This window comes from Phyllobates terribilis, unplaced genomic scaffold, assembly GCF_046119375.1.
Source record: "Phyllobates terribilis strain yellow unplaced genomic scaffold, ASM4611937v1 Scaffold_3__8_contigs__length_932513732, whole genome shotgun sequence".
NCBI lineage: Eukaryota > Metazoa > Chordata > Amphibia > Anura > Dendrobatidae > Phyllobates > Phyllobates terribilis.
The window spans coordinates 308,848,938-308,993,116 of record NW_027362763.1 but is presented as its reverse complement, the minus strand read 5'-3'; positions in this window follow the sequence as shown (position 1 = coordinate 308,993,116).

Sequence of the window (144,179 nt, the reverse complement as noted above, 5' to 3'; positions counted from 1 at the left end):
GCTCATCTGCTACCTGTCTGCTAGCCTACCTGGAGGCTCCGCCGTCACGTGCTGTGACCACCTGCCAGTCCAGAGACTCTTGCCCGCTCACCTGGGAGCGCTCATCTGCTACCTGTCTGCTAGCCTACCTGGAGGCTCCGCCGTCACGTGCTGTGACCACCTGCCAGTCCAGAGACTCTTGCCCGCTCACCTGGGAGCGCTCATCTGCTACCTGCCTGTTAGCCTACCTGGAGGCTCCGCCGTCACATGCTGTGACCACCTGCTTATCCAGAGACTCTCGCCTGCTCACCTGGGAGCACACATCTGCCATCTGCCTGCTAGCCTACCTGGAGGCTCAGCCGTCACAGGTCGTACCTACCCTTTACCCAGAGACTGTCCCGGTCACTTGCCTTGACCTTCTGCCCGTTCACCCAGAGACTGCCCCGGACACTTGCCGTGACCTCCTGCCCGTTCACCCAGAGACTGTCCCGGTCACTTGCCGTGACCTCCTGCCCGTTTACCCAGAGACTGTCCCGGTCACCTGCTGTGACTACCTGCCTGTCTTCCCTGGTCGCCACCCGCTTCCTTACAAGGACCGCCCCCTTGTATAAGTTGCTCAGAGGTTCCGCCTCCCAGACGCGTTACACTGGTATATAAAGTGACCACGTCACAAGTTAACCAGAGCCATGACTCCAACCAAGACATTCCCTGTAGATTATCCAGTATATCTCTGGAATCCTGCAACGGGATACGCTGTAAAAAAGGCTGTAAGAAGGAATCCAGCCATTGTTCCAAACGCTCACTAAGTGATCCAGTGCCTGATATTATAGGGCGCACTGGGGGGGAGGGACGCCCGATTTGTGTGTTTGGGCAGGGCATGTTTCTTTTTTTGAGACAATTCCCAAAGATAAACCCTCATTCACTAGAATTTTAATTTTATAGGAAACAAAAATTTGTCAGGTCATTATTTAGGGGAGTATAAATATTAACATCATCCTACAAGTTATTGATGGCTGCAATGTAGTCTTTGGTATTAAGAGCAACCACAGAACCCCCTTTATCAAAGGCAAATAACTCAGATCTAGATAAATTGTGTCTTTTGTTACACCCAGTGAGATTTTTAGTGCAAGTTTTTAGATTTCTCTGTTTCCCTGGAAGTGATCCATGGCAGGCGTGCGCGTCTATGGAGTAAAAGACGGGACTTTTTGTAGAAAATGTTGAAATCACATTTTTGTCCTTGGAAGAAATGTCTGGTTGGTCTAAGTCCGTAAGGCATGATAAACTGAGTTGTTCCATAAACTCCAGGTTTCTATAGATGTTGGTTTTATTAGGATATTGTTCACATTTGTCGCATTGATCATCTTGCGACCAAAATATTTTTTAATTGCGAGGTCCCAAACAAAGCGATTGATGTCCTTAATTACTGAGAAGATTCCTGAATTATTATTAGTTGGTGCAAAATGAAGTCCCCCTTGACAATAGATTTTTTTTACGTTTCTGTGAGTGAGATGGAAGACAAGTTAATCACATCCACCGTTGGTATCTGTTGCGACTTCTCAGACGGTTTCTGATTGAATCCCGAATAGTGTCTGTGCTTGCGACCTGCTCTACAGTGCCGTTTTTTTTATAATAATAACTTGGTGTTTTGCTCTTGTTTGTATTTTTATTTCCATCAGGGAAATCAGTAGATGCATCTGAAGGCTCCACTTCGGGAGCGGAAAAGGTATCTTGATTTCTGTTTTCATGGATTCGTATCTTTTTTTGAAAATAGATTTAATAGGAGTGAATTGCTCGTCATAGCAACCCCATTCATATACTTGATCTTTTTGATAATCAATGGTATCACGATTAAATTTTTTCTTATTAGTCAGAATAATGGATTCTTCCAAATATTGTATTTTTTTGTTTAAATCCTTTTGTAATGAATCATAGTCATCTGAAGTCATGGAGGTTTTGATGCTTTCCATATGTTTGTTTAAATCCTGTTGTTCTGTCAGCAATTCTTGGTTTTTATATTTTATTATTAATTGCATTAAATTAAAGGAGCAGGTGCATAAGATGGAATTCCAATCTAATATGAACTGGTCTGAGTAGATGGTTGTAGGGATCTTTTTAAGCCTTAATCTGCGAGGGATTTTTATATATTTGTCTGTCAATGTTCTAATATAACTGCTGTCATTATATGACTAGACATTGCATATTTCTTTGTCTCAAGATTTTCCCTGAGGATTCTTCCCTGGGGCATCTCAACCATCTGATTCCTGTTCTCTAATTATTCCTTTCTTCCTTAAAGATTCGTTTTGTCTGTCTCATTACTCTGATACCAAAGCCTAAGAACGCCAGGTGTTCGAAACGCGTCTGGTTGTGTAACTTTTTTTCTGCCTCCGTCCTCCCTCCACCTCTTGCCAGAGGTTTCACCGCCTGTTTTGTCATATTTCCCCTTAATTTTTATAATAAAGGACTATTGGTTTTAACACATTGTGGTAATATGAACTGGGAGCTGGATCATATCCTTTCTTCCCCAGGTCTGTGTGTGCACAGTTTCAGGAATCAGAGACCTTTAGTGGTGATACTGTTGATGCTGAACCATCATATTAAAAGTCTTTGTAAGGGCTAATCTTGTGCTTTGCTGTTTCTATGCGATACATTCTGCATTTAGCCTAGGCACAGCTGCAGGAGCAGGGAGAGTGGCTGAATACAGACTCTAGGCAGGGCTTAGGCCTTTGCAGTCCGTTGCTAAATATATAACTGCTGCAGGTGATCAAATTTAATTTATTTTTGGTGAAAAACTTGACAGCACTGTCATCCATACAGCTTAAGCTGCTTTTTGTCACGGTGGCTTGAAATTTAAAAAAAAACGCTTGGCCTGCTACAGATGACCAAATTTTTGTTTTATTAAAAAAATTAAATCAAGGAAACTTGGTTTCCAGAGACCTAGCAATTAGAAAATGTGTAAGACGTGCAGTAAGGGATAGGGACGTGAAATTGCTGATGATGTTGCATGCAGACGTCAATGACGTGGGGCAGGTGCGACTGCGCCTGTTGCTGAAGCGCAAGCAACACCCCCATCCACGACACATAGCTTCCTGTCTCACTTTGCAGGGAGGCACGGAACACCACTTCTGACGTCACACCAGTGCGAACAGGTGGTCGGTTGGATAGCAGATAATGCATCCAGCATGCTTGCCAGCAGCACCCCTTTTCTTCCGCACGGTCCAGTCTCACCAAGAGTCTGTATCACTTAATCCTCACCCTGATCCTCCTTCCTCCTACCATGTTGAGTCCCAGGAAACCAGTGATCCCACACTAGAACTCTCCAAGAAGCGCTTTACATCATCATTTCTTGATTGTGGCCTCTCACCCTGCATGTTCCAAGAGGAACAGGAGGACATGCTATTTAGTGATGCACAAATCTTAGAGCGGCCACGGGAAGGAGAAAGGGAAAGGCAAATTATGGTGGGGAAAGGCAAATTATGTCTAAGGAGGTAAATGATGATGAGACACAGTTGCTGATATGTCAGGTTGTTGTTAAATCACCAAGTCAGGAGGACCAGGGTGCGGCGGTGGATGACGAAATCGCTGACCCAACCTAGCATGCAGGCATACAAATAACACAAGCACAGCCGACAGGAAGTGTTGTGGTTCAGAAGCGTCCAGCAACTAGAAGGGTTAACACAGTCACAGGAGACAGTGAGTGTTTTAGCAGAGCCCCAGAGAGATTTTGGGGAACTTGTTATTGTAGTCTGGCTGAAGCCAATGAGAGAAGTGGTGTGTTATCTGGATCTGACAGAAAGCAACTGGACAGGATTCAGATCAGGAGAGAAACTAAACACAGGTGAGAGAAACTCCCTGAACTAACAGTGCAGAGTATTATCTTGCAGGAAGATAAGGACTGGAAGGAATTGTGTCACAGGGATCATGTCTCTTATCAAACCCTCCCCGCCTCCATCGCCATGCAGGATAAAGAATGCTGTGTACTATTGTGTCCTTGTGAAGGAAAAGCTTGTGGTTGTGTATGCATAGAAGTGTGCTGCTAAGAGATCTAATCTATGCTGAATTATGCTACTGAAGAGACTGTAGTACTGTGCCTTGTGAAGAAACTATTGTATTGTTACTGGAGCCGGTTGCTCAAGAAACTCAGACTGTACTGTAATGAAGATTGTTGCTGTAATATCCCTGAATTGTACTGGCCATGCTTCAGATTAAATTCCACTGTTAAACTGTTGAAAAATACTCGCCAGATGTGTCTAGTCAGCAATTGAATCTATCATGTGCCTGAGAGAAGCTGCAGCCTATGGTCACCCTGAGTAACGGTTCCTCCAGGACCCCAAAGAGTTCATGAAACCCGTCTCGCCCTATCTGAACCTAGCGGCGTGCGTGTAACCCTAACCAGCATCAGCATAATCAGGCACGTCATCTAAGCATCCGACTTGGTGGGCCGAACGCCTGAGCCCACGATTGGTGCCAGCAGGTGACACCATTGCCTCTTCTCCTGTGCTAGATGCTTGCCAATCCCCTGTCCATGACACTAGTGCAGATGCCTCCCTCCCTGCACCGAACTTTGCACATTCTGAGGCACCATCATCAGACAATTCCAAATCCTTGGTCCCAGCACAGCGTTCAGAGGTCCCTACACCAGGCCTTGGAATGAAAAATAAAGTTTCCAGCCACCCACCCACAGGTCCAAACGCTTAACGGGCACATTTTCAGGCTGCTTGCTGTGGAAATGTTGCCGTTTAGGCTTGTGGAGACGGAGGATTTCTGCTGACTCGTGGTGGCAGCACTGAGGGATGCTCGGTACTCGATCCCCAGCCGCCATTATTTCTCCCGGTGAGCCCTTACCAATGCACTTACTGGGATTGTCCATTTAACGACCAACACATGGACAACCGCTTGTGGCCAGGGATGCTACATTTCCCTGACGGCACACTGGGTGAACATTGTGGAGGCTGGGTCCAAGTCCAACCTTGGCACGGCACACGAGCTACCGTCCACGAGGATTGCTGGCCTTACTTCTATCAGGGTTTCCTCCACCTCCTACAACAGTTCCTGCACTACCTCCTGCTCCTCCTCATCCTCCATCTCCGATTTGTTATCTCAGAGCACTTCATCCACATCAGCCAGAAGCTGGAAGCTGTGCAGCACTGCCTCAGTGAAGCGGCAACAGGCTCTGCTGAAACTAATTTGTCTAGGAGACAAACCGCACACCACCGCAGAGTTGTTAAAAGAAATAACAGACCAGACAGACCTGTGGCTCTCACCACTGAACCTACAACCAGGCACGGTCGTGTGTGATAATGGCCATAACCTGGTGGCTGCTGTGAAGCTTGGCAAGCTCACACATGTACCATGCTTGGCTCATGTGCTCAACTTGGTAGTTCAGCGGTTTCTGAAAACCTAACCAGATTTGCAAGAGCTTCTGGTCAAGGTACGTTGTGTTAGCACCCATTTCCGCAAGTCAGTTGCATCTGCCGCCGCTCTGGCAGTACATGCTAGTGCCAGCTCATCAACTGGTGTGCGACGTGACTACGTGCTAGAACTCCACACTGCAAATGCTGGCAAGGCTTCGTGAGCAGCAGAGGCCAGTTGTCAAATACCAGCTACAACACGCCCGTTGGTTTTCTGGTCGGCCTCCGCACATAACAACTGAAGAGTGTGCATGGATGTCTGACATTTGTGTGTTTCTCCAAGACTTTGAGGACTCCACAAAGATGGTGACCAGAGATTATTCCATAATCAATTCAACGATCCTGCTTCTGTGCTTACTTAAACAGTCGCTGCTCACAATTAAACATGAAGCTATGCATGCGGACCAGGTGGAGATGGAGGAAGTCATGAGACAGGGATATACTACCTAGCCCAGCCTCATCTCATCTGCTTAATGCGAATTGGGTAACAATGAGAAGGTCAGAGGCTGAGGAGGAGGAACAGAAGCTGGTTGCTACAAGAAGAACTTTGCATCTCTCCTTCATGAGGCAGAGAGGTCTACTAAAATGGTTCTATACCAGAAGGCCATTGTGGAAAATATACCCATTAGACAACGCTAATGGCAGTGGGTAAGCTTCCTTGCCCAAACTAGGAGGATAGGCGAGGAAGACACACAAGGTACAAACCTCCTCCACCTCCTCTAGGGCCTCCACCTGCACCCTCAACCTGTGCCTTAGTGACACACACGTTCCAACAGTGCAGAGAGAATCCCCCCACCTCCGTACTGCGCAGCTAGGGCTCATCACAATCAGGCAGTTTTAAAATGAATATGCCTTAGAGATCGCAGTCATACAGCTCAAGAGTTGTGGACAGCTATCCAGGCCAAGTTTGAGCAATGGCTGTCTCCATTTGAACCTGGAGCCAGGGAAAGCCGTGCGTTATAACGTTGTGAACCTGGTGCCGGCCCTACACCAAGGCAACCTCACACGCGTGCCTTGCAGGGCTCACTTTCTCAACCTGATGGTATAGCAATTTCTCTGCCACTATTGTGGCCTCAATGCGCTGCTGCAGAAAGCACAGCCGCTGTGTGCTTACTTCCGCTGTTCGCCCCCTGCGGGTCATCGACTTGCATAGCTGCTGAGGTCTCTGGCCCTACTGGTTAACCGATTGATATGCGATGTGCCAACATGGTGGAATTCCTTTCTGCACGTGGCAGCAGCGAAGGGGCCCTGACGCAGTATGTCATTTTGCATAGCCTGGGCCAACGCAGTACACACGTGGTGCAAATCACGTTTGCAGCATGGGCACAGATTAAGGATCTCTGCGTCCTTCTGCACAGTTTCGAAATGGCTACTAAGATGGTTAGCGCTGATGATGCCGTCATCAGCATCACTATTCTGGTCATCTACATGCTGGAGCACACTTTGAATAGTATGCAGGAGGAGGTGGTGGTCCCAGAGGAAGCAAAGGAGGATGCGGAAGGGATAACAATATCTCTAAGTTCCAGACTGTCGCTGCACAGGCGGGTGCCAAGCAGGGTGGATTACAGCGATCGAGGGGGGGCTTGTGGTACGAGACAAACTGTTAGTGAAGGTGCAGGAGCCGAGGAACAAATGGAGGAGGACAAGGAGGAAGAGTTGATGGGCGTACAACAGTCAGGAGATGAAGATAATAATGATCCCTTCTCTGTTGTCCGTGGTTGGTGGGAGGGGACAGAGGAAGAAAGCTTCAGTGTTATCCCGCCACCAACACACTATGGGCTTGGACCTCATGGAAGAGCCTGACACATGAGCTCCTTCTTGCTGCACTATCTGCAACATGATCCCCGTATTGTTAGGATTCAAAATAGTGTTGACTACTGGGTTGCCACTCTATTATATCCACGGTACAAGAGTCCATTTTGCCAGATGGTTCCCGACCTGGAAATGGATGCGCACATGCTGAAATATAGAAACACACTTGTAGACAACCTTAAGAGTGGTTTTCCCCAAGACAGCAGTGAGGCACATAGTGTGCATCGCAATTGTAGACTTCCAACCCCGGGGACGTCAATTTGTCAATGCAAAAACATTAGCAGCAGCAGTGTAAGTGGCAGAAGCTGTGAGTCGTTTCACACATTTATTAGACCAGCCTGTGTACCAGCTGAACAAAGTACAAGTCTGACACGTAGTGAACGACTGGAGAGGATGGTGCAGGAGTATCTCGAGCTCAATACCAATGCCATCAGAGAGGGTTTGGACCCTTTTCAATTTTGGTCTTCAAAAATGGAAGAGTGGCCTGAACTCATCTGTCATGCCTTGGAGGTTTTGTCATGTCCGACAGCCAGCATTCTCTCATAACATGTCTTCAGCGCTGCTGGTGGTGTCCTGACAGATGAGCACATCCGGCTGTCCCCTGAAAGTGTTGACCGCCTAAATTTCATCAAGATGAACAAGTTATGGATCTCCTTTGCACTCCAATCGCAGACTGTGCAGACTAGGCAATGGTGTCGTTTTTAGTGTGCTGCATTGATCTCGCGTTATTGCAGTCTGTGACAACTTTGTCATGGCTTTTATGCCTGCTGTTGCTACTGCTGCTGATGTTATCAATAATTTTTTTGAAATGTGGAGACTCCTGGTTGGGTCTCCATCTTGTGTGTTTCCTGTAGTGGAAGGGGTGTCAGTCCCCATTATACTATTTCTACACTGGTGAAATTGATGCTACTTTAGTGGTGTGAGGCAATAATTATTTGAAATGTGGAGACTCCTGGTTGGGTCGCCATCTTGTGTGTTTGCTGTAGTGAAAGGGGTGTCAATCCCCATTATACTATTTCTACCCTGGTGAAATTGATGCCGCTTTAGTGGTGTATGGCAATCATTTTTTTGAAATATGGAGACTCCTGGTTGGGTCTCCATCTGGTGTGTTTCCTGTAGTGGAAGGGATGTCAGTCCACATATTTCAACACTGGTGAAATTGATGCCACTTTAGTGAAGTTGGGTCTCCTTCATGTATGTTGCCTCTATCAGTAGGGCTCCCAGACCGGCAGGCCTGCACTTACCTTCAGTCAACTACCTGTGTTACTATCCTTACATTCCATCAATAGTAGTCTACAAAACTGATATTTGTGCCACCTGAATGTGGCTGAGCAGAAAAGCAGCGTGAGCTGTTGCATGTGGTATCAGGGCTCCCAGCACAGCAGGCCTACACCGATCCCTCACTCACCTCATCATAATTTGAACTTAAATTCAAAGCTGTAAATGCTGTCCCAGACCCTCATACCTCATGCATGGCCTATGGCTGACTGCTGCTGTGCCATTATAAAATTTGTACTGTGGGTGAATTGATGCCACTTTTCCTGGTGTCTGCCCCTAATTTAAGCTGTTTTGGCAGCTTCTGGGCCCTTTTGAAAGTGTTGTCTATGTGTTTGGTTTTGCCTCCCATTGAATCCAATGGTGTTCAGATATGTTTATCTTACTGTTCGACAAACCACACGAAATTCATCGATTTGAACCAAATCGAACCTTGAATGTTTCGCTCATCTCTACTCACAGCATGGTCTAAGAAACTTTCAGTATATGTATAATGCACTGCAATGCTGGTGCACTGCAATGCATTATACCTGCAAAGAAAGTAAAAAAAAGTGACAGCCCCTTTTACTAAGTAAAAAGGTAAAAAAAAGTAAAAATGCGTAAAAAAAAAATAATAATTACAAAATAGTAGTAAGAAGAAAATATTACACTAATAACTACACATTTTTATGTAAAAAAAATAAAAAAAGTACAAATGTTTGGTATCGCCACGTTCAGGTCAACCCGATCTATAAAAATGTCACATTAGTTAATCCCTTCAGTGAGCGCGGTAAAAAAAAACGTAGAAAACTATGCTTTTTCATCAAACCGCTGGAAAAAAAGTGGATTAAAACGCAATCAAAAAGGGAAATGTAAATAAAAAATGGTATCTCTGAAAACTTCATCTTGTCCTACAAAAAACAAGCTGCCATACAAGTCCATCAAAAGAAAAATGGAAAAATCTTAGCTCTCAGAATAAAGCGATGCAAAAATAATTGTTTCTATAAAAGTTTTTATTGTGTAAAAGCGCGAAAACATAAAAAATGGCATGAATGAGGAATAATAAAGCCACATTATCAATTTTATCACACGCAGAACGGCATAAATAAAAACCCCATAAAACAATTCCTGAATTTTTGGTTTTTGTTTATTCTGTCTACCAATAATTGGAATAGAAAGTGATTAAAAAAAGGTCATGTGCCTGAAAATGGTAAAAACGTCAACTCGTCCCACAAAAAACAAGCCATTACATGACTGTCGGAAGAAATATGGAAAAATTATAGCTCTCAAAATATGGCAATGAAAAAACTAATTTGTGCAAAAAAAAGCGTCTTTTAGTGTGTGACAGCAGTCAAACATAAAAAACCTGATATAAATCTGGTATTGCACCGGCCCAAAGAATAAAGTCGTTTAATCATTTATACTGCACGAGGAACAGTGTAAAAATAAATAAAACCAATTCTTCACCTGCTATTGATTTGTTCATTCTGCCTCCCAAAGATTGCAGTAAGCCTCAGCTCACATTTATCCTGCGCTCTACACTGAGCGTTTACTCTGGGTTTTCCATGTAAATCTCTGAAATACGTGATTCAGACAGAACTCCTGGCAGAAGATTCCCTATAATAAGGCAGATAGAGTTACTGTGGACGCCGTCTGGCCTATGATCCAGCGGAGTTCGTCTTTTAAGGACTGCATAAAAGTGCATCGCCCACAGTTTTGTGCACTTCCGAAAAGGACTCTGCTGAACAGAGGCCAGACGTAATACAGAGTAACTCTGCTGCATTATATTGAATGGATCTTTCAGGAGTTTCATCTGAATCACGTCACCCGGAGATTTAGAAGGAAATCTCGATGTAAGTGCTCAGCGTAGAGAACAAGATAAATATGATCCCAAACGTTATGCGAAATGTTCCCAATAAAGACTTAAACGCAATCCACAAAAAAAGTTCCCACTCAAGTCCGTCATCTGTTAATGGAAATATAGGGGGGGTTCCATGTTACAGGTAGTACAAAGTCTCTGGAAAAAAGCGCTATGGCTCCTCGCCCCCAAAAGAAGTCCAGCAAATTTTGTGCTCCCAAATCCAAATAACCCCTACCTTCTGAGCCATATAGTGTGCCTAAACCACATTTAGGATCCTCATGTTTGGCAGGGGTATAGTTTCTAAAATGGGGTCACTTGAGGGGTTAGTCTGCTCTTCTAACACTTAGGGGCTCTGTATATGGAATCTGCAAACTATTCTAGGAAAATCTGCGCACTAGGAGGCAAATAGTGCTTCATCCCTCCCAAGCCTCACTGTGCGGCTAAGCAGTAATGTACAGCCACATAAGGGGTATTGCCATGTTGTGACACATTTTGGTGCCATTTTTACCCATTTCCCTATGTGAAAATGTAAAATCTGGGGCTAAAACGAAATTTTTGTGGTAAATATGTAATTATTTTTTCTTCCCTGACCAATGGCATAACATTCTGTGACACACCCATGGTATCAATATGATCACTGCATTCTAAGATGAATTAATTGAGAGCGGTAGCTCGTAAAATGGGGTCACTTATGGAGGATTCTGCTGTTCTTGCACCTCAGGGGCTCTTCCAGTGGGTCATTGCACCCGCAAACCATAACATAATAATAATAATATTATTTTTTATTTATATATCGCCAACATATTCTGCAGCACTTTACAATTAAGTGGGGACATGTACAAATAAGAAATTCAATACAGGTAAGACAGTTTAAACAGTTACATTAGAACAGAGGTCCCTGCTCGCAGGCTTACAGTCTGCAAGGAAATGGGGGGACACAATAGGTGAAAAGTGCTTGTTATTTCAGGTCTAGCAATTATAATAGCAAATGGGTAACCAGTGTAATGACTGGCACAAGATGGAGGCAGAAATATGACCCTGGCTGACACATTCAGGACAGATTGGAGAGGAGAAAGTTTGGTAAGAGGGAGACCGATCACAAGAGAGTTGCCGTAGTCCAGATGAGAGTGAATAAGAGCGACAGTAAGAGTTTTAGCAGTTTCAAAGGTGAGAAAAGGTTAGATTCTGGAGATGTTTTTAAGATGCAGGTGACAAGAGGGGGTGAGTGATGGGATATAGGGAGTAAAGGAAAGTTTAGTGTCGAATATGACCCCAAGGCAGCGAGCGTGCTGCTTGGGAGTTATGGTTGAACCCTCCAAGGTAATTTCAATGTTAGGTAGAGTTAGGTTAGTAAAGGGGAGAAACACAAGAACTTCAGTTTTGGAGAGATTCAGTTTAAGATAGAGGGAGCACATGATGTTAGAGACGGCAGATAGACAATCCTTGGTATTTTGTATTGGGGTAGGTGTGCTGTCGGGGGAAGAAGTGTATAATTGAATGTCGGGGGAAGAAGCGGAACCCCGATAGTAAGGGGACGAGGAGAGGAAGAGGAGCCGGCAAAAGATACAGTGAAGGAGCGGTCAGAGAGGTAGGAGGAGAACCAGGAGAGAACAGTGTCCTTGAGGCCTATAAAGCGGAATATAGTGAGGATTAGCTGGTGATCCACAGTGTCAAATGCGGCAGAGAGATCCAGGAGAACCAGCAGGGTGCTGTTAGTAGATCATTAGAGACTTTAGTGAGGGCAGTTTCAGTGGACTGTAAAGAGCGGAAACCAGATTGTAGAAGGTCAAGGAGAGAGTTATCTGAGAGATAGCGGATTAGATGGCAGTGGACCAAGCGTTCCAGGAGTTTAGAGATGAATGGAAGGTTAGAGACAGGTCTGTAGTTAGCAGTGCAGTTCTGGTCCAGGAATGGCTTTTTAAGTTAATGGGTTATGATGGCATGTTTAAATGAGGAGGCAAAGATACCTGAAGAAAGACAGAGGTTAAATATTTTAGTCAGGTGAGTGGTGAGCACCGGTGAGAGAGACTGCAGGAGATGTGAGGGAATGGGGTCACTGTTGTAGGTTGTAGGACAAGAAAAAGTGAGGAGCTGGGTAACTTCTTCTGTGACAGGCTCAAAGAAGGCAAGTGAGCTTGAAGTGCGGCAGGGAAGGGGATCCAGGCACTGAGGAGATTGGGCTGAGATGTCCTGATGAATGTGGTTGATTTTTTTCTAGGAAATAAGTGGCCGGATCCTCACCGCTGAGGTTGGTGATGGGGGTCTGTGCATTAGGTTTCAGGAGGGAGTTTAATGTTTCAAAAATTCGTTTTGGAATGTTGGAAGTGATGAGGGTGGTGAAGTAGGATTGTTTGCCCAGATGAAGGGCAGAGTTATAGGTTTTGAGCATGAATTTATAGTGGATGAAGTCTTCTGCTAAAAGTCATTTTCTCCACTGATGCTTGGCATACCTTGAGCAACGCTGAAGAAAACGTGTTTGCATCGTGTGCCAGGGCTGCCTTCGTCTGTGTTGGGTGTTTCTGTGTGTAGAAGGTGCTGCTTCATCTAGGAAACTCTTTAGTGTATTGTTGTAGTGTGACAGTGCTAAGTCTGGACAGGAGAGGGAGGAGATGGGAGCTAAAGATGTGTGTAGATTGTCCATAAGCTGCTGGGTATTAATGGTACATGTATTCTTATAAGTGTGGTAAGTGGGGGTGTCCCAGGTGAGGAGACAGTTCTTGACAGAGAAGGAAAGAAGGTTGTGGTCCGAGAGTGGGAGAGGGGAGTTAGCAAAGTCATGCAGCGAGCAGAGACGGGAGAAGACCAGATCCAGAGTAGTCCCGTCTTCAGGCGTAGGAGAGTTAGTAAACTGTGAGAGGCCGAATGAGGAGGTTAGAGAAAGTAGATGAGAGGCAGATTGGGAGACGGGGTCATCGATGGAGATGTTAAAGTCTCCCATGATGAGGATGGGGATGTCACAGGATAGAAAGTGGGGAAGCCAGGTGGCAAAGTGATCCAGGAACTGGCGGGAGGAGCCTGGAAGGCGATACACAACTGCCACTCGCAGGGAGAAGGGTTTGAAGAGTCTCAGGGTGTGGACTTCAAAGGAAGGAAACATAAGTGAGGGCACCGGGGGGTGGGGTGACCTGGAAAGCACACTGTGATGAAAGGAGCAAACCAACACCTCCACCCTGTCTGTTATCAGATCTGGCGGTATGTGAAAATTTCAGCCCACCAAACGAGAGCAGCAGCGATGGTGGTGTCTGACTGCTGGATCCAGGTTTCTGTAATAGCCAGAAGGTTAAGGGAATTAGAGAGGAAAAAATTGTGAATGTAAGTTAGTTTGTTACACACAGACTGTGCGTTCCAGAGAGCTCAATGGAAAGCGATAGGCGAGGGCATGCACTGAATGTTAATAAGATTAGCAAGGTTTCTCTATGCAGCTGGAGGAGAGTAATGTATGCTAGTGGAGGGAGGACCCAGGATTGGGGGAGATGTCGCCAGCGACTAGGAGAAGGAGAAAAAAGAGAGAGAGCAGGTGGTGCAACGATTTGTATGAACGTTTTGAGTGCTGTATGGAGGAAGTGGATGGTTTGGAGTGTGTGAGAAAGGTCAGTAGAGCCTCAGACCTATACATGGGAGAGAGGAGAAGGGAGGGGTTTATATGGAGAGAATGCACAGAATGTGTTAAAGGGCGGGAGAGTTGTGTGAAAGCAGAAGTTAAAACATATAAGAAGCAGAGTGATATGACCAATGCATAATGCAGTACAACTGACCAAGAAGCATGTTTGTTTGTCTTATGCACCTTACCTGTCTCCTGCCCTGTCCAACTGCCATGTAGAACTGCATTAAAAACACTTTAAACTATTGAACTTAAAATCTTTTGCACGCGTGCTACCCCTAGCCAGGACTGAAGATATATACAATAAAATCTGCCCCTTAATATGGCACTCCTTCCCTTTTGAGCTTTCCACTGTGCCTCCAAAGTAGTTCCCGATTACATGCAGAGCATTGGTACAATTAGGAGAAATTGCACAACAAACTGTGAGGTCCATTTTTCCTATTAGCCCTTATAAAAATTAAAAATTTGGGGCTGAAACAACATTTTAGTGGAAAAAATGTAATACTCTTTCTTCACCGCCCCATGGTATAAATTTCTGTGAGGCACATGTGGTGTCAACATGCTAACTGCACCCCTAGATGAATTCATTGAGAGGTGTAGTTTGTAAAATTACATCACGCATGGGGGATTTCTGCTGTTCTGACACCTCAGGGGCTCTGCCAATATGCCATGGCACCCTCAAACAGTTCCAGCAAAATCTGAACTCCAATATGGCGCTTCTTCTCTTCTGAGCTTTGCACTGTGCCTCAAAAGTAGTTTTCGACCACACAGCGGGTATTGGCACACTCAGGAGAAATTGCAGAACAAATCTTGTGATCCATTTTTTAATGCTACACTTGTGAAAATAAAAAAATTGAGGCTAAAAGATAATTTTTGTGGAATGTCTTTTTTCATGTCTCTACTAAGGGATGTTTCAATATTCGGTTCGGATTCCGATCATCGAATCTGCAATATTCGCCAGTTTATTCGTCGAAAATTGCCGAATGCCATAGGATTCAATGAAGGGGCAAAAAAAAATACATATACAACACCTTCAAATGGGCCCAAAAGCTGCCAAAACACATCAAATTAGGGGTAGACACCTGGAAAGTGCCATCAGTTGACCCAGAGTACAAGTACTATAATTATTATTATTACAGCGACATTTATTCCGCGGCGATTTACATGTGAAAAGCAGTCACCATCGGTGACTCACCGACTGGTACAAGAGGAGAGAGGACCATGCCTGCGAGGGTGCACAAACAATCTACAAGGGATGGGTGAAGAAACAGTAGGTTAGGGTACAGCTAGTTATGCAGCGGTCTGCTGGAGCGAGGGTTACTGCAGATTGTATGCTTGTCAGAAGAAGTGGGTCTTCAGCTTCATTTTCAAAGTTTCCACGGTAGGCGACAGTCTGATGTGTTGGGTTACAGCGTTACACAGTAGGTGAGATGCACAGGACAAATCGACTGAGAGCCTAAATCACTGTAAGCTTCCAGGAGCTCACAACTGAGCAGATTAACCTCTGCACCAATTAATATGAAGGTGAAAGACTTCTAATGACTTCAGGAGTGGGAGGAATCAGACGCTGCGGTCTTCTGGCTCCTGTCTTTCACAGTAAACCTGTGATACCTTGCAAGCTTCCACACAATGTTCACAAGGCAGACAGCAGCGGTGGTCGGTCTCCTAGACAACGAGCTAACTCCTTTATGATGATAGAGGCCACCATCTCCTTAGCTTGCTGCTGGTACTTTTCTGAGGGAATGAGCTCGTCTCCAACCAGCCTGTAATATTTCCAGTGAATTATGGCACGACGCCATGGTATTAGCAGTGCACCCAGTACCAAAAGCGAAGCCATCCACAAATTTCCTTCTCAGGAATTTTATTTGGTAGACTGAGTGGCTGCCCAAATATTAGTTTCTCACAAAGGAGCTGAAGACGCTGAATGGCAGTAGGTGCAAGTTTCTCCATTATGTTAGATATCAGAGCCGGGAGAACAGAGAGAGCAGCACTGTGGTTTAGTGGTTAGCACTGCAGCCTTGCAGCGCTGGAGTCCTGGGTTCAAATCCCACCAAGGAAAACATCTGCAAGTAGTTTGTATGTTCTCCCCGTGTTTGCACATAGGTTCTCCGGTTTCCTCCTCAGCAAAAAAGCAGCCATACAGGAGTGTTCACAGTTCAAAAAATTAGGGCCTGACACCACCATTTCCGTGGCCAACAGATTGAAGATGGTGGAGTTGAACCTCTTAGCTTTGTCATGTGTAGGAGGAAACAATCTTTTACGTGACCACAACTACAGGACCAAGGGCTGGCTGCTGTGCTGAGAGAGGGCGGAGAATGGTGAAATGGACAAACTGCTGGACCGTGAGTGAGATGCAGGCGGAGATATTACGATGGATTGATAAAGTTGTGGTGTGCTCATTTTCTGAGATCAATCAAAAAACTGCAGACATGTCCGCTTCCATTACAGCTGACGGGCTCTCACTCAGCCTTACTGGAGCAGGTTAAGAACCGGAGGTTCTGCGGTGGGAGACCAGCGTGACAATACTTGGCACGGTAACAGAGGAGGAGGTAGAAGCAGCAGATGCGGTTGATGGGGTTGTTGAGGTCTGCATTTTATCACAGTGAGATTCCCAGTGTAACACATGTTGTGTGCGCATTTGAAGGTTCATGCATGTAGTAGTCAGATTATTGCACTTTTTCCCTCTACTGAGTTATTTATTGCAAAGTTTGCAGATAACGTGAGTTGGCTCATCCTTTGCGGTGTCAAAAAAGGCCAAGGCTAGGCAACCCTTGCTGTTCTTGCAAGCTACAGACCTGCTACCGCTGCTGGTCACAGCCACAGTTGTGGCTAAGGATGCAATGCTCGTCACGTTTGCATCACTCCGTGTGTGCGCCGTAGGACGCAACTTAACCTCCTCGTCTTCCTCCTCCTCCTCACATGAGCTATTCAGCTGTGTGCTTCTGGGTTCACACCAAGTGGGATCCACGACCTCAACATCATCCAATGTGTTATCCAATTCCTCGCCCTGACAGTCACCCTCCTCCTCTTCTTGCCCTGATAGCACAGTACAGTTTGCCTGACCCTCAGGAATCTGAGTCTCTTCAGGATCACCTCCCCCGACCCAGGGGTTAATGTGTGGGGACGATGGTCAGGAAGCTGCCTGGACCCAACTTTTTTTTCCCCCTGTATGGAGAACAGTTTTTGCCCCAAAGAAGTTTAAGCTGAGATGTAGTCTGCTTTCTATACCAATTTTGAGTTTATCATGTCTGTGTACCCCTGTGTGGAGAACAATATCTGTGCCAAAGAATTAAAAGATGTAATATAGCCTGTTTTTTATTCCACGGTTGAAAGAAAACCAATTTCTATTTTATCATGTGTACCCCTGTGAGAACAATATCTACACCAAAAAGTTAATTTCAATAGAGTATAACTATTATAATGGGGACCAACACCTATTCCACTACAGCCAACCCTTTAGATGAAGACTCAATCAGGAGTGTTCACATTTCCCTAAATTTGGGCCTAACACCACTGAAGTGGCATCAATTTCACTACAGTAGAAGTAGTATAATGGAGACCAAAACCTCTTCCACTACAGCCAACCCAATAGATGGAGACCCAATCAGCATTCTCCACTTTTCCAAAAATTAGTGGCAGACACCAGCAAAGTTTCATCAATTTCAGTATGTAACGGGTCTGGGAGGCGGAACCTCTGAGCAACTATACAAGGGGGCGGTCCTTGTAAGGAAGCGGGTGGCTCCCAGGGAAGACGGGCAGGTAATCACGGCAAGTGACAGGGACAGTCTCTGGGTAGAAGGGCAGGTAGTCACGGCAAGTGACAGGGACAGTCTCTGGGTAGAAGGGCAGGTAGTCACGGCAAGTGACAGGGACAGTCTCTGGGTAGAAGGACGGGTACTCACGGCAAGTGACAGGGACAGTCTCTGGACAGGCAGGTGGTCACGGCTAGTGACGGCAGAGCCTCCAGGTAGGCTAGCAGGCAGGTAGCAGGTGAGCGCTCCTAGGTGAGCAGGCGAGAGTCTCTGGACAGGCAGGTGGTCACGGCAAGTGACGGCGGAGCCTCCAGGTAGGCTAGCAGGCAGGTAGCAGATGAGCGCTCCCAGGTGAGCAGACAAGAGTCTCTGGACAGGCAGGTGGTCACGGCAAGTGACGGCGGAGCCTCCAGGTAGGCTAGCAGGCAGGTAGCAGATGAGCGCTCCCAGGTGAGCAGAGAAGAGTCTCTGGACAGGCAGGTGGTCACGGCAAGTGACGGTGGAGCCTCCAGGTAGGCTAGCAGGCAGGTAGCAGACGAGCGCTCCCAGGTGAGCGGGCAGGCTGGTCCATAGACAGACTGACAGGTGTCGGAAGGCAGACCGTCGGACCGCAGGCTTGCAAGCAGGTAAACGGATATCTGGCAGGTATCAAGCAGGAATCTGGCAGGTGACTGGCAGGTAACAGGCAGGAATCTGGCAGGTGACTGGTAGGTAACAGGCAGGAATCTGGCAGGTGACTGGCAGGTAACAGGCAGGAATCTGGCAGGTGACTGGCAGGTAACTGGAGACGGGACCTGAGGGCTGAAGCAGAGTGAAGGCTTTGCAACAACATTGCTCGGGCACCTCCATTTTGGAGGAGGTGCCTTATATATGGTGAAGTCCTCTGGCCATTGGCCGGGGACTCCTTAGGACGACGCACGTGGCCCCTTTAAGAGAGGGGGAGCGCGCGCACGCGTCCTAAGCACCGTGGCCGGGAAGCAGCGCGCGCTGCCAGCAGAGCGGGAGGAAGACGCCGGGCACAGAGCGGAGAGGTGAGGGGAACAGCGTCCCTGCCTAGCAGGAGGCAGGGACGCCGACGCTACAGTACCCCCCCCTTTAGGCCCCCCCTTTTTTAGACCAGAGAGAAATTTATCAAGGATGAGAGGGGCATGGATGTTCTCCCGGGGCTCCCACGTTCTCTCCTCAGGACCAAACCCCTTCCAATCTACCAGAAAAAAGGTTTTTCCTCTTACCCTTTTGGTGGCCAGAATGTTCTCTACCTCAAACTCGTTCTCAGCGGAAACCGGAGCAGGAGGCGTACCTGTAGACTTGGAAAAAGAGTTAAGTACCACGGGTTTGAGGAGAGATACATGGAAGGAGTTAGGGATCCGTAAGTTGGCCGGGAGTTTTAATTTATAGGCCACCGGGTTGATCTGTTTGATAACTTCCAGTGGGCCGATGAACCGAGGCCCTAACTTGTAGGAGGGAATCTTGAGCCGGACATATTTGGACGAGAGCCAGACTTTATCTCCAGGACGGAATTGTGGAGGATCCAGGCGTTTCTTGTCAGCGTGTTTTTTCATTCGTTCGGACGACTGAAGGAGTGCGGATCGGGTACTCTCCCAAATGGAGGAGAATTCGCGAACGAGAGATTCCGCAGCCGGATTGTCCACCGAGGTGGAGACGGGAAATGGGATCCGAGGATGCTGACCGAAGTCTACAAAAAACGGGGATTTGGAGGAAGATTCGCTCTCGTGATTATTGTAAGAGAACTCGGCCCATGGTAGGAGATCCACCCAGTCCGAATGGTGGGCATTAACGAAGTGCCGGAGGTAACTGGTCAGGTTCTGATTGATCCGCTCCACTTGACCATTGGACTGTGGATGGTAAGCGGAGGAGAAGTCCAGAGTGACGTCAAGCAACTTACATGTGGCTCTCCAGAAGCGTGAGGTGAACTGAACCCCACGATCTGACACGATGTGGAGGGGCAGGCCATGGAGACGGAAGATGTGGTGGATAAAGTCTTTAGCCAGTTCGGGTGCAGACGGGAGACCCGGCAGGAGAATGAAGTGCGCCATCTTGGAGAAGCGATCAGCGACCATCCAAATGACCGTACAACCGGCAGAGACAGGAAGATCCGTTATAAAGTCCATAGCAATATGCTGCCACGGGGCAGCAGGAACTGGAAGAGGAAGAAGGCGACCGGCTGGCAGGTGTCTCGGAACTTTGTTGCGGGCGCAGGACACACAGGCAGAAACAAAGTCTATTACATCCTTGTGCAGGGTAGGCCACCAGTAATGCCGGGTAATGAGCTGGAGGGTCTTTTTCTGACCGGCGTGGCCAGCTAGCTTAGATGAATGACCCCAGTGTAGGACCTTCTTCCGATCAGGTACAGTTACAAACGTCTTACCGGGAGGGAGACGATTTAGATTCACGGGAGCCACTTGCATTACTCTGGCGGGATCAATGATGTGCTTAGGTTCTTCCTCTAGATCAGACACCAGGAAGGATCGGGACAAGGCGTCAGCTTTGATGTTTTTGTCTGCCGGGCGAAAATGAAGAACAAAATCAAAGCGGGCAAAAAACAAGGACCACCGGGCTTGGCGCGGGTTAAGTCTCTGGGCGCTCTGAAGGTAAGCCAAGTTCTTGTGGTCCGTGTAAATTATTACCGGGTGAAGAGCCCCCTCGAGCAGGTAACGCCACTCCTCCAGTGCCAGCTTAATGGCTAACAATTCACGGTCTCCAATAGAATAGTTGCGCTCAGAAGAGGAGAAGAGTTTGGAGAAAAAACCGCAGGTTACCATTCTTCCGGAAGATGACTTTTGGGTAGGTACCGCCCCGGCTCTGGAGGAGGAAGCGTCAACTTCTAGGAAGAATTGTTTGTTGCCGTCCGGACGATGCAGCACCGGGGCGGAGGAGAAGGCCTGTTTTAAGGAAAGAAAGGCCTCCTCAGCTTCGGGCGGCCATCTTCTGGGATTAATACTCTTACGGGTGAGCGCAGAGATAGGGGCAGTCCGGGAAGAGAAGTGCGGTATGAAGAGGCGGTAATAGTTGGCGAAGCCCAGGAACTGCTGAATAGCCTTCAACCCCTCTGGTCGGGGCCACTTCTGGATGGCAGACAGTTTCTCAGGATCCATTTGTAGGCCGGTCTGAGAGATTATGTAGCCCAGAAATGAAAGAGAGGTCTGCTCAAAGATGCACTTCTCATATTTAGCGTAGAGGTGGTTCTGCCTGAGCCTGAGCAGGACCTGACGAACATCCCTCCGGTGAGTAGGAAGGTCCGGAGAGAAGACCAAGATGTCGTCCAGGTACACCACCATGCAGGAGTAGAGAAGGTCACGGAAGATGTCATTGACCAACTCTTGAAAGACGGCAGGAGCATTACAGAGACCGAAGGGCATTACAAGGTACTCATAGTGGCCGTCCCGGGTGTTGAATGCCGTCTTCCAATCATCCCCCTGACGGATACGGACCAGGTTATACGCCCCACGGAGATCCAGTTTGGTGAAGATTCTAGCCCCCCTCAGGCGGTCAAATAATTCAGGAATGAGCGGGAGGGGGTATTTATTCTTCACTGTAATCTGGTTAAGGCCTCTATAATCTATACATGGACGGAGTGAGCTGTCCTTCTTTTTGACGAAGAAGAAACCTGCTCCCGCCGGGGAGGTAGATTTCCGGATAAATCCCCGGGCCAGATTCTCCTCAATATATTCTGACATGGACCGGGTCTCCGCTGCGGACAAAGGGTAGATACGCCCACGGGGAGGAGTAGAGCCGGGTATCAGGTCGATTGGACAATCGTATGGTCTATGAGGGGGTAATGTCTCTGCTTCTTTTTTATTGAAGACATCCGCATAAGACCAATAGGGAACCGGTAGACCGGGTAGACTGACTGGGGTAGGAGAAGGACGAGCAGGATGAACGGGAACTAGACAGGTCCTATGGCAGTCCTGTCCCCAGCGAAGGACTTCTCCGGTCTGCCAGTCAAGCACGGGTGCATGTTTCTGGAGCCAAGGTAGGCCTAACAAGAGTGCGTGAGAGAGTCCAGGCAGAACATGAAAGGAGATGCTCTCAGAATGCAGCATTCCCACCTGCAGAGTTATGGATTCGGTGATGAGTTGGATGGGATGTGGTAAGAGGCCCCCATCCACGGCGGCGACAGATAAAGGTACGGCCAGAGGTTTGGTGGGAATGCGGTATTTCTCTACCAGAGACTGAGAAATGAGATTTCCAGCAGCTCCTGAGTCAAGTTGAGCCAGTTCGAAATAGCGGTTCTCTCCGCAGGTGATAGAGACTGACAGCATCAGAGATGGAGAGGGTTTACTTTTGTCTAGGGCGACCTCTCTGAGCGATCCTAGACACAGGCGTTTCCCGACCTCTCTGGGCAGGAACGGATCCGGTGCTCCTTACTGCCACAGTAGAAGCAGCTCCCCTCGGCACGGCGTAAGTCTTGACGGGTTTTGACCATCTTGGTCTGGTCGACCTGCATAGGCTCAGGTGAGTGTGCCTGGGGAGTAACGGAGGGAGTGACGGGTTTCTGGAAGGTGGGGGCTAGACGTGGAAACCTCCTCTCACGGGTGACCTCTTTGGCGCGCTCCTGGAATCGGATGTCAATCCGGGTGGCAAGTGTTATTAAGTCGTCGAGAGTGGTAGGAATGTCCCGACCGGCGAGTTCATCTTTAATACGTCCGGACAGACCCTCCCAGAAGACAGACACCAGAGCGTCGTTATCCCAGGCCAGCTCCGAAGCAAGGGTACGGAACCGTATGGCATATTGGCCCACGGTGAGATCTCCTTGACGGAGGCGTAGCAGAGACGATGCGGATGAGGTCTTCCGTCCGGGTTCGTCGAAGACTTTCCGGAAAGCCGTGAGAAAGGCTGGCAGGTCGGACACCAGGCGATCTCCTCTCTCCCACAGAGGATTTAGCCAAGCCAGAGCCTCCCCCGTGAGGTGGGACATGATAAAGGCTACTTTGGACCGGTCGGAGATAAACTGGTGGGACAAGAGTTCAAAGTGCAGGGTGCACTGGTTTATGAAGCCCTGAGCTTGAGCGGAGTCACCTCCGAAACGAGGAGGTGCAGAAAACCGGGGTCCGGGACAGGATACCATGGTATTGGTGGGCAGCGGCGCTGCCGGGTTGCGAGTCATGACACTAGCGGTGGTTGCAGGTGGAGCAGACAGAGTGTCCAGGCGAGAGTTGACACTCCGCAGGTGACTCAGGATGGACTCCTGTTGGGACCTCTGACGGGACAGTTCATGACATAGGTCCGAGAGCGAGGGAGCTTGGGTGCCACCGGATTCCATGGCCCGAGCAAACTGTAACGGGTCTGGGAGGCGGAACCTCTGAGCAACTATACGAGGGGGCGGTCCTTGTAAGGAAGCCGGTGGCTCCCAGGGAAGATGGGCAGGTAATCACGGCAAGTGACAGGGACAGTCTCTGGGTAGAAGGGCAGGTAGTCACGGCAAGTGACAGGGACAGTCTCTGGGTAGAAGGGCAGGTAGTCACGGCAAGTGACAGGGACAGTCTCTGGGTAGAAGGACGGGTACTCACGGCAAGTGACAGGGACAGTCTCTGGACAGGCAGGTGGTCACGGCTAGTGACGGCAGAGCCTCCAGGTAGGCTAGCAGGCAGGTAGCAGGTGAGCGCTCCTAGGTGAGCAGGCGAGAGTCTCTGGACAGGCAGGTGGTCACGGCAAGTGACGGCGGAGCCTCCAGGTAGGCTAGCAGGCAGGTAGCAGATGAGCGCTCCCAGGTGAGCAGACAAGAGTCTCTGGACAGGCAGGTGGTCACGGCAAGTGACGGCGGAGCCTCCAGGTAGGCTAGCAGGCAGGTAGCAGATGAGCGCTCCCAGGTGAGCAGACAAGAGTCTCTGGACAGGCAGGTGGTCACGGCAAGTGACGGCGGAGCCTCCAGGTAGGCTAGCAGGCAGGTAGCAGACGAGCGCTCCCAGGTGAGCGGGCAGGCTGGTCCATAGACAGACTGACAGGTGTCGGAAGGCAGACCGTCGGACCGCAGGCTTGCAAGCAGGTAAACGGATATCTGGCAGGTATCAAGCAGGAATCTGGCAGGTGACTGGCAGGTAACAGGCAGGAATCTGGCAGGTGACTGGTAGGTAACAGGCAGGAATCTGGCAGGTAACAGGCAGGAATCTGGCAGGTGACTGGCAGGTAACTGGAGACGGGACCTGAGGGCTGAAGCAGAGTGAAGGCTTTGCAACAACATTGCTCGGGCACCTCCATTTTGGAGGAGGTGCCTTATATATGGTGAAGTCCTCCGGCCATTGGCCGGGGACTCCTTAGGACGACGCGCGCGCGCCCTAAGCACCGTGGCCGGAAAGCAGCGCGCGCTGCCAGCAGAGCGGGAGGAAGACGCCGGGCACAGAGCGGAGAGGTGACGGGAACAGCGTCCCTGCCTAGCAGGAGGCAGGGACGCCGACGCTACACAGTATAGTAGAAATAGAGTAATTAGGACCGACACCTCTTCCAGTACAGCCAAACTAAGAGATGGAGACCTAACCAGGAGTGTATTTACATTTCACTAAATTAGGGTCTAACACCACCGAAGTGGCATCAATTTCACTACAGTAGAAGTAGTATAATGGAGACCAAAACATCTTCCACTACAACCAACCCAATAGATGGAGACCCAATCAGGATTCTCCACATTTCAAAAAATTAGGGCCTAAAACCACCAAAGTGGCATCAATTTCACTACAGTAGAAGTAGTTTAATGGAGACAGAAACATCATCACTACAGCCAACCCAGCAGATGGAGAGACCCAATCAGGATTCTCCACATTTTTCAAAATTAGTGTCAGTCATCAGTAAAGTGGCATCAATTTCACTACAGTAGAAATAGTGTAATTAAGACCGACACCTCTTCCAGTACAGCCAACCCAGGAGATGGAGACGTAATCAGCAGTGTTCATATTTCCCTAAATTAAGGCCTAACACCACAGAAGTGGCATTAATTTCACTACAGTAGAAGTAGTATAATGGAGACAAAAACCTCTTCCACTACAGCCAACCCAATAGATGGAGACCCAATCAGGATTCTCCACATTTCCAAAAATTAGTGGCAGACGCCAGGAAAGTGGCATCAATTTCACTACAGTAGAAATTGTAGAATTAGGAATGACACCTCTTCCACTACAACCAACCCAATAGATGGAGACTCAATCAGGAGTGTTCACATTTAAAAAAAATGAGGGCCTAAAACCACCAAAGTGGCATCAATTTCACTAAAGTATAAGTAGTATAATGGGGACCGACACCTCTTCCACTACAGCCAACCCAGCATATGGAGACACAATCAGGAGTGTTCACATTTCAAAAAATGAGGGCCTAAAACCTGCAGCAGCAGCAAGAGCAGGCACAGAAGCCATATCACAGACTGCAATTCCGCAAGATCAATGCTATACACTAAAAAGCACAACATCGCCTTGTCTGTACAGTCTGCGATTGGGGTGTAAAATTCCTTGGAGATCCATGACTTGTTCATCTTGATAAAAGTTAGGCAGTCTACACTTTCATGAGACAGCCCACTGCGCTTATCCGTCAGGGCACCACCAGCAGCGCTGAAAACACATTCTGAGAAAACGCTGACTGCCGGGCATGATAAAACCTCCAAGGCGTGACAGGCAAGCTCAGGCCATTCATCCATTTTTGAAGACTAAAATGCAAAAGGATCCAAATCCTCCCTGATGGTATTCATATTGAGCTCTAGATACTTCTGCACCATCCTCGCCAGTCATTCACCACATGTCAGACTTGTACTCTGTTGTGCTGGTGCATGAGCTGGTGTAAAAATGTGTGAAAGGACTCATAGAAATTGCTTCTGCCATTTACTCTGCTGCTGCTAATGTTTTAGCGTTGACGAACTGACGTTCCGGAGGTTGAAAGACTACAGCTGCGATGCACACTGCATCTTGGGGAAAACCTCTCTTAAGGTTGCTTAAAAGCTTGTTTCGATACTCCAACATTAGCGGGTCCCTTTCCAGGGCGGGAAGCATCTGGCAAAATGTACTCTTATAACGTGGATCTAACAGAGTGGCAACCCAGTAGTCAGCATTATTTTGAATCCTAACTATACGGGGATCATGTTGCAGATAGTGCATCAAGAAGGCACTCATATGTTGGGCTCTTCCAGAAGGTCCAAAGCCAGTCTGTATTGATGGCTGCCTAACACTGATGCTTGTTTCCTCCGTCCCCTCCTGCCAACCACGTTCAACAGAGAGGGAATGATTATCCTCTTCATCTTCTAACTGTTGCTCACCCATCACCTCTTCCTCCTCCATTTGTTCCCTGGCTCCTGTACCTTCACTAACAGTTTGTCTGGTATCACCAACCCCCTTCGATCGCAGTAATCCACTGTCACTTGGCACCTGCAATGTGTGATGATTGTCTGGAATTTTGAGATATTCTTATCCCTTCCACATCCTCCTTTTCTTCTGGGACAACCACCTCCTGCTGCAGGCTATTCAAAGTCTGCTCCAGCATGTAGATGACCGGAATAGTGATGCTGATGACGGCATCATCAACGCTAACCATTTTAGTAGCCATTTCAAAACTTTGCAGAAGGGTGCAGAGGTCCTTAATCTGTTCCCACTCCATAAACGTGATATGCTCCACGTCCGTACTGCGTTGGCCCAGGCTATAGGACATGAAATACTGCTTCTGGGTTCGTTGCGCTTCCGTGCTTTCTGAAGCAGCTCATCCAGGCCGGGATAGTGGCGGAGAAATTGCTGTACCACCAGGTTGAGGACGTGAGCCATGCAAGGTACGTGTGTGAGCTTGCTTTGGCTTAGGGCCACCACCAGGTTCGCACCATTATCACACATGGCCTTCCCTGGCTCCAGCGGAGACAGCCATTGCTCAAACTGAGCACAGGCACAGCTTTCTTAGAGAAGTAATGATGGCGACTGGGCAACTGGTACTGGGGGATTGCGACGGCCATCAGCTTTCGGAAACCGTCCATATGTACCAGGCGGAAAGGCAGCATTTCCGTGGCAAACAGATTGAAGATGGTGGAGTTCAACCTCTTAGCTTTCTCATGTGTATGATGGAGCAATCTTTTACTTGACCACAACTGCGGGACCGAGGGCTGGCTGCAGTGCTGAGAGAGGGCGGAGTATGGTGAAATGGACAAACTGCTGGACCATGAGTGAGGTGCAGGCGCAGATGTTACTGTGGGTTGAGAAACATGTGGTGTGCTCGTTGAAACAAATACAGCAGGTATATCCGCTTCCATAACAGATGACGGGCTCTCACTCAGCCTGACTGGAGCGGAAAAAGAATTGGAGGTTCTGCCATCAGAGACCTGCGTGACAATACTTGGCACGGTAACAGAGGAGGAGGAAGAAGCAGCGGATGCTGTTCATGGAGCAGCTGATGGTTGTTGAGACCGCTGCAGTGAGATTCTAGGCGTAACGCATGTTGTGTGCACATTTGAAAGTTCATCCATGTAGTAGTCAAATTATTGCCCCTTTTCCCTCTACTGCGTTTTTTCTTGCAAAGTCTGCAGATAACATGAGTTGGCACATCCTTTGCGGTGTCAAAAAAAAGCCCAGGCTAGGCAACCCTTGCCGCCCCTGTGAGCTGCGGATCCGCAACCACTGCTGGCCACAGTTGTGGCTAAGGATGCAGTGCTCCTCGTGCTTGCATTACTCCATGTCTGTGCCGTAGAGCGAAAGGTAACCTCGTCTTCCTCCACCTCCTCAGATAAGCAACTCGGCTGCATGACTCTGGGTTCACACCAAGTAGGAGCTTCAACCTCATCATCATCCAATGTGTTATCCGATTGCTCGCCCTCAGAGTGACCCTTCTCCTCTTGTTGCCCTAACAGCACAGTACAGTCTGCATGAGGCTCAGGTATCTGAGTCTCATCAGGATCACCTCCCACTGGTGGTTATCGTCTGGTGACTAGGGTCAGGAACCTGCTCGAACCCTACTTCGTCCTGCCCTGAATCCAACCTAAAAAGATTTTGGCCGTCGGTGTATATGCTTTCCTCCTCTTCTTGACTCTGTGAATGTTTGGAGTACACTTCTGTTGCCCATGATATAGAATGGGTGAACAGTTCTACAGACTCGCCCATCTGTGGTTCGCTACAGTCAGTTGGACAGTTGTGACTCTGGGTGGGGGGGGGAGAAAGGTTAATTCGGGTGCCACCTCTGTGGACTGTACTGTGTGTGATGTTGAGGTGGAGGAATAGAGGAGAGGCCACTTGAAGCAGCTCTTGCCATCCACTAGAGCACCTGCTCTTTCTGACCCTTATCAACAAGGCGTATCGCTGTGCAGCTGCTAAAGAAAGGGAGTGGAGTAGCTCGTCCAGTAACAGAAGTTGTCAGTTGTCTTCGGATAGGACAGGACGGTTTTGGTTCACTAGTGCTTTCACTAACATTACCACCTACCCCACTTATACCTTGTATACCAAGCCTATTCTTCCTGTCACCACGTCCTCTCTTTTTCCCGCTCATGTTGCTGAGATACTGTGGTAGGAGCACGCTATTAGCAAAACAAAATTAGATTTTTTCCTCTGCAACAGCTCTGCACACTGAATTTCAGCGGCACTAAATGACAAGATAAGATACAGCTTTCTGTATAAAGTTACTAACGGAAGAAAGTATTTTTTAGTGTAGCTGAGGCCTATATAACATATGAGATATTCTCCAAACTATTTCAAACTGAGATGTCCCCTCTGTATAACGTTAGGACTAGTGATGAGCGAGTATTTTTTGTTAACCCTTTCGCCGAGTATGTTCTGCCGAGCACCGAGTATTTATAGCATGCTCGGTGATATGTTTGAATCACTCCCGTGAGCATGATTTGCGACGGTTTGACAGCTTTAATACATGTGAGGAATGTGTAAGAAGCAGACATTCCTCACATGTATCAAAGCTGTCAAAAAGTCGCAAATCATGCATACGGGAGTGATTCAAACATATCACCGAGCACGCTATAAATACTCGGTGCTCGCCTGAGTATAGCACTGCAGCACTGCAGCACTGCCTTGGCCAAGCGGCACCAGGCTGTGCTGAAGATAACATGCTTAATGCTTAGGTGACAAACCGCCCAGCGCTGCAGAGTTGTTGAAAGCTGTAACACAGCAGCTTGATCTCTTGGCTCTCACCGCTGAACATACAGCCAGGCATGGTCGTGTGTGACAATGGGCGGAATCTGGTGACGGAGAAATGACAGCCGGAGTAGATACAGTTTCCCTCTATGCCAGTCCTTTCACCGAGCTAAAGAATATGGCTGTGGTGAAATACAACTCCCACTGAGAAGCTGTTTCAGATAGAAAAACATTGGGCCCACCAGAGGATTTGATTCTGAGGGCTCACCTTTCTCCCCCGCTCAAGAGCCCAATAGCAGCTGCAAAGAGTAGCGCTATCATGAACTCTCCTGATGTAGAAGCCAGGGCACACCAGAGGATTCTCTGGTGGGACTGTCTAACCCTGCCGAGAAGCAGTCCTGGCTAAGAAAAGTGTGTGGGAAGGTTCCCGGACACTCTATGGCTGCTTTTTTACTGAGGTGGAAACCCACGCAAACATGGGGAGAACATACAAAATCCTTGCAGATATTGTCCTTGCTGGGATTTGAACCCAGGATCCCAGCGCTGCAAGGCTTCAGTGCTAACCACTGATCCAATGTGCTGCCGTTCACCCTCTGATATCTAACAGGCTGTAGAAACTTGTACCTACTGCCACTCTATCTTCAGCTCCTTTGTGAGAAACAAATGTATTTGGGCAGCCACTCAGTCTACCAAATAAAATTCCTGAGAAGGAAATTAGGGAAGGTTTCGCTACTGGTACTGGGGGCAGTGCTTATACCATGGCGTCGTACCATAGTTTACTGGAAATATTCCAGGCTGGTAGGAGGCAAGCAGATTCCCACTCCATGAGCCTAAAAGGCCACATTTCAAGTGAAAGCAGCTTTAGAGGACTTCCTGGGAGCAATCACAGCTGGAGTAGATATGGTGGTCATTTCGGAGATGGAGGAGGTGGTGCAGGAGCTGAACAATGTGATTACATTGAGGTTACATTGGCGACTCTGTTTTCATACTAAAGAAAGATCCTACTGTTTTTTTTTACGTTATTTTTTTTTAAGGCAAATGCATTCACCGGGAAATGTCATTTTAACATTTTACAACTTTATCTGGCAATGTCGTGTGTGACACATCATCAGACACATCCTGTCTCTGACTCTGAAAGACAAATAGAGCAGGGCCACAGTAACGACGAATTCCCATTAGAAAGGAGAGAGTCTGCTATACAGTTGTAGGGTATGCAGTGAGTCCAACGGCTGACCAAATTTAGGAACAACCCCACTAAGAATTTAAAGACACATAGAGCAGGGCCACAGTAACAAGTATGACATGTTCCCATTAGAAAGGAGAGGGTCTGCTATACAGTTATAGGGTATGCAGTGAGTCTAACGACTGACCAAATTTAGGAAAAACCCCACTAACAATTTAAAGAGACATAGAGCAGGGCCACAGTAACGACAAATTCCCATTAGAAAGGAGAGAGTCTCCCATAGTGTTGGCCTATGCAGTGAATGCAAGGGCTGCCAAAAATTTGGAGGCACTTCAATGCCCCTTGAAAGAGACGTGGAGGAGGGCCTCATAAAAAAATGTTCCCATTAGAAAGGAGCAGGCCTCCTATACTTGTAATGCCCATGCACTAAGTGTATGGGCTGACAAACATTTACCCCTGGGGGGTCTACCTGAACATACTGTATAAAAAATTTTTTTTACAGTCATCATAAACACCCTTTAAAAAAATTATGTGGGTGTTGCATCACGGACCACGGTCACCCTGGTGATATGGTGGTGGAGGATGAGGAGAAGGAGGAGGACAAGAGCAAATAGCCAAAATCAGGAAGCGTATACCCATGTGTGGGTGTGAAAAGGTGCATGGGAATACACCTCCCAAGAAAATACACTGAATTTGAGTTTGTTACGCTGCTATCATTCGGTGGTGATGAGAAGTCTGGCCCAATCCAGCCCTTGTTAATTTTTATAAGAGTCAGCCAGTCAGCAATTTCAGTTGACAGGCGGATGCGCTTATCAGTTATAATTCCACCAGCGGCACTAAAAACCCGCTCTGATAAAACGCTAGCGGCAGGGCAGGCCAGGACTTCCAAGGCATAGAGAGCCAGTTCATTCCACGTATCCAGCTTGGATACCCAATAATTATAAGGCACAGCAGAATCACGGAGAACGTTGGTACGGTCGGCAAGGTACTCCCTCAGCATCTTCCCAAACTTTGCACTCCTTGTGAGAGTACCCCGCGCCTCAGGGCCTGTGCGATGGGAGGGTCTGAGAAAACTCTCCCAGAACTTTAACAGTGTTCCCCTGCCTCTGCTGGATTGAAGTTGTGTCTCTCTCGCCTGTACTCCTTGGTTGTCCAACGAAGTGTGCCCTCTGCAGCCAGCATTTTCAGATGGGAATATTTTTAATAGTTCCTCAACAAGGGCCTTCTGGTACAGCCCCATTTTTGTAGACCTGTCCGCCTCAGGAATAAGAGATATAAAGTTCTCCTTGTAGCGTGGGTCTAGAAGTGTCACCAACAAGTAATGACTGTCACCCAAAATTTTGAGAACGCGAGGGTCATGGGAAAGGCAGCGTAACATAAACTCAGCCGTGCGTGCCAGACTACTAACAGGCAAGACTTCCGTGTCCTCACCAAGAGGATGACTGACCATGCTCTCCTCCTCCTCCTCTCTGTCTTCTGGCTATCCACGCTGAACAGACGGTATGACAGCTGTGCAGGTAGTACCGTCTATAATGCATGAAACTAGCTCCTGTCCTTCCTCCTCCTCCTCTTCCTTATTGTCACGCAATCCACGTTGAGATGAGATGAGGCTTGGCTGTGTGTAATCACCCTGTATGGTTCCTTGCTCCATCTCATCGTGCTCCGCATGCAATGCATCCTCTTTGATTGTGATCAGAGAGCGTTTCATAAGACAGAGAAGCGGGATGGTGACGCTAATTATGGCGTCATCGCCGCTCACCTTCTTGGTGGAGTCCTCAAAGTTTTGGAGGATGGTACATATGTCTGACATCCATGTCCACTCCTGAGGTCTTATGAGTGGAGTCTGAACTGAATACCGACGGCCTTGTTGATGCTGGTACTCAACAAGTGCCCTCTTCTGCTCACAAATCCTTCCCAACATCTGCAGTGTAGAGTTCCAACGCGTGGGGACATCACACACCAGTCTGTGTGCCGGAAGCTGCAAACGCTGCTGAAACATGGCAAGGGCAGCGGAAGCTGTAGCTGAATTTCTAAAATGGGCACACAGGCGGCGTACTTTAACAAGCAGATCGGGCAGCTCCGGGTAGGATTTGAGAAACCGCTGAACCACGAGGTTAAGCACATGGGCCAGGCATGGTACGTGTGTGAGCTCGCCTCACCTCAGAGCCACCACCAGGTTCCGGCCATTATCACACATGACCATGCCTGGCTGTAGGTTCAGCGGTGTGAGCCACAGATCTGCCTGCTCTTTCAGAGCTGTCCACAACTTTTCAGCATTGTGCGGTTTGTCACCTAAGCATATTTGCTTCAGCACAGCCTGTTGCTTGGCCGAGGCAGTGCTGCAGTGCTTCCAGATTGTGACTGATGTGGTCATTTCGGAGATGGAGGCTGAAGAGGGGGCTGAGGAGGATGAGGTGCAGGAGCTGTACACTGATTGACCTAGGGCCCGCAATCCTTGGCGTCATTAGAACGTGTTCCGTACCAAGGTCCGGCTGGGTCCCGGCTTCCACTATGTTAACCCAGTGTTCCGTAAGCAAGATGTACCGTCCCTGCCCACAAGCACTTGTCCATGTGTCCATGGTTAGGTGGACTTTCCTGGTAACTGCATTGATGAGGGCACGGCTAATGTTTTGGGACACGTGCTTGTGTAATGCGAGGACGGCACACCGGGAGAAATAGTGGCGGCTGGAGACCGAGTACCGAGGGACGGCCGCCGCCATCAGGTTGCGGAATGCTTCCGTCTCCACGAGTCTAAAAGGCAACATTTCGAGCTCAAACATTCGTGAAATGTGAGAATTTAGTAGTGTGGCCTGTGGGGCGTTGGCTGGATATTTGCGCTTGCGTTCCAAGGACTGGGGTATGGACAACTGAACGCTGCGCTGGCACAAGGACATGGACGTTCTTCCTGATGCTGCTACTTGAGGGTGCTCAACGACAGGTGCAGGGCAGGTGGCATCTTCGCATGCACCATGGACAGGGGATTGGCTTGCATGCACAACAGCGGAAAAAGCAATGGTGCCACCTGCAGACACTGTTCCTGGACCCTGGGGTTCGGCCCACAAAGTCTGGTGCTTTGCTGCCATGTGCCTGATCATGCTGGTGGTGGTCAGGCTGGTGATTTTGCCACCCCTGCTGATGCTGGCCTGGTAGGTGGTGCAAATGGCCTTTTTGGGGTTATCGGCAGAGTCTTCAAAAAACAACCAGACTCGGGAAGACCTAACAGTTGTACTGGCAACTTCCTTCGTGTTGGTGTTACGGGGAACGGTTGCTGCCTTCTGTCTGCGGCCACCACACTGCTTCTTCCTGCCTGTTGGGGTGCTCTGCCTCCCTCCCCCTGTGTGCTGCTGTCCTCACTCTGCATGTCCTCCTGCCTGGTTGGGTCAGTTACTATATCATCCACCACCTCGTCTTCCACTTCCGCACCCTGGTCCTCCTCATGACTTTCTGGCAATTGTCTCATCATCTTCCACCTCTTGTGACACTTTCCCACCGGCGCCTTCGTGTGACTGTGGCTGCTCTAATATTTGGGCATCGCTACGCGCGATCTCCTCTTGCCACGCTTCAAGTGGACCGGGCGAGAGGCCGAATCTATAAATGGAAAAGTGAACAGCTCTTCAGAGTGTCCAAGTATGGGATCCGTGGTCTCTGGGCACTCGGCATGGTGGGAGGAAGGAGGATCAGGGTGAGGAATATGCGGTCCAGACTCACGACTACTGAGATTTGACCGTGTTGAAGGCAGGGTGGTGGTGGTGGTGGTGGCTAAGTGACTGGAAGCTTTATCCGCTATCCAACCAACAACCTTTTGACACTGCTCTGGGTTCTATAGTGGTGTGCTGCGGTCCCCTAGGAATTGGGACAGGAAGGTCAGGCGAGAAGATGTGGGTGTTTGTTGTGGCACAATTTCAGCTTGTCCTCGGCCTCTGCATGCACCATTACCATTACGTCCAGTTCCCCGTCCCTTGCCACGTGCCTTGCCCATTTTAAATGGAGGACAGTATCTTCCACGCTCACTACTTTTTTTTTTTTTTACTGTGGATGAGGCCTGTATAACATATGAGATATTCTCCAAACTATTTCAAACTGAGATGTCCCCTGCTGTATAACGTTAGGAATCGAAGAAAGTATTTTTTTTTACTGTGGATGAAGCCTGTATAACATAGAATATATGCTCCAAGATATTTCAAACTCAGATTTAGCCTGCTGTATCACGTTAGGAACAGCAAAAAATAGATTTTTTTTTTACTCTGCATAAGCTATGCATACAGCTGAATTTCACAGCCACTAAAGGACTATGTGGCTTATAGCAGAGTGTAACACGTTTGCGAGAGAAAAAAATACTTTTTGTAGTCTGGCTACCATCAGAAAAAATATTTTTTTTACTCTGAAAACAGCTGAAGTTCAACGCCACTAAAGTAGTAGCTGGCTTATAGCAGAGTATATCACATTTGTCACAGAAAAAAATATTTTTTGGACTCTGCCTGGCAACAGAAAAAATATATTATTTTACTCTGAAAATTGCTGGATTTCACCACCACTAAAACAGTAGGTGGCTTATAGCAGAGTGTATCACGTTTGCGACAAAAAATATATATATTTTGTGTACTCTGCCTAGCAACAGAAAAAATATATTTTTTTTTACTGTGAATACAGCTGAATTTCACCCACCAAAAAATGACTAAGTGGGCTACTATAGCTTGCACGATCACATTAGCAAATGAAAAAAAAAAGTTTTTGTGCTCTGCACTGAGAAGCTCTGCAGAGTCTGCATACAGCTGAAGTTCAACACCACAAAATCAAAAGATGAGCTACAAAGGCTAGCTTGCTTTATCACATTAGCAAGCGAAAAAATATATTGAAGGGATACTCGTGCATTAAGCACAATACAAACAGTGCACAACACAGTTCTATGCCATGGGCCCTGCTGTTTCTGTCTGAATGTCAGTAATTGCACAAGAAAAAAAAAAGTGCTGCATGGTCGATTTCACAGGTACGCCCATCTATCTAGCTAATATCTCTCATTAAACAGGAGCACACTGAGCAGCTGCGTCTATCACGAGTGACCTGCATAAAATGGCCCTTAGGGAACATGGCCGCTCTTTATATAGAGAGGACATGTGATTTCAGCAGCCAATGGCAGAAGCCCTTGTGTCTAGAAAGTGTGGATGCTTCCTGCGCTCTTATTGGCTAGCCACCCTTTCCTTTCCCTTTCGGGAAAAAAAAAAAGATTAGAAGCGCGCCGCTGATCTGACCTACCTCTTCTGAGCTCTCACCAGCCCCTCCACTCATCTAACACATCCCCCCGCTCATCATGCACAAGCACTATGCTAGCCAAACTGTTAAAAACACTATAGTTGCCCCGCAATCACGTTCCCGCACTTATTTGACGAACGTTGCCGATTTTCCCAAATTTAAGTAAAAATGCTCGCCTTCCCGATCACGAATCCAAATGTGCCACATTTGTGCCAAATTTAACTTTTGAGATTGGATTTCGAACATATTCGCTCATCACTAGTCTCTACGTTATAAACTTTTGTGAAGTACTTGGTGGATCCAGGTGCTCACCACACATCTAGATAAGTTCCTTGAGGGGTTTAGTTTCCAAAATGGTTTCACTTGTGGGGGGTTTCCACTGTTTAGGCACATCAGGCGCTCTTCAAATGTGACATGGAGTTCGCTCTTGATTCCAGCCAATTTTGTGCTCAAAAATTCAAACGGTGCGCCTTCCCTTCTGAGCCCTGCTGTGCACCTAAACACTGGTTTTCCCCCACACATGGGGTATCGGCGTGCTCAGGAGAAATTTAATAACAAATTTTGTGGTCCATTTTCTCATGTAACCCTTATGAAAATTAAAAATTTGGGCTAAAGTTAAATTTTTGTGAAAAAAAAGTTAAATGTTATTTTTTTCCTTCCACATTGCTTCAGTTCTTGTGTAGCACCTGAATGGTTAATAAACTTCTTGAATGTGGTTTTGAGCACCTTGAGGGGTGCAGTTTTTAGAATGGTGTCACTTTTGGGTATTTTCTGACATATAGACCCCTCAAAGTCACTTCAAATGTGATGTGGTCCCTAAAAAAAATGGTTTTGTAAATTTTGTTGGAAAAATTAGAAATCACTGGTGAACTTTTAATTCTTCTAACTTCCTAAGGAAAAAAATTATGTTTCAAAAATTGTGCTATGTAAAGTAGACATGTGGGAAATATAATTTATTAACTATTTTGTGTGATATACAGTGCATTGTGAAAGTATTTGGCCCCCTTGAACTTTTCTACCTTTTGCCACATTTCTGGCTTCAAACATAAAGATATAAAATTGTATTTTTGGGGGGAAGAATCATCAACAAGTGGGACACAATCGTGAAGTGGAATGAAATTTATTGGATATTTTAAACTTTTGTAACAAATTAAAAACTGAAAAATGGGGCATGCAATATTATTCGGGCCCTTTACTTTCAGTGCTGCAAACTCACTCCAGAAGTTCAGTGAGGATCTCTGAATGATCCAATGTTGTCCTAAATGGCAAATAGAATCCACCTGTGTGTAATCAAGTCTCCGTGTAAATGCACCTGCTCTGTGATAGTCTCAGGGTTCTGTTTCAAGTGCAGAGAGCATCATGAAGACCAAGGAACACACCAGGCAGGTCCGAGATACTGTTGTGGCGAAGTTTAAAGCCGGATTTGGATACAAAAAGATTTCCCAAGTTTTAAACATCTCAAGGAGCGCTGTGCAAGCGATCATATTGAAATGGAAGGAGTATCAGACCACTGCAAATCTACCAAGACCCGGCCGTCCCTCTAAACTTTCATCTCGAACAAGGAGAAGACTGATCAGAGATGCAGCCAAAAGGCCCATGATCACTCTGGATAAGCTGCAGAGATCTACAGCTGAGGTGGGAGAGTCTGTCCATAGGACAACAATCAGTCGTACACTGCAAAAATCTGGCCTTTATGGAAGAGTGGCAAGAAGAAAGCCATTTCTCAAAGATATCCATAAAAAGTCTCGTTTGAAGTTTGCCACAAGCCACCTGGGAGACACACCAAACATGTGGAATAAGGTGCTCTGGTCAGATGAAACCAAAATCGAACTTTTTGGCCACAATGCAAACCGATATGTTTGGCGTAAAAGCAACACAGCTCATTGCCCTCAAAACACCATCCCCACTGTCAAACATGGTGGTGGCAGCATCACGGTTTGGGCCTGCTTTTCTTCAGCAGGGACAGGGAAGATGGTTAAAACTGATGGGAAGATGGACGGAGCCAAATACAGGACCATTCTGGAAGAAAACCTGTTGGAGTCTGCAAAAGACCTGAGACTGGGATGGAGATTTATCTTCCGACAAGACAATGATCCCAAACATAAAGCAAAATCTACAATGGAATGGTTCAAAAATAAACATATCCATGTGTTAGAATGGCCAAGTCAAAGTCCAGACCTGAATCCAATCGAGAATCTGTGGAAAGAGCTTAAAACTACTGTTCACAAACGACCCACCATCCAACCTCAATGAGCTCAAGCTGTTTTACTAGGAAGAATGGGCAAGAATTTCAGCCTCTCGATGTGCACAACTGATATAGACATACCCCAAGCGACTTGCAGCTGTAATCGCAGCAAAAAGTGGTGCTACAAAGTATTAACTCAAGGGGGCCGAATAATATTGCACGCCCCACTTTTCAGTTTTTAATTTGTTAAAAAAGTTTAAAATATCCAATAAATGTTGTTCTACTTCACAATTGTGTCCCACTTGTTGATTCTTCCCAAAAAAATTAGAATTTTATATCTTTATGTTTGAAGCCAGAAATGTGGCAAAAGGTAGAAAAGTTCAAGGGGGCCAAATACTTTCACAATGCACTGTAACAATACAAAATTGATATCACATTACTGATTATTTTTACCAATCACAAGACACTTTATGCATTATTGTCTTTATATATTTATCAAAATATTGCCATATTTTTAAGACTCTTAAGATGCACTTGACTCTAAGGCTTTATTCACACATCAGCATTGTTGATCAGTATTTTATCAGTATTTGTATGCTAAAATCACTAGTGTCTCCAAAACACAGAACAGGTGTCAGTCTTTCAATTATAGTTTTTGTTTGTAAACTCCACTCCTTGTTTTGCCATATAAACACTGATTCAAAATAGGAAAAATATATTTCATGCTAATTAAAACTATCCTAGTGATGTAAAGAAGTGAATGGGATTGGACGTCTAGGGTTGTGCCTCATTTCTTGTTGCTCTAGGGGGTACAAGAGGGTGGTAATGTTTTATTCCAAAGTGGTAAAAGAAGTAGGATTCATACCTGTGGTCTAGTGTACAGTATGTTATGGGGATTGAAGCAAAAACTTTGGTTGTCTTGTATATAAGTTCATAGAGAGCACCAGGGGAATCAATGTGCTTGGAGTGTTTCATTTATGCCACTTAGACATTTTATATCCATTTTTGCCAGCTGTACACTTTAAAGGGGTTGTCCGGTCAAAACCGATAAGTCTGCAGCCACTCTGTGTGACTGCAAACTTATGAATCCCCCCACCGCACACATGGTGTGCTGCGGGGATTCGCCGGTTTCAGACCAGGGAATGTATGAGTTATGTATGAGTTGTACATACCCCCGGCCAGTGGGCGCTGCCTGACTCTCCATACACTTGTATTGAGCTAGGCCGCGCCCTCTAGTTAGACACGCCCACTGACCATCTGCCTCACTAGACGGGGCATGGCCTCGCTCCATTCGTGTATATAGAGCGAGGCGGAGCCCACTGGCTGGGAGTATGTATAACTCATACATACCCCTCGTTACCGGGTCTGAAACCGGCGAATCCCCGCAGCGCACAGTGCATACGCTGGGAGGATTCATAAATCTGCAGTCACACAGAGAGACTGCAGTCTTATCGGTTGTGACCGGACAACTCCTTTAATTGAAGCTTCACCATCTCCCACACTATAATGGAGGGCTAAAGCAGATTTTAAATCAAGCATTGGTGTTTTGATTAATTGTGCTATTCATGATCACTCTTAAATCTGAACAAAAAAATACAGCATCATATGTGTATCTAATACAGTGCTCACACTGAGCAGCATGTGAAAATACAGGAGACTGGCTTTTGTCTCGAAGATTCAGACTCTCCCACTAAGTGTAAAGCAATTTTAATTATTATATTTATTTTTTATTTCACTTGCCTATAGAGCGCCATTAATTCCACAGCGTTTTACAGACATCATCATTACGGTCCCCATTGGAGCTCATAATCTAAATCCCCTATCAGTATGTCTTTGGAGTGTGGGAGGAAACGCATGCAAACATGGGGAGAACATACAAACTCCTTGCAGATATTGTCCTTGGCAGGTGTTGTAAACAAGCTAAAATATTAAGTCCAAATGCAAAAATACAAACATATGTATATTAGAAAACATGCATCTAATGTTGTGTACTGCTAAGGCATTTATTCAAGCAAGAAAATATTGATGTTGTCCTATAGGGCAGTTAAACCCAGGACCCCAGCGCTGCCAAGCTACAGTACTAACTACTTAGCCACCATGCTGCCATGCCCTTAAATAAGGCTTGAGGTTCTGATGCCATTCTCTGGGGCTAGTTGCCAATTCCTCAGAATTGAGTAGCCTTCACAGAAGCTGAGAAGGCATCCACATGCCTAAAGAGGAGCCACAGCAACTCTCAGGGACTCACAGAAGATACTGGAAGAGGTTAATAATATGAATGCCTGATAAAAGCTGCAATATGGCTGTGATCGTCATTGGCAAGTGAAAATTTCGAACTGAGGGACATTGTTAGATAATACTGCTTACATTTATTTACAGTCGAGAAACAAAATGTAAAGAGGCTCACCATACCTTGCCAATATGTTACTGGTATAGTTGGAAGCCATTGGCTATTGAATATTCAGTGATATACACTATGTAGTTCCCATTACTAAAACACCCTGATGGGCACCTAGTGTGGCATTACACGACTAATTTAGAATTATTAGGCCATCTGTAAGATTTGGGAATATTCAGAGACTGGCTTACAACAAATATAAATTGCTTGTGCTACGTGAAGCAATTTAATGAATTCTATCGACTTGCAGCAACATATACTATCTCTGAGTGTGCTTTATTCTAATTTGTAGAGTACTGTTTTATCATATACTGGCATGTTAACAATATATTGAAAGCAAAAATATTAAGTCCAAATGCAAAAATAAAAACAAATTCGTATTAGATAACATGCATCTATATACTGCTAATGCATTTTTTTGTCAAACAAGAAAATAGTTTATAGGTCATCAGGCAAAACAGAGTGAAAATGTGTCAGCAGAATCATTAAATATTATTATAGTATCTCTCTATTCAGAAGTAGGACAGTGATTGACATGATAAATAGTTAAATAGCACAAGGAAGACAGATGGATGAATTACAAACCACTCATTGCTCAGCAGGGGAGCCGTGAAATAAATAAATATCTAGATAAATAATTTGAAAGGCACTTAAGAATACATGAAAATGTAAATTAGAAATTCAGGCAAGATGTAACTGTGAAACTAACACATTTCCCTGGATTAGTCCTTTTTTCTGCCTTGTCTGCTTTCAAATCAAAGACCTCTTAGTTTTTGGTTAAGAATTTCCAATTTAAGCTTCTTGTTTCTTCAATGGAAATTTTTCCAACGTGTTGGAAAAAAATGAAACAAAATGTAAAATCGATTTCATTACCTTTTATTCTTTTAAAAGTTTCTGAACTGGCAGCCCTATGTGATGTTCTTGGAACCGCGATCTTTTTCTAGCTTGCAAAAGAAGATATATTTATGGTTCTAAAAGGTGTGTTTTAATAAAATAATATAAAACATACATGAAAAATATCTTTCTTTATTGATGCTTATTTCAATGAAAGACTAGTGCATCGGATATTCAAACATTTCTCTTTTATAGGTGGAATTTTTTTTGTCTTTGTATTAGAGTTAAATTGAAACTTTCAGGGTCATTTGCCCAGCATGCTACTGAGATTTCCTGCCCAATACAATCCAATTAGGATAGACGCTTCCAGGTTTAATGCCACCGATGATGTTGAATCATTCTGTACATTTCTTCTAACCTGTGCTCTACATGTGCATGCACCTTCTGAGACAAAAGCCTCCACGAGAGACACTTTCATTATTATTTAACACAGAAGTCTGCAGGAGATAAAAAAAAAAAAATCACAAGAGTAAAAGTAACACTTGAAAGAACAATGCGTCTCCTTTATGGTCTTCAATGTCAGCTACAGAAGGGGATTGTATGTGTGTGCCAGTATGTCAAAGCCTCATTTTAAAACTTGGCCAATATTAATATTAGCCACTTAGTCCCCGACTAGCAAGGTTCTCATTACTTCAGACAACATTTGTATATAAAGGTTAATTGTAACGTGATATTAACCACTTAAATCTTTAAATCTTTCATGTGAGATATAAAACCAGTATATATAGAATTAATTTACAAGCTGCTCTCATTTTTATTAGATTATTAAAATGGATTTCCATAAATGACTTTTTTCTTCTTCATAGGCTCCCATTGGCAGAAAATAAAAAAACAGAGCTTCACTTACCCTCCCCTGCTCAAGCATCAGCTCTTTGTTGACAGGCTGCAGCAGCGACATCATATCAGCAGTGCTACAGCCAATCACTGGACTCTGCAGCTCATTAAGTTTACATAGGCCTGTATCATCACCTCTGCAGCCTGTCAATAAGGACTTGAAGCAGAGGTTACGAGATGGTGCTGGAGCAGGGGAGGGTAAGAAAAACTCTGTTTGGTATGTTCACCCAGTGAGAGCCTACGAAGTAAATAATTTCCCTCCCAGAAAAGCCCTTTTCAGTGAAGGAAATAATTATTTGATCCCTTGCAGTTTTTGTAAGTTTGCTCACTGACAAAGACATGAACAGTCTATAATTTTAAGGGCAGGTTAATTTTAACATTGAGAGATAGAATATCCAAAAGAAAAATCAAGAAAATCACATTGTATAAATTAGATACATTTATTTGCATTTTCATACCTCTGACAAACAAAACTTAATACTTGGTGGCAAAACCCTTGTTGGCAAGCACAGAAGTCAGACGTTGTTTGTAGTTGATGATGAGGTTTACGCACATGTCAGGAGAAATTTTGGTCCATTCCTTTTTGCAGATCATCTCTAAATCATTAACCACTTCGCTCCAGAGCCTGTTTTTGCCTTCGTGACCAGGCCAATTTTTTCAATTCTGACCACTGTCACTTTATGAAGTAATTACTCTGGAACGCTTCAACGGATTCCCCTGATTCTGAGATTGTTTTTTCGTGACATATTGTACTTCATGATAATGGTAACATTTCTTCGATATCACTTGCGTTTATTTGTGAAAAAATTTGAAATTTGGCGAAAATTTTGAAAATTTTGCAATTTTCAAACTTTGAATTTTCATGCCCTTAAATCAGAGAGATACAGTACAGACCAAAAGTTTGGACACACCTTCTCATTTAAAGATTTTTCTGTATTTTCATGACTTTGAAAATTGTACATTCACACTGAAGGCATCAATACTATGAATTAACACATGTGGAATTATATACTTAACAAAAAAGTATGAAACAACTGAAAATATGTCTTATATTCTAGGTTCTTCAAAGTATCCACCTTTTGCTTTGATGACTGCTTTGCACACTCTTGGCATCCTCTTGATGAGCTTCAAGAGGTAGTCACCGGAAATGGTTTTCACTTCACAGGTGTGCCCTGTCAGGTTTAATAAGTGGGATTTCTTGCCTTATAAATGGGGTTGGGACCATCAGTTGTGTTGTGCAGAAGTCTGATGGATACACTGCTGATAGTCCTACTGAATAGACTGTTAGAATTTGTATTATGGCAAGAAAAAATCAGCTAAGTAAAGAAAAACGAGTGGCCATCATTACATTAAGAAATGAAGGTCAGCCAGTCCAAAAATTGGGCAAACTTTGAACGTGTACCCAAGTGCAGTTGCAAAAACCATCAAGCGCTACAAAGAAACTGGCTCGCACGAGGACTGCCCCAGGAAAGGAAGACCAAGAGTCACCTCTGCTTCTGAGGATAAGTTTATCCAAGTCACCAGCCTCAGAAATCGCAGGTTAACAGCAGCTCAGATTAGAAACCAGGTCAATGCCACACAGAGTTCTAGCAGCAGACACATCTCTTCAACAACTGTTAAGAGGAGACTTTGTGCAGCAGGCCTTCATGGTAAAATAGCTGCTAGGAAACCACTGCTAAGGACAGGCAACAAGGAGAAGAGACTTGTTTGGGCTAAAGAACACAAGGAATGGACATTAGACCAGTGGAAATCTGTGCTTTGGTCTGATGAGTCCAAATTTGAGATCTATGGTTCCAACCACCGTGTGCGACGCAGAAAAGGTGAACGGATGGGCTCTACATGCCTGGTTCCCACCGTGAAGCATGGAGGAGGAGGTGTGATGGTGTGCGGGGGCTTTGCTGGTGACACTGTTGGGGATTTATTCAAAATTGAAGGCATACTGGACCAGCATGGCTACCACAGCATCTTGCAGCGGCATGCTATTCCATCCGGTTTGCGTTTAGTTGCACCATCATTTATTTTTCAATAGGACAATGACCCCAAACACACCTCCAGGCTGTGTAAGGGCTATTTGACCAAGAAGGAGAGTGTTGGGGTGCTACGCCAGATGACCTGGCCTCCACAGTCAACAGACCTGAACCCAATCGAGATGGTTTGGGGTGAGCTGGATCGCAGAGTGAAGGCAAAAGGGCCAACAAGTGCTAAGCATCGTCTTCAAGATTGTTGGAAGACCATTTCCGGTGACTACCTCTTGAAGCTCATCAAGAGAATGCCAAGAGTGTGCAAAGCAGTCATCAAAGCAAAAGGTGGCTACTTTGAAGAACCTAGAATATAAGACATATTTTCAGTTGTTTCACACTTTTTTGTTAAGTATATAATTCCACATGTGTTAATTCATAGTTTTGATGCCTTCAGTGTGAATGTACAATTTTCATAGTCATGAAAATACAGAAAAATCTTTAAATGAGAAGGTGTGTCCAAACTTTTGGTCTGTACTGTATGTCGCGCAAAATAGTTAATAAATAACATTTCCCACATGTCTACAGTCATGGCCAAAAGTTTTGAGAATGACACCAAAATTATATTTTCACATGATCTGCTGGCCTCTGGTTTTTATTAGTGTTTGTCTGATGTTTATATCACATACAGAAATATAATTGCAATCATATTATGAGTACCAATAGGTTATATTGACAGTTAGAATGAGTTAATGTAGCAAGTCAATATTTGCAGTGTTGCCCCTTCTTCTTCAAGACCTCTGTAATTCTCCCTGGCATGCTTTCAATCAACTTTTGGACCAAATCCTAACTGATAGCAGTCCATTCTTGCATAATCAATGCTTGCATTTTGCCAGAATTTGTTGGTTTTTGTTTGTCCACCCGTCTCTTGATGATTGACCACAAGTTCTCAATGGGATTAAGATCTGGGGAGTTTCCAGGCCATGGACCCAAAATCTCTGTTTTGTTCCATGAGCCATTTAGTTATCACCTTTGCTTTATGGCAAGGTGCTCCATCATGCTGGAAAAGGCATTGTTGGGCGCCAAACTGCTCTTGGACGGTTGGGAGAAGTTGCTCTTGGAGGACATTCTGGTACCATTCTTTATTCATGGCTGTGTTTTTAGGCAAGACTGTGAGTGAGCCGATTCCCTTGGCTGAGAAGCAACCCCACACATGAATGGTTTCAGGATGCTTTACAGTTGGCATGAGACAAGACTGGTGGTAGCGCTCACCTCTTCTTCTCCGAATAAGCTGTTTTCCAGATGTCCCAAACAATCGAAAAGGGGATTCATCAGAGAAAATGACTTTGCCCCAGTACTCAGCAGTCCACTCCCTGTACCTTTTGCAGAATATCAGTCGGTCCCTGATGTTTTTTTCTGGAGAGAAGTGGCTTCTTTGCTGCCCTCCTTGAAACCAGCCCTTGCTCAAAGAGTCTCCGCCTCACAGTGCGTGCAGAAGCACTCACACCCGCCTGCTGCCATTCCTGAGCAAGCTTGGCACTGCTGGTAGTCCGATCCCGCAGCTGAAACAGTTTTAAGATACGGTCCTGGCGCTTGCTGGTCTTTCTTGGGCGCCCTGGAGCCTTTTTGACAACAATGGAAGCTCTCTCCTTGAAGTTCTTGATGATGCGATAGATTGTTGACTGAGGTGCAATCTTTGTAGCTGTGATACTCTTCCCTGTTAGGCCATTTTTGTGCAGTGCAATGATGGCTGCACGTGTTTCTTTAGAGATAACCATGGTTAACTGAAGAGAAACAATGATACCAAGAACCAGCCTCCTATTAAAGTGCCCAGTGATGTCATTCTTACTTAATCATGACTGATCGCCAGCCCTGTCCTCATCAACACCCACACCTGTGTTAATGGATCAATAACTAAAACGATGATAGCTGCTCCTTTTAAGGCAGGACTGCAATGATGTTGAAATGTGTTTTGGGGGTTAAAGTTCATTTTCTGGGCAAATATTGACTTTGCAAGTACAGTAATTGCTGTTAAGCTGATCACTCTATGACATTCAGGAGTATATGCTAATTGCCATTGCAAAAAATGAAGCAGTAAACTTTGGAAAAATTACTATTTGTCTCATTCTCAATACTTTTGGCCATGACTGTACTTTACATCAGCACAATTTTGGAACCAAATTTTTTTTTGTTAGGAAGCTATAAGGGTTAAAAGTTAACCAGCGATTTTTCATTTTTCCAACAAAATTTACAAAAACATTTTTTTTAGGGACCACATCTTATTTGAAGTGACTTTGAGGGGCCTTTATGACAGAAAATACCCAAAAGTGACACCATTCTAAAAATTGCACCCCTCAAGGTGCTCAAAACCACATTCAAGAAGTTTGTTAACCCTTCAGGTGTTTCACGGGAATTTTTGGAATATGGATGAAAACAATGAACATTTAACTTTTTTTCACAAACATGTTACTTTAGACACAATTATTTTATTTTCACAAGGGTAACAGGAAAAAATAGACTACACAATTTGTAGTGCAATTTCTCATAAGCGCGCTGATACCCCATATGTGAGGGAAAACCACTGTTTGGGTGCACTGTAGGGTTCGGAAGGGAAGGAGCGCCATTAGACTTTTTGAATGTAAAACTTGTTTGAATAATTAGCGGATGCCATGTTGCGTTTGGAGAGCTCCTGATGTGCCTAAACAGTGGAAAACCCCCCACAAGTGACAGCATTTTGGAAACTAGACCCCTTAGGGAACTTATCTAGATGTGTGGTGAGCACCTTGCACCCCCAGGTGCTTCACAGAAGTTTATAATATTGAGCCGTAAAAATACAATTTTCACATATTTTTCCCACAAAAAATGTTTTTCATCCCCTAATTTTGCATTATCATAAGGGTAACAGGAGAAATTGCACCATGAAATTTGCTGTTCAATTTCTCCTGAGTATGCCGATACCCCATATGTGGGGGAAAACCACTATTTGGGTACGCTGAAGGGTTCGGAAGGGAAGGAGCGCCATTTGACTTTTTGAATGTAAAATTTGTTTGAATAATTAGCGGACGCCATGTCGCATTTGGGGAGCCCCTAATGTGCCTAAACAGTGGAAACCCCCCACAAGTGACACCATTTTGGAAACTAGACCCCTTAGGGAACTTATCTAGATGTGTGGTGAGCACCTTACACCCCCAGGTGCTTCACAGGAGTTTATAATATTGAGCCGTAAAAATAAAATTTTCACATTTTTCCCACAAAAAAATGTTTTTCATCCCCTAATTTTGCATTATCATTAGGGTAGCAGGAGAAATTGCACCATGAAATTTGCTGTGCAATTTCTTCTGAGTATGCCGATACCCCATATGTGGGGGAAAACCACTATTTGGGTACACTGCAGGGTTCGAAAGGGAAGGAGCGCCATTTGACTTTTTGTATGTAAAATTTGTTTGAATAATTAGCGGACGCCATGTCGCATTTGGGGAGCCCCTAATGTGCCTAAACAGTGAAACCCCCCACAAGTGACACCATTTTGGAAACTAGACCCCTTAGGGAACTTATCTAGATGTGTGGTGAGCACCTTGCACCCCCAGGTGCTTCACATGAGTTTATAATATTGAGCCGTAAAAATAAAATGTTCACATTTTTCCCACAAAAAATGTTTTTCATCCCCTAATTTTGCATTATCATAAGGGTAACAGGAGAAATTACACCATGAAATTTGTTGTGCAATTTCTCCTGAGTACGCCGATACCCCATATGTGGGGGAAAACCACTGCTTTGGTGTACGGCAGGGTTCGGAAGAGAAAGGAGCGCTATGTTGGCTGGAATAGGTTGCAGACACCATGTCACATTTGAAGAGTCGCTGACATGCCGAAACAGCAGAAACCCCCACAAGTGACCCCATTTTGTAAACTACACCTCTCAAGGAATTCATCTAGGGAAGTAGTGAGTATTTTTTAATTTTTAAATTTATACCATTGGGCAGTGAAGAAAACATAATTATATTTTTACCACAAAAAAATGTTTTACCCTCAGATTTTACATTTTCACACAGGGCAATGGGTAAAAATGGTGCCGAAATGTGTCACACAATTTCTTCTAAAAGTGGCAATACCCCATATGTGGCTGTACCGTACCGCTTAGCCATACGGCGAGATCTGGGAGGGACGGAGCGCTATTTGACAATTGGAGAACAAATTATTGTAGAATAGGCATTTGGATTTGGGAGCACAAAATGTTCTGAATTTCTTTTGGGGGGCAAGGGCCATTTCGCTTTTCCAGAGCCTTTCTGCTACCAGTAACTTGGAAGTCCCTTATATTTTTAACAGATGATGGACCTGAGTGGGGACTAGCTTTTTTTGAGGACTGAGTTGAAGCTTTTATTGGGAACATTTTATGTAACATTTATCCGGCGCTCTAGGCTGAGCACTTACATCGGGGTTTCCATCTAAATTTCCAAGTGATGTAATTCAGATGAAACTCCTGCGGGATCCATTCACTGTAATGAGGCAGCAGAGTTACTCTGGACTCCGTCTGGTCTCTGTTTAGCGGTGTCCTTTTTTTCAGAAGTGCACAAAACTGGCCAACCGCACTTTTATTCACGCCTAAAAAAACTGACACTGTGGGATCACAGGCCAGATGGCATCCACAGTGGCCTATATCTGCCTCATTACAGGTAATCTTCCGTCATGGGTTCCGTCTGAATCACGTATTTCAGAGATTTACACGGAAACTCTGGTGTAAGTGCTCAGCGCAGAGAGCAGGATAAATGTGAGCACAGCCTTACTGCGATCTTTGGGAGACTTAATAAATCAGTAGGAGGTGAAGAATTGGTTTTATTTATTTTTTACGCCGTTCATCGTGTGGTATAAGTGATGAGATTACTTTATTTTCCGGGTCGGTGCGATTACAGAGATACCAAATTTATATTGGGTTTTTATGACTGACGCTTTTTTTGCAAAATCTAGTTTTTGCATCGCCATATTTTGAGAGCTATAATTTTTCCATATTTCAGCCAACAGAGTCATGTGATGGCTTGTTTTTTGCGGAACGAGTTGACAGTTTTATTGGTACCATTTTTGGGTACGTGACATTTTTTGATCGCTTTCTATTCCGTTTTTTGGGAGGTAAAATTAACAAAAACCAACAATTCAGGAATTGTTTTTTGAGTTTTTTTTTTATGCCGTTCTGTGTATGGTAAAAGTGATAAGGCAGCATTATTCTTCGAGTCAGTACGTTTACATCGATACTATACTTACTGTATATTTTTTTAATCTTTTGGCGCTTTTACACAATAAAACAATTTTACTGAAAAAATATTTTTTTTGCATCGCTTTATTCTGAGAGCTATAACTTTTTTATTTTTCGGCTGATGGAGCTGCATGGCAGCTTTTTTTTTGTGGAACAAGATGACGTTTTCAGCGGTACCATTTTTATTTCCATTTTGCTTTTTGATCACATTTTTTTCCACTTTTTGTTTGGCGATATGATGAAAAAGCATAGTTTTTTGCTCCATTTTTTATTTATTTTTATTACGGTGTGCACAGAAGGAGTTTATTAGTGTGACAGTTTTATAGATCGGGTTGTTTCGGACGCGCCGATACCAAATATGTGTACTTTTTTGGTTTTTGCATAAATATACGGATTTATTGGTTTAATATTTTATTTATTTATTTTTATTTTGTGATTTTTTTTTTTTTTAACACTTTGAAAACATTTTTTAGACTTTTTTTTACATTTTTACTTAGTCCCTGTATGGGACATTAATTTTTATTTTTCTATTCACTGTTCTCATGCAATGCAATAGACAGTTTCACACTGTCTGTCTCCTGCCAGGCTTCAGCTGGAGGCTGAGCCTAGCAGGACACCATATATGGCAGATCCGGAGGCGGTCATGTGACCTCCGGCTGCCATGACAACGGCAGGTCCTGGAAGACATCAGGGGTCCGTCGGGGAGGTAAGTGGACGACCCCCTCTCCTCTCACTATCTTCTAAATGCCGCAATCACTATAGATCGCGGCATATAGAAGATAGCAAAGGGTTAACATCATTAGGACCTGATCCAATCAGGTCCCGATGATGTCCCCTGTCAGAGCTACTGCCCTGCACCGCTCATGCAGTGCTTGCAGGACCCTGGGGGTCCTGAGAGCTGCGGGACCACTGACCGTTCATAAACGTCGGCGCTGCACAAAGCCCAGGCAGCGCCGACGTTTATGTACAATGGGCGGTCTTGAAGCGGTTAAGATTTTGAGGCTGTCACTTGGCAACTCGGAGCTTCAACTACCTCCATAAGTTTACTATGGGATTAAGGTCTGGAGATTGGCTAGGCCACTCTATGACATTAATGTGCTTCTTTTTGAGCCACTCCTTTGTTGCCTTGACTGTATGTTTTGGGTCATTGTCTTGCTCGAAGACCCAGCCACGACCCATTTATAATGTCCTGGTGGAGGGAAGGAGGTTGTCACTCAGGATTTTACGGTACATCGCTCCATCCATTCTCCCATTGATGCGGTGAAGTAGTCCTGTGCCCTTAGCAGAGAAACACCCCCAAAACATAATGTTTCCACCTCCATGCTTGACAGTGGGGATGGTGTTCTTTGGGTCATAGGCAGGATTTCTCTTCCTCCAAACACGATGAGTTGAGTTAATACCAAAGAGCTCAATTTTTTTCTCATCTGACCACAGCACCTTCTCCCAATAACTCACAGAATCATCCAGGTGTTCATTGGCCTACTTCAGACGGGCCTGCACATGTGCCTTTTTGAGCAGGGGGACCTTGCAGACACTGCAGGATTTTAAACCTTTAAGGCGTAATGTGTTACCAATGGTTTTATTGGTGACTGTGGTCTCAGCTGCCTGGAGATCATTTACAAGTTCCCCCCGTGTAGTTTTTGGCTGATCTCTCACCTTCCTCCTGATCAAGGATACCCCACGAGGTGAGATTTTGCATGGTGCCCCAGATCGATGTCGATTGACAGTCATTTTGTATTTCTTCTATTTTCTTACTATTGCACCAACAGTTGTCTCATTCTCACCCAGCATCTTACTTATGGTTATGTAGCCCATTCCAGCTTTGTGCAGATCTGTGATCTTGTCCCTGACATCCTTAGAAAGCTCTTTGGTCTTGCCCATGCTGTAGAGGTTAGAGTCTGACTGATTGAGTCTGTGGACAGGAGTCTTTTATACATGTGACTATGTAAGACAGCTGTCTTTAATGCAGGTAACGAGTTGATTAGGAGCATCCAACTGGTCTGTAGGAGCCAGAACTCATAATAGTTTGTGGGGGATCAAATACTTATTTCTCACTGCAAAATGCAAATACATTTATCTAATTTATACAATGTGATTTTTTTTTGATTTTTTGGGGGGAATATTCTATCTCTCAATGTTAAAATTAACCTACCCTTAAAATTATAGACTGTTCATGTCTTTGTCAGTGGGCAAACTTGCAAAAACAGCAAGGGATCAAATACTTATTTCCTTCACTGTAAGCTCTACTATTAGTAGTAATAGTAGTATTATCATAAATTATTGTAGATTGTTGACATGTTTTATCAGGAGATAAGATGAAGTAATAATATAATTGTTGAAAAACAATAATCTATTATTATGTTAAACATAATAAAGTATGTCATGTAGTAAGGTATGTTGGTATACCAAGTATCATACTATATTTGTATAATATGCCACAATGGGCATTTTTTGCAGCCCATAAACAGATTGCTATATAGCCTGTACCCCATACTACTTGCCAGTATTTTCTATAAAACATTCAAAATTAGTTAAATTAAAAATGCAAAATTGGTTCAACTAAGGAGAAACACCTGATTATAGTTGTTGCTTGAGAAATAACAGGTTATTGATGCTGCAAATTTCATCTTCTTCTCAATGATTAGTCTTACCTTTGTTTACTTTCATGGATGTTTGTGTCTATCTTTGGAAACTTAAATTGAAGAAATGTGTTCTTTTCTGTTGCCAGGTTCTTCAAGGGTAGGTGCACAGATGGTTCCCTGACACACCATTCAGCCTGCACCTGTGAGTCTTAGGCTACGTGCCCACAATGGGGAAATGCTGCATATTTTTTACGCTTCTCCCTGGCAGGAAAAACGCATGCATTTTTTACATGCGTTTTCCCGCCAGGTAGAAGCGTTTGTGAAGCGTTTTTGCATGCATTTCTGCATGCGGGTTATCAAGCGCTTTTCCAAGCGATTTTAGCATCACTTGGAAAAGTGCTTGACAACTTGTTCACACTATATAAATCCATGCAACTGGCATGGATTTATATAGTGTGACCAAGTAATAGTTAAAAAAAAGAATAAGAATGGTGAAAGAAAAAAAAAAAAAAATTATACTCACCTTCCGGTGTCTTCCCGGTGTCATCTCTGCTGTGTCGCTGCGTCCGGTCTCTTGCAATGCTCGCGGTGGTGTGAAGGACCTGCGGTGACGTCATTGACTCATGTGATGGGTCACATGACTCAGTGACGTCATGGCAGGTCCTTCACGGCGTGGACAAAACACCGGGAGGACATCGGAAGTTAAGTATTAACTTTATTTTTTATTTTAAATTCTTTTTTTTACAGATTCTATGGTACCCAGGTCTGGAGGAGAGTCTCCTCTCCTCCAGACTTGGGTACCATCCGCACATTAGAACGCGCCAATTACGCAAGTACAGATGCAGTCTTACGGAATTGGCGCGTTCTAATGCAAGTCAATGGCGTGTCCGCAAAATTAATGGACATGCTGCGGATTTTTGAGCGCAGCCTAAACGCTGCGGAAAAATACGCAGCATGGGCATTGAAAGTGCGGAATTCATTGGAGACCATGGGGGAAGGTTTACCAAGCGTTTCCCAAGCGTTTACGCTGCGGAAATTCCGCAGCGTAAACGCTTGAAAAACGCATCGTGGGCACACAGCCTTAGACTTCACACACTGTAGGCATAATGGCATCACTACATCGTGTCTGCTGTATGGACACTCAGTCCTCACACTTCATAGACCCGAGCAGTCTGCCACAAGAATGAGAGCAGGTAGTGTTTTTTTTATGTCAGTACGTGTGGGGGCAATCATACCGAGTGAGGGGCTTGTTTGTAGGGGACTTCATACTAACTGAGGGGCTATGGGGTACATTATACTGAGTGAGAAGTTGTGGGGACCATCATACTGTGTGAAGGGCTCTGGGGGCCATCATACTGAGAGGAGGACCGTAGGAGCATCATACTGAGTGAGGGGGGGGGTGGGCTGCACAGGCCATTATATTGAGTGAGGGGCTGTGGGACCATCATACTGAGTGACTGTAGCGGATATCATTCTGAGTGAGGGGCTGTGCGGGCTACCATACTGAGTGGGGGACTGTAGGGGCTATTATACTAAGTGAGTGGGGGACTGTAGAGGCTATTACACTGAGTGAGGTGTGGGCTCTGGGTGCCATCATACTGAGTGGGAAACTGTGAGGCCATCATACTGAGTGGGTGACTGTAGGGGCTGTCATACTGAGTGGGGAACTTCATGGCATCATACTTGCGGGAATTTGGGGGCCTTCATGTTCAGTAGGGGACATTGGGGCCCATTATACTGTGTGCAGTACTTTGGGGGTATTATACTGAGTGGAAGCTATCATGCTGACAGGCCATCATACTATGTCAGAGCCATGATACTGTGTGTGGGGGAACTATGGGAACATCATAATGGGGGGAGGGGGAACTTTAGGGACATCATGCTGTGAGGGTATTAAAATGTGTGTTGGGGCACTGTGGAGTCATCATACTGTATGTGTGTGAGGAATCTCACTGACAAAGGGATAAAAAGTAAAAATTTTTATAACAATACCAATTAATAAAATAATATACAGACAGTGCACTATTCACACACTGATAGTTAGTCAGAGAGTGACTAAAAAACAAACATATACCCCACGTCTCTGCATATACGGTGAGGTGCAACAAGCACCATCACTTTCAAAAGTCCCTTGTCTCTATGTGTTTCGTCGTCCACACTACAGAGTGTGATGAAACACGTAGAAACAAGGGACCTGTGAAAGTGATGGTGTTTGTTGCACCTCACCGTATATGTAGAGACTTGTAGTATATGGTTTTTTTTTTAGTTACACTCTGACTAACCATCAGTGTGTGAATAGTTAATGCACTGTCTGTATATTATTTTATTAGTTGGTATTATTATAATAAAGGTTGAGTTTTACAGTTGGTACGGAAAGTATTCAGACCCCTTTAAATTTTTCACTCTTTGCTTCATTGCAGCCATTTGGTAAATTCTAAAAAGTTCATTTTTTTTCATTAAAGTATACTCTGCACCCCATCTTGACTGGAAAAAAAAAGAAATGTAGACATTTTTGCAAATTTATTAAAAACGAAAAACTGAAATATCACATGGTCATAAGTATTCAGACCCTTTGCTCAGACACTCATATTTAAGTCACATGCTGTCCATTTCATTGTGATCCTCCTTGAGATGATTCTACTCCTTCATTGGAGTTCAGCTGTGTTTAATTAAACTGATAGGACTTGATTGATAAGAATCATGAGCTCAAAGCAATTGCCCAAGGAGCTCAGAGACAGAATTGTGGCAAGGCACGGATCTGGCCAAGGTTACAAAAGAATTTCTGCATTACTCAAGGTTCCTAAGAGCACAGTGGCCTCCATAATCCTTAAATGGAAGAAGTGTGAGACCACCAGAAGTCTTCCTAGACCTGGATATCCAGCCAAACTGCGCAATCGTGGGAAAAGAGCCTTGGTGAGAGAGGTAAAGAAGAACCCCAAGATCACTGTGGCTGAGCTCCAGAGATGCAGTAGGGAGATGGGAGAAAGTTCCACAAAGTCAACTATCACTGCAGCCCTCCACCAGTCGGGCCCTTATGTCTGAGTGGCCTGACGGAAGCTTCTCCTCAGTTCAAGACATATGAAAGCCCGCATAGAGTTTGCTCAAAAACACATGAAGGACTCCCAGACTATGAGAAATAAGATTCTCTGGTCTGATGAGATGAAGATATAACTTTTTGGTGATAATTCTAAGCGGTATGTGTGGAGAAAACTAGGCACTGCTCATCACCTGCCCAATACAATCCCAACAGTGAAATGTGGTGGCAGCATCATGCTATGGGGGTGTTTTTCAGCTGCAGGAACATGACGACTAGTTGCAATTGAAGGAAACATGAATGTGGCCAAGTACAGAGATATCCTGGATGAAAACCTCTTCCAGAGTGCTCTGGACCTCAGACTTGGCCGAAGGTTCACCTTCCAACAAGACAATGACCCTAAGCACACAGCTAAAATAACAAAAGAGTGGCTTCAGAACAACTCTGTGACCATTCTTGACTGACCCAGCCAGAGCCCTGACCTAAACCCAATTGAGCATCTCTGGAGAGACCTGAAAATGGCTGTCCACCAACGTTCACCATCCAACCTGACGGAACTGGAGAGGATCTGCAAGGATGAATGGTAGAGGATCCCCAAATCCAGGTGTGAAAACTTGTTGCATCATTCCCAAGAAGACTCATGGCTGTACTAGCTCAAAAGGGTGCTTCTACTCAATACTGAGCAAAGGGTCTGAATACTTATGACCATGTGATATTTCAGTTTTTCTGCAATGAAACAAAGAGTGAAAAAATTAAAGGGGTCTGAATACTTTCCGCATCCACTGTGTCCCTTTGTCAGTCAGTTTTCTAAGTTTTTGTGATAGTTCAACTAGAACTTCATCGAACTGTGTACATGTGGGAGTGCTGTGGGATGAAATTGTATGGTTGGTGGATTCACTGAGGAGATATACTATGTGTGTGTCGGTGGGGGCATTTTAGGGAGCATCATAAGCTATAATGGCCAAGAAAGTGGTATTGTGGATAAGAACACTAAGAGGTTTCAATAGGAACATAATTACTATGTACTTTCCACAATATGTGTCCTTCTCGTTGTTTATAAAAATTCAGAGATATGACCCACATAGTCCGCTGAATAATTTTTTAGAGGAGAAGGAGAGGTCCAATTATAATGTTTGCTGTGGGTCCCAATAAATTCTATGAACACCTCTGTGCACAACCAATGCCTAGGCACACGGAATTGTCATGATGGAGTAAAAGTGTATTTGAATGTCATTGAACATGTATGAGATACTCCGAGATAATGTTTAAGTGTATGTCAGCAATTTCCAAAGGGTGAAACTTATACAGTAGATGAGTATATAGCTGCTTTTAAAGGGTGAATCAGAGTCTCTCACTACAATTTTTGAGTAGCTATTTTGAGATGATCTGCTCCAAAAAATGGCTGAAAAAAACTTAGAAAGTTTTGGAAAAAAAACTGTTATTCGTTTCTGTTGTAAAACCACTTTGCTGTTCATATGTTCAGACTTTTCGGTGTTTTCACCTATTTTAGGTTTTGAAACATGGCTGGTAGGAGAAAAGAAAGTGCTTGTCACATTTTTGAAGCGACTCCTGATGGAATTCACTCCAAACAAGATATTGTCCGATGAAAAGGCTTCAAAAACACTTCAGGATTAAAAAAAAACTCTTCCAAAATGGTTCAAAAACTCTTCAATACTGTTCAGGTAATCTAGAAAACAAAAAATCATCCAAAAACTACTCCAAGAAGAAATGTTTCCTGAAGCAGTTTCCACTAGTAAATTCGCAGTTTTTGATGCCCTCAAAAAAACTCAGTGGGCACATACCCTTAGGAGACGCTGTGACAGCATTAACCTTTGATATTGCAGCTTCTAGCGCCTCCCCTACATGGTTTTCTAAAATACCCATGAATTCATGTTACATATCTTCTTATATAACTGCATCCTTGTCACGCTAGTGGATCATGACCCACTGTGCCATGGGCCGGGCTTACCATGGAGGGGCGTGGCTAAGCAGCCACCTGGTATTCACTAGAGCTCCTGATGGTGGAGTTAGGCTTGAGCTGCGGGTAGCCGCCAGGTACCACTCCTAGGGCAATCCCGGGGAACTGCAGCAGCTGACCCCAAGGGTCAGAATAGCAAAAGTGGACTCAGAGTCCAAGGCAGGACTGGATATAGATGGTACTGATGTAAACGCTGGTTCAGACTGGACAGTCTCCGTAACCGGCACTGGCAGCATGGAATTCAGGCACAGGTACTGCCGGAGCGATTTTGGGATTCTGATATCACACATGCGGTTTCTGATTCACGTACCACCAGAGCGGTTTCGGGTTCAGATACCGCCAGAACAGTTTCGGGTTCACGTACCAAAGGAGCGGTTTCAGGTTCAGGTACCACCAGAACCGTTTCAGGATTGTCTTAGACAAGACATACTGGAAAGCAGAACTTGAACTGGTACAGGTTTAATCGGACTAGTACAGGGACCAGCTTGCAGACTGACTACAATTGTTGCTCAGGCACCTCCCAACAGGTGGAGGTGCCTTAAGTATTAAGTGCCTCCCAGTTATTGGCTGGGGACACATTAGGAGCGTGTGCTAAATGTCCTAAGCACTCTGCCAAGGAACCTGCGTAGTGCACACATACCCTGGGACACGAAAGGCAAAGCTGGAGACGCAGCAGGGTGGCCAGGGCAGTGAGTAAGTTGGTGTCCCTGCTGTTTGGGAGGTGCAGAGGCATGCAGTGATGCTGATGTTACAAATAGTTTGAGACTATCTACCCAAAAATTCCAGAACTTTTGAAATTTAGCAGGGCAACCCCTATTCTGGAACATAACTTTCACATATGAAATATTAGTGTTTACCAGGGCCTTCCATCTGCCAATTGTAGGAGGTATGTCAGCCACCCAGTGGAGAGCAATTGTTTTTCTAGCCAAGAATAAGGTCTCCCTGACAAAGATTTGAGTGTGATGCTGCCAATGTTCTTCATCTAAGAACTCAAATAATGCTACTTTAGGTTCACACAATGTAGTGATCAACAATAAAGAGACAGCAACCTAAAAGCATTAATTCAAAAAGAGGATATTAGCCAAAAGGCGGTATTTGGAGAATGGCAACGATGGCATTCTGCAGAATGGGACCTTCCCATCTTGTATAGATGAACAGGATTCAGAGAGGTTTGATAGATGATATCAATCTGGATCAGCTTATTGTTATTCACCTTCGAGGCCACAAGATGCCCAACAAATCAAATCCTGCCAGTTCTACATCGACAGTGAGGAAATGTCAGTCATCCAGTGGAGAACAGTTGTTTTTCTAGCCAATAATAAAGTTTCTCTGAGAAAGATTTGTGTGTGATGCTGCCAGTGTTCTTCATCTAACAATTCAAATAACGCCACTTTAGGTCCACACAAAAGTGTGCGGAGCGGTTTCAGGTTCAAGTACCGCCAGAGCGATTTTGGGTTCTCATACCGCCTGAGGGGTTTCGGGTTCACGTACTGCTGGAGCAGTTTCAGGATTGTCTCAGACAAGACGGATACTGGAAAGCAGAACTTGTACTGGTACAGGTTTAACCGGATTGGTACAGGGATCTGATAACAAGTTTGCAGACTAACTAACTATAATTGTTGCTCAAGCACCTCCCAACAAGTAGAGTTGCCTTAAGTATTAAGTGCCTCCCAGCTATTGGCTTGGGACACATTAGGAGTGTGTGCTCTGTCTCTTTAAGAGACAGGAAGCGCGCATGCCCTAAGCACTCTGCCAAGGAACCTGCATGGCATGTGCACACCCTGGGACATGGAAGCAGGAGACACAGCAGGGCTGTAAGTCTGCGTCCCTGCTGGGTTGGGGGAGCAGAGGAATGCAGGGACCCTGATGTTACAATCCATAAAGAAGTAAGAAATATAACATCACAGATCTCCTTGCTGCAATCCCCCATTCACCCCCTAATCAATGGTAACTCCTAGCTCAGATGCAGGAAATCTCACGCAGTTGTCAAAATAGTGATACTATGGCAAGCCAACTTCATTTTCCATTTCACTAAATTTGATAGGATTTTTTTTTCAATTTTTCTAATTATATACTGTGTATTTGAAAAATATTTTAGATTTTGGACTCCATTTACTTCGTGAAGTTTTCTAGGTGGCCATAGTTCTTCTATAAGGCTGTGTTTACACAGTGCTTTCTACAGTGAGTTAGGGGGTTCGCCTGAATCCCCTATAAATGGGATTGCATAGACTGCAATGACACAAATGGAGTTCAAATGAACTCCATTTATGTTTTTTTTGTGTTTTTTTTTTTTTTTGAATGAGTCAGTTTGTCCAGATGGACATAAAAACAGCCTTAGGTTAAGTGCACACGAAGCGTTTTTGATGCATTTTCGTGGCGGTTTTTCCACCGCAGAAATGCAACAAAAACGCTTGTTAATAGGTCTGCCAGCTATAGCAATGCTAATCCTGATGTGTTGTGCACGTGATGCAGAAATTTCTGCTCAGGATTAGCATTGCGGAAAAAAACGCAGCTTTACCATTATGCCAAGCGTTTCCAGAGCATTTCCCGCCCATTGACTTTAATTGAAATGCAGCAAATCCGCAGGTATTGTCACGGGTGTGTCATAGGTGACAAACAGTGGCCCTGCAGTGGTTTGCAAGAGATCTCCGCGTTTGGCAATGCAGACAGCTGCCTAGATAGGAGGCTGTGTTTAGGACCCAGCGACTACCTCCCTTTAGTCTGGGTGTATATATACCTGGTGTGTCTAGGTGGGCGTCGCCGGTTATACTCATTTCTACTTGGAACTTGAGCAGCATCACGTCCTCTCTGGAGTCTTGAGGCCGTGTGCCCTGTTGGAGTTCTTCTAAAGCTAAGTTATTATTCCCCTGTGTTGTCTTCCCCTTTTGTGTTTAGATTGGTAGCGGAGATTGACTAGTGCTCTTCTCCTTCCACCCCCAGCTATATCCTTATGCCTGGGATAGTAGGGCGAAGCACGTGATCGGGACGTTGGGGGAAGACAGGGTGATGCTAGTCCAGATTAGGAGGTCACCTCTTCCCCCTTTCCCTAGTGTCTGGGCTCCCTTTCCCTTTCCCCTCTGTGTTGCACGAACACCTGGCGTGACATTATAATCAGACAAGCTCTTTTTGGGAAAAAAGAAAAAAAAAACGACACAAGATTGACTTTTTTTTTCTTTGTGTGTTTTTGGGCGTGCACCTTTTTTTTCCTTACTGCCTTTAGTATGGGATTTGTTGCAGAGCAGTTCCGCTGTCTGTCTCTGGAGGTGAATGACCTCCACTGTGAGGTTCAGCAGCAGTATCACCGGTTACAGGCTGCCAATGTAGGGGTTTCTGCTGGTGACCTGTCCAGTCTGAACCCAAGGTTGCCCTCCCAGACAGGTTTCAGGAGGTAGGGACAAGTTTTTTGTGTTTAAGGGGGCATGCAAATTGTACTTCAAATTTCGTCCCTACGCCTTCGGTAATGAGGAGCAACGGGTTGGTATTGTGATCTCTCTACTGCAGGGCGATCCTCAGTCATGGGCGTTTTCGTTACCACAGGACTCAGTTTGTCTCCAGTTTTTGGAGGGTTTTTTTGGAGCTCTTGCCCTCATCTATGATGACCCTGACCGATTCACTTTGGCTGAGTCTAAACTACGTCGCCTTCAGCAGGTGATTCGGTCAGTGGAAACGTACAGTTCGGAATTCCGTCGATGGGCAACGGATTCCAAATGGAATGACTCGGCCCTTAAAAGTCAATTTTGTGAGGGGCTTACTGAAAGGTTGAAAGATGCCTTGGCTGCATATGATACCCCTCAGTCCTTGGAGGCTGCCATGTCTTTGGCCATATGTCTGGATAGGCGCCTTCAGGATAGACGGGTGCAACCTTCTTCTACGGGGCCTTCTTGTTGGGGTTGTGTACCTTTGTCAACGGAGCGGTCTGGGGGTGAACCAGTACTGGGGGAGGTGGAGGAACCTATGCAGTTAGGGGGTGTCTCTACATCATACATCTCCCCGGAGATTCACAAGAAAAGAGGCGTATGTTTTTTTTGTGGGAAAAGGGGACACTTTGTTGGGATCTGTCCTTCAATTTCTAAACAAAAGGAGATTCATTTAACTCTCGGTAGTCTGGAGTTGGATAAATAAGGGTTGCATTTGTGGCCAAACTGCAGTACCCGCTTTGTCCTGACAGCAGAGGTGGTGCTAGAGAGCAAAACCGGAAAAAAATTCTGTGTTTGACAGTGGAGCCGGGGTCAGCATGGTTGATGCTGAGTTTGTGAAAACTCATGGTCTTGCTTGCTGTTCTTTAGCTGAACCTATTCCCATCTTTGCCATCAATAATCATCGTCAAGAATCCACTGGCAGGTCACCGTTTTTTGGTGCATACGGTTATCATCCACAGTTTGGTACTTTCAGTGGGGGAGGAGCTTCAGGAGTTCCTGAAGAGGAATGGTTTGCTTTGTCGCTCTCGTCGGTGTTGCAGGGTGTTCTGTGTAATTTGAAGACCATAAGTGACAGGTATAAACATATGACTGACAGAAAACGCTTGCCAGGTCCGGACCTGAATCTGAATGTGAATGACTTTGTGTGGTTGTCTACCAAGAATATAAGATTGAAAGTTCCTTCTTGGAAGCTGGGACCTAGGTTTATTGGTTCCTACAAAATTACCGCCATCATTAACCCAGCAGCGTTTCGTCTTGAAGTTCCTCGGGCCCTTAATGTTCACAATGTGTTCCACAGGTCCTTACTCAAAAGGTACGTAGAACCTCTTGAGCCCTCACCTCTACCACCGCCCCCAGTAATGGTTGACGGTAATTTGGAGTTCGAGATTTCGAGAATAGTAGATTCTCGTCTCCAACGCCGTTCTCTGCAATACTTGGTGCACTGGAAAGGCTATGGTCTGGAGGAGAGGACGTGGGTTTCAGCGTCAGAGGTGAACGCTCCCAGATTGGTTCGCTCTTTTCACACCTCTTTTCCTGAGAAACCTGGTCCTGAGTGTCTGGAGGCCACTCGTAAAGGGTGGGGGGGGTACTGTCACGAGTGTATCAGAGGTGACAGTCGCCCTGCAGTGGTTTGCAGGAGATCTCCACGTTTGGCAATGCAGACAGCTGCCTAGATAGGAGGCTGTGTTTAGGAGCCAGCGACTACCTCCCTTTAGTCTGGGAGTATATATACCTGGAGTGTCTATGTGGGCGTCGCCGGTTATACTCAATTCTACTTGAAACTTGGCTGAAGCAGCATCACGTCCTCTCTGGAGTCTTGAGGCCGTGTGCCCTGTTGGAGTTCTTCTAAAGCTAAGTTATTATTCCCCTTTGTTGTCTTCCCCTTTTGTCTTTAGAGTGGTAGTGGAGGTTGACTAGTGCTCATCTCCTTCCATTCCCAGCTATAGCCTTATGCAAGGGATAGTAGGGCGAGGCACGTGAACAGCGACAGCTGCGGAGGCTGTATAGGGATGTTAGGGAAAGACAGGGTGATGCTAGTCCAGATTAGGAGATCACCTCTTCCCCCTTTCCCTAGTGTCTTGGCACCCTTTCCCTTTCCCCTCTGTGTTGCACTCACATCTGGCGTGACAGGTATATGCGGATTTGCTGCGTTTCAATTAAAGCCAATGAGCGGGAAACGCTTCGGAAACGTGGTACGGGTGGTACCAGGGTTGGGAGAGGAGGGCTACAACTCGTTTCATCCGACCGCCGCTCCCTCTGATAACACCGAGAGTGGAGCTGCTGAGGGGAGCAGTAGTTCTCCTCAGCAGAGCCGGGAACCACCGGCAGTGAAAAAAGAAAAAAAAAGTAAAAATTAAAAAAAAAAACTTCATACTCACCTGTCCGGCGGCCCCCGTTGTCCTCTTCGTCCCTAGCGATGTTCTCTCCCTGGCGGCTGTTGTATACTGCGGGGAGCGCGCTTGCTCCCCGCAGTATACTTTGCTTCCAGGACCTCTGGTCACGTGAGCGATCAGCTGATCACTCACGTGACCTCACCATGGGAACATTCTCAAGAACGTTCCCATGGTGGTAAGTTCACCGAGGCTCATCAGCTGATCTTCAGCTGATGAACCCCAGTGACCTCGTGCAGCAGCATGTATACTGACAGGGATGATTTTACACACCTGTCAGTATACACTGCTGTCTTCTACAGCAGTGACATCAGTGATTGCTGATGTCACTGCTGTAGAAGTGACCCGGATCACCGTTGGACAATCGTTTGCAGTACGTGGACTACATCGTTGACAGCGGATAGGTGAGGGATATGGTGGTTTGTTATTTTACTTTTTTTTTCAGGAGATCGAGGGATTCGGGGACTGAGAGGGTAATAAAAAATTGTTTAGAACCATGTGTTTTTATTTCATTAAAATACTTTATTCTGGCCGTGTCTTTTATTGAAAAAGCGGCGACCATTTTATTATGCAGTTAGTAATGGGAGCGCCTTATAGACGCCTTCCATTACTAACCTGGGCTTCACATCAGCCGCCAATACAATGTTGACATGAACCCCAACCCCATTACCCCACTCGCCACCGCTACAGGGCAGTGGGAAGAGTGGAGGCTAAGCACCAGATTTGGCACATCTTATGGATGCGCCATTTCTGGGACTGCGGAGGGGAATATTAATAGCCGCAGTGGGGGCTAGTATTCATGGCCCCTTCCCTGGCTATTAATATCAGCTTGCAGCTGTCTTTTTAGCTTTTGCTGGTTAGATTTTATAGGGGGAACCCACATCAATTATTTTCTGGGGTCCCCCTGTAATCTAGCCAGTAAAGGCTAAACAAACAGCTGTGGGATGATATTAATAGCCACGGAACAGTGTTGGCTAGTGGCCCCTTCCCTGGCTACTAATATCAGCCCCCAGTGGTCGACTTTCCCTCTGCTGGTTATAAAAATGACGCGGGGGCCCACGCCATTTTTTTTTAAATTTTAGGCTCTGTGCCCACGATCCAGACGTAGCAGCGCTTTGGACGCATATTTTTGCTGCGTCTAAAATGTTGCATTCTATTGAACGCTGGTAAATCCGCATGTGTTCACTGAACCATGCAGATTTACCGCATTCTATACATTCTAGTGGTCAAATTTCTGTTGCGGAGACACGTGACTCCACAAAAGAATTTGACATGCTTCGGTCCTGAAAGACGCACCACATGTTAGTGTCCACAGGTGATTCGCATCCTCTGATGCACGCATAGTGGACATGGAATTTCTAGAGATCCCATCCACTATGCTGTAACATCTGGACGCTGCGGGTTTGACGCTGCATAAACACGCAGTTTCAAACCTGCAGCGGCTACTGACCGAGGCCACGTACCCAAACTCACTCGCAGCCTGTCAATTTCAATAGCGGACACGCCAGTCTCCACTGCAGATTTTGACCAATTAAAGTGTCATTATATGCGGTGGATTCATATTTACCGACAATAAAAGTGCATCACTAGAACACTGCGTTTTGGCGCAACAAAAATACGCTGTGTCCAAAGCGCTGCTGAGTGCTGATCCGGGCGACATAGCTGCTAACAAACCAGCTGTGAGCTGTTAATTATAGCCGAGGACCATGTTTGCCAATGGCACCATCCCAGGCTAAAAATTGCCGCTCACAGCAGCCGCATAAATTACATGAATAGAAATTCTAATGAAGATTGGGTGAATGGGACTAGCTGACACCTAGCTCTTTTGTTTGGTGATGACAAGGTGTCAATCAGACCTTTTCATGACCAAACCTAATTAAAGTAAGGCGTTAAATAAACACACAGGCACAGAGCAAACACTTTTTTTGAAACACAACAGACACATTCTTTAATCATTTAAATTAACCAATATACTCACCCCAGTTCTTTTTGCATAGAATTAATTTGCATAGAATGGTAGAGTTGGAAGGGACCTCCTGGGTCATCTGGTCCAACCCCCTGCTCAAAGCAGGATTCACTAAATCATCTCAGACATTTGTCTGTCCAGCCTCTGTTTGAAGACGTCCATTGAAGGGGAACTCACCACCTCTCGTGGCAGCCTGTTCCACTCATTAATCACCCTAACTGTCAAAAAGTTTTTTCTAATATCTAATCTGTGTCTCCTCCCATTTAGTTTCATCCCATTGCTTCTAGTCTTTCCTTGTGCAAATGAGAATAAAGATGATCCTTCTACAATGTGGCAGCCCTTGACATATTTGTAGACAGCTATTAAGTCTCCTCTCAGTCTTCTTTTTTGCAAGCTAAACATTCCCAAATCCTGCAACCGTTCCTCATAGGACATAGTTTGCAGACCAGTCACCATTCTGGTCGCTCTTCTCTGAACTTGCTCCAGTTTGTCTATGTCTTTTTTAAAATGTGGTGCCCAAGACTGTACACAGTATTCCAGATGAGGTCTGACCAAAGAGGAGTAAAGACCGATAATGACTTCACGTGATCTAGACTGTATGCTTCTGTTAATACATCCCAGAATTGTATTTGCCTTTTTTCCTGCTGTTCAGTCTATGATCTATTAGTATACCTAAGTCTTTTTCACATGTACTGTTGCTTAGCTCTATTCCTCCCATTCTGTATATGCTTTTTTCATTTTTATTGCCCAGATGTAGTACTTTGCATTTTTCCCTGTTAAAAACCATTCTGTTGTTTGCTGCCCACTGCTCCAGTTTATTTAGGTCTTTTTGAATCCTCTCTCTCTCTTCTCTAGTATTAGCTATCCCTCCTAGCTTTGTGTCATCAGCAAATTTAATCAGTTTACCCTCAATTCCTTCATCTAAATCATTGATAAAGATGTTGAACAATACAGGTCCCAGGACGGAGCCCTGTGGTACCCCACTTGAGACATTCATCCAGCTGGATGTGAAGCCATTTACAACCACCCTTTGAGTCCGATCACTAAGCCAGTTATGAATCCACCTAACAGTTGCCTGGTCCATTGCATACTTGGTCATTTTTTCAATAAGGATGGTGTGAGATACTTTGTCAAATGCTTTGCTGAAGTCAAGATATACTATATCTACAGCATTTCCCTGATCCACCCAGTCAGTGATTCTGTCATAGAAGGAAATTAAGTTAGTCTGACATGACTTGTTAGTTACAAACCCATGCTGACTCTGGTTAATCACTTCATTCTTATCCATGTACTTACATACATGTTGTTTAATAATTTGTTCAAAGATCTTTCCTGGTATAGAAGTCAGACTCACCGGCCTATAGTTCCCTGGGTCCACCTTCTTCCCCTTTTTGAAGATAGGAACAACATTTGCTCTTCTCCAGTCATCTGGGACTTCTCCTGTTCTCCAAGAATTTTCAAAGATTATGGAGAGTGGTTCTAAAATTTCTTCTACGATCTCCTTCAGTACTCTGGGGTGTAATTCATCTGGACCTGGAGACTTGAACTCATTTATGTTAGCTAAATATTCCCTCACAATCTTTCTGTTTACAGATAACTTGGATTCTTCTATTCCTTTGAAAGGACAGTGAAGATCAGTTGATGTTACAATTCCTTTCTGAGAGAAAACAGATGCAAAATAGGAATTAAAAAGTTCGGCCTTCTCAACATCCTCTCTTACCATTTCTCCATTTTCATCCTGTAAAAATCCTATAGCATCTTTGACTTTTCTTTTACTTTTGACATACCCCCAAAATTCTTTTTTATTGCTTTTGACATCTCTTGCAAGCCTTAATTCATTGTCAGCTTTAGCTAACCTGATACGTGCCCTACAGCAGGGTTCCCCAACTCCAGTCCTCAAGGCCCACCAACAGGTCATGTTTTCAGGATTTCCTTAGTATTACACAGGTGATAATTGCATCACCTGCACAGGCAATAATTCCATCACCTGTGCAATACTAAGGAAATCCTGAAAACATGACCTGTTGGTGGGCCTTGAGGACTGGAGTTGGGGAACCCTGCCCTACAGGATCTGCAGACTGCATTATAATCTTCTTTAGATATGCCTCCCTCTTTCCATTTGATAAACATTTCTTTCTTTCTTTTTAGCATGTGTTTAAGTTCTGTGTTCATCCATCCTGGTTTCCTTAAATGCTTCCCATTCTTCCTACTTTTCGGGATTGTTAACGATTGTGCTTTGAGAATCTCATTTTTAAAAATTTCCCATCCTTCCTGGACATTTTTGTCCTTAAGGACATCCAGCCATTGGATCCCTCCTATTCTCTTTCTGAGTCTCTTAAAATCTGCCTTTCTAAAATCTAACCTTAAAGTTTGAGTCTTCACATGTTTTCCTCCTCTAGTTATCCAAAATTCTATAATAGCATGATCGCTGCCTCCTAGGGTCCCAGCCACCTTTACCTCAACCATTTCCTCCCTGTTTATAAGGATTAGATCCAAAGTAGCAGATCCCCTTGTTTTCTCCCCTACCTTTTGGAAGATAAAGTTGTCTGCAAGAGAGGATAAGAATTTGCTTGACCTGTTAGTTTTACTTGAGAGAGATTCCCAACAAATGTCTGGATAGTTGAAATCTCCCATGACCACTACGTCATATTTTTTGGAGAACTTGGTCATTTGATACATAAAGAGTTCATCCATATCTTCAGCTTGCCCAGGTGGCCTGTACTAAATGCCTACAATGGTGTCCTTTCCGTTGTTCTCTCCTTGTATTCTTACCCAAACAGTTTCCACAGAACTCCCAGTCTCTGAAGCTTCAATCTCTGTGCAGATATACGCTTTTCTAACATACAATGCGACACCTCCTCCTCGTTTATCAAGTCTGTTTCTTGCAAATAAGTTGTATCCTTTTAGCCTTTTATTCCAATCATGTGTATCGTCCCACCAAGTTTCAGTGATTCCAATGACATCATATTTCTTTTCCTGCATTAGTAGTTCCAATTCTCCTTGTTTGTTGCCCATGCTTTGTGCATTTGTATAAAAACATTTTAGTTTGTGATTGGTTTCTCTTCCTCCCATATTTTTATTATTTAAATTGTTTTGTCTTTGTTCTTCCTTTCCACTTCCAGTAGCAGAGATCTCAATAGTATTTGTCAGCTGCATGGCTTTTTCTGGCCTTTTGCTTCCCTTCCCACATTGTTCTAGTTTAAAGCTTTTCTGATGAGTGTAGCAAGGCGACTTCCAAATACATGTTTTCCAGTCTTCGTAAGGTGCACCCCATCTCTAGCAAGTAGTCCATCGTATAGGTAATTCATTCCGTGATCCAGAAATCCAAATCCTTGTTGACGGCACCATCGACGTAGCCAGTTGTTCACCTGTAGAATCTTATTCCACCTCATTGTTCCATGGCCATCCACTGGGAGGATGGATGAGAAGACCACCTGCGCTCCCAATTCTTTCACTTTCTTGCCTAAGTCTTCAAAGTCACTGCAGATGGTTTCCAGGTCCTTTCTTGCGGTGTCATTTGTCCCCACATGTATTAGCAGGAATGGGTAGTGATCTGTAGGTCTGAAGAGTCTTGATATCCTGTCAGACACATCTTTAATTTTTGCTCCTGGAAGACAGCACATTTCTCTTGAGGTTATGTCTGGTCTGCAGATAGCGGCCTCTGTTCCTCTTAACAGGGAATCCCCCATGACCACCACTCTCCGTTTTTTCTTCACAACATTCTTCTTTCTCCATTGAGAAGGAGGATTCTGAGGGCTTACAAGGTTATTCATTGCTGGCAAAGTCTTATCTTGCTGTATTTCTTCATGGTGCTCCTGCGAGAGAGCCTGGTACTGGTTCCTGAGCAGTATGGGTGCTGACTGCCTCTCGATCCTCCTGCTTCTGTGGGTCACATGCTTCCATTCCTCTGTTTCCTCAGGTGCAGTTCGAATTTCTTCTCTTTCTGAATCATGAAGAGATAATTCTGCTCTGTCTAAGAACTCTTCACCTTCCTTAATGATTTTCAAGGTAGTTAACCTCTCTTCTAGATTTCGCAACTTTTCCTCCAACAGGGACACAAGCTTGCATTTCTGGCATGTGAAGTTTGGCTTTTCCACTGGCAAGTCTGTGAACATGTAGCAGGATATGCAGCTCACCAAATGGCTCATGGACTCTTCCATGTTCTTACTGTTAATGTTCTGAAAACAGTGAAAAAAGCTTCAAAATGCAGTGGGAATATGCAAATTATCTCCTCAGGACTCCTCCCCTGGTTTACCGATGTCCTCTTTTCAGCTCTAACAGCCAAAATCCAGTGTTCTTTGAGCTCGCGGAGACTCTTCACTTACCCCAAAATGCAGTGGGAATATGCAAATTATCTCCTCAGGACTCCTCCCCTGGTTTACCGATGTCCTCTTTTCAGCTCCAACAGCCAAAATCCAGTGTTCTTTGAGCTCGCGGAGACTCTTCACTTACCCCAAAATGCAGTGGAAATATGCAAATTATCTCCTCAGGACTCCTCCCCTGGTTTACCGATGTCCTCTTTTCAGCTCCAACAGCCAAAATCCAGTGTTCTTTGAGCTCGCGGAGACTCTTCACTTACCCCAAAATGCAGTGGGAATATGCAAATTATCTCCTCAGGACTCCTCCCCTGGTTTACCGATGTCCTCTTTTCAGCTTCAACAGCCAAAATCCAGTGTTCTTTGAGCTCACGGAGACTCTTCACTTACCCCAAAATGCAGTGGGAATATGCAAATTATCTCCTCAGGACTCCTCCCCTGGTTTACCGATGTCCTCTTTTCAGCTCCAACAGCCAAAATCCAGTGTTCTTTGAGCTCGCGGAGACTCTTCACTTACCCCAAAATGCAGTGGGAATATGCAAATTATCTCCTCAGGACTCCTCCCCTGGTTTACTGATGTCCTCTTTTCAGCTCCAACAGCCAAAATCCAGTGTTCTTTGAGCTCGCGGAGACTCTTCACTTACCCCAAAATGCAGTGGGAATATGCAAATTATCTCCTCAGGACTCCTCCCCTGGTTTACCGATGTCCTCTTTTCAGCTCCAACAGCCAAAATCCAGTGTTCTTTGAGCTCGCGGAGACTCTTCACTTACCCCAAAATGCAGTGGGAATATGCAAATTATCTCCTCAGGACTTCTCCCCTGGTTTACCGATGTCCTCTTTTCAGCTCCAACAGCCAAAATCCAGTGTTCTTTGAGCTCGCGGAGACTCTTCACTTACCTCAAAATGCAGTGGGAATATGCAAATTATCTCCTCAGGACTCCTCCCCTGGTTTACCGATGTCTTCTTTTCAGCTCCAACAGCCAAAATCCAGTGTTCTTTGAGCTCGCGGAGACTCTTCACTTACCCCAAAATGCAGTGGGAATATGCAAATTATCTCCTCAGGACTCCTCCCCTGGTTTACCGACGTCCTCTTTTCAGCTCCAACAGCCAAAATCCAGTGTTCTTTGAGCTCGCGGAGACTCTTCACTTACCTCAAAATGCAGTGGGAATATGCAAATTATCTCCTCAGGACTCCTCCCCTGGTTTACCGACGTCCTCTTTTCAGCTCCAACAGCCAAAATCCAGTGTTCTTTGAGCTCGCGGAGACTCTTCACTTACCCCAAAATGCAGTGGGAATATGCAAATTATCTCCTCAGGACTCCTCCCCTGGTTTACCAATGTCCTCTTTTCAGCTCCAACAGCCAAAATCCAGTGTTCTTTGAGCTCGCGGAGACTCTTCACTTACCCCAAAATGCAGTGGGAATATGCAAATTATCTCCTCAGGACTCCTCCCCTGGTTTACCAATGTCCTCTTTTCAGCTCCAACAGCCAAAATCCAGTGTTCTTTGAGCTCGCGGAGACTCTTCACTTACCCCAAAATGCAGTGGGAATATGCAAATTATCTCCTCAGGACTCCTCCCCTGGTTTACCAATGTCCTCTTTTCAGCTCCAACAGCCAAAATCCAGTGTTCTTTGAGCTCGCGGAGACTCTTCACTTACCCCAAAATGCAGTGGGAATATGCAAATTATCTCCTCAGGACTCCTCCCCTGGTTTACCGATGTCCTCTTTTCAGCTCCAACAGCCAAAATCCAGTGTTCTTTGAGCTCGCGGAGACTCTTCACTTACCCCAAAATGCAGTGGGAATATGCAAATTATCTCCTCAGGACTCCTCCCCTGGTTTACCGATGTCCTCTTTTCAGCTCCAACAGCCAAAATCCAGTGTTCTTTGAGCTCGCGGAGACTCTTCACTTACCTCAAAATGCAGTGGGAATATGCAAATTATCTCCTCAGGACTCCTCCCCTGGTTTACCGATGTCTTCTTTTCAGCTCCAACAGCCAAAATCCAGTGTTCTTTGAGCTCGCGGAGACTCTTCACTTACCCCAAAATGCAGTGGGAATATGCAAATTATCTCCTCAGGACTCCTCCCCTGGTTTACCGACGTCCTCTTTTCAGCTCCAACAGCCAAAATCCAGTGTTCTTTGAGCTCGCGGAGACTCTTCACTTACCCCAAAATGCAGTGGGAATATGCAAATTATCTCCTCAGGACTCCTCCCCTGGTTTACTGATGTCCTCTTTTCAGCTCCAACAGCCAAAATCCAGTGTTCTTTGAGCTCGCGGAGACTCTTCACTTACCCCAAAATGCAGTGGGAATATGCAAATTATCTCCTCAGGACTCCTCCCCTGGTTTACCGATGTCCTCTTTTCAGCTCCAACAGCCAAAATCCAGTGTTCTTTGAGCTCGCGGAGACTCTTCACTTACCTCAAAATGCAGTGGGAATATGCAAATTATTTCCTCAGGACTCCTCCCCTGGTTTACCGATGTCTTCTTTTCAGCTCCAACAGCCAAAATCCAGTGTTCTTTGAGCTCGCGGAGACTCTTCACTTACCCCAAAATGCAGTGGGAATATGCAAATTATCTCCTCAGGACTCCTCCCCTGGTTTACCGACGTCCTCTTTTCAGCTCCAACAGCCAAAATCCAGTGTTCTTTGAGCTCGCGGAGACTCTTCACTTACCTCAAAATGCAGTGGGAATATGCAAATTATCTCCTCAGGACTCCTCCCCTGGTTTACCGATGTCCTCTTTTCAGCTCCAACAGCCAAAATCCAGTGTTCTTTGAGCTCGCGGAGACTCTTCACTTACCCCAAAATGCAGTGGGAATATGCAAATTATCTCCTCAGGACTCCTCCCCTGGTTTACCAATGTCCTCTTTTCAGCTCCAACAGCCAAAATCCAGTGTTCTTTGAGCTCGCGGAGACTCTTCACTTACCCCAAAATGCAGTGGGAATATGCAAATTATCTCCTCAGGACTCCTCCCCTGGTTTACCGATGTCCTCTTTTCAGCTCCAACAGCCAAAATCCAGTGTTCTTTGAGCTCGCGGAGACTCTTCACTTACCCCAAAATGCAGTGGGAATATGCAAATTATCTCCTCAGGACTCCTCCCCTGGTTTACCGATGTCCTCTTTTCAGCTCCAACAGCCAAAATCCAGTGTTCTTTGAGCTCGCGGAGACTCTTCACTTACCTCAAAATGCAGTGGGAATATGCAAATTATCTCCTCAGGACTCCTCCCCTGGTTTACCGATGTCTTCTTTTCAGCTCCAACAGCCAAAATCCAGTGTTCTTTGAGCTCGCGGAGACTCTTCACTTACCCCAAAATGCAGTGGGAATATGCAAATTATCTCCTCAGGACTCCTCCCCTGGTTTACCGACGTCCTCTTTTCAGCTCCAACAGCCAAAATCCAGTGTTCTTTGAGCTCGCGGAGACTCTTCACTTACCTCAAAATGCAGTGGGAATATGCAAATTATCTCCTCAGGACTCCTCCCCTGGTTTACCGATGTCCTCTTTTCAGCTCCAACAGCCAAAATCCAGTGTTCTTTGAGTATGCGGAGACTTTTCACTTACCTCAAAATGCAGTGGGAATATGCAAATTATCTCCTCAGGACTCCTCCCCTGGTTTCTAAAGGTGCACCAAGGGTTTAAGCAATGTCCCACCAAATAACTTTATTTAGTTCCAAAAGCATTCATTGATGTACAAAAACGCTTCAAAAAAACATCAAAACAACGCGGAATTTCTGCGGCGTTTTTACTGCCAAATCCGGATTGTGCGCACATAGCCTTATGCTGTTGTTGACAGCTGGCAGTGGCTACCTCTTCTGCGTATTGAAAAGATGAACATTACATATAAGTACTCTATCTATGTTATGCATGTTATACTTTTAGGCTTTACATAGTTTTGCTTTGTTGCTATCTCTTCCTGATGTAAGATAAAATGTATAGCTGGATAAAGGATCCTGAGCAGCAGGTGTAGGCAGCTTTTCATTATACATAGGCAGAGGAAAACTGCTGATGTGCAGAGCCGTATTCTACTTCTTTTCATTTCTTTGCAAAATGCTTTTTTGCCAGCACTAATTAAATGAGACCCTACTTTATTTTCTGCCCACGATCCCATTTGCCCTAAAGAGCTGGAGGAGTAAAAGACACAAAAGCATTAGGGAGTCATAATAATACAGATCGTCAAATGACAGTCACATGTAATACTTTGTAAGAGAAATACATAAGGAAAAAAGCAGAAACACTGCTTACTGATAAATAGGATATTTGGAAGCATATAGAAAAATGCAAATGTACACAAAAACCCAAGGAAGATACATTAGAAATCTCAGTTTTTGACACAAGTAATTTCCATCTAAATGCATTTACTCACTTATATAGCTTCATTAATTCCACAGCACTTTACAGACATCATCATCACTGTCCCCATAGGGCCTCACAATCTAATTTCTTTGCATAATATTATTATTTTTTAACCTTGTTCTGTTCTCATCTTGATTTATACTTCGGTCAGCGGTGTAGCTCAGGAGTTTTCCACAACATATAACTCCAGTGGAAACCTCTGATGTATGCATATATCTCCCATTGCCTAAAAAAAAATACTAACCTATTCTTTGCAGTATACATTTTTTTACTGTCCACCTCTGTATAGGAAAGTTAAACAGATTAAGCTTTCAAGTATTACATCCTATAAAGTGAAAAAAAAAATGTACCGGGCCATCTTATCTTCTGTTATAGGATGTGCTTGGGTGGTTATGGATAAACTTATGTGCCCCCTGGATATTTCTTGGTGCATTTGCCAAATGCAAAGATATAATGAAGTGTGAACAGAGACTGAAGGCCCTTTACACAAGGCATTGATTGCCTGAACAAACGTTCATACCCAATTATTGCCCAGTGTAAACCTACCCAGCAATGAAAGCACAGATGAGAAATCAATTGTTGGGCAGCTGATCACAACATTTATTTGGACATAAATAAATACTTTTATACCCAAAAATGACAAAAGTATTCTTGGAGTGATACCTTTATTGGCTTACCAGAAAAAAATATATATGCAAGCTTTCAGAGCACAGAGGCTCCTTCTTCAAGCAATATTACAAATCAATTGATAAGACAAAAGGCACAACATTTAAGAGATGTTGCAGCAAACATTTGTTCATGAGGTGTAAGGGGTGATGCCTCCTAATGATAAGTCAGATAAGAGATCAAATTTAGGGGTTTTAGTTGCAATTGGTAAGTCTGTGGGAATGTTTAATTATCTGGAGACCGTCTGGTGGAGGTGTGAATTAAATCCATGTAGTGAGTCATAACTCCAAGTGTTAGATTGAGTCCTGTTGTCAAGGAATTGAACATTCTTATCAATTTGAATTCCCAAATTTTTCGCTCTCTGTTTTCGCTCTCTTGAAATGACAGGTCACTCTGAGAATACTTTTGTCATTTTTGGGCATAAAAGTATTTACATCGATTTTTCTGGCTAACACGGTACCACACTATAACTTTGTATTGTACATAATTTGGACAGAAAAAATGATTGTTAGTTGGCATCACATCCCCTTGTGTAAAGGGGAAACTAATGATCATATAAAGGATTATTTGTATGAACCTTCTCATGAGCATTAGAATATGAAAATAAAAGTAAACAAGCTTTATGGTTGTTAGCTATGGCCATGCTCCTTATGGGCAGTGTCAGCTAGTGTGAAAAGACACTTATGTAATGCATATGTAGCAATAAGATAACGTGTTTGCTGTGACAATAATTAGCAATCATTAACATCATTCCTTTGCATAAACCCTGTAAATAATTAACAGTTTACATCAATTGAAGAAGACATCCATCAGAAACATTCGGGATTTGATCCACTGCTGCCACCTGGAGTCATAACACAACACCCATGTAAGAGTTTACAGCGGAAATCATTTTGACAATTTAATGCAGACTGTAACTATCTCAGTACAAGTGGTGTGAGCGTTTTATGCAGACTCAGGGAATCCATTTAAAGTATGTTCTCCTGCATTATGCAAAAATAATTGAATAAATAATTGCCACAGACGCTTGCCAGATAGTTCAGTGAGAAAAGCTCTGCAACAAATACAATAACCTGTGATTTGTAAGCACAAGTTCGTTTTAATGAATATGTTCAGAGTGGTATTTTCTTAACCATCAGCAAGCTTGTCTCTGAAATATCTATAATGACTTTATATATATTTCCCAAAATATCAGAGAATAATATAAAAAACACATAAATACATATACTGTACATATGTGAATGACACAGATCTCCAAGGTGTCATTTTGTTAGTGCAAAACTATCACAGAGTAGAGTAGAATGTATAGGACTAGTCTGCAAATTGCCTCTTCAGAGATGAAGAGGACTAGAACTCTATAGCGCCACCTGATGGAAGCAGCGATCCTATAAGTCACTATCGACCCTTTACAGGAATAGTCTGGTAATTTTGGCCATGAATATAACTTCAAAATGACTTGCCTTTGTAATCTGAAACATTGCCCTCAAAGAGGAATGTGCATTTTAAAATATTTCATTTTAGCTGCAGAGTGCCTAATAGTATACAGACGAGACAATTTGATTCCCCTTAAATGCACCTTTAATGAGTGCTGATCAACTATCAGTCATTCGCAGCTTGTTTATCGGCCTGTATGAGCCAACAATTAAGGGGGCGATCGTTCTATCCATATACAGCATTATGTTGTCAGTAGCTCATCTGTTTATACTTTACCAGGCAGAGAGGGGTATTGTAAGTACTATTAGGAGGCACAATGGGGGGCATTATAATAAGGAACCTTCATCTTGTGCCTTCTTATAATAATGCTCCCCTGTGTTTCTTTATTGTAATAATGTCCCCCTATTGTGCTTTATAATATAGTCCTCCATTGTGCTTCCTTATAATGCTCATTGTACCTCTTTATAACAATGCCCCCATTTTGCAGGGGTAATTATAATAAGAAAGCACAATGGGGTGTTATTATTATTAGGTGGTAATGAGGGTATTATTATAAGGATCACAGGGATGATTAGTTTCATAAAGAGGCACAGGGGTCATTATTTCTATAGGGGGCTATATAACTACAGTGCTGCTCACCATTATTGATACCCCTTTATTTTTCATAGACTGTGCAATATCTTCAGAACTAAATGGTAATGTACCAAAGTTATAGCCTCAGGATTTTTTAATTAGTCCAAAGTCCAAAGTAATACAACAATAAAACATTGTTTTTCAACTTCCATGTTGCAATTTCAAAGAAAAAACAGAATAAACAGCATGTTCAGCAATAAAGGCACCCCTAATTAATACTTGGTTGCACACACTTTGGCATTGCTGACAGCCTCCAAACTTTTCTTGTAGCCATCTATAAGCTTCTTGCACTTCTCAGCTGGAATTTTCTCCCACTCTTCGTTTGTAGTTTATTCAAGCTCTTGAATGTTTGCAGGGTTCTTTTTCCCAATGGCAGTTCTGATGTCCGCAGACAGCTCCTTTGTCTTCACCATTGTGACAAAGGAACAGGGCCTACCATGTGGCTTTTTAAAACACTGAAGTCATCATTCATTGGCTAATTCCTGTCACATGGACACTGACAATTAATGATAAGTGAATCTCTTTTGTGATTTATCACAAGCGAGTCAAAATGTGTTTCCATACTAAATGAATGTAAACGGTGCCAATACCAGTGTCCCAGCAAGCTTTAGTTTTTTTCTATTTTTCCCTTCCATTGTTTTTTGTTTTAAATTATTGTTTATCATTTGCTCTTTTGTATTTAACACGAGGGCTCTATACAAAAAACTGTTTTACTTGATTAATTTTTTCAGGAGATATTCCACATTATGTACTTAAACTTCATGGGTGCCAATAACAATGAGCAGGGCTGTAAATGGAGGGGCAGGGGAGCCTTATTACTATAGGAGGGCTATATAACTATAAGTAGGCACAGAGGAAGCATTATTACTGTGTAGGGGCAGAGTGGACACTGTAACTGTGTGGGGCACAAAAGAATAATTCTCTTTCTGTGCAGGGCACCAAAGGGGCAATTTTTATGTCTAGGTCACTGGTTATAGCATTATATGGTTTGTGTGATGGGGAATGCGAGGAGGGGCCGGAAAGCAGTAATCCAACAATGTCTCTGTGTTACATTTTGCAGGATGGAAGAAGTGGTCATGGTGGTCTGGGCTGAATGAACAATAAAAGGGAAAGTCAGTGAATGCGAACATCAAGAATGTCACTGGTGAGTCACTTTATTTATCTGTACAGTATACACATACTGTATATGGTGTGCAGAGCACTGGTGTACAACTGGTATTAATCATTGATATGGTCACTGTATGGTGGTAATATCAGTTTTAGTATGTTATTTGAATGCACTTTTGCTTTTTACTTATTTAGTTACAGCAGGGTTTATGTTCATTTTGTTTCTTGTAGGTTTTGTCTAATATTGATCTTTGTACAATTATGTTAGTTAAAGAGGATGTCCACTCCTTAGTAGATTTTTGGTGAACCATGCAGCTTGTCAATTCCTAACAGTGTGTAATGTACACCACCTCAGGGTCCAGCTTTGCTTGCAGTATCCAGTGGTCAACACGTGACTGCAAGTATGCAATTTGCATACTTATCGGCCAAGTGTTGACTAGAGTCTCAGCACATTGAGTGAAGTGACTGAGACAATAGTTAGCTTGTGAGCACAAGTACACAAATCTCATACTTGCAATCATGTGACAACCACTGGAACCAACAAGTGAAGCTGAATCCTAATGGTGTGTACATTTACTCACTGTTAGGATCTGGCAAGACCATACCGTTGAAGATCAATATGATGGCATTATTCTGTCAGCATATGGTGCTATTATGTAGAGTCATAGCATGGCAGTATTATTTAATCTTATACAGTTGTAGAATTGATATTGCAGTAAATTTTGATTTCCTCCAACGTTAGGCAGGATACGATTTATAATAGAGGCCCTCATCTAGGGAGAACGGTGTGTGTGTTTGTTAAGGGCAGCATTCCAAAGGCTGAGTTTCAGACCCAGTTTGGCCCTGAATGGGGGTGCCAGCAGTCAAAGCTTCACCCATCAGAAGGTAGTTTTCAATGTTGGGAAAAATATTTTAATAAAAAGTTAACCTCGGGAAGACACAATAATTTTAGATGCTAAGAATGCAAGGAATGTTTTTGTTTCATTACAAACCCGTAGATATAAATTACATTTTTTGCAGAAATTTTTAAACCCTTTAAGAACTAGCAATTTTTTCTTTTTGCGCTTGTGTTTTTTCTTCGCCTTCTTTCAAGATCCATAACTGTTTTATCTTTCAGTCGACATAGATGTGTGAGGGTTTGTTTTCTGCTGGACAGGCTGTAGTTTTGAATGACACCATTTGTTTTACCATTAAATGTTCTGAAACATAGGAAAACAAATTCCAAATATGAGAAAATGATGAAAAAATGCAATTCTGCCATTGTTTTTTGGGTTTTGTTTTTACAGTGTTCATTGTGTGGTAAAAATTACCTGGAAAAATGATTGTCCAGGTCAGTCCGATTATAAGATACCAAGCATACATCAATTTTTTTTCTATTTAAATGATGACAAAAAAATCAAAGTATTGCAAAAAAATATTTTCTTTGCTTTGTGTCGCCATGTTTTGAGACCCATAACATTTTTATTTTTCTGTTGATTAGGAAAATTGATGGCGTGATATTTGCATATTGAGCTGACATTTTTTATTGATACGAGTTTTTTGTACATACGATGCTTTGATTGCTTATTGTTACATTTGTTTAGGGAGGTGAGGTGGCCAAAAAATGCAATACTGGCATTTTGATTTTTTTCTCTTTATGGCATTTACTGATTGTTAATTAATTCCATATTTTAATAGATCGGACTCTTACGAACATGGCGATACCAACTATGTTTAACTTTTTTCCTTTATTTTTAATGGGGAAAAATGTGTGTTCTTTGAACTTAGATATTTAAAAAAAAATGTAAAAAGTTTTTTCTTTACTTTTTTTCATTATTTTTTAGTCACCTTCGAGGACTTGAACCTGCGATGAGTTGATCATTTATATTATATACTGCAATTCCATAGTATTATATTAATGACCTTTCATAACGATAGGTCTTGAATATTAAATTGGTGGATGTCCAACACCCGGCATCCCTACTGAACAGCGGTTTTCAGCTTTAGCACAGGTTTGATGTAAACATTTAATAAATCTGAAATAGCATCTCTCCATTTTCTGTGTAGTGGCCTTTGCCGAGAGCTGCAACTCAGTTCCTATTCAGCAATGTTTGTGGCAATGGCCACTATGCTGGCCTTGACTCAGGTTAATCTAATAATGCCTCGCTTGCATAATGGTCTTACAATGATAAGGACTGTATGCAGGCTGTCAATCACACCCAGGAAGGGGTGACAATGTTCCAAGGCAGGACTTGTCCAGAGTAAAAGATGCCTCACTGTACTAGTCTTGCCTAATTAGCATACTCAGAACTGCAAAATAAAAGTTAATTTTTAAAAACATAAAGCCTAAGTAAGCATATACAATATCTTAACACACTAAGGGAATTTGTGTGTATAATGGTATAGTAGCTGTTGGAAACATTCAGTTGACCTGACAAGTTCCCTTTAACTTTCAAAAGTTTGTCCAGACTAAACAGGGAATTATAATTAGACGATCATATTAGAAATCAGATAAAATATTCACAAGTTTAGTAATGAATGCTGAGAATCGGGACAATGTTTTCAGCATGTAGGTTACAAATAAGACCACATTAGGCCGAGAATAACTTCATTACTTATTGTTTGAGGTTTATCAATGACTTTCCAAAAAAGCAAATAAATAATTGTGTCATATAATTATTACCGATTTTAAGTTTTCACTGCGAGCAGGATTGAAACACATTTTGCTGGAACCAGGTAAGACACTAGGAAGTCCTCATCTTCCCTGCAATGATGCTGCTGGAGAAACAAAGCATGTTTCCTTATGTTATATATTCACCACTCCAACTAATATAGCAGTATCCCAAGCAATAGACTCCCTTATTTTACATCTACAGTGGGTACGGAAAGTATTCAGACCCCTTTAAATTTTTCACTCTTTGTTTCATTTCAGCCATTTGGTAAATTCTAAAAAGTTCATTTTTTTTCTCATTAAAGTACACTCTGCACCCCATCTTGACTGAAAAAAAAAGAAATGTAGACATTTTTGCAAATTTATTAAAAACGAAAAACTGAAATATCACATGGTCATAAGTATTCAGACCCTTTGCTCAGACACTCATATTTAAGTCTCATGCTGTCCATTTCCTTGTGATCCTCCTTGATATGGTTCTACTCCTTCATTGGAGTCCAGCTATGTTTAATTAAACTGATAGGACTTGATTTGGAAAGGCACACACCTGTCTTTATAAGACCTCACAGCTCACAGTGCATGTCAGACCAAATGAGAATCATGAGCTCAAAGCAACTGCCCAAGGAGCTCAGAGACAGAATTGTGGCAAGGCACAGATCTGGCCAAGGTTACAAAAGAACTTCTGCATTACTCAAGGTTCCTAAGAACACAGTGGCCTCTATAATACTTAAATGGAAGAAGTTTGGGACCACCAGAAGTCTTCCTAGACCTAGCCATCCAGCCAAACTGAGCAATCGTGGGAGAAGAGCCTTGGTGAGAAAGGTAAAGAAGAACCCCAAGATCACTGTGGCTGAGCTCCAGAGATGCAGTAGGGAGATGGGAGAAAGTTCCACAAAGTCAACTATCACTGGAGCCCTCCACCAGTCGGGCCTTTATGGCAGAGTGGCCTGACGGAAGCCTCCTCAGTGCAAGACCTATGAAAGCCCGCATAGAGTTTGCTCAAAAACACATGAAGGACTACCAGACTATGAGAAATAAGATTCTCTGATCTGATGAGATGAAGATAGAAGTTTTTGGTGATAATTCTAAGCAGTATGTGTGGAGAAAACCAGGCACTGCTCATCACCTGGCCAATACAATCCCAACAGTGAAACATGGTGGTGGCCACATCATGCTATGGAGATGTTTTTCAGCTGCAGGGACAGGACGACTGGTTGCAATTGAAGGAAACTTGAATGTGGCCAAGTACAGAGATATCCAGGATGAAAACCTCTTCCAGAGTGCTCTGGACCTCATACTTGGCCGAAGGTTCACCTTCCAACAAGACAGTGACCCTAAGCACACAGCTAAAATAACAAAGGAGTGGCTTCAGAACAACTCTGTGACCATTCTTGACTGACCCAGCCAGAGTCCTGACCTAAACCCAATTGAGCATCTCTGGAGAGACCTGAAAATGGCTGTCCACCAACGTTCACCATGCAACCTGACGGAACTGGAGAGGATCTGCAAGGAAGAATGGCAGAGGATCCCCAAATCCAGGTGTGAAAAACTTGTTGTATCATTCCCAAGAAGACTCATGGCTGTACTAGCTCAAAAGGGTGCTTCTATTCAATACTGAGCAAAGGGTCTGAATACTTATGACCATGTGATATTTCAGTTTTTCTTTTTTAATAAATTTGCAAAAATTTCTACATTTCTGTTTTTTTTCAGTCAAGATGGGGTGCAGAGTGTACTTTAATGAGAAAAAAAATTAACTTTTTAGAATTTACCAAATGGCTGCAATGAAACAAAGAGTGAAAAATGTAAAGGGGTCTGAATACTTTCCGTTCCCACTGTATATGACCTATTACCGATTTCTCTAACTTTTTGTCATTTAGGGTTTTTGTAAAGGGAATCTGTCACCAGATTTTTGCTACCTCATCTGAAAGCAGCACGATGTAGGCAATGTAACCCTGAATCCAATGATGTATCACTTAGTTTACTGGGTGGAGCAGTTGTGACACAATCAGAGTTCTTAGACATAGGATGAAGCAGAGCATTGCCTATAAACAGTGAGCTGTTAATCATAGATGGGGGTGTGGTCAGACTAGGTTTCACACACTGCTGTAGCTGCTGTAGCCCAGGTAATGATAGTCACCAGGTGATAAAACCTTCATTGTAAATAAACAAAATCACACAGCTTGATAAGTTACACATCGTTAAAATCTGTGATTTAACCCCTACCTCATCTTGTCCTCATATTACGTACCAAAAACCTGCTGACAGATTCACTTTAAGTATTTCATGATGCAATTTGTTTTATTTCCCAGTGTTCTAATTTCAGTGTCCTTGATAATTATAGGCAGTTTAGAAAAGCTTAACTATATATCAAGTATTCACTGAAGTATTCACATTGATTGTGCTAGAACACTGATTTAGTAATGTTTTCATATCATGTAATTTCATTGGACCAGAAAATGTGAAATTTTGTTATAAAGGGGTTATGCAGGACATGTATTATTTTCGTACATGGCAATTTCCTTACTTCATTTCGCCTCTCATCAAGAGAGCAGCTCTTCCTCTTCTGGTCTGCTCTGTTGATGAGGTGTCACTGCAGACATCATGATGATTGACAGTTAGCTCCCTGCAATTAGGTGGCAGGCAGCCAGCTGTCCAGCATATCAGCAGAGATACCCTGTTAACAGAGCAGAGTGAAAGAGAAGATACTGCTCTGTCCACATGACATCTGCAAAACCAGGGGAATTGCCAGCAGGAGCAGTCTGTGAGTCTCTGAACCGGCAGATCGGCACCGGGCAGGTAGTTAGGAACTACCTTCCTGTTAGTTCTTAGCCCCATATGCAAAAATAATAAAAATCCTGGATAACCCCTTTAAAGGTTAAGAGCTCTTTAGGGGGATATTTTTTTATCTACAACCATTGATTTTTGGCTGTAAAGAATTTTTGCAAAATTGGTTTTGTTAAACAAAAGTTGATTTGCTTTGCAGCTTCTACACTCATCAATATTGAAATTTCAACACCAAGAGGGAAACGTCATGGAGTTATGGTAATTACAGGATCGATAGACAAATTAAAGTTATGCAGATGATGAGTAAAAGGAAACAAAAGTTTCAAAACAACTTGATTAATTCAATATCGAGTATGAGCGCCACATGCATAATTGACACATTTTGGCTGCTATCAATGAGGTTGTTATTGATTGTCTGAGGAATGTTCTGCCATGCTAAATGCATTTGGGCACACAAAACATCAAGATCCTCTGCTTGCAGCTCCCTTTGCAGTTACCGAACAATGACAACCCAGATGTGCTTGATGGGAGACAAGTCCGGAGACGCTGCAGGCCATGGTAGCATGTTTAGGCCATGCAGATTGCTCACAGTAACATAAGAAAAATGTGGGCTGCCATTGTCATTCCCGCAAAAATTCAAAAATTATCACAGCAAAAAAGGGCAACAGTATTCACCTGCCTAGGTCACAAGTTAAAATTTTGGGGAACTTTAATTCCTCTTTTTGTGGCTTTGCTTTTAATTTTAGTGTAGGGACTCACAAGCATGAGGACCCTTGGCACGGGTTGCGAGCTTGAGTATTTTGGCCAAAATATCAACCAATACCTCATATATATTTTTTTGCACATTATATTTTTATTCAGGGTGCAGCCAAGCCCATTAATGTTGGCCTTGTAAATTAGGGTAGAAAATCCAAATGACAATCAGCATTCCACTTCTTGTAGTGCACATGGAAATGATAGGTGAAAAACTCCTGTGAAAAACTCCCGACACTCACATATAACGTGAATCTTGACTCTTTTAGCCTGTCAGGCCCTGCCCCCACTGACTGAGGAATATGGCAGACACGGAGGCCATTATCAGGCCCCCCGTTGCCATAGTGACCCGTCGCACCCTGCTGCAGGGGTAGTGAAAGACTGACAAAAAGATTAATCTAGCTTCATCAAAATCCTCACATTGACAGCACATCTGAAGGGTTAAAGTGCACAGGCCGCAGGAGCTCAGCTGTGTATAACAGCCGACTCCTGCTGTGGATGGTACGGACACAACTTATTAACCCGTGCTATCAATCAGACGTAACGGTACGCCCATTTGCAGTAAATAACTTGACATATGGACGTAGTTACGTCCATTTGCAGGAAGGGGTTTAACATTTCTGAAAATGTTTAGGCTTGCATATATTTAAGTATCCAATCGCTGATATAATTATAGAAGTATTCTGATAACTAAGCAACACAACTACAGAACTTTGACCCTTTCTTCTAACAATATAACCAACTCAGTCAACTCCCCAAACCTAGGAAAGCTCTTTCACGATAATGTTGCAGTGTGAACAGACTAACGATCATCGGACGAACAAGTGAAATGCTTGTTTATCAAGTGAAATATTTTGTAATCAGACTTAAAAATCATTGCTCTATGCAGCACATCATCCAATGTAAACAGGAATCGTTCTGACAAGAACAATGGCAGCTTTCAGCGGGTGAAATAAGTACTGAACATGTCACCAATTTTCTAAGTAAATATATTTCTAAAGGTGCTACTGACATAAAATTATCACCAGATATCGATAACAATCCATCCAATCCACACAGGCAGAGAAATCAAACCATAGATGTCCATAAATTAAGTTATGTGTAATAATGAGAAATGACACAGGGAAAAAGTATTGAACACATGAGAAAGAGAGATATGGAAAGTCATGACACCAGCTGAAATCTAGCAGTAATTAGAGAGCAATCCTGCCACTTAATGAAAAATAATATCAGCTGGTTCAACTAATGGCCTATAAAAAGGTGTCTCATTAGGTGCTGCACAAGAAACATCTCATGATCGGTAAAATCAGTGAGCTGTCTCAAGAGCTTCGCAACCTTATTGTTGCAAAACATACTGATGGCATTGGTCACAGAAAAATTTCTAAACTACTGAATGTTCCAGTAAGCACTGTTTGGGCCATAATCCAGAAGTGGAAAGAACATAATTTCACAATAAGCCGGCCACGACCAGGTACTCCATGCAAGGTTTCAGACAGAGAATTGAAAAGAATTCTCAGAAGAGTTGTATAAAAGCCAAGGACCACCTGTGGAAAGTTACAGAAAGACCTGGAATCAGCAGGTACAATTGTTTGTAAGAAAATAATAAGAAACGCACTCAGTCTCCACGGCCTGCATGCACGCTCACCATGCAAGACTCCATTTCTGAACAAAAAGTAAGTTTAAGCACAATTATAGTTTGCTCAACAACATTTAGACAAGCCAGAGAAATACTAAGAGACTATAGTCTGGTCAGATGAGCCTAAAATTTTACTCTTTGTATGCCATAATACACATCATGTTTGGAGGTCAAAAGACACTGCATATCACCCCAAAAACACCATACCAACAGTGAAGTTTGTAGGTGGGAACATGTTGTGGGGCTGTTTTTCAGCATACGGCACTGGCAAACTTCATTTGTGTAAGAGGGTGGACAAGGAGTCTTGTCCTCCTTAAGAAGACATTGTGGCAAGTATGTGCTAAAAGTTATAGTGTATTGTGTTTCTGCTTATTATATATCTAAGAAAAAAGTATTTTATCCCTATGGCTGGTGTGTGTGTCAGGCTCCTGCAGGGTTAACTGCAAGGCCATCCTCAGGGAGTAGGGTAGGGCGGCCCTATAGGGGAACCAGTGAGAAAGTTTTAGGGATACAGGAATATGCAAATTACCTCTTCAGAGAAAAAGAGGACTTGAACTCTATAATGCCACCTATTGGAAGCAGCAATCCTACAAGTCACAATCGACCCTTTAACGAGTCATGCAATATGACCTAGGGATATAGGAAGTAAGTAGTCAATATTGGGAAGGAGGTGAAAGGGAGAAGACAGGCTTACTAGTTGTGGAACTACAAGACTCAGCATGGAAAGGAACTAGTTACAGAGGCGGCAGGACATCACGGGCAAGTGGAGACCCCTGAAAGGAACAGCTTATAAGTCCGGAAATCGTACTGTCCAGCGGAAAAGGGGCACAATGGGACAAGGTAACGCCCTGCTGTTGGGTACTGAAACAAGGCGCATCGTCTCTATGAACGGCTCCTGGGACTGACATAAGCAAGGACACAGGGTAGCAGAGTCATAGCGACACACCAGGACCTGTATGACCCTACCCCTAGGAAAATGCAGGCAATTCCATCACTCCCCGTTTCTTCGTGGTACTTGTTGCCGGGAAACAAAATGCAAACTCTGGGAAGGGAGACGGTGTATTGTGTGGAAGATGGAGGAGAATGCATAGCCTGTTATCCCCTGTTCACCAGTTTGGCTGTGCATAAAATCAACATTGTTTATAAGGACTGGTCTGGCTTATTGAGCAAAAGGGTAAAAGGGAGCGGGATTGCACTAAGTGCATTGGAAACGACGATAGAGGTAGCAGATCCAGGAGCAATGTCGCACATGCACGTTCACAACACTCAATCCTCTGTAACTGGCTCCGGCGTGGAAAAGGTGGCCCACTCACACGACTGTCGACAGGGGCCAGCTTACTTATGATTGAAGGAAGGATGAATGGACAAATGTACTGAGACATTCTTGAGAAAAACCTGCTGCCATCTGCCAGGATAATGAAGATGAAATGAGGGTGGACATTTCAGCAAGACAACGATCCCAAACACACAGCCAAGGGATCTTTCAATTGGTTTCACACAAAGAAAATAAAGCTGCTAGAATGGCCCAGCCAATCACTTAACCTAAATCCAATAGAAAATTTATGGAAGGTACTAACGCTCAGAGTTTATAGAAGAAGTCCACGGAACCTTCAGGATTTGAAGAGTGTTTGTGTGGAAGAATGGGCCAAAATCACACCTGACCAATGCATGTGACTAGTTTCTCCATACAGGAGGCATCTTGGAGCTATCATCACCAACACAAAGGCTTTTGTACAAAGTATTAAATAAATTTCAGTAAGCGTGTTTAATACTTTTTCCCCATGTCATTTCTCATTATTACACATATTTAATTTATGGACATCTATGGTTTGAATTATTTGCCTCTGTGGATTGGATGGGTTGTTACCGACATCTGGTGAGAATTTCATGTCAATAGCACTTTTAGAAATATATTTACCTAGAAAATTGGTGATGTGTTCAATACTTATTTCATCGTTGTATGTGCACTAATCGATCTATTGCAGATTGTTCAGTGCAGATTGGTGGGTAAGTGCAGCATGTTGACTAATGTAAATGGACCTTTAAGTTTTAAGTTTACTTTACTCAATTAAGTCCCAAAGATAACATTCCTACCCCTGTATATCTCAGGACTCTATTTCCTAGTGTAATACCCCTATAAGCCACCTCTGTGGGCAGGGTGTCTAGTAGTTCTCACCTCAATATGGTGCAGTGCGTCTACCCGAATCTTGCTGGGAGCTGTAGTGGGATGGAGGAGGGTCTTCCTCTTCTGTGAAGGGTTGACTCGGGAAATCTCTGTCCATGCTCCATGCACACTCACAAGACATGAGGTTAGAACAAGTAACAGGTTTATTTATGGAGGAGATAAATGGTAAATATGGTAAGGGGAATAGCAAGTAACAACAAAACAATAGTATTACACAATCTACAAGTACAAATACAGTATAGGGCTTTGTATTCAACCTGAATGTTAGGGATGACACTTCCCCTTTAAATCACAACAACCACACTCCTAACTAATACTGCTTAAACTATAAATGGCTGCAGCAATGGAAACAACACAGTTCAATGTTGGAGCCCGGTTGCCGTGGGTGATGGCACACTTGCAATATCCATTGGTGCACATAATGTCATAGGAACAAGATCCCCTCCATGGCTGGCCCTATTATAACTCCAAATGTACCACTTGAACCACAAGTCCCAACAATGCTCCCTTATAGATAACTCTTATATCCTTGTCCCCAGTGGAACCACAAGTCCCAGCAAGCTCTTTGATATGGCAGTTCTGAAATCACACAGGGTTTCAGCCTGGGGCTTTAAGATTCAGTTGCTTAGGGATGGAAGGTAGAGTTCTTGTCCTTGATGGGAAGCCAGGAGGAGATGGGCCACCTGGCTAGTCTGTAATTGTGGTGCAGTTCTAAGACTCAATGTCCTCTCACATGGTAGTGATGGGCAGTCCGGCTCTTTTTGGTGATCTGGCTCTCATAGATCTGCTCTCCAAAAGGAGCCGGCTCTTTTGGATCCTAAATGGATCCCTATTAAAATGTGTTCACAATAGGTGAGCACATATTTAAGATGACATTAATGTGGCCGAAACCCCACCCAGCCATGGCTGAAACTCAGCCTACTTACAGTTAGCCAATTTAAATTGATGAGTGGGTGGTAGTGATGAGCAAGCGTGTATTGTTAACCCTTTCAGCAAGCACGCTCGGGTGCTCGCCGAGTATTTGAGTCGTGCTCGGCATCTATGTTAGTGTCACTGCGGGTGCATGTGTCACATCTGTTAGCTGTGACACATGCAGGGATTGCCTGTTTGTTAAGCACTTGTACTTGGTTTGTACAGTCATTCTGTGCTGACAGAGTCCCTTTAAGACAGAGATTCCCAACCTTACTGCAATGGTGGTAGTGGAGATTACTAAATGCTTCCATTCCTAAAGGACCTATGTTCACATTCCTAGCTTCTTCAGACATGTATATTCTGCCCAAGATTTTTTGTCTGCTCCAATGCCATATATCTTTGGACAGGCTGTAATCGGTTTGCCACCCCTATTGTAACTGTGACAAGTCTTTCTGCTGCCTACTATGGGGTGCAATGGCACTTTCGCGGGGAAACACTTATCTGAATAAATACAATTTTTCATATTTCATTACACCAATGTACATTCACACTGGCAAAGTAATCATTTTATTATATATAGTAAATGCTACATTATAAAGGGTCTAATCATTTACTCTCTTCTACTGGATTTAGCTTCTTTCTGTTCCTTATTATAAATCACTGGGAATTGTGTTGTATCTGGATGGATTTTTGTTCCCCATCCGAATATTTTATCGCTGGCTGTTTGATAAGTGCTCCTATTAATATCCGAAAATAATATTGTTCCTAATCAGCTGCAATGACCCAATTAGGATGTGTAAATGGGTCCTCCCTTTGGAGCTTGCCATTGGCATCGTAGACTGGCAGCTCCTCAACAAGGAGTACCTCTACATAGACCAGTCACTTGTGGCAGGTAACTTGAAAATTTCAATAAAGTAAACTCTCAGCATTATCAAAATCATACATTTTTGGCTGTTAGCGTGGCCTAGAAAAAGATGAGGACAGGCTCATCTCATTAAAAGAGAAGAAATAGTGGAATTAGCTTGAATCTAATTACAAACCACACTATCTAATGTAAAAACATGACTGTTTTTTTCACTCCCATTCATTTTGACTAGTAATTAGTTTTGGCCTCTAAAATGCCACCCTTTAATCATCCAAACACAGATGTGATTTGCCATGCAATTTAATCTTGCTTTAATGAAGAACTAATGGACGCATCGCAAATTACTTTCCCTGTTGGAGAAAAATTCTATTTCCTGCTTTTCAAAAGATCAAGAGTATCTTGTGATAATAGCCCGAGCAGTCCTGGCAGCCTGGCTGTACAGAGCAAACAAGCTCTTTTACTCAACTCCCAATTCAATGGAGAAAAAGAGGCTACAATTAGCAACAAAGCAGGGGAAACGCAGTATTGCAGCCGAATCACTTTCTGTAGCTCAACCCCCAGCAACCACTGCCTTGTTAGAGCCAGGGCTAAAGTGTCAGGAGTGAACAATGTGCCATGATAAATTACTCTCTTCAAACAGCTGCACTGCTAATTTTCAATTATACTCACAAATGGCTCTCAGATTGGAAGAAAATGGAGTGCATGGGGAGAACAGTAGCAGATTTTCATGTTTGTTTGGTGCGGAGTTTGGAGGTGTGAGAATGACATATTGGAAGCTGTGTTATGTGGAGTGAGGGATTTAACACATGTAGTGCTCACCCCATACTTTTCAAGAGTTGCTGGACTTACATTAGCAGAAGACTTTCAGTATTCCAATCTGTTACATTACATGGCAGAATTATCTAAATGTGCTTCTAACAATAACCCATCCTCTTATAGAAAACGGCATCTTAGACCATGTCCTGGTGTCACTCTGGACACCTTTTATGGCTTTATACATTGTGACCTCAGGAAAAAAGCAAAAAAATTAATGAAATGAAAAAAATCCATAGTACGGAATCTGTTACCAGGTTTTTGCTAGCCCATCTGAGAGCAGTAAGATGTAGAGGCGGAAACAGTGATTCCAGTGACGTATCACTTACTGGTCTGTTTGCTGCAGTTTTATTAAAGGGAATCAGTCAGCAGGTTTTTGCTACCTCATCTGAGAGCAGCATGATGTAGGCAAAGAGAAGCTGAATCCAACGATGTATCACTTATATCACTTTACTGGCTTCAGACATGCTGACACAGAGTTTTTGGATTTAGCAATAGAGCAGAGCTGAGGAAGATAACCCAGCCCACACTAGGCTCTGTATATACAATGTCCATAGACCCTGAGCTGCCTATCACAGGAGGGGGCGTGTCAGACTAGCATGTGTCCCAGCAATGATAAGCTTCTGGTGCTAAAACAATCATTGCAAGCAAACAAAACCACAGAGTTTGATAAGAGAGGCATTGCTGAAATTTGTGCTTTAACCCCTGCAGCATGCTGTCTTCAGCTTACATAGTAAAAATCTGTGTGAGGTGCCTATCACAGGAAGGGGCGTGTCAGACTAGCATGCTCGCACTGCTGTGTCAAAGCAATGAAAAGTTCTTGGTGCTAAAACAATCACTACAAACAAGCAAAATTACTGAGCTTGATAAGAGAGGCATTGCTGAAATCTATGTTTCAACCCCTACAGCATCCTGTCGTCAGCTTACATAGCAAAAACCTGCTGCTATAGATCTACCATTTCTCAAAATGCTGAGATATGTGTTACCCCATCCCCACACCACCGATTGGCAGTTTTTTGTGTACACTGTGCATAGGCAAAATACTGGCAATCAGTGGTAGGGGAGTGGTTGGACTACTTCCCAACCAGCCAAATAGTTCTCTGGTGATAATCTCCTGCTGATAAAACACTGATTTCATAAAAACTACACTAAGCAACCCAATAAGTGACACATCGCCGGAATAAGGGTCTATCCCCCTAAATCATGCAGCTCTCAGATTAGGTAGCAGTTTTGTGTTTTGTTTTCTTTCATCAGCTTACTAAAAATGGATCAAGTCTATGCAATCATCTGTGCATAGGTGTAGCTATAGGGGTTCGGAGGTTGCAGTAGCTCCTGGCACCTTGGGTCTGAGAGGACCCAGTAGTCATCCTGACACATAAGAGAAAAAAAGTATCACTGTAATTATCTGTGTACTGTGACATAAACATGTGCAGCTTTTAGATTTATCACGATTCTTAATATCCCATTACTCTGCTTATTATCCCTGTATTGTTAAATCACTGTTTTCATTACCTTTGTACCGTGACATCGCTGTGTACCTTATTCTGTGAGATATAGTATTATGATGGTGTGATCATTATCCATGTCCTGTGACATTACGGTGGTTCTTAGCCATTGGCTGGATCACTATGTTTGGTATTATCCCTGTTCTGTTATATTTTATATTCCCATACCACCCTTAAATACTAAATATTCCCCAATGTAAATATTTTATACACTCCTCCTGTCCTGTTGCCATTCTAGCAATGTCGGCACCCAGTCTCCCAAGGCTCACGTGATTTTGTTATGCCATGTGAAGCCTGCAGTGAATCAGCTGCCGCTAATGGGCTGCAGTGCTCACTAGTGTTGAGCAAGTGTGCTCGTTTAACCCTTTACTAGAGCACGCATCTAGGTCTGAGGGGCTGCATGTGTCATGGCTTTAGACAGCTGCGACACATGCAGGTATTGCCTAACAAACAGCCAATCCCTGCATGAGTCACAGCTGTCTAACAGCCTGTGACACATGCAGCTGCGGCAACACTAACACAGATGCTGAGCACGCCGCAAATACTCAGTGAGCACCCGAGCGTGCTCGATTAAAGGGTTAAACGAGCACGCTCACTCAACGCTAGTACTCATTCCCCCGGGCATTCAAGGTTCATGCCAAGGAAGTGTGAACACAGCAGCTCAATAGCCATCGCTGATTGACTGCAGGACTCGGGTAGCATAACAATGTCTCGTAAGCCTCGAGAGAACCGACACTGACATCGCTAGAACAGTGCCAGTACATCAGGTGAGTATAAGTTTCACCACTGCCTCCTATTACAGATCCTCTCTTCCTTTGGCATCAAAGATCTTGCCCTATCCTGGATCTCTTCATACCTTTCCAACCGCACATTAGGTCTCCCACTCCCACACTACCTCCTCATCCAGCCCTCTCTCTTTTGGAGTCCCTCAAGGCTCTGTCCTAGGAACCCTACTCTTCTCCATCTATACACTTGGCCTGGGACAACTCATAAATTCCCATGAGTTCCAGTACCACCTAGACGCTGATGACACTCAGATCTATCTCTCTGGCCCAGACGTCACCTCTCTGCTGTCCAGAGTCCCAGAGTGTCTATCAACCATATCCTCTTTCTTCTCCTCTCGCTTCCTCAAGCTCAATGAGGACAAAACTGAACTCATCATGTTTCCTCCATCTCGCTTATCTTCCCCACCTGATCTTTCTATCACAATAAATAACATCACACTTTCCCCTGTACCGGCAATCCGCTGCCTCGGAGTAACCCTTGACTCTGCCCTGTCCTTCAAACCCCACATCCAAGCTCTTGCCACCTCCTGTCGCCTCCAGCTCAAAAATATTTCCAGAATCTGTCTTTTCCTCAACCCTCAATCTACTAAACTTCTTGTCCATGCCCTCATCATCTCCCACCTCGACTACTGCAACACCCTCCTCTGTAGCCTTCCATGTTAACACTCTCACACCCCTCCAGTCCATCCTTAACTCTGCTGCGTGACTAGTTCATCTCTCTCCTCGCTACTTTTTAGAGGAGGAAAATAAAAAAATATAAATTTAAGCAAAAAATGTGTTCATGATGCACTTTTAAGGGAGAGGGGGTCTTCTGCTGACACTGGTATAGGGGTAATATCCCCCAATTCTGACAATATCCCCATATCCTGGTATATATGCCCCCTCCTTCCTTTTATAGGTGGTCCCCATCCTGGTATGCCTGGCATCCCTCCATCCTGGTATGCCTGGCATCCCTCCATCCTGGTATGCATGGTACCCCTCCATCCTGGTATGCATGGCACCTCTCATCCCTATCCTGGTATGCATGGCACCCCTCATCCCTGTCCTGGTATGCATGGCACCTCTCATCCCCGTCCTGGTATGCATGGCACCCCTAATCCTCATCCTGGTATGCATGGCACCCCTAATCCCTATCCTGGTATGCATCGCACCCCTCATCCTTATCCTGGTATGTATGGCCCCTCATCCTAATCCTGGTATGTATGGCCCCCTCATCTTTATCCTGGTATGTATGCCCCCCTCAGAGTTATCCTGGTATGTATGCCCCCTCATCTTTATCTTGTTATGTATGGCCCCCTCATCTTTATCCTGTTATGTATGGCCCCCTCAGCGTTACCCTGGTATGTATGGCCCCCTCATCCTTACCCTGGTATGTATGGCCCCCTCATCCTTACCCTGGTATGTATGGCCCCCTCATCCTTACCCTGGTATGCATGGTCCCCTCATCCTTACCCTGGTATGCATGGTCCCCCTAATCCCCATCAGGCTGCACATAAAAAATTAAACACTCATACTCACCTTTCTTCTCTCTCTCCTCCAGCGCTGCGTCCTGTCTGCCCGCACTGATCTCTCCATGTGAGCCGCGCATGGCATTGACGCCATGCGCGGCTCACATGGAGAGATCAGCTGCCGGAAGTCATTGCTCCCCCACCCCGGGACTGTGTGCGCGGGGAGCAGTGACTTCATGCTGCTTAATAGCCGGCACACAGTGTAGCCGTGCTGCGGCTCCTGCTGCTGCCGGGCTATTGCATGTGCCCGCTTATTAAAGGGCATGAATATTCACCCCTCTCCACTCCCATGAGCGTGGAGAGAGGTTGAATATTCATGCCCTTTAACAGCGGGCACAGGCGATTTCGGCAGCAGCAGGAGCCGCGCTGCGGCTACACTGTGTGCTGCTATTAAAGAGCATGAATATTCACTGCTCCTCACGCCTATGGGCATGGGGACCAGTGAATATTCATTTTCTTTAGCAGCGGGGACAGTGTAGGCTGCAGCGGGCGGCTGCTGCCTCCTGTGCCCCGCTCCTCCACCGCTACCTCTCCCCCCACACCCCACATATATACACCCCCCCAACATTCGGACTATAAGACGCACCCCCCATTTTCCTCCAAAATTTTGGAGGAAAAAAATGCGTCTTACAGTCCAAAAAATACGGTATATCACAGTTAAGTATCCCAGTATTGGTGTATTGGTGACTTTTCCATGTTTATTATCTCTGTGATGCAATTTTGTGCATTACTCATGTTTCGTGACTCTGCTTCTGTTCACTTTATGTGTTGTAACTGCACTCAGTGTTTATACTGCATGTTTATACAGTTGTATATCGAGAAATTGAAACATACATATTACCTTTCTGATGTATACGTTGAATTTGGACAGCAAAAACAGTCAATTGTAAAATTTGTTAACACTATGGCTTCGATTCATCATTTCCATTTATTTTGAGTAACTTTCCTTTTTTGTCTTGTAGTATTACTTGCGGTTTTGGCGCCAAATTCATAAAAATGGTGCACACATGTCTCCAATTTGGCGTAAAGTAAGAAAATTTTTTTTTCCCTGTCTTGAACTGTTTTTGTGACTTTTGCCACCAAAAGTCACAAAAAGTGTGCCAATGTTCTGGCGTCCAAAAAAATACAGCTGGGGGAATGGAGTGAAGTTGCCCCAAATTTTGTGACTTTTTAAAAAGTCAGAATTGATGAGTCAGGCGAAAACATCTGGAATCGATAAACCCCACCTACAAAGCAGAGAACAAAACACAGGCAAGCACATCTAAAATAGACTTAAAAGAGGCGCATATAGAATAATGAATTGGGTTTAAGCAAAAAAAAAGGTGCAAAATACACAAACCTAGGAAAAAAATAGTCTCAAAAGCAATGATGAATGGGAGCTAAATATTGTCTAAGTATTATTGGCATAGTCATTGAAGCATTCTTTATACAAACCAAACTGCAGGATTAAAAGACAAATGATCACATTACTAAATTGATAGTAGGACCTACAGAAAGAAAAGAAAATACACTGTGTTCCAAATTATTATGCAAATAATATTTTCTCAGATTTTCCCAAATTACCTATATGAATTGCAGTCATTGTAATTTTCCAGTCAAATAACTATTAGAGTACAATTGAAAGGTTTTTGTACAAACTGCCTATGATAACAGTATATTTTTAAAAAAATAAAAAATCAAACTGCACTCAAAATGTATGTTCCAAATTATTATGCACAGCAGAGTTTTCAACCTTTTCATTTTAATAAAGAACAAAAAATGGTCATTTTTTAAATTATAAGCATTAGCAGGTTATTACAAACTGAAATCAAACAGTTTTCAACTCAAAACTTTATTCTAGGTGATGTAACATTTGCGCATAGGACCCCTTGTTCGAAAGGAGCTTCTGAACTCTCTCGTCCATTGAATTTGTCAGGTTTTGGATGGTTTCTGCTTCAATTGTTTTGCATGAGGACAGAATACCCTCCCAGAGCTGTTGCTTAGATGTGAACTGCCTCCTGCCATCATAGACACTCCTTTTGATGATGCTCCAGAGGTTCTCAATGGGGTTGAGGTCAGGGGAGCATGGGGGCCACACCATAAGTTTGTCCCCTTTTATGCCCATAGCAGCCAGAGATGCAGATGTGTTATGTGCAGCATGAGACGGGGCATTATCATGCATGAAATGATCTCGATGGTCCAGATGGATGGAGTGGAGGATGGCTGGTTGATGGACACCCCATGCAAACATGGCTACGGCGCCAGCAAGGAGGAGGTGGAGTGATGTTTTGGGCTGGAATCATGGGGAGAGAGATTATTGGCCCTTTTAGGATCCCTGAAGGGGTAAAGATGAACTCCATAATGTATGTGGAGTTTCTCAAACAGCACTTCCTGCCACGGTTCAAGAAGAAGAACCGTGCATTCCGCAGCAAGATCATTTTCATGCATGATAATGCCCCGTCTCATGCTGCACATAACACATCTGCATCTCTGGCTGCTGTGAGCATAAAAGGGGACAAACTTATGGTGTGGCCCCCATGCTCCCCTGACCTAAACTCCATTGAGAACCTCTGGAGTATCAACAAAAGGAGTGTCTATGATGGCGGGAGGCAGTTCACATCTAAGCAACAGCTCTGGGAAGGTATTCTGTCCTCATGCAAAACAATTGAAGCAGAAACCATCCAAAACCTGACAAATTCAATGAATGAGAGAGTTCAGAAGCTCCTTTCGAACAAGGGGTCCTATGTACAAATGTTACATCACCTAGAATAAAGTTTTGAGTTGAAAACTGTTTGATTTCAGTTTGTAATAACCTGCTAATGCTTATAATTTCAAAAATGACCATTTTTTTGTTCTTTATTAAAATGAAAAGGTTGAAAACTCTGCTGTGCATAATAATTTGGAACATGCATTTTGAGTGCAGTTTGAGTTTTTTATTTTTTAAAAAATATACTGTTATCATAGGCAGTTTGTACAAAAACCTTTCAATTGTACTCTAATAGTTATTTGACTGGAAAATTACAATGACTGCAATTCATATAGGTAATTTGGGAAAATCTGAGAAAATATTGTTTGCATAATAATTTGGAACACAGTGTATATCATTTTATTTCAAATGTTGTTTAAATTATGATAGAAAACTTGAACTGCGACTAAAGGCTAACTGAAAGATCAGTTTTTCAGTTACTTAAAGGGGTTCTCGATACTTATAATAAAATTCCCTACCATTCTCCCTATCCTGCTAATCCCTATATCTGCTTTTTTTTTACTTTATTCCCTGTGACGTTTCATTTCAGGAGAGCCTCTCAAAGGGAACGTTACAGGAGTTTGTCCCTGTTGTCACTTTCTCGCTATTTGACTAACCCTTCCCTCCCTCCCCGACACAGGATGTTATCAGTGGGCAGCGCTGCGATCACTTACCACAGTTTATGTCAGTTTATGTCATCGCCATCCTACAATGACGTCCTGTTTCAGTAGTAGTGATGGAGAAGTGACCATAGCTTCAATGATTGCCATCTGCATCTTCAGTTGCCGTCAACACACTTTTGTCCCTGCCAGCACAGTCCCTGTATCTGACATCACTGCCTCTTTCCCCAAAACGAGATGTTATCAGGAGATGGCAATAGAAGCAGTGTCAGTGACAGCAGCACCAACTCACATGCTAGATCACCGCCTACAAACAAATCATCATCAGGGGGCGGTGATAGAAGCAGGGTGAGTGACAGCAGCACCGCTCTCAAATGAAATTTGTTTCAGAGTGTTGATAGAAACTGGGTTGGTTCTGCTGTCACTCACCCTGCTTTTATTACCACCCCCTAATGATGACTCATTTCAGTGAAAGAGGTGACATTTACAGAAGCAGTGACTGTGGTGGTGTCGGCGACTTAAGATGGGGGCAGTGGTGACAGAAGAAATGTGGTGGCAGCCACTGAAGATGTGGGTGGCAGGGACAGAAGCTTCAGTCACTTCATCACTGCTACTGAAACAGGACGTCATCAGGGAATGACAAATACTGTAGTAATTGAATGCAGCACTGCCCCATGATGAAGCCCTGTTCCAGACGGGTTAATAGAAGCTCTTTGGAAGTGACTAAAGAGCCATTCTCCTGAAAGATCACTAAAAGTAAAGAAAAAAACATATAAATATGGAATAGCAGGAAAAGGACCACAGTAGGGAATTTTATAATAAAGCAAATTACAAAAGTGGTTAGGGCTTAAAGATAGATATTTATAAAGGGCATTATAGGTATCGAACAACCCCTCTAAAGGGAATCAGTCAGCAGGTTTTTGCTATTTAATATAAGTGCAGCATGATGTAGGGGCAGAGAGCCTGATTCCAGGGATGTGTCACTTATTAGACTGTATGCTGTAGTTTCAATACAATAAGTGTTTTATTAGGAGGAGATTATCACTATAGGATTACATCACATGCAGGCTAGCCAGGCTAATCTGTGTAACCTCGCCTGATGATTAATTAGCGGATTGCTGACAATGCACAGTGTACACAGGCATAGGCAGATTGCCCTCATTATAATATGTGCGGCACGGTGGCGCCAATGCGGCAGACACCGGCAGGCAGAGGCAGGGGGGCCCCCGGACTGCTCCCCCAGCAGCGGCGCAGGGCCACCGCTTCTTCTTTGGCCGGGCCAGCACTGCACCTGTTAACTTCCCTGTGTGCTTGTGCTGGCCCGGCCACGTCACAGCTAGGAGACACGGCCCTGTGCGCGGCCGTGTCTGCTAGTGTGACATCACACAGTGTGCGTCCTTCACTGCTGCATCGGAGAGGAGCTGGACGACGTCTGAAGCCGAGCCAGGGGATGGTGAGTGACGTGTGTGTGTGTGTTTGTGTATGTGCGTGTCATAGTGTGTGTGTGTGCAGGCAGCTATCATTGTGTGATGTCTGTTTATATGTATTTTGTGTTTCAAATGTGTTTATGCATGTATGTATATGTCTGTATATGTTTGTGTGTGTGTGCGTGACTGCGTGCGTCCTCATCCCGCTGTATCTGGGGGGCGCTGTGCGGCCTCCTCCCGCTGTATCTGGGGGCGCCGTGCGGCCTCCTCCCGCTGTATCTGGGGGCACCGTGCGGCCTCCTCCCACTGTATCTGAGGGGCGCCGTGCGGCCTCCTCTCGCTGTATCTGGGGGGCGCCGTGCGGCCTCCTCTCGCTGTATCTGGGTGGTGCAGTGCGGCCTCCTCTCGCTGTATCTGGGGGGGCGCCGTGCGGTCTCCTCCCGCTGTGTATATATGGCGCAGTCCGGCCTCCCGCTTTGTATAGATGGCTACGTGCGGCCCCCTGCTGTGTATAGATGGCTACGTGCGGCCCCCTGCTGTGTATAGATGGCTACGTGCGGCCCCCTGCTGTGTATAGATGGCTACGTGTGGCCTCCTGCTGGTGTATAGATGGCTACGTGCGGCCTCCTGCTGGTGTATAGATGGCTACGTGCGGCCCCCTGCTGGTGTATAGATGGCTACGTGCGGCCCCCTGCTGTGTATAGATGGCTACGTGCGGCCCCCTGCTGTGTATAGATTGCTATGTGCGGCCCCCTGCTGTGTATAGATGGCTACATGCGGCCTCCTGCAGTGTATAGATGGCTACGTGCGGCCTCCCGCAGTGTATAGGTGGCTACGTGCGGCCCCCTGCTGTGTATAGATGGCTACGTGCGGCCTCCCGCTGTGTATAGATGGCTACGTGCGGCCTCCTGCTGTGTATAGGAGGTCTCATACTGTATATAGGGGATGTCAGCCTACTTAATTGTGCTCAATATTAAGTCATACAATTAATGTAACAAAATGATTATAATATATTAATATTGTGCAAAATTAATTTCACGTGAACTATCACATGATCTATCACAGGGGATCATGTGACATATCACATGATACATCAGGTGTGTGTGTGTGTGTGTGTGGGGGGGAAGCCCACGCCTTCTCAACTGCCCTTGCTACTCTTAATCCACCCCTGTACACAGGAAACTCATACAGTGACTCACACAGTGGAGATCTTGGTGCCCATCATGTGCACGCGGGCGGAGGCATTCCTGGATGTGTCAGCTCTGCCGGCGGCCCAGTCATGTGACTGGTCACGTGCTCTTTTGGGCGTGGCCTTTGGTCTCGTGATCGCGCTGCCGGCGCGAAGCGTTGTGGGGTTGTGTCCTTCTCCAGTTCGGCACTGCGACGTGCGCAATCATTGATGATACTTCGTTTACTCTTCCCAAATCCCTTGTGTCATACAGATGGGAGGAGTGACGAGAGGGTATTCCTCGCATGATGTCATCTTTTAGATACTTCCTCTCCCCCAGGATTGGCTGGCTGACTGAGGTCCCTCCCCAAACACAGCATCACCATTTCCATATTTACATATGTAGTTCCAGCGGTATCCATACACCACAGATTGTATTGTGTGACCCGATTGGCCAGAATGTTTACTAGATTTATGTTCCCTGTGAGGATTGGTTACTTATACCTTTAAATACCTGCCCTCACTGGTGTGATACCACCCCCAGATGAAGGCTTACGCCGAAACGTACGTAGGGGCTGGCGGCATCATTCATTCCTAGGTATTGTATATGCCTATTTTTGATTTGTTAGTTTATACATGTATGCAGGGAAGCGGATTGGTCTGTCCAAAATATTAGAGATTAGGTTCTCATTTATGGACATGTCCCTGGTCATACTGACAATCCTAGTACTTTTGTTTTGCTCTTACAACAGACAGTATGGATTGTGCTGCCATCTTGTGGTTTCCCACTGTAATTTTTAACGTTTTGCTTGTTTTAAGTAAAATTGCTTTGAATAAAATTTCATTCTATTTTATATTTTTTGGGATTCTTGTGCACTCTTTTCTATATGATTTCAACTTGCCTTGTACTGAACCTCCTAATTGTTTCATGGTGGTTTGGGACACCCTATAATAGTTGTGGAGTGTTTACACTGACACGTTTCATTTATGGGTGTCGCCTTTCCTTGACTTGACTTCTTTGTATTAAAGTGTACACAAGGAGCTGCCAATCAGTGATGTGGGCGGGGCTATACAGGGCTCAGCATTCTGACCACTGCCACATCTACTGCAGAGAAAACAGCGATTCTATAAAAACAGCATTAAGAGGCCCAGTAAGTGACACATTTCTGGAATCAGGCTCTCTTTCCCTACACCATGCTGCTCTCAGATTATGTAGCAAAACCCTGGCGACATATTCCCTTTAAATATCTTAGTATCGCTGTGTCTGCTTTCTGCATTTCTCAGTTGTTCAGGGAATATTGTTAGAAGGTGACACACCATTAAGTGTCTTAACAGTGAGTTTACACAATACTTTTGTTTCTAAGGTTTGCAACACATGTCTCAAATAGACAAATAGGAAGACGCCAGGGTCAATAAATCTGCTTCTCAGAGAGACCAGTTTCCTAATGTTTTATATAACACAAACATTTTTCATTTTTCAATAACTAGAAAATAAGAAAATTAAGTAAGACTAGTATCTGAAAATGTCTATTTGCACATTAGGGCAGATTTGTGCTAATCCTCTTGAAAGTCATCATAGACTTAGACAAGACAATCAGAGGTTGCAACAAATTTAACACAAATGCATACCCATATGAAGAATGGCTCCATAGAGATCACGCAAAATCCCACTGCTGCCACCACATGTGAAGAATGACACCAGAGAGATCAAGTAAAATCCCATATTTTCCACCAGATGTGCAGAATGGCACCAGAGAGATCACATAGAATCCCACCGCTGCCACCACATGTGAAGGATCCCCATCACACCTCCCTCCTGATGTCGCTATTACGTCAGACGGATCACGTGATACGGATCTGCACTTTGCACCAATGTGATGTTCTGCACCCCTCGGGGACACGCAAGGTCAGATTGGTACAGTTCTACAAAGACGCCCCTGTCCTCACGGGTTCAGGAAGGTACCGGGAATGAGAAGAGATGGCCCACTCAGTCACTGACATGGCACCACACTTGCTCACACCCCTGACAGGCTGAGAAGCCCCTCTCACTGACCCCAGTAAAATAAAACCTTATCAGCCTGGCAGAGCTGCAACAAGTTCCTATTAGACATAAGCCCCGGTCCGTAATGGGAATTATATCAGGCCAGAAACCAGCCACGGTAGCATGTGAGTTGAACTGAACAATGGATGTGTGGATTCGTAGATCGAGATAAAAGAGCAGCCCAAGGTTAAATTATATATTTAATCGCCTTAAGGGCACACTAGACAATACACTATATACATAAGGGTTATACATACATAATGATCAGAGATGCAAACACAATAGTAGTGGTACAAAAGTATGCAGATATTAAGAGGCAGTTACCAGTCAGATGAAAGGCCTGGCTTGTGGGGGGAGGGCTGCCACATGAGAGGCTTGTGGTTCCCTCTGTTGCGTGACTTTTCCCACTTGATGTGTCATCAAGGCCTCCCAGAGATAAAGTGCTGTGGAATATGTTGGCGCTATATAAAAATAAAGATTATTATTATTATATAGATTTGAAACATCTTACTATAATTTCACAATTTTTAATTGCGTAAGGCCACATTCACATGTTCAGTATTTGGTCAGTATTTTTTTCACCCATTGGAAGTAATGGGTGGTGAAAAAAATGCTGAAAAAACGCAGGTGTCAAGTTTTCAGCGTTTTTTCTACGTTTTTTGTGCCTAAACCAGAATGAGATTTTTTTTTTTCACTGAACTTTATGTACATGCATAACAGATACAAAAGCACAGTGAAAAAACGCACCAAAAGTGCACAAAAAAGCAAGAAAATAGCAACAAAAATCCTGAACAACCTCCTGTCAAGAGATCAGGTTTTGCTGCAGAAAATGAACGCTGAAAAAACCATGATGTGTGAACATAGCCTAAGTACTAGTTTATTGCCATGTTTTAGGCAGTTCCATATTATCTAAACAGAAGATACATGGCGACGTGTTTCCATATTCATTTTTGATACAACAGTTTTACCTTTTGTTTGCCAGTTGCATCTCATTGGGCAATGCAGGGTTAAGAACACAGCTGCCGAATTTAATGTGGACTTGTAAAGTGAGGCACTTTACTATTTTGCTGAAGTGGGATTTCTCTTCCTCCGCTTTATAATTGTTGCAGAAATTTAAACCTCAACCCATTTCAGTGCTAGCTTATGCTAAGCTTGTTAGTGGCGTCTGATGGTCCACGTGATAGAACCGCAGCATTACCATAAATCAGCAGAATTAACGATGATCTTCAGAAACATGCCTGAAAGTGGCTGACAGGAGTCTGCAATTTGGATGCTCTGAATATTATGATAACACTCTATATTAAATGTTTATAATCTACTTAAAGCTCAGCTTAGAGTATATTTTATATTTGTGCCAAACCCATTATAATGAATTCCATGCTATTTATGGTTTGCCTGGAACAACTATCCTGAAAATGAAGAACTGATTTGAAGAAGTTTGCAGATGGATTTTCATTCCCTCCTTTCCTTTATTGCAGCACCTTCTACTGTTCACGGATAAGACTGGTTTGCCAGCTGCTAACACTCACTTTAGTCTATTTGCTGGGAAACTAGAACTTTAGTAGGTAAACTGTATCAAATTAAGCCCAGGTCAATCGAAATTGAATATACAGTTTTAATAAACCATATATTTATATTTTACAATAATTTATTGCAATTCAAAGTGATGATAAATTCCTATGGAATAAGTTATGATACCACTTGAAATCTATGCCCTAAGCATATTAAATACATGCATTATAAATGTGCAATAACTGTAGACATGCTAGGTATTTAAGTAGCCATTTTTTGTCTGATAAAATTAAAATCAAATAAAGATCCATTTACACAAAGCAATTATCCTTTATATTGTAACAATCATAGGCAGATGTTACTGTCATTGCCTTTTGTAAATGAGATTACAATTAAATGAGATGACACTTAAATAAAATGTTAATTATTGAGTTAATGGATTGTACATACATAATATGTACAATCACTGGACAGTATAGTAAAGTTATTATCATGCTCTAAATATTTAAAGAGACCTATTCTCATTATATACTGATATTACTGTATATTGCAATGGGGCCTTTTAAAGTGTTATCATTTGTGTTTGAATTTATTTTTTTATTTGCTTTTAAAGGGCTAAGAAATTAGACGAAAGAAAGCGTTAAAAAGTAACCATTGTTTTATTTTTTAATTTAATAAATCAATAGTACACATGAAAATAAGCAACTTTGTAACATATCTTATCAGAGAACTTTGCTTCTATCTCCACTAGGACTGATAATTCATTTTCAAAACTTTCATTTCACAGTTAAAATGTGTCTTCAGTGAAGACAGATTTTTACATTACTGAGATAGGAGATGGCAGCTGCTATTGATAAGATTCTATCAAAAGCCTCCCATACAGGAAATAAATGGATAAATCTTTATGAGAATTACAAAACAAAATAAGATCCATAAAAGCAGAATAAAAAAAGAGATAGACTGCAGAATTATTTAGAGTGGTATATAGAATGTAAATATATCTCACATGATATTTTCAACAGTTACATACATTTTTATATTTTGGTCCATATGGAGAAAGATATGCGTACAAATAATTCCTTATAAGTACAGTGCACAACAATGCTACATTTTCACCTAGTGGTGTAAAATGTAATATTTCATTTAAAAGAAATAGGCATTTCAAATAGGACATACGGCAAATTTTCAGGTTAGTATATAAATGTGTCCATGTATCAAGAGAAGGTGCCAGTGCTCACAATGGGAAGTTAGTGGTTAATAAAGTGCAAATGCATAACTATAGACTTCCCCAAAGGGACACAAAACACCTTCCAGATAACAGATTAACAAGCATGGCATGTGATATTAATGCACTTTATAGTTACCAGCCTCTGACACACGTTTCGCCTGTTTCTTCTTCAGAAAGGGCACCCTTTAAAGCGTTAAAGTCATAGTTGCCAACTCTCCCTGAGCATCCCAGGCACAGCAAGAAAAGATGAGACCTCCCGGACTCTTAATATTCCAGGAATCACCAAAACCTTAAAAAACTTTTTGTAAATCAACATTTATAGATGTTTTTTAGTATGTGACCCTGGGAAGCTCTGTCAGTAGACAATACGTAAGAATCCTCACACACATTATGGGATCAAGGAGGAGATGTGGAGGGCCATGGCCTTGAAATGATCTGTAGATCTCAGCTAAAATTTCTGGTGGTACGCTTTGCATACTAAAATCACTGTCCTCCCAGAGGTGCATCTATGAAAGTTGGGAAGTATGATTATTTCAGGTGACTATTCAGGATAAATGTGTGTGTAAATATGAGATATAAAACTATTTTATAGGTATTATATTTGGAGTTTTCCCCTTATGCAAGCTCCCTATCTATTTCTGTTTTCCTGAGCTCAGCTCCATAGTGGTTGGAGACTAGCTGTTACAAACCACACATAAAATATAAAAGATGATATCCTGCTTTTCAATTTCCCTGTAGCACACCGTCAGAAGTAGCAGCATGGTACTAAGTAGTGTATCTGTGAATCCAACTCTGCAATGAAATACAAGAATTGCTTGTAGCTGCAGAACCCTCTCTGTGCATTTCTCTGCCTATATTTTCCTGTAGAAGCTCCCACCTCGTCCCTTTCTCCTCTCTGTAGACTTCTATGAGCTGCAGCATGTAAACTGATTTCTCTGTAGATGGACATCTGTAGAGGTATGTCATCCTGTAATTCAGAGAGAGGCAATTTTTGGTACATATTTCTGTAAATGCACATCTAAAGGCCACTTCATGCATTACAGTGGTGCTCGAAAGTTTGTAAACTTTTCAGAATTTTTCATATTTGTACATAAATTTGACCTAAAACTACATCAGCCTTAAAAGTAAATAAAGAGAACCAAATTAAACAAATGAGTCAAAAATATTACACTTTGTGATTTTGTATTGAGGATAATGATCTAATATCACATGTTTGCGAATAGCAAAAGTATGTGAACCTTTGCTTTCAGTATCTGGGGTGACCCCCAAGTGCAGCAACAACTGGATCTAAACATTTTTGGTAATTGTAAATTAGTTCTGCACATCGGCTTGCAGAAATTTTAGCCCATTTCTGTCTACAAAACACCTTTAACTTATGTTGATGGGTTTTCTATCATGAACTATTAGGTTCAGGTCTTTCCTTAACATTTCTATAAGATTAAGGTTGGGACTTTGACTTGGCCATTCCAAAAATGGAACTTAATTCTTCTTTAATCATTGTTTTGTAGTATGACTTTTGTGCTTTGAGTTGTTGTCTTGGTGTATGACCCACGTTCTCTTGAACTTCAGCTCATGGATAGATGACATTTTTCTTTTGAATTTTCAGATAAAATTCTTGTGCCACCTATAGGAGATTACAATCCTGTGTTTCGGGACGAGGGGCAGTACCCCGAAACACAGTGCCTACAAATTGAGATTCTGATTCTGGCTTTTATCCTCCATCATGTGACAGTGACCAGGCTCGTTAATATAGACTTTTAGCATTGCTACTTCGTATAGGTGGCACTAGAGTTCTAGTCCACTTCCTCTCTGAAGAGGCAATTTGCATATTTCCCAGGGGAGCATTGCGGCTTAAAAGTTTCCTCACCTTGACATGCTTAACATGTCACTCTCCTTAAGGAGAAACGCTACCCCTTGGATCCCAGATAAAATGAAAAATTCATGGTTCCATTTATGATGACAAGCCGTCCTGGCCCAGATACAGCAATATAGGCCAAAACCATGATACATACCATCACCATGTTCCACAGATAGTATGAGGATTTTATGCTGTAATGCAGTGTTTTTCTAACTCCAAACATAACCCTTCTCATGAAACCAAAAAAGCTCTATTTTGGTCTCTTCTACACTTAAATCATTCCACTTGTCTTCTTGCTTGTCCAGGTGATCTTAGTTGCTTAGAGGTTACATTAGGTTCCTTTGTGACTTTGCAGACTATTGTGCATCTTGGTCTTGGTCTGTTTAAAAACCTAATCCATAAATCTAGCCTAATATAGTGACTAATGCAGCGATTCATTGGATGTAATAAGGGCACATTTTAAAGTTTGTATTATGGTTGCAATACACAGAATTTCTGAGGTTCTACTTAACTGAACTTAAATTCCATAGGATCCTCTGGTCAACTAAATCTGGTTCAGCAGGACCACAGGATCTCTGAGTATTGTGCCTTTGCTACAGATGCTAAAAAGTGGTCATATTACACCATCTGGGCAGGCAGGTTTCCGAGATGCATGTAGACATAAAGTTGTACATAACTTACTCTCTGGTATAAATGCCCTCACCGATAATTCTAACACTTGTTTTCTCTTTTTAGCATTTGATACCTTAGTAGGATATTGGACACACATTTATTCTGTTTAGAAAATCTAAAAATACTTTTAAATGTAGTTTTAAAAATCTTAATGGGGGAGGGTAGAAAAAAGGCAACAACTTGAGATTAAGATCCTTTAAAATGAAGACCATTTGCATGGCTAGGCTGCCTTAATAAATGGCTCAGCTTCTACTTGGGCTGCTCCATTCTCTAATGATATTACAGGAGGCTTCCCATCTCATCTAATCTGTTAGTAAAATCCTAAAGTCACTTATGTCAGTCTCCAATGCAAGCCAAATGAGTCTTCCCGTAATAAGAAGATTCAGAGAATTAGTTTTCGTTTTGCAGAAAATTGCCATTGGGGCTGGCACTTTTATCTAAAAATTTCACTCGTGCATAAGCAAAAAACTCATATTATTTGGTTACATTCCATCAGTATGAGAAATAACATTGTGGAAATTCTATGCATGTTAATGATATATAGAAATCCACCTGCTTTCAGATAAAAATGAGTTTAATTTTCTGTTGCCCACTGCCTGGTTGGCCTTTCATAAATTACTTATGCACAGCTATTATTAAAATAGAGGGAAAGCAAATTAGAAAAACCTCCTATCTTTCCACTGGATTTAGCCAAAGCACGGCTGTGACAGTCAGAGTCAGCATTTTGTACAAATTCAGCTCTCTCGAAAAAATTTTGCATCTCTATACATTTCTATACCGCTGTTGTAAACGCTCTGACCTGCCTTCTTACCAAATTAATCTAAATCCTTTCTAGTTTTCGACTTTAATGGAATACTCGAGAGTCCTGCTGATATATATTAATATATATTTATTGGTTCATTTGAATTCTAATATTTTGTACCATGTTTCCAATTCTACTATTCAGCTTTAAAGTGCTAGCCTCGCACAATTATAAGATTAGCAAGGAAAAAAAAAAGTACACATTTCCCTTCGGACGTGACTATATGTTTGCATATTTTAGTAGCCTATGAAGCAGCAAATACTAAAGACTGTTTAAGCATTACTGCCAGCAGGAAATATTTAATTGGATTTGACACTTCATTTTAGGGTCGTTACGGTGCTCTAAGTAACTACCTGACCTCTTGGTTTTACATCTGGGGATTATATTATTCCCGAGGTCTCAAGTCCTTAGTGCCTATAAATGTAGTCTATTGTTGGGGGGAATTGTGGTCAGTTTAAGATTAGGTTTCTTTTGATGTATCAGACGTCAAAGAAAATCCTATTACTTGAGTGATTAAAGATCAATTATAAAAATGTCTTTGTTCATGTTATTGATACACAATAAAGCAGTGGGCATATACTCATAATCATATTATAGGGCTGAACTGTGGTGCGTGTTTCAGGCAATCATTTCTGGGGTAATTCCTAAAGAAACTACTTTATCCGCTGAAATTTCAAAAAACAGTTTATTGAAAAATTACACAAGGTAGCATAGTCTAAATAATACCAATGACTAGTAGACTAATTTAGTCCTTATTATAAAGCTATACCAGGAAACATCCAATGCTTTTAATTTTTAATATTTATTTAATTATTATTAAAAGGGTTGTCCACTACTAGGACAACCCCTTTTTGATCTAAATGTTTAAAAATAAAAAAGTCTATCCTCACCTCTCGTCCCAGTGCCGTTTCATCGGTTCAGTACTCGTGATCCCGAGGCTCCCATGCAGTTGTTGTGACACATGGTGGCCGGTGCTCACTGTCCCCGTCTCTTGTCGAATTGAACATGGAGAGGAAGTCCGGGCTGTGGCTGATTTCTGACTTCCTCTTCATGTTCAGTTCGTATAAAGGCGGGGACAGTGACACCAGCGCAGATTGGGCGTCGGGCTCACGTGTCACAGCAACTGCATGGGAGCCCCAGGACCTCGAGTGTCAACAGCACTGGAACGGCGCCAGCACAGGAGGTGAGTATAAGCTTTTTTATTTTTATCGAGGCCAAACACTTAGATCAAAAAGTGGTTGTCCTAGTAGTGGACAACTTCTTTAAGTCCTTGCATTCCACCTTGGTTTGGGATATATCTATTGAACATTTGAACCTTAGTTTCCTGATTCATGAACAGAATTCCAAGATACATAAAACTACTAGAACATTGAGATGCATTTTTTTCCTATAGACACTGTAATGGCTTCCATTGTTGCCTGCCACGTTTGGAACATCATATGAAACCAAAATATTTATTTTTTCAAGGGGGACTTATCTTTAAAATGAAGCTCCTTTTACTAATATATTCAGCAAATACAAAATCTAGTATATTTTTTCCACTCATTCTTATATTAGTGTTCATTATAGTATTGAATCAATCTCCTGCTGGTACATGGAAACCATCAACAAGTCGCTGTTAGTATAGCTGGAATGTATTTAAATTTAGTACTTTGTACACTGGCTTCTACTGGTTATTACTAAATTTAAAGGGAATCTGTCAGAACAATCTCCCCTCCCCCCAAAAAACTATTTATATGGTTATGTTGCTCTCTAAGAGATAATGTTACTTACACCTTTATTTTTCAATCTATTGCTCCCTTAATTAAAAATCACTGTTTTAACTCATATGTAAATTAGACTTAAGTGCTCTGGGAGTGTCAAAGCACTTCTAAGCGTCTGCCTCCCCTACTCTTCTCCCCATTTAGCCCCACTTTCCTCTGCTCAACTGACAGTTTCCTCAGTGTGTAGTCAAACCAGTAAGTTAGGCTGAACAAGGAGTAGAGCCAGAGAGGCAGAGGCTTGGGAAGATTTTGACACTCCCAGAGCACTTAAAGGGGTATTCTCAAGTTTGGAAGTTATCTCCTATCTATTCCCTACCATTGCTGGGATCTTCACCGATCCCAAGAACTAGGATATTGAAGAGACTTCTGTGAATGGAGTGGTGGCCAATCATGAAAACTGCAGCTCCATTCATTCTCAATGGGTTCGCCAGAGATAGCTTAGGGTTAGGGTTAGAGTACTGCACTCGGATGGTCATTGGCACTCCTACAAGTATGAATGGTGTGGAGATGCACATGATCAACCTTCAATTCACTCATACAAGGCTGATTCTTGGGATTAGTGGGGATCCCAGCAGTCACACCCTCAGTGATTGAAAAGGTATCCTCTATACCAGGGGTCTCAAACACGCGGGCCGCATGCGGCCCCTCCGGCTGCTTCTTGCGGCCCGCAGGCACATAGACCCCGTAACGATCGCGGCTCTCTACAGCAGCCGCCGACATCAGCGCTGTAATGCAGAGTATTGCCGCGCAGAGACCGGCTCTCTGCACAGCAATACCAGTGTCAGCCGCCGGCCTATCAGAGGCCAGCAGCTGACATCTGCGTCCCAGCGCAGCGGCGTATGATGTCACTGCCATGCGCAGATGTCAGCTGCTGGCCTCTGATAGGCATTACAGCGCTGATGTCGGCGGCTGCTGGAGAGAGCCGCGATCGTTATGGGGTCTGTGCCTGCGGGCCACAGGTGCAGAAAGGGCTCCGAGGGAACGGAGGGCAGGTGAGAGTTGTTTTTTTTTTCTCTGTCATGTGAAATACAGCGCTCAGTATGGGGGGGGCCTGTGCTCAGTATGGGGGGGGGCACTGTGCGCCGTATGGGGGGGCACTGTGCGCAGTATGGGAGGACAGGGACCCTGAGTGCAGTATGGGGGGACGGGGACCCTGTGCGCAGTATGGGGGGACGGGGACCCTGTGCGCAGTATGGGGGGACGGGGACCCTGTGCGCAGTATGGGGGGACGGGACGGACCCTGTGCGCAGTATGGGGGGACGGGACGAACCCTGTGCGCAGTATGGGGGGACGGGGCGGACCCTGTGCGCAGTATGGGGGGACGGGACGGACCCTGTGCGCAGTATGGGGGGACGGGGCGGACCCTGTGCGCAGTATGGGGGGACGGGGCGGACCCTGTGCGCAGTATGGGGGGACGGGGCGGACCCTGTGCGCAGTATGGGGGGACGGGGCGGACCCTGTGCGCAGTATGGGGGGACGGGGCGGACCCTGTGCGCAGTATGGGGGGACGGGGCGGACCCTGTGCGCAGTATGGGGGGACGGGACGGACCCTGTGCGCAGTATGGGGGGACGGGGCGGACCCTGTGCGCAGTATGGGGGGACGGGGCGGACCCTGTGCGCAGTATGGGGGGACGGGGCGGACCCTGTGCGCAGTATGGGGGGACGGGGCGGACCCTGTGCGCAGTATGGGGGGGACGGGACGGACCCTGTGCGCAGTATGGGGGAGGACATGCCAGCAAAATAAGGACCGGGATGGGGGACCATGTCTGCAATATGGGGGACCTGGATGGGGGACCTGGATGGGGGACCATGTCTGCAATATGGGGGACCTGGATGGGAGACCATGTCTGCAATATGGGGAACCTGGATGGGGGACCATGTATGCAATATGGGGGACTTGGATGGGAGACAATGTCTGCAATATGGGGGACCTGGATGGGAGACCATGTCTGCAATATGGGGGACCTGGATAGGGGACCATGTCTGCAAAATGAGGACCAGTTCAAAAGGTGTATAGAAAATAAAATGGTATCACTAAAAATGTCACTTTGTCATGCAAATAATGCGTTCCCCCAAATTAAATATTTTGCCGTGTGCGGCCCATATACCCAGCTGAGTTTGAGACCCCTGCTCTATACCATGGATAGAGGATAACTTCCAAACTTGAGAATGTCTCTTTAAGCCTCATTTGCATTTGACATAAAACAGCAATTTTTAGGTCAGGGAGCAATAGATTGTATAAATAAAGTTGTGGATGATCTTTCATAAGCAACATGACCATATAAACAGTTTGGGAGAATGGATCTTTCCGAAGCTTTCCTTTAAAGGAAATATGTTTTTGCTATTTAAAAGGGATATCTGGGACTTTTTTAAAAAAAAAATGTGCCTAAGCACTAACAGGCATGTAGTTGCTAACAAAGGTAATGTTGTACCCGGCGCCAGTCATTGACCGCTCCTGCCGGAGGTTCATCTGCTCCCTGTCAACAGAGCACCAGTTTTTCTTCCTGTTGACAGGGCGGGACTACTGGCATCATGCTGATTGACAGCTGGCTTCCCCCAATTAGGCAGTGGGGAGTCAACTGTCAGTCAGCAGGACACCAGTAGTACCGCCCTGTCAACAGGAAAAGAAACTGCCACTTTGTTGACGTGATGTCAGTGGAAGTCTGTGACCATTCTGTGCCAGCAGAGAACAGCGCCAGGCACGACAGGCACATTTTATTTTATTTTTTTAAAGTCCTGGATATCCCCTTTAATCTGAGAGCAACACAATGTAGAGGCAGAGACTCTGATTACAGCGATGTGTCATTTACAGGACTGTTTGATGCAGTTTTGATAAAATCACTGTTTTATCTGCTGCAGTTCTCTGAATGCTGAGCCCTGAATAACGCCATCCACACCACTTATTGGCAGCTTTCTGTGTACAATGTGCATAGGCACAAAGCTGCCAATCAGTGGTGGGGAGCGGGGTTACACAGAGCAGGAGGACTGCATGGTATGAGACACCTAGTCCTGTAGTGATGATCGCCTGCTGATAAAACACTGATTTTCTTGAAACTACAATTAACCTAATAAGTTATACATTACTGGAAATAAGGTCTCTGCCTCTACATCATACAGCTCTCAGATTAAATGTAAAAAAAATGTTTTATCTATCCTTTTGTGGCAGCTGTGTTATGTTTTGAATCTATGTTTATGCCGAGGATTTGGAGATATGTCTCCGAATAAAAGAAAATAGAACACAAAACTGAAATACTCCAATATAATTTCAATGCAACATTTCATACAATGATTGCAGTTATAATTCATATTCTTTTTAACTTAGGGTGTCCTGCCATTTTATAAGTGATGGCATATTGCTAGGATATGCTATGACGGAAACCCTAAGAATGAAGCTTTAAAACTGCACTTCTTCACAGTTTTTCCCTGCACAGCAGCGCTCCCAGACACTTTGCTATGCAGGGAACACTTTCCTATGTACTTGAATCAGGTAGCTGAGGCCACTCACATGCAGAGGATAAACTGTAAATGGGATGCAGCACTGAATTAGTACTGTGGACCCCTCATTTTTAGGAGAAATGGAAGTCCTAGAGGCAGGACCCATTGCAATCATTAAAGAGAACCTGTCAGGTCTCCCAAACTGCCCCTCATAATTATTTTTAGGTGTAATCCAACAATAAAATCATGCCTTTGGTGTCACATACAGTTATTCATATTTGCACAAAAATGACATTTTTTGTCGTTGCTCACACTTGCAAATTATCTGTGACTAGTCCAGCGGGACCAGACATTGACATTCTTGAGCATTTACGAGACTTCATCCATCCCTGACCAGACAACATGTTTTGTACATAAAAGGTACAATTTTGTTGTTGGAAATCATTATATGGGCAATTTGGGAGGCCCAGGGAGCCTGACAAGTTTCCCTTTAACTGATTCCTAGCTATATGCCATCACTTTTTGGATGAGAATACCCCTTTAATGTACTTGTGTACCATAAGTGCTAATCAATAATGAAAGTAATGCATTGGAATCTTGTTGCTCTCTGCATACATCCTACATAGCAAAGAGAAACATGTCATAAATCAAATCTAAGGCCACACCCCCACTATCAGTATGTGATCAGTATTTGGTCACTATTTTTTCTCAGGAATGGGAGTCAAAACCAGGTGAGGAACAATCAGAGAAAAGGTATAATAGAAACAAGTCACCAATTCTTCATTTATCACCCACTCTTGGTTTTGTCTCCCACTTCTGAGAAAAAATACTGACCGAATACTGACCAAATACGGATAGTGGAGCCGCTGCCTACGATATAGGTTTATATTGTTTAAACTGTAATATAATGAGACACTTTGAGTAGGTGAGAACAAGTAATTGTACTTCTACAAGTGTACTGGAAAATGTCCAGAATGACACAGAAAATTCATGTAAAAGGTGATGATGATGAAGTACAACTGCTGCAGTACCATTTGTTGCCAAGTGGGGGCAATATTGTGCTGACCATTGTTCCCAGGAATATATATTGTAAAACCTTACAGACACCTTTTGATGCTTTAAAAGGTATAGTGGACATATTAAACAGTCAAAAGTTAGTACCATTACAATAAAGGATACTGAGGCAAATAATTAGTTCCCCCAAATAGCTCATATGGTATAAAACTAGTAAGTGAAATAAAAAAATATTCAGTTTACACATCATTACAGGTAAAACACTGATCTTGTTTCTAGGCATATTATGAATGACTTAAAGGGAACTCGATAGCTGATTCATGCTACCCAAACCAGCAGCATGAATCAGAAATCGGCTCCACTATTGCATCTGTGTATGTTTTACTCTAAAACACTGATGTGTGTCTAGAAAACATACTTTTAAAAGCCAGCCAGGAGATGCGACTTGAATGACTAATTAAAGAAGCAGGTCTGTGGCAGCTTGTTCCCGCCCCCCTGTCCTTGACTGACAGGACTTTCCTTATGCACACACATAGGGGAAGACCAGTCAGTCTTGGGGAGTAGGGCTATGAGAAGCTGCTGGGGACTGGCTTCTTGAGCTAATCCCCTGAGTTGCATCATCACTATCCGGCTTTTAAAAATGTTTTCTCTCTACTGCTGCAGCTTTTCAGAGTAATACTTGCGTGGCTGCAATAATGAACCCACTCTCTAATTCATGCTGTCCGTGGATCATAGTTTCATAGTTTTTAAAGTTGAAAGTAGACATTCAGTTCAACCTATAGACTAACACTGGCCTGGGCAAAGTGCGGCCCTCGGGCCACATGCGGCCCTTTGGGTGTTCCAGTGCGGTAAATGGACAGGGACAGCAAAAGGGCTGGATTCAGTGGTGCCCCCTCACAACATGGCCACTCCCTACGCATCATCTCTCTTTCACTGGTATCTGCATACTCGTGATGCAGATACCGATGAACATAATGATGGAACAGGGAGTTGTCAGCTCCCTCTTCAATCACAGCCTCTGCGTTTGAGCGCTCAGCAGGCATAATGACATCATTACTAGTGATGAGCAAGCACTAAAATGCTCGGGTACTCGTTGTTCAAGTCGAGCAAATTAGAATGTTCAAGCCCAATGTAAGTCTATGGGAAACTCGAGCATTTTTCCGGCAGCCGTCCCCCTGGCGTTCTGCAGAAGGCCTAAAAGTTGCCCAAATCGATGGGAACAGTGCATAAATGACATGGGAACAGCATGGGGAAGACCCCTGGAAGCATTTATGACTCCCAGGTCACTGCTGTCAACGTTTCCAGAGGTATTACGCCACTTTTACGGGCTCACAATAAAACATTCAAAAACTAAACCAAAATGGATTTTCCTGGGACTTGTAAGGCAAAATAAATAACCAAAACCAAAAATGCTTCTTCTCCACACCTTGGGCTATGTTCACACGTAGCGTTTTTGATTTATTTTTACACTTTTGCATTGCTTTCAACCATGAAAAAACATTTACCAGTAAATGTCATTTTAACATTTTACTACCTTATCTGGCCATGTGGTATGTGACACATCATCAGACACATCCTGTTTCATTTATGATGGAGGGACTCTGAAAGTCACAAAGACTATTTTTATAGGGCCATCAGGCGGCCCTTACCATTCTTAAAGAGCGAGCAGTCGGCTATGCTTTGCTGTTCCCATTATTAACGAGTAAGTCTCCTATACTGTTATTGCGTATGCAGTGAAGCAACGGCTGCCAAAAATTTGGAGGAACTCCAATGCCCCTTGCAAGAGACGTAGAGGTCAGAGGGCCTCCTGAAAACAATGTTCCCATTATTAGGAGGTGTGTCTCTCATACTGTTTGCCTATGCAGTGAAGCAACAGCTGCCAAAATTTGGAGGAACTCCAATGCCCCTAGCAAGAGACGTAGAGGTCAGAGGGCCTCCTGAAAACAATGTTCCCATTATTAGGAGGTGGGTCTCCCATACTGTTTGCCTATGCAGTGAAGCAACGGCTGCCAAAAATTTGGAGGAACTCCAATGTCCTTTGCAAGAGATGTAGATATGTTGACATGGTACACATGGTGGTGATATGGTGGTTGAGGATGCGGAGAAGGAGGAGGACAAGAGCAAATAGACAAAATCAGGAAGCGTATACCCATGACTGGGTATGAAGACATAGGTGCATGAGAATAGAGTTAGACCTCCCAAAAAAAAGACACTGTATTTGAGTTTATGTTACACTGTTATCATTCGGTGGTGTTGAGAAGTCTGGCTCAATCCAGCCCTTGTTCATTTTTATAAGAGTCAGTCTGTCCTCATTTTCAGTTGACAGGCGGATGCGCCTATCTGTTATAATTCCACCAGCGGCACTAAAAACCTGCTCTGGCAAAATGCTAGCGGCAGGGCAGGCCAGGACCTCCAAGGCATAGAGAGCCAGTTCATGTCACGTGTCCAGCTTGGATACCCAATGATTATAAGGCACAGAGGAATCACAGAGGAAGTTGGTACGGTCGGCAAGGTACTCCCTCAGCATCTTCCACAACTTTTCCCTCCTTGAGAGAGTACCCCTCGCATCAGGGCTTGTGCGATGGGAGGGTCTGAGAAAACTGTCCCAGAACTTTGACAGTGTTCCTCTGCCTCTGCTCAATTGCATTTGTGTCTCTCTTGTCAGTACTCCTTGGTTGTCCAGGGGGCTGTATCGGAATATACTGCATAGGGGATTTGTGAGAACATTATACTGTGTGAAGAGACATTATACATTGTGGAGGGCTTATTGGGGACATCATATTATGTGAGGGCACATTTTACAGTGTGACAGTGTTTGTGGTGATGTCATACTGTGTTGGGACATCATACTGTTTGAGGGGCTGTGTAGAGACATACTATTTGAGGAGCTTTGTGGGGGCATCATACTGTGTGTGGGGACTGGTGGGGCATCATATTGTGTTGTGAGCAGTGGATTAAGGTACAAAGGTTGAATAAGAGGAGTAAAATAATTTTCTGCTTTATATAAATTTTATAAAAAGCAGTAAATTATATGTTTTTATTAGCTGCTACAGAGCAGAACACTTTACGTGTACTAACACTAGCAGCGAGTCACTAGACTTAATTCTGCTCAAGATTAAGTGAAAAAAAATTATATTAAACATTAATAATGGACTCAGCCTGTTGGTTTGGCCCTCTACAGCAGTCACAGTCTTTGATGTGGCCCCTTGGGAAAATTAATTGCCCGCCCATGGCCTAACATGTTGATCCAGAGGAAGTCAAAAACCCTATGGGGCAGATGCTAATTGCACCATATTAGGGGCAAAAATCCTTCCTAACTCCACATAATGCAATCAAACCAGTTCCCTGGATCAACGTCCCATCATAGAGTGCCCATAACCTGTAATATTGTATTTTTCAGGAAAGGCAACCAGGCCCTCCTTGGACATTTTTAAGTGAATCATCCATTACAGCATCATGTGGCCGAGAGTTCAAGAACTCTATCTGCTCTTACAGTAAAGAATCTCCATCTGTGATTATAATTGAACCTTTCATTTGGACATGGAGGATGCCCCCTTGTCATCGTTGCAGGCATAGGTATAAAAAGATTATTAGAAAGATCTCTGTACTGTTTCTTCACATATTTTTATATTGAACTATACCACCTCTAACCATTTGTTTTTTCAATGCGAATAACCTCAAGTTTGTTAACCTGTCTTAGTACTGTAGTTCACCTATTCAATTAATAACCTTAGGTTTGCAGCAGCTGCCTGGCATGAGACAATAAAGTTGAGTTTGCTATACCTTTAATTTCCTCTGTCCACATGCAGGATCTTACATTTATGTACATTGAACTTACATAAATCCTTCTGTAAGATTAAATTATCATCCTCTTTGTTGATTACCTGCAGAGTTGAGTACCATCTGCAGATATTGACATTTTTCTTTGCATGCCCTCCACAGGGTCATTAATAAATATGTTAAAAAGAAGAGGACCCAATACTAACCCCTGTGGTACCCCACTGTTAACTTTAACCCTATCAAAGTTAATTTTTCTCTAAAGCGCCGTAGTGTTTCAAAGGAGATATACTTTAATGATTCAGCTGGGAACCATAGTTGAAGATGAGACTAGTCCGGGGCAGCCCTCAAGTGACATCTCTCTTCGCTGCTAGAGTTAATTGACAATTCTTTTCCTATGTATATACTCGTGAGAGACCTGTCAATCACCTGCAGTGGCACAGGAAAGAGCCAGCCATGAGTAGAGCTGGATTTGTTTCCTCTCTCTCTCTATGGTCCCCGGTCATCTTCAAAGTATATTTTCTCGGAGCATTTCAGAGAAAAATAAACCTGGGTGCAAATGTGTAGCCAGGTTCTGAATCATGCTGCCTGCAGTTTGAGCAGCATTAATCAGTTGACAAGTATTTTTTGAAAATTGTTCAACTATCTCAGGTTACGAATATAAATTGACATTCCCACGTAGAACAAACCCTGCATTTTTCCGCTGTTTTTTTAACCAGAAAATTTTCAGAATTTAACTGTTGAAGCAAAGTGGATGTACTTCTATGAAAACTCATGCCTGCTGCGCATTTAAAGATGCTACTGCACATTGTTTTGTTTTTTCCCTATGGGCTTCTATGCGAAGCCACAAAAAAAAATAATTGTGTTATTCTGTGCAGAATACCAGCATTTCTTCCATTAAAAAGCTGTTTCAAATCTGCACTAAAAGGTATAAAAAAAAGGGGGAAATGCAGCATAAAAAGTAACCAAAACAAAAATGCAATAATCAGCAGGTTGCTATTGAGTATTTAGGTGCTGATATTTGAAAAAAATGCAGCAGAAAATAAAGAGTGTTTTGCACATGGCAGCATGGCCTTATAAGAAGACACAGAATTTACATTTTAAGACAACGGCCCCATTATCAGTATTTGGTCAGTATTCTGTCAGTATTTTTTCCATAAAAAACAGGTGAGGAACAATCAGAGAAAAGATATAACAGAAACAATTGCACCAATTCTGCATTTATCACCAATTCTGCATTTATCACCCACTCCTGGTTTTGGCTCCCAAAAATACTTACCGAATACTGATCAAATACTGATAGTGGGGCCGTGGCCTAAAGCAAAGTCACTAATCAGCCTTACTTGTCTGACTAAGGTCACGTGCACACCTTTGGTATTTGGTGAGTTTTTTACCTGGTTTTCGCTTACAAATACTGAGGTAACAAAACTCACCAAACACTCAATGTATGCACGTGGCCTAATGCTGGTCTGGCAAATGTTGCAGTCCAAAATTGTGGACATGACTGGATCTATGTACTTCATATGGTCATCTCATTTGAAACCGGGAGCAGGAGTTATATCCTATTTAAACTAGCACTGCCTCGTCTGCAAAATGTACACCACTACTATATAATTTTTTCCATCAACAGAATAGCACATGTGCACTAGCACATTAACTTTCTTTGGTCAGTTTGCTGTCCACTGTGAACACTGACAGCAAACTGACTGAAATATATGTGCATCTGAGCACAGCCTCAGGATATGGTAACACTGTGTTTTTTGAGGATTTTTTTTGGACAAGGTTAACTCCAAAAAAGTCACTCAAAAATTCTGGAAAGACTCCTCTTATTCATTTCTATTGAGAGCTGACTTGCTCTCTATGCTGTCAGGCTTTTGATACTTTTTTATTAGCTTCAGGTTTCCAAAAACACCAATCATTTAAATGAAGTTACCTGACCATTCTTCAGGCATTTTCCACCTTGGAGCCCCTCCATAGTTTACAATAGAAGAAAATGGGAAAGCTATAAAAAGGTGTTTTCGGTAAATAAATAACTAGCATTTTATTCAACGCTTATTGGATTTCAAAAAGCATTAGAAAATCACTCGCAGAAGAAAAATTAAAGATGCTAAAAAACGTTAACAAAATGTTCTCAGAAAATGCCATGGGAAAAAGTGGGGAATAATGGAATAGAAAACACCACATAGAAGGAGTGTTTCCCACTGAAAAACTTGTGGTTTTGGACCAACTCAAAAAGCCTTTGTGTGGACATAGATATAGACAATTATACTTTTTCATGTACTTACTACAGTTGTTACCCGTGTCCTTTAAGAGAGAGAGAGTTCAAATATTTATAAATTGCTATTCTATGCCAGATAAACCACTATTTATTCTTGTTTATGGGTAATGAAGAATACGGTTTGCCTGCTGCCAAGCTGCGGTCATGTCTGATCGTCTCGCTAATATGGAGACATTGGATTACATATACAACTTTTTCAACAAAGAGTACATTTAGTTAGTAATACTCCTATCCTTAGCTTAAAAGTACAGGTGCTTCTCACTAAATTAGAAAATCATCAAAAAGTAAATTTATTTCAGTTCTTCAATACAAAAAGTGAAATTCATATATTATATAGAGTCATTACAAACAGAGTGATCTATTTCAGGTGTTTATTTCTGTTAATGTTGATGATCATGGCATACAGCCAATGAAAGCACAAAAACATTTCAATGAGAGAACATACCTTTACCACTCATAATACTATTATTTTTCACCATGGAAGGAAAAAAATGTCAATAGTTGAAGCATTTCTGCATGACAGAAAGCTCCAAATTTTCACACTGAATTATTAGAAGCAGGAAAAAGCCCCTTATGCAAGTTATCCACTATCTATAGTATAGGGACTCCGGATTTTGGGAACTGTTCTCTGCAAAGCTCTGCCTTGATTGCAGTGGAGGTGCACATGGTCTGTCCCATCCATTGTCTATGAGACTACTAGGAGTAGAGCACTATGCTAAACAATGAACCCAGTAGCGGTTGAGCATGCGCACATCTATTCCATTTGAGATGGGGCTCTGCACAACCCAATTCCCGGGGATCCAGAGCCCCGTTCTCAAAAATGTTGAAAGTCCCTGTCATTGGACCTTCAATGAAATGTAAATTATCTCTAGTTTATGGAAAGTAAAGGGAACCTGGCAGTACTGGCAACTTGAAATGGCAGCCGCTGATTGGCTGAAGTGGTCATGTGACACAATAATGTCTCTTCACTGCCAGGAAAAGCAGCGCCAACGTCTCTGGAATGGCGTCACTGAAGGAGGTGAGGATACATTTTTTTTTTTTCTATGGGGTCCTGAATTGATTAATCACTCCTGGACAACCCCTTTAAGTTTTCTTCAGTTTTCAGTTTGTTAAGCGATTCATCAGAAAACAGCATTATGAGAACGGAAGTGAGTAATTTTTTATTATTTTAGAATACATTGTGTGTCTTTGTTTGTTCTTTACTGACCTTAAATTGTCCTGAAAATGCAGTACTGTGTGGGGAATTCTTAGTTGACATGTTTTATTAATGCTCTTGCATCATGCCGAGGATTGACATCCCACGGAGTCACCAATCATGATAGCCATGTAAAGAACATTAAACTTGCTGCTGAGGTCTTCTTGGTTGTAGGTGTTCCTTTAGCATCACTAGCCAATCTTTGTCTAACTAAGCTGTAATGTTAGATAAATATTTTACAAAGATTCAAGGCAAAGAAAACCGTCCAAGGTGTGTTCTTTTGTATACCTCAACTTTGTTCCAGCTAGGCAGGATAACATTTTAACCAAAGAAACATGAATAGCCTTATTATGATGAGCAAATATTTGTTTTTACAGAGCTATACATCAAAAAAAAAAATCAAAGTTACCGGAAGCCATGACAAGGGAAGTAAATTCTTCTATGGAAGATGGAACTACAATCATTTATTTATTTGCTTATGCTATAAATCTATTATCAGCACTCCTTAATATTGAAATTAAAACACCAAAAACGAAAAGTCATGGAATTTTTAAATTCACATAAAGATCGATAGACATGTTAATAATATGCAAATAATAAACAAAATGAAAACAAAATGTTTAAACATCATCCATTCATTCAGTATCGAGTATGAGCATCTTTAGTCGGAAATGCACGTACTTATACGACTTGGCTGCTATCGATGAGGATATTAATGGTTGCCTGGGGAAAGTATTGCCACACTAAATGCACTTGGGCAGGTAAATCATCACAATCCGCTGCTGGCAGCTCCCTTTGCAATTGCCGATCAATAATGTCTCAGATGTGCTCGATGAGAGACAGGTCTGTAGATGCTGCAGGCCATGATAGCATGTTTAAGCCACGAAGGTTGCTCATAGTATGATCAACTTGTGGCCTGGTGTTGTTGTGTAGACAAACAGCTCCTTGGAAACTTTGGAGAATTGGCCATACCACTGGTTCCACCACCAAATCAGTGCACCTAGAATAAAGACTAGAAGGGTCTGTTTACCAAAGATTATGCCATCTCACACTGTAATGCTGGGAGTATAGCATGTGGGACTCTTCTTGTTAAGGCCTTTTCATGCTGTTGTCCACGTGGTCTCCAGACCAATCTCGATCCATCATTGCATCCAAAAGAAAAGCGGGACATCGCTGAAGAGGATAGACCTATTAGCACCATTGCCAGTGCCCCTGAATGGTATCCCCTTCTCCCTCCATGCTGAGATGTCGGCTTACTCACTTCACCGGTCTTAGGTGCGGTCCCCCAGTGTACTCCTGCCTCCTTCCTGGTGTGCATGCCGCACTGTGCCTCTGTGGCGTACCTACTGTGTGCGTGTGCACGCTCCCCTGGTCTTAAAGATGCAGCGCATGCACATGGTAATGTCCCCAGCTAACAGCTAAAGGCATTTAGTTAATGTGATTACCTGCAAGGTGTCTCCCAGCCAATAGTTGGCAGACAAGTTGTATAAAAGGCACCCTCCCCATTAGGGAGGTACGTGAGTAACCCCTATAGTTTTGTTAGGTGGTTTGGTGTGAAACTGTATGTTGCCAGGACCCTCATCCCTAGTCTATTATAGTTTCACATGTCCTGTCCCTTTAATCCAGTATAGTTGTCCTTGTTCCTGTGTCCACTTCGGCGGAGTCCATATCCTGAGACTGCATCTGCAGTATTTGTCTGTCACCCTGGGGGCTGAATACCCAGGCCTGAACTCTGAACCTGTCCCAGTGGCCGTCCGTCCTGTTGGCATAGTCTAAACCTGTCCCAGTGGCCATCCTGTCTGCACAATCTGAACTTGCCCCAGTGGACATCCTGTCTACAAAGTCTGAACTTATCCAAAGTGGCCGTCCTGCCCTGTTGAGAATCTGAAGTAATGTCTCTGCCCTTTGGGATCAGCAGCTAGTACCAGACGCCGTCCTGGTGTGGCACCTGGCAGATACCTGCCGCACAAGCCTGACTTCACCACTAGAGGCTCCAGTGAACACCAAGATAGCTGATTAGTCACACTCCTCCAAGGTAAGCTCGGTACGTGGCACAGTGGGTCAACGAACCATGTGTGCCACCTAGGAGCATAACAGTTTACTTAGGTCATGGATCCCACTCAGCCCCATGGTACTTCGCTCTCGAAGACATTCATATCTTTGCTTGGCAAGTATATGCAACAAGAAATTTTTTTTACCTGATCAGAAGCCCTGACTTTTGCTGCACCAGCCCAATTTACAGTACCTGCGGCCATGCCTATTCAACCTGCGACATGCACTAGAACTCGTCCCGCTGGATCCGCGATGGTATTATGGGGATCTAAAGCAGTGCCGTGGGTTCCTGGTGCAGTGTATGTGTAGCACCCCGAGGGCTCGGCTGCTACAGGGGTATTGCACCTCAAACCAGAGGTGCGATATTCCACTCCCGGGTAAGGATGGAGTGTGGGACTGAGCTCAGTAAGCTGCATGCACTACACTCATCCCATTTCCGGGGGACAGAACTACGGTACTCCCACCAGTTAGATGTGCAGGTACGACAGCGTCTGTCCCTGGCTGGAGTGGGAAGGGGGGAGGAACATCCCAGTAGTGTAGGGGCAGATAGGGGTGGGGCTCTGGGCATAGAAGTAGGAGCCCATTGGGTGCTAGTCACCTGGGCTCACACATAGAGGGAGTATATATGGTGGGCACCATCTTAGGAACAGGGTCAGGGAGTCCAGGAGAGAGTTCAGCCAGGAGGGCTGACAGGGAGCTGTGGCTCCGGCTGGGCCCAGCTCCAGGGCCAGGCCTGAAGCAGAGAGAAGGAGGAAGAGAGTCCCGGAGACATAAGAACAAAAGGGAACCCCGAGATCCCACGAGTGAACCAAAAGGGTGAAGGGTTGGCAGAAGAGGGCACCGGATCCCAAACTGACGGAGGCAAAACATCCTTAGTCAGGAACCGGAGGTCGTGGTCAAGTTTTGCCACGACCCTCACCACATTCACCAGGAAGGTACACCACGAGTAGGGTCAGGAAAGCCATAAAAGGTTTTACCATTGAGAGGCCCGAGGGGACCGGACAGAGGTGGATCCCTGGTGGGGACGGCCGGAGAGAGAGAGAGAGAGGGGAGCTCGGGGCCGCGCTCCGGAATTGCCTGGGGGTTGGCCGAGTCCCGCACCTGGTGGACGCAGCACGGCTGAAGTAACACCTGTGAGTAAAAGCCCTGAAACTGCATTAAACGTTTCTGACTCTCCTTGCTGCACCATCACTACCTCCATCATCCACATCTGCTGCCCTGAGGCCATACCCCTCCCGTTGGGGGTTATACTATCTACGCTGCACAATCGTACCACCGGCCTCAGCGGACTGTCCTGCAGCAGCAGCCCTAAAGCTGCATTCAACGGGTGGCGTAGTCATCCAACATCTACTGCTACTACATCGCCACTCAGTTTGACTCCCTGGGCACGGACCGGGTCACCGCCACGAGACTACAACCCTCAACAGATCCGGCTCCGGGTAAGCTCCCCCGTGCGCGCGATGCCGCGCGAAGCAGCAGGCCCAGGGGCGCGTCATATGCAGCACTTCAAATTTTTTGCTCATTATTTTAACTCCGATCAGGTTAAAGTGGGATTCCTAATGTCCTACTTAGCAAAAGATGCCCTGGCATGGCTCAACTCCCTATGGGAAGCAAGGGATCCTATCACCTCGAACCTGCAGGTCTTCCTGGTGGCCTTCCGAGAGATCTTCAATGAGCCAAGCCCAGATTCTACTGCACAGCCTTCCCTTCCCAACTTCCAGGAGCAAAGCAGACGAGTGACGCTTGTGAGGAAACCGTCACATCTGGCCCAGTCCTTACAAAGACCACATGTTCCCCAGCCTGTTGAGGCAGCTACCCCTGCTGAGTTTGTGAAGCTCGACCACGTCTGGTGGTTTGAGCTGAAGCTGGAACTCAGTCATGAGATGGGATTGCAGTATCGCTGCAGTTGTGTGGGACATCCTCATGGTCTTTGTCCAGTAAAGTTTAAAAAATTCCAAAACCATGGGCCAGTAGGCGAGGCTTTCCTTGGCGGGCGTATTCCCTCTCCACAGATGACAGTGTTACGGGTCCGGGTGGTGGAACCTCTGTGCTGAGATACAAGGCGGGACCAGAAGGGCGTAACTAAGTGCCTACCCGGCTCGACCCTGGCTCCACGTCAGCTTAATCAACTCCGTAAACGAAGGAGAGACCAGGAAGATGGACCAGGTGCCACTCTGGGACCGACCTCGTGTGAGAGCAGGCGACTCCCATGGGACTGATGGCCGAAGCCGTCAGGCTTGACAGATGAGCACGGCTGGTAGGCAGCACAGGTAGACAGTCTGGCTTGTCTGGCAGATGGACAGGTGAACACAGCTGATAGACAGGAAGGTGGCATGGCTGATAGGCTGGCGGGCAGAGCTGGTAGACAGGCTGGCTGACAGGGCTGGTAGACAGGCTGGCGGGCAGGGCTGGTAGAAAGGCTGGCGGGCACGGCTGGTAGACAGGCTGGTGGGTACGGCTGAAAGACAGGCAGGCAGGCTACACTGGGACCTGAGGCCTGGTGAGATTGTTTAGAACACAAACAACAACTTTGCACAGGCACCTCCATTTTGGAGGAGGTAACTTAAATAGGGGCAGTCCTCCGGACTGGCCGGGGACTTTTTAGGATGGCGCGCAAGGCCCCTTTAAGAGGGAGGGAGCGCGCGCGCACCCTAAGTACAGTGCCCTGAGATCTGCGCATGGTGCACACACCCTGGGCAGGTGCTGCGGTGAAGCCAGGGGGAGGAGCGAGGGACGCCGTACTGGGGCCACCCCTCTTCTTCAAGCCCACAAGAAACTTTTCTAGAAGAAGAGGAGCATGTATGTTCTCCCTGGGCTCCCATGACCTCTCCTCAAGACCAAATCCTTTCCAATCCACAAGAAATAAAGTCTCTCCTGTTACCCTCTTGATGACCAAAATGTTCTCTACCTCAAAGACGTCCTCAGCGGAGACTGGGGCTGGAGTGGTACCTGGATCATCAGAGAAAAGATTGAGGCCGACAGGTTTGAGGAGAGACACATGAAAAGAATTAGGGATACGTAACGAGGCAGGGAGTTTCAACTTGTATGCCACTGAATAAATTTGGCTCAGAATCTCGAAAGGACTGATGAACCGAGGACCCAACTTGTATGGTGGTATCTTGAGACAGACATATTTTGAGAAAAGTCAGACCTTGTCTCCCGGACGGAATAGAGGTGGATCCAGATGTCTCTTATCAGCATGCTTCTTCATTCGCTCTGAGGACTGAAGCAGAGCAGATTTAGTGTCCTCCCAAATTACCGAAAAGTCTCTGATGGAAGACTCCACAGCAGGATTGTCCACAGAAGTAGAAACAGGAAACGGAATATTGGGATGCTGACCATACACCACAAAGAACGGAGACTTGGCAGAGGACTCTCACATGGTTTTTGCAAGAAAATTTGGCCCAAAGCAGAAGTTCTACCCAGTCGCTATGGTGAGCTTGACAAAGTGCTGAAAGAAACTAGTGAGGATCTGATTAATACGTTTCACCTGGCCATTGGACTGAGGATGATAGACGGAAGAGAAATGGAATGTGACATCCAGCAGCTTGCACGTGGCTCTCCAGAAGCGTGAAGTAAACTGAACTCCTCTATCCGAGACAATACGAAGAGGTAGGCCGTGGAGATGGAAGATGTGATGGATGAAATCTTTAGCCAGCACAGGCGCAGAGGGAAGACCTTGCAGGGTAATGAAGTGAGCCATCTTGGAGAAGCGGTCAGCGACCACCCATATGACAGTACAACCGGCCGATACAGGAAGATACGTGATGAAATCCATAGCGATATGTTGCCATGGAGCAGAAGGCACGGGTAGAGGAAGAAGTCGACCAGTCGGAAGTTGCCTAGGTGTCTTGTTACAGGCACAGAAAGAGCAAGCCGCGTCAAAATCTCCAACATCCTTGCGCAGAGTCAGCCACCAATAATGTCGGGAAATAAGCAGAAGCGTCTTCCTCTGACCGGCATGTCCAGCCAGTTTGAACAAATGGCCCCAGAGTAAGACTCTCCTCCTATCCGATGCCGCCACAAAGGTCTTACCAGGAGGAAGAAGAGACAGGTCAAACGGAGCAACAGTCATTATTCTGGAGGGGTCAATGATGTATAGAGGCTCCTCCTCTTGATCGGTAGACAGGAATGAGCAGGAGAGTGCATCAACCTTAATATTCTTGTCTGCCGGGCGATAATGAAGAATGAAGTTGAAATGAGCAAAGAACAGAGACCATCTGGCCTGATGAGGATTTAGTCTTTGAGCAGACTGCAAATAGGCGAGATTCTTATGGTCCGTGTAGATGACCACCGAATGCAGAGCCCCCTCTAGTAAGAAGTGCCACTTCTCCAGCGCTAATTTGATGGAAAGCAGTTCCCGATCTCCAATGGAGTAATTGCGCTCGGAAGGAGAGAAGAGCTTGGAAAAGAAGCCGTAGATCACCATTCGCCCGGATGAGGATTTCTGGGTGAGTACTGCACCTGCCCCAGAGGAAGAGGCATCAACCTCCTGGAAGAACTGATTGTTACAGTCTGGACGGTGTAGCACCAGAGCAGACGAGAAAGCTTACTTCAAGGACATGAAGGCACTTTTCGCCTCGGAAATCCATTCCTTGGGATTAGCCCCTTTGTGGGACAGGCAGAGATGGGAGCAGTCCGGGAAGAGAAATGAGGAATGAAGAGGCGGTAATAGTTAGCGAGTCCAAGAAACCACTACACTGTGTTCCAAATTATTATGCAAATAATATTTTCTCAGATTTTCCCAAATTACCTATATGAATTGCAGTCATTGTAATTTTCCAGTCAAATAACTATTAGAGTACAATTGAAAGGTTTTTGTACAAACTGCCTATGATAACAGTATATTTTTTAAAAAATAAAACACTCAAACTGCAGTCAAAATGCATGTTCCAAATTATTATGCACAGCAGAGCTTTCAACCTTTTCATTTTAATAAAGAACAAAAAAATGGTCATTTTTGAAAATAAGCATTAGCAGGTTATTACAAACTTAAATCAAACGGTTTTCAACTCAAAACTTTATTCTAGGTGATGTTACATTTGCACATAGGACCCCTTGTTCGAAAGGAGCTTCTGAACTCTCTCGTCCATTGAATTTGTCAGGTTTTGGATGGTTTCTGCTTCAATTGTTTTGCATGAGGACAGAATACCCTCCCAGAGCTGTTGTTTAGATGTGAACTGCCTCCCGCCATCATAGACACTCCTTTTGATAATGCTCCTGAGGTTCTCAATGGGGTTGAGGTCAGGGGAGCATGGGGGCCACACCATAAGTTTGTCCCCTTTTATGCCCATAGCAGCCAGAGATGCAGATGTGTTATGTGCAGCATGAGACGGTGCATTATCATGCATGAAAATGATCTTGCTGCGGAATGCACGGTTCTTCTTCTTGAACCATGGCAGGAAGTGCTGTTTGAGAAACTCAACATACATTATGGAGTTCATCTTTACCCCTTCAGGGATCCTAAAGGGGCCGACAATCTCTCTCCCCATGATTCCAGCCCAAAACATTACTCCACCTCCTCCTTGTTGGTGCCGTAGCCGTGTTTGCATGGGGTGTCTATCAACCAGCCATCCTCCACTCCATCCATCTGGACCATCGAGAGTTACACGGCACTCATCGCTGAACAAAACAGTTTTGAAGTCAGTCGTCATGTATTGTTTGGCCCACTGGAGCCGTTTCTGCTTGTGTGCAGTGGATAGAGGAGGTCGATAGGATGGCTTACGCACAGCTGCAAACCTCTGAAGGACCCTGCATCTTGTTGTTCGGGGGACGTTGGAGGCACCAGCTGCTTCAAAAACTTGTCTGCTGCTATGACAAGGCTTTTTTGACGCTGCTCTTTTAACCTGACGTAATTGCCTGTAGGAAAGAGTCCTCAATTTTCCCTTATCAGCACGCACACGTGTGTACTGTGAATCAGCTACATACTTCTTGATTGTGCGATGATCACGATGAAGTGTCTTGGCAATGTTGATTGTAGTCATGCCTTGACCTAAACACTCCACAATTTGTTGCTTCTCAGCAGCCGACACATCCTATTTCTTTCCCATTTTGCCAGAAAATGTAGGCTGCTTAATAATGTGGGACAGCCTTCTTAAGTAGTCTTGCCTTTCATTGGACACACCTGCCAAACTATCTAGCACAGGTGTCTGCAATTGCTTACAGTGAAATAAAGAGCCCTGACACACATCACCATCAATGAGTTTAACTGACAAACAAAACAATTCTTACCTTATCACTCCTAAACACTTTTTGCATAATAATATGGAACACAGTGTAAATAGCCTTCAGCCCCTCAAGTCAGGGCCATTTTAGGACTGCAAACACTTTTTCGGGATCCATCCTAAGTCTGATCTCCGAGATTATGTATCCCAAAAATGGAAGAGAAGTCTGTTCAAAGACGCATTTCTCGAACTTGGCATACAGACGATTCTTCCTGAGCCTCTGCAATACCTGTCAAATGTCCCTCCGATGTGAAGGCAAATCAGGGGAGAACACCAGGATATTGTCCAGGTACACTACCACGCATGAGTATAGGACATCTCAGAAGATGTCGTTCACCAGCTCCTGGAAGACAGCTGGCACGTTGCAGAGACCAAAGGGCATCACGCGCGTACTCATAGTGGCCATCTCGAGTGTTGAATGCAGTCTTCCACTCGTCTCACTGGCGAACCTGGATCAGATTGTACGCGCCACGAAGATCGAGTTTAGTGAAGATCTTTGCTCCTTTTAGGCGGTCAAACAACTCTGAGATGAGAGGCAAGGGATACTTATTTTTGATTGTAATGTGATTTATGTCCCTATAGTCAATACAAGGTGTTACGGATCCGGGTGGTGGAACCTCTGTGCTGCGGTGCAAGGAGGGACCAGAGGGGCATGACTAAGTATCTACTTAGCCTGACCAAGGTCGCACGGCGGCTCAGTCGACTCCATGAACCAGGGAGGGACCAAGCAGAGGGACCAGGTGCCACTCTGGGACCGACCTTGTATGAGAGCAGGTGCCTCCCACGGGTCAGAAGGCAGGAACTGACCGATACAGCGGATGAGCACGGCAGGCAGGTTGTCGGGTGGTCCGGGTAGACAGACAGGCTGATTCGGCTGATAGCCAGACGGGTGCTCTGGGTAGGCAAGCTGGCGGGCACAACAGGTAACAGGCAGGTGCTTCCAGGTAAGCAGGCAAGCGGGCATGGCAGGTAACAGGCAGGTGCTTCCAGGTAAGCAGGCTGGTGGGCACGGCAGGTAACAAGCTGGTGCTTCCAGGTAAGCAGGCTGGTGGGCACGGCAGGTAACAAGCAGGTGCTTCCAGGTAAGCAGGCAGGCAGAGCACGGCAGGTAACAAGCAGGTGCTTCCCGGTAAGCAGGCGGGCAGAGCCCATAGACAGACTGTCGGACTGGACTGAAGTAAATAGAAAATTAGCGTGCACACTGTCAAATAAAGTTGAGGTGCAGATGCAATGGACTGGTAGTGTCCTCAAAATGCATAAAAATTAATTGTTCGCACACTCTTAGAAATTTTGCAATTTGGTGCAAGTTTATTCACACAGAGAAAATGCAAGAAAAATACAATGGTGAAGGCGACAGTAGGTAGACGTTTCGGCCACACTGGCCTTATTCATTAAGTCGCTATTGTATCTGGTTTAGCTAATGGGAAGACACCATAGTATATAGATGAATGTTCCAGTTAGAAGCTTCACAGTGGTACCAGGGTTCATCAGCCTGTGGAGAGCTGCAGTTCCTGCGTCATGGACGTCTCTAGGTAGGGGGTCCCACGTGTGGTGGCTGCGGAAGGTGCATGTGCAGCGTTCCCAAGCTTCTAACTGGAACATTCATCTATATACTATGGTGTCTTCCCATAAGGTTGGTGCAAGGCACAGAGATTTCTTCTCACGGATCACCTCCTTAGAACGCTCCTGGAACAGGATGTCGATCTGTGTGGCCAAAGACATCAAGTCGTCCAGAGAGGAGGGTATGTCACGACCAGCTAATTCGTCCTTGATCTGTCCAGAAAGGCCCTCCCAAAAAGTAGACACCAGGGCCTTGTTATTCCGGGCCAGTTCAGATGCGAGGGTCCGGAACCACCGCACTGCGTACTGGCCCACAGTGAGACTCCCTTGGCATATATGAAGAAGAGAGGAGGCAGATGAGGATGTATGGCCGGGTTCATCAAAAACCCTGCGGAAGGCCGCAAGAAAAGCCTGAAGATTCGTCACCAGGGAATCCCCTCTCTCCCATAGGGGATTGAGCCACACCAATGCCTCTCCGGTGAGATGAGACATGATAAATGCCACTTTAGCCCGGTCAGAAGAAAACTGATGAGGCAAGAGCTGGAAATGCAGCATGCACTGGTTGATGAATCCCCGACATAGAGCGGGATCAATGCCAATATGTGGTGGAGCAGATAACCGGGGTCCTAAGCCGAGTGCCACAGTGCCACTGGGTTGATGTTCCGCCGAAGCGGATGTTGCTTGGTTAGAGATGGACACAGCTGGGGTGGACTGTGCATCCAGGTGGGAGTTAACAGTCTGTAGATAGGACAGGATCGTATCCTGTTGAGATCTCTGGCGGGAGACCTCTCGGTACAGATCTGAGAGCAAACCAGCCTGGGAGCCACCGGATTCCATTTCCTGTGTAAACTGTTACAGGTCCGGGTGGTGGAACCTCTGTGCTCTGATATAAGGAGGGACCAGAGGGGCGTAACTAAGTGCCTACCCGGACCGACCCTGGCTACACGGCAGCTTAATCGACTCCGTGAACCAAGGAGGGACCAGGAAGATGGACCAGATGCCACTCTGGGACTGACCTCGTGTGAGAGCAGGCAACTCCCATGGGACTGATGGCCGAAGCCGACAGGCACGAGAGATGAGCACGGCTGGTAGGCAACACAGGTAAAAAGGTAGGCTTTGCTGGCTGACTGACAGGTGGACACGGCTGATATGCTCCTGGGCACAGCTGATAGACTGGCTGGTGGGCACGGCTGATAGACAGGCTGGCGAGAACGGCTGAAAGGCAGGCAGGCAGGCTGCACTGGGATCTGAGGGCTGGAGAGAGTGTTTAGAATACAAACAACAACCTTGCACAGGCACCTCCACTTTTGAGAAGGTGCCTTAAATATGGGCTTTTTAGGACAGCGCGCATGGCCCCTCTAAGAGGGAAGGAGCACGGGTGCGCCCTAAGTACAGTGCCCGGGAGTCTGCGCGGTGCGCACACCCCGGGCAGATGCTGCGGTGAAGCCAGAGGGAGGAGCGGGGGACACCGGACCGGGGCTGCGGCGGTGAGTGGATCGGCATCTCTGCCAGGCAGGAGGCAGAGACGCCAACGCTACAGACAGTGACTGTATCCGTGGTAAGTGTAAGCTTCAGTTCAACAGGAAAATTCGGACTGAAAGCCGTGAAGAGTTGGTGTCTTATTGCCGTGCAAAAGCTCCAGAGTCCGGTGTGGACATTGTCAAGTGAAGGACGAGAACTGCTACTTATACAAGAAGAAGATTGCCTTCCAGGTGCTGTCTGGTATGCCCATAGGTCATCCAGAGCCAAGAACTCTCATGCCCGTTCAGGTCTGTAGACCCTGCATGGTGCTTCGTTGGGACAGCCAAGTCACCAGAGGCTTCTAATCCCCATACCACCTGGTCAGTCAGCAGTGTTGCCATCTTCTCCGCCAGGTCTGCTAGTCACCGACTTGCTGTGTGCTGAAGTCTCCGAAAGAAGGGAAGCGGAGGCAATGTCACCACACAGTCCCGAGAATTGTACCAGTGATCTGCTCATAGGAACTGTCCCGCCTCGTGGACGTGTCGTTTTGGAGATCAGACTGAAGACGGTCCCAAAGTAAGTATCATCAGTCTCTAGTAGGTCTGGTGAAGAGAACATCAAGGCAGTGGCATCCTCCTAGTCTCTACAATCCCCCAACCAGGCAGATGAACTCCAGTTGGTCCTTGAATCCTCCCGGGGGTACTTGATTTCAACAAATGGAGAGAGACTTTTCAATACCCAGTTCCTGGTTCTACGCCCGCTTCGTCCTATGCTGAGGATGGCTTGATGGAAAGAAGCATCCTGGTCGCAAGGATGGTGAGACTTGTCACTTTTCTTTTAATGGAGGGAAGATGTCGTGGTCCTCTTGAGAAGTTCTGGGAGTCTGTGAAGAGGTGTCAGCCTCCAACTTCTCTGCAGAGTGTTCTTGCGGGCTTGAAGAAGAGGGGATACTGTAGCGCCATTGCCGGCGCCCCTGTATGGTATCCCCTTCTCCCTTCATGCAGGGATGCTGGCTTACTGACTGCCCCGTTCCTCGGCGCCTTCCCCCGGCCCCTTAACGGGGCAGCGCGCATGCACATGGTAATGCCCCCAGCTAACAGCTGGGAGGCATTTACTTAATGTGATTACCTGCAAGGTGTCTCCCAGCCAATAGCTGGGAGACATCTTGTAAAGAAGGCACCCACTCCATTAAGGAGGTACCTAAACAACCCCATTCAATATCTGTTATAGTTTCCCGTGTCCTGTCCCTTTAGTCCAGTATAATTGTCCTTGTTCATTCGGCGGAGTCCATATCCTGAAATCTCATCTGCGGTATCTGTCTGCCATCCTGGGGGCTGAATGCCCAGGCCTGAACTATGAACCTGTCCCAGTGGCCGTCTTGTCTGCACAGTTTGAACTTGCCTTCCTACCCTGTTGAGAATCTGAAGTAACATCTCTGCCCTTTGCGGTCAGCAGCTACTGCCAGATGCCGCCCTGGAGTGGCACCTGGCAGCTACCTCTGCCGCACAAGCCTGACCTCACCACTAGAGGCTCCAGTGAACACCAAGGTAGCTGCTTTGTCACGCCCCTCCAAGGTATGTTCGGTCCATGGCACAGTGGGTCCACGAACCACGTGTGCCACCTAGGAGCGTAACAGACCACTATTTCAGCCTCTATTGCAATCTTGCTCTCCACCATAATAGCCTTTGAAAGTGATGGTGTAAAGTCAATGGAACACCTGTAGCTGAATTCTAGTTTGTATTTTAGTCCACTGTTGTGACACCTTAACCTTAGTATGTGATGTAAAATTTCACTTGCAGTACAGAATAGCTCAGTCGTGGTATCAGTGATATGGCCATTTCTCCAAAGCATCACAGGAGTCATTTTTAAACACGACAATGCCAGGCTGCATGTTGCTCATGCTTCTTTCAGCAGCCTCGTGTTTCTAAACACGCTATCATGGTATCATGGCCTGCAGTGTCTCCTGACTTTTCTCCCAAAGAACACATGTGGGACGTCATTGATTGGCAATTGGAAAAGGAGTTGCCAGGAGTAGATCGTTACTCAGAAAACCATTAATAATCTGATTGATAGCAGTCAAGGCATGTAAGTGTGGGGATTTCTGTGTGTGACGCTCATACTCGATACTGAGTAAATGTAGATATTTTGAAAAGTATGTTTAAATTTTTTCAGATCATTAAAGAAATACTCTCAAAAATGTTATCCTCTTGATATATTGCAGTCATCATATTATATAGCACGGTGTACTTACAATTGCTCATTTTGCCCTCCTACCCAGCTATTTCTTATCTTTTCTATTAAGTCTATGACATCGCATGATTAAAAAAGGACTAGCTTAATCATTCTAAGCTCTGTGTAGAAGCAGGAGGTCAATTTTCCCTGTATGACTCATTGGTCACTGCAAAAGTCAATGCAAGGGGGAGGGGCAGAGCAGCTGGGTCAGAAGTTGAAGAGGGAAATGATAAATACAGGGACAAGACATTTCCTATTTCTACATAGAGCAGAGAACAGAGAAGAAATAGCTGGGTAGAAAGGCAAAACAAGCAATTGTAAGTACACAGTGTTATAATATGATGACTGCAATATATTAAGAAGAGGATAAGAACTTTGATGGGAGTGCTTCTTTAACATATCAATTTTGTGATTTCCATAACTCTATAACTTTTCCTTCTTTCCTTCTTGGTGTTGCAATTTCAATGTTAATTCAATTCTAATTTATCAGGGCAGGCGTTAAGGTGGGGTAAACTAGACATTTGCCTAAGGCCACCAGTCTCTCAGGGGCCCCCAGCAAGTGGCGTGCGCTGTGAGTCAGGGGAGCCAGTGAGTCAGGGGGACCCGGTGCGGCATCTCACATTTAATTGTATTAACATTGTAGATGCCGATACAGTTGAAAGCAATTATGGAGGAGGGAGTGTCATGTGATGCTCCCGCTCTCATCATTCCCCCTCTGTGTCTGACATCTCAGCCAGCGGGCGCGATGACATCACTTCATCGCGCCATGCTGTGCCGGGCACTGGAGCTGCTGAGGAGGCGCGCTGCAGAGACTGGAGCAGCAGGAAAACGGGGAGAGGTGAGGTTTTTTTTTTTAAATCAGTGAGTACGTGGTGGCCATAATACTGGAAGACTATTGGGTGTGCATTATACCATATGGGGCTGCATTATACTATATGGCGGCTGCATTATGCTATATGGGGGCTGCATTATACTATATTGGGGCTACATTATACTATATGGGGGCTGTATTATTCTATATGGGGGCTGCATTATACCATATGGGGCTGCATTATACTATATGGGGGCTGCCTTATACTCTATCAAAGACTATGGGGTGCATAATACTATATGTACTATATGGGGGCTGCATTATACTCTATCAAGGACTTTAAGGTTACCAGAGTTCACAGCCACCGAGTCTCCCGGCAGCTGTGAGGCCCGGAAAACTTGAGGGAGCCTTTAAGGGAGACTTTAAGGTTACTGGAGCTCCCAGCTGCTGGAACACCTGGAGGCTGGGAACTCTAGTAACCTTAGTTCACAGCCGCCAGGTGTCCCAGCAGTTGGAAACTCCAGTAACCTTAAAGTTTTCTGACTGTGTGCATACTTTGCACACAGATAGAAAGAGAAATAGCCGGCAAATAGCCGGCAGCTTTCTAGGAATAAATAAATAAATTATAACAATTGGTGTGGGGATCCCCCTATTTTTAATAACCAGCTAAGGGAAAGCAGACAGCTGTGGGCTTATATTATCAGGCTGGGGAGGCCCATGGTTATTGGGCCCTCCCCAGCCTAAAAGTACAAGCCTGCAGCCGCCCCAGAAGTGGCGTATCATATTTGATGCCCCAGTTCTGGTGCATATCCTCAGCTCTTCCTGATTGCCCTGGAACAGTGGCAATCAGGGTAATTGTTTTTGGGGTTGATGTCAGCAGCTTCCGCAGACACCAAGCCCAGGAGTTAGTAATGGAGAGGCGTCAGTCAGACACAACCATTACTAACTCAGGAAGTAAAAAGAAAGAAAACACACACACAGAAAAGAGCTTTATTTAAAAAAAAAACAAAAACACTCCCAGACAAATCCCCTCTTTCACCATTTATTACCCAAAACACACTCCCCCACAGGTCTGGCATAGTCCACGTTGAGGTCCCACGATTATCGACGAATATGCTAGATCCGACGTCTGTGTCAGGAGGGTTGCGGCTGGTCACAGTTCGGGCAGCGTGGGAACTGACGGCTGTGAGCGACGGTAACCTTCCTCACCGCTCGTCACAGCGGCCGGCTCTCGCACTATTCTCAGCGCGAGAACCGACAGGGGCTGCTACAGCATACCAAGCTTTGCTCTGTGAACGAGGCTTCATAAGCTGCGGTCTTCTAAGCGGTGATCATAGTGCTGTGGACTATGTCAGACCCGCACGGGACCTTTACTTTCGAATAAATGGGTAAATTAGGGGAATTGTCGGGGAAAGTGTTTTTTTAAATAAAGGACTTATGTGTGTGTTTATTTGTTTTGAAATAGCTCACCTGCCAGTTAAGCAGATGTAAATGCTTACTGCATATTCACTGCTTCCCCCGACCATTTCTCAGCGCCGAGAGATGGGCGGGGGAAGCAGTGAATATTCATTTTAGCCTCTGATTTCAGAGGTCAGTGGGCCAAGCATAGGGACCCAGGGTTTTAGATGACACGATGCTGCCGGCCATTCACGGTAATGCCAGTAGCCAACATGGCTACTGCATTACTGTGTATGGCAGGCAATCCCCACCTGTTGATTGTCTGTCTAACATCCACAAAACATGCGGACAGGGACTCGAGCATTGCGCTCGAGCACCCTCGATAGTCGGCCGAGTAACGATCATTCCGAGCACCCTAATGCTCTATCGAGTAACGAGCAGTGCCGAGCACGTTAGCTCATCACTATTCTAAACTCCCTCCCACTACTGCTATTTTTCTCTTTTTCACCTCCTTCTTCCAAGAGTTATATCTTTTTATTCTGTCGACATAGAGCTTGGATTTTGTGTGACAAGGTATAGTTTTTCAAATCACCTTCTAATTTACCCTATAATATACTGAAAGTTTCGGAAAAAAATTGTTGGGAGGAATAGTAAAAAAGGAAATATCACCCTTGTTGACCAGTTTTTTTCACACCATTTATTGTGCAGTAAAAATGACATGTTTACCTTATTCTTCAGGTCAGTATGATTGGGGTGATACCAAATTTATATAGTTTAACAACCAAAACATCAACAAAACAATTAAAAAATGTTTGTGCTGCTAAATTCTGAGACCTATACCTTTTTTTTTATTTGTGGTGCTGCGGGAGGGCTTCTTTTTTTGTGAGCTTTAGATTTTATTGGTTCCCTGTTAGGGTACATATAACTTTTTGATCCTTTTTTGTCTCATTTTTGTCAGGGAGGCAATGTGACCAAAAACGTAAATTTTGCCATATATTTTACTTGGGATAATTTCATATTTTCAAAGAGCAGACTTTAAAATACACAATGTTAGCATTACCAAATATGCTTATTTTGTTCTTTTTTTCATTATATTAGACATTTCGTTACAGTTTAGTACCCTTTTTTTTAGTATTGCAGTATACTGAAAATGTATCTATATAGCACCTTAGAGGACCCCCTTTTTCTCTAACCACTTGCTGTATATTGTGACATATACAGCAAGTGTTTAGAGAAAAACGGAGTCCTCTATTGATCACAGCATCTAAGAGGTTAACTTCAAATGACTGCAAGTACAGGCAGGTTCCAGCTGTGTTATAAGTACCGTGTGTGTAAGGCTGGGTGCCCACGTAGCGTTTTTCAAGCGTTTATGCTGCGGAATTTCCGCAGCGTAAACGCTTGTTAAAGGCTAGGTAATCCACACTCCATGGTCCCCAAGGGGATTCCGCATGTTCTATGCACATGCTGCGGATTTTTCCGCAGCGTTTATGCTGCGTACAAAAATCCGCAGCATGTCATTTAATTTTGCGGAAGCGCAGCGGAACTCCCGCCATTGACTTGCATTGAGACGCATAGAAACCGCGACTGTACATTTGTACAAGCGGCTTCTATGCGTCTCTATGTGCGGATGGTACCCAGTTCTGGAGGAGAGGAGACTCTCATCCAGACCTGGGTACCATTGTATTATATTCACCTGTTTGCATGGATTTATACAGTGTGACCTAGTTGTCAAGCACTTTCCAAGTGATGCTATCGCCTGGAAAGCGCTTGTCAATCTGCATACGGAAACGCATGTATTCTGCAGGAAAAACGCATGCACAATCTGCATGCGTTTTTTCTGCCAGGGAGATGCAGAAATGCTGCAGAAATTTTCTGCTTCATTTCTGCATCGTGGGCACATAGCCTAAAGAACTCAACTTCTGAGGCTTCCTATATATTGTAATTCTACATGTGTGAGGAGATGGACATACTGCCCACTTTCCCCACCTTGGAGAAACAAGTATAATGTTATATGATGTGATGTTAACTGTGATGTATAATGTGAACTGTGATGTGCATTAAAGATGTTAGTAATGTTGATAGTGTGTGCAGTTTGACAGTAGGGATAGTGAGAGTTAATGTTTGGGATAAGCCCAGAGTGGGAGGGGCTGAGTTGAAGGGAAAGTGACTGTTTCCTGTTAAAATGTCAGATAGGGCATGGAGTGCAGAGAGACCTAAGGTCCCATGTGAGCAGTGCCGCATTCTGGGGTGTCCCTAAAGTGAGAAGAGACTAAAGGAAGGGGATAGTGAGATCCAGAGCAGAAGTGACTAAGAGATAGAGACAGGTCCTGGGAGAAGACGCGTAAGGCCACGGCCACACTATCAGTATTTAGTCAGAATTTGTCAGTATTTTTTCTCAGGAGTCGGAGCCAAAACCAGGAGGTGGTGATAAATGCAGAATTGGTGCAATTGTTTCTATTATGCCTTTTCTCTGATTGTTCCTCACCTGGTTTTGGCTCCCACTCCTGAGAAAAAATACTGACCGAATACCGACCAAATACTGATAGTGAGGCCATGGCCTTACAGTAATATTCAGAGTTTAACTCCTGAAGGTAACGGGACTGAACAGGACTGAGTACATGAGATGAGTAGAATGCCCAGCTCTCATGCTGATGCTCTGCATATTATACCTGATGAAGGCCGTTGCTGGCAGAAACGCGTTGTTTGTTCTTAATATAGTGTCCGAATAAATCTGATTTTGAGAAAAAGAATTCATCTGTAACTATCCTTATCCTCTGGAAGCGCCGAAAAAGGGAAATCTTCTCTCTACTACAATATCCAACATGCAAGCCTTATACCAGGGCTGACATAGTTCCTGCAATTGTGCTGCAGACCAGAGGATTGCAAAGAGCTGATCCACTATACGGATCATTTGAGTGAAAATACAAGACATCTAAAGGGTGAGTGCAAAAAACAAATATTGTTGTGGCAAATGCACATATTCATCTACACTTAGACTCTGCGCCCCTTGTCTCCCCTTTTATTCTTTTTTTATATCATGCTGATGCTCTGGGAATTCCAGAGCATCAGCACTAGAGAAGATAAGTACCAGCCATACTGGCACCATAGCTTCCTTAAAGGGAGAGAAGACATGGAACCGCGGGTCGAGTAATGGACTCCTGGTAAACAGGACTGTATTGCCATATTTGTTTGTTGTCGAAATTTTGAGAAACCGTGAATACAGAGAACACTTTCATGTAATGTGCCGGGGCGTAAGAGACAAGTACCATTGCCATGGTTACCGTCCCACGCCATGTTACACATAACATACAGTATACAGTGGCATGTAAAAGTTTGGGCACCCCTGGTCAAAATTACTGTTATTGTGAACAGTTAAGCAAGTTGAAAATAAAATGATCTCTAAAAGGACTAAAATTAAAGATGACACATTTCCTTTTGTATTTTAGGCACAATATATATATTTTTTCATATTTTACATTTTAAAAATTACAAAAAGGAAAATGAGCCAGTGCAAAAGTTTGGGCACGCTGCCTGGTTAGTACCTAGTACCACCCCCTTTTGCAAGTATCAGAGCTTGTAAATGCTTTTTGTAGCCAGCCCAAAACCTTTCAATTCTTCTTTGAGGGATTTTCATCCATGTTTCCTTGAAAAATTCTTCCCATTCTGTGAGATTCCTGGGTTGTTTTGCATGCACTGCTATTTTGAGGTCCAGCCACAGATTTTCAATGATGTTCAGGGGACTGTGAGGGCCATTGTAAAACCTTCAGCTTGTGCCTTTTGAGGTAGTCTATTGTGGATTTTGACATGTGTTTAAGGCTATAAGAAGATTGCAAAGTGTTTTCAAGTTCCCCTTTTCTCACTTTGAAATGTAATTAAGAAATTACAGTTAATAGGAACAGTGGAGGTCAAGATAAAGTCTGGAAGACCAAGCAAAATTTCAGTGAAAGCTAGTCTATTGTGGATTTTGACATATGTTTAGGATCACTATTCATTTGTAGAAGCCATCCTCTTTTCAACTTCGGCTTTTTTACAGATGGTGTTATGTTTGCATCAAGAATTTGTTAAAATTTAATTGAATCCATTCTTCCCTCTACCCATGAAATGCTCCCCGTGTAATTGGCTGCGACACAACCCCAAAGCATGATTGATCCAATCCCATGTTTAATGGTTGGCAAGATGTTCCTTTCCTGAAATTCTGTGCCCTTTTTTTCAACACATTCCTTTGATCACTGTGGCCAAAGAGTTCTATTTTAACCTTGTCCGTCGACAGGACTTGTTTCCAAAATGCATCATTGTTCTTTTGCATATTTCTGACCCTGAATTTTATGGGGAGGACCCAGGAGAGGTTTTCTTCTGATGATTCTTCCACAAAGACCATATTTGTGCAGGTGTCTCTAAACAGTTGAAGTGTACCACTACTCCAGAGTCTGCTAAATCTTTCTGAAGGTCTTTTGCAGTCAAGTGGGAGTTCTGATTTACCTCTCTAGCAATGCTACAAGCAGCTCCCACTGAAATGTTTCTTGGTCTTCCAGACCTTATCTTGACCTCCACTGTTCCTGTTAACTGCCATTTCTCAATTACATTTCAAACTGAGGAAAGGGCAATTTGAAAACGCTTTGCTATCTTCTTATAGCCTTATTCAGCTTTGTGAGCTTCCACCATTTTCATTTTCAGAGTGCTAGGCAGCTGCTTAGAAGAACCCATGGCTGCTGTTTTTTGGCACAAGGTTAGAGAAGGCTGGGTTTTTATAAAGCTGGGAAATTTGCATCACCTGGCCTCTCCTAACGATGATAGGGAACAAGCCATAACCCTAACAGGCTAATTAGGGTCTGAAACCTTGGTCAAAGTTATCTGAACACAAAAATCTTCAAGGGTACCCAAACTTTTGCATCGGTCCACTTTCATTTTTGTAATTTTTAACCCCTTTAAAGCCTGGGGCATATTAGCATGCCCCAGGCCATCACCCCCGGTTCAGTGAGGGCTCCGGCGCTGAGCCCGCACTGAACCGGGCACATATCAGCTGATTTATACAGCTGACATGTGCCCGCAACAGCCACGGGTGGAATCGCGATCCACCCGCGGCTGTTAACCAGTTAAATGCCGCTGTCAATCTCTGACAGCGGCATTTACCATCGCCGCGCCGGCAGCTCAGCATTAGCCCCGCCCATCGGTGACCCCATCACATGATCGCGGGTCACCGATGCGTGGGCATGACAACCCAGGGTCTGCTGACCCTTGTGGTTGTCATGTAAAGATTGCTATGAGCATTTCTACTGCATACAGGCGATCTGCTCACCGCCTGTATTCAGTAGAAGCAATCAGACAACTGCTGCTTCTAGTCTCCTATGGAGACTATTGAAGCATGCAGAAAGTGTAAAAAAAATGTTTTTAAAAATATAAAAAAAAAAAAGTTTAAATCACCTCCCTTTTGCCCCATTCAAAATAAAATAATAATAAAAAAAGCCCACATACACATATTTGGTATCGCCGCGTTCAGAATCGCCTGATCTATCCATGCAAAAAAATAATTAATCCGATCGGTAAACGGCGTAACGAGAAAAAAATTCTGAACACCAGAATTACGTTTTTTTGATCACCGCAACAGTGCAATAAAATGCAATAACTGGTGGTCAAAACATCGGATCTACCCCAAAATGGTATTAATAAAAACGTCAGCTCGGAGTGCAAAAAATAAGCCCTCACCTGGCCCAAGATCCCAAAAACTGGAGACACTACGGGTCTCGGAAAATGGCGCCATTTTTCTTTTCTTTTTAGCAAACTTTGGATTTTTTTTTCACCACTTAAATAAAAAAGAACCTATACATGTTTGGTATCTACTCGTAATGACCTGAAGAATAAGAATGGCAGGTCAGTTTTAGCATTCAGTGAACGTTGCAAAAAAACAAAACAAAAAACAACTGTGGTATTGCACTTTTTTTTCACTTTCATCGCACTTGGAGTTTTTTTCCCGTTTTCCCGCACATGATATGGTAAAACCAGCAATTTTGTTCAAAAGTAAAACTTGTTGTTAGAACCTTGCTGTTAGTTTTTTTTTCCTTTGCTGGTCACATGACCTTGTTGGCCTATTTAATCCTGCTCCGCCCTTCTGGCTTTGCTGGACTTCATTGTATATCTACTTTCTAGCTAGCCTGTGCTCTGTATCTAGCTCTGTTAGTTTGCTTGGTCTACGGACCTCTACGTTCTATCTATTTTGTTTGTTCGTCTGTCTGCTACTATTTCTGTTAGGAGGTGTCCCATATTCCTCCCAGTCCTTAGTACTTGTAGGGATTCCCTCCCCACATCTATAGGTCTCCGTACAGACTAGATTAGGACTTTAGCAGGTCTGATCGCAGGATCAGGTTCCCTGTTACATCGTAGGGATTCAGCTGAGTCCTATAGTAGGGACAGATCTCCTCTCTTTCCTTAGCTTTGGTAGCAGAACATAACAGTAAGTCCAGCCTGCAAATTCTCTAAGGAAAGATTTTTTTTTTTTTTTTTTTTTTGTTCCATCATGGTGTCGGTTCAGGATTTGGCTAAACACCTGCAGGGACTCTCTCTGGAAGTGGCCGAGCTCCGTCAGCACGTGAGTAACTGTCCTGGAGCATATTTCTTGGAGCCTAAGGTATGTTTGCCGGATTTATTTTTTGGTGAACATCGAGAATTTTTTTCATTTAAAAATGCTTGCTTATTGTATTTTCGTTTGAGACCCAAGTCCTCTGGGGATGAATCCCAGCGCGTAGGGTTCATAATGTCACTTTTGCGCAAAGAGCCTCAGGAGTGGGCCTTTTCTTTGCAACCTAGTGATACATGCTTCAGATCAGTGGATAGTTTTTTTTCTGCTTTAGGATTATTATATGATGATCCTGACCGTGTGGCATCAGCTGAGACTGAGTTGAGACGTTTAAAACAAGGATCAGGTAATGTGGAAAAATATTGTACTCATTTTCGTCGTTGGTCCACTCAAACAGGGTGGAACGATTCTGCTCTGAAAAGTCTATTTCTTGCTGGGCTCAGTGAAAGGGTTAAAGACCTGCTAATTGCTTATCCTACACCTGAGGATTTGCAACAGGCTATGCAATTAGCTATACGGGTGGATAGAAGACTGCGTGCTAGGGTTAATGAGAGCAAATCCTCTGCTATGTCAGTTTCTGGTTATGATAATGTGTGTACTAACAGTGGTGAACCGATGGAGATTGGATCGGTGGCACCTCGCTCTCAAGAAAAAGACCGTCGTTTTTCGGAAGGCTTGTGTTTCTATTGCGGAAAATCTGGTCATTTGATTAAAGGCTGTGAGCTTCGTATGAAGAAAGAAAAAAAAATGGTCAGTCACGCCCGTATTGCCTGTTTAAATTCCAAGGGTATATTTTTAGCTGCTTCCACGATTGCTCAGGAAAAATTAATGGAATTTCGGGTGTTTGTTGATTGCGGGTCTACACTGAATGTAATTGATGGGGGATTCGTGGAAAAACTCAATTTAAAACCTGAACCTTTATCATCCCCCATTGCTGTGGTTTCTGTGGATGGCTCCCCTTTGAAGAATATTACTCTCAAGGTCAGTGAATTTCCTCTCACTATTAATGGTGTTCACCATGAGAAATTGGATTTGGTAGTGTTGAATAACTTGCCTTCTCCAGTAATATTGGGTTTGCCCTGGTTAAAATTTCACAATCCTGTACTGGATTGGTCTACCAGTGAAATTAAATCCTGGAGCCATAAATGTTATGACAAGTGTTGTAACGGGCGTATTGCAGCTTTGGATAGGGGAGAATTGCCTGTTCCTATTCAGGATTTTTGGAGAGTTTTTTCTGAGAAAGAATCGCAGGTTTTGCCTCCCCATAGAGACTATGATTGTTCTATTGAATTTGTCCCTGGAGCGATTCTTCCTAAAAGTCGTTTATTTAACCTTACTATTCCTGAGAGGAAGGCTTTGGAGGAATACATACAGACAAGTTTGGCCGCCGGTCACATTAGGCCCTCTAAGTCT